A 144,179-nucleotide genomic window follows, 5' to 3' on the forward strand; every position below is an offset into this window, starting at 1 on the left:
TTGCAGTGTTTTGTCCCACTGAAACCAGGGCATTGGTCTCTGATGTCATCGCCTCCTCTTGACCTCCAGTGGCATTGTTGCATTGCCTCGGAGCTCTGCGGGCTGACTAGACCTTTTGAACTTTCCAGTTTTATCCAAAGCACACAGGAGACCCCTACAAAAGAACACTTCCCAGGAAAACTTTGTCTCAGGAAATCTTTCCACGGTCTGCCTCTGAACTAACTACTCTCTGTCCTGTCCTCTACTCCAGACTTTTCCCTTGTGATTAAGTTCTTGTCTCTTTGGACTAGGTCCTTTGTATCAGACAGAAAGCTGCCCTTATGTGGGTGGGGGCATAAGTCTCTCTTTGGTTCCACCCTATAACCCTGGGCCAGCCCTTCTTATTCTCAAGCAGAGTCCTGAATCTTGAGACCCTAGCCTGAACCTGTACCCCATCCCCATAATTTGAGTAGGTGAAGCAAAAATGAACCTGTACCCCATCCCCATAATTTGAGTAGGTGAAGCAAAAATGATCAAATCTGGCCAGGCATGGTGGCTCATCCATGTAATCCCAGCACTTTGGGAGGCTGAGGTGGGAGAACTGCTTGAGCCCAGGAGTCTGAGACCAGCCTAGGCAACATAGTGAGACTTTGTTTCCACAGACAAACAACCCAATCTGTGAATGCCAAGATTGCTTAAGAATTCACAAATAGCATTTGAAAAAGATGTAGTTAGAATTGTTAGGAACATAAAAGTTATAGGATACTAATTCCTTTAAAATAAAAATGCAGGCCCTGGCGCGGTGGCTCACCCCTGTAATCTCAGCACTTTGGGAGGCTGAGGTGGGCGGATCACAAGGTCAGGAGATCGAGACCATCCTGGCTAACACAGTGAAACCTCGTCTCTACTACAAATACAAAAAATTAGCCGGGCGTGGTGGCAGGCGCCAGTAGTCCCACCTACTCGGGAGGCAGAGGCAGGAGAATGGCTTGAATCCGGGAGGTGGAGCTTTCAGTGAGCCAAGATCACGCCACTGCACTCCATCCTGGGTGACAGAACGAGACTCTGTCTCAAAAATAAACAAATAAAATAAAATAAAATAAAAATGCAAAATTTCTTCCTAATTAACTTTTTTCTAACACGTAGGTTTGAGATAATTAGAAGAAAAGTTTACATATAGATTAGTGTCACTATTAGCCAAATAGTGCCTTTATAAAAATTACACAGAGGACTTTTTCTCTGGTGGTGAGGTGGGGTGTGACATACGGTCCTAAGCAGGACTCACAGCTTGTCAAGGCAAGAGGAGCACAGACTGGATTTTGGTCCCTACTCACCCGTCAGGTGGTTGCTTTTTGGTAATAAACATCCTGCCCAACCATATGAAGTGGCCTGATATAGATGATATTTATTAACTACATGACCTTGGGCAAACATCTCAGTCCTTAGAACTTTAGATGCCTCATATAACAAGTGAGAGGGGCTGACCTCTGAGGTCCTTTTTATCTACAAATACTATGCTCTATGGCTTCAGTAATTTTTTTTTTTTTTTAACTAAATGAGAGTCTTCACAGAAAGTAGAGGAAGTAAGTACCAAATGCTGACCACAAGAAGGAACTAGTCTGAGAAGTAGAAGTGACAGAAACCCATGGGCAAAAGTGATCAGGTTATTCTAGGGTTCATGATAGGGAGAGCTGGACATCATTAGATACATATCTGAGACTTTGGTAAGACACATCTAAAAATTTTTCCTAAATAATAAGATTCCCTGGACAGAGACTCCCAAAGGGAAGATGACAAGTGTTTGGGAGAAGTGCTGCAAAATGGAATCTCTATCTTCCAAACAGGATGATGTGGAACAGGAAAAAAAGGGGGAGAGTTATTTGAAGAGAGACACACTTGGCCAGGCGTACTGGTTCAGGGCACTTTGGGAGGCCAAGACAGCTGGATCACTTGAGGCCAGGAGTTTGAGACCAGCCTGCCCAATGTGGTGAAACCCCATCTCTACAAAAACTAAAAATAAAATAAAATTAAAAAAAATAGCTGGATGCTAATGCTTTGAGATGACAGACTTCTGGAACTGTGGATGTAAAGCCCGTAAACCTTAACATTAGTGTGTTCAGTTCCATGACATTTCATTAGCTTATGGCTTCTGCTCCAGAAACTCCCACCATTTCCCCATTGATAAGGGAGAGGAAGGGGGCAGTAAGAGATTATTTAAAAATAGTTGTGAAACTACCAAGGTCTGTGGTTGAGGGTTGGTTTTCTAACCAACCTTTGTCTAGTCTAGTCTAACCTTTGACTACAGACATCATATAAGGAACATGGTTGCCTCAGATCCAGAAGATATCAGGAAGGGCTGATTTGTCCAACACTATTTGACCAAACTGATTGCAACAGGATGTGGACGTGTTTTGCTATGAGTGTGTCCTAAAACATTGGAAAGAAACTCCACATCCTGTCACCCTCCCTGAGGGCAAGGACACTTAGAGTGGAGAAATCTGAGGTTTAACCTGTGCTGGGGATGATGACTGATACAACAAAGGATATAGGATGTCACCTAATGGATTTCAAAGATTGCTGATGTAAGATACACCAAGAACAAATGTTGGTGTCCTGGTAGTAGAGCAGGGGACCCCTCGTGAGACCTGTCTTTGATCTTGGGAACACAAATCTTGCATCATATTTGTGACTGTGAAGGCAAAAGAAATCTTCAATGATGAGGTCTGGAAATTCTGAATAGTCTATGCAAAGTATTAGAATTTCACAAGAGAGGACTTTGCTCAGAAGAGAAAAATGAGCAGGCACCAAGTGGTAATTCACAGAAGTATCATTCCCATGCTCTTAACTCTCAAGTGTGTTTTGAGATCAGGAAACATGGAGTCCTTATTCTCACTGTGTCCCCTGATTTGAAGACGGTGATTAATTAAGATGTCATTCATGACATGGTGAACCATCTTGAGATATTTTAATATTCTGCCATCATGGGAAACCAGACCTACCTCTGGACTAATTATTGGGAGGGGATTGTGGGAAAGAATAATGACTGGGAAATAGAAATCTTTAAGATGCTCTTGAGCAGAACAAATTTCTCCTCCAATAAAGATGTCCATGTATTTGTATTTGGCATGGATAATACCATATATTCTGTAACCCCAATTCTTCAGTATTAGCTCTTTGTGAAAACCTTCTTGGAAACAAGGTGATTTCACTAGATTGTGTTTGGGGGCTATAATTTTATGATCCTATGAAAGATTGTCCCCTACTTTGTTTGCCACTTCTGCCAATAAGACCTCTATGTCCTGTCTGCTCTCTTGTTCCCCCAAATAAAGCTGGGATTTCTGTACCATTAACTATCTGCCCAGCATATAAACCTTTAAGAAAGAAAGCTTCCTCTTAACCTTCATCCAAAAAAAAAAGAAAACAACACACAAACAAAAGAAAATCTGAACTAGGAATAGGAATAGAAAGCTTTGGAATTTCTTGAGTACAATGACTAATGAAATATAAACATACTTGCTGTCTCCAGGGGGTTTATAATTAAAATCATAATGTATATTGACATTGTTTATCAGGCTAAAGACTATACTACTGGCAGGAATAGAATACTCTTTTCTTTTTTTGAAAATTATAAGTACTGAAAAATTTAACCAATCTTTATGTTCTAGTTACTACTTCTAATGAAGACCTGACAATTGTAAATTAATTTAATAGTAATTTTAAGCATTGGATACGTTGATTTGTAATTATCAGGAGAGATTGAGATCAAGCATTTATGTTGGTATCTACATTACCAGAAATGATACAAAAATAGGGCTTTAATAAAATGAAGAAACTTTTTTTATTTATATGCACCTAACACAAACTGAGATCAGTATGTGCAACTTATGTCTCTGCCAAATTTATCCTCCTTCCAGCCCTACCTTGGAGAGGGGTAATCATCTAAAATTAAACTATTTGCAGACAATTTTTCTTGGAAATGTAATGCTAACAGAGGCAATTATTTTTCTTTAGGCTATAGAAAAACAAATTTTTATTTATTTTTTTTTTATTTTAAAAAATAATAGAGTGGCAGGGTCTTGCTATGTTGCCCAGGGTGGGCTTGAATTCCTGGGCTCAAGTGATCCTCCCACTTTAGTCTCCCAAAGTGCTGAGATTACAGGCATTACTGGCCTAGAAAAACAAATTCTGAAGAAGTACAATAAGACAAATTCCTTGCCAGCAACTAAATTTTAGAAAACATAGTTTTTAATCTCAGGTAGCTTGGGATGGCAGAAACAAACTGTCTTACTGTCTTTTCTTGAAATGTACACTAAGAAACCTATATTCATAAGAAGAACTCTTTTAAAAGGGATAACTTTCATAAAAACTTTATTATTGAGTTACATTTAACATATGAGCTATAGTATTTTTCTAGAATTTTATATTCGTTTTTATTTTCTTCAGTTTCTTGGTTTTTTTTTCTTCAGTTTTGTTTTGTTTTAGTTTTTGGTTTGTTTGTTTTTTGTTTTTTTGTTTTTTTTAAGACAGGGTCTCACTCACTCTGTCACCCAGGCTGGAGTGCAGTGGCATGATCTCGGCTCATTGTACCCTCAATCTCCGGGGCACAAGCAATACTCAGCCTCTTGAGTAGCTGGGACTACAGGTACATGCCCCCATTCCTGGCTAATTTTTGTATTTTTGTAAAGATAGGATTTTGCCATGTTGCCCAGGCTGGTCTCAAATTTCTGAGCTCAAACAATCCTCCTGCCTTGGCCTCCCAAAATGCTGGGATTCCAGGCATAAGCCACCACACCCAGGCTATTTTTTATTTTCTTGAATATTAAAGGCATTCCATGACTATTGAAGTCAACTAGTTTAAGTCTAATGACCTGATTAAAGTTAAATATTCACCAAAGTAAAAACAATTATTATTACCAAAATAACACCAATCTTTAAAAATCATTCCAAAAAATTAAAGTATCCACATAGCATCCCTGAAGGGACTATATTCGGCATGAGAGATGAAGTAGGGAATGTCAGGCCTCTGAGCCTAAGCTAAGCCATCATATCCCTAGTGACCTGCACGTATACATCCAGATGGCCGGTTCCTGCCTTAACCGATGACATTCTACCATAAAAGAAGTGAAAATGGCCTGTTCTTGCCTTAAATGATGACATTACCTTGTGAAATTCCTTCTCCTGGCTCATCCTGGCTCAAAAGCTCCCCTGCTGAGCACCTTGTGACCCCCACCCCTGCCTGCCAGAGAACAACCACCCTTTTTCCTTTACCTACCCAAATCTTGTAAAATGGCCCCACCCCTATCTCCCTTTGCTGACTCTCTTTTTGGACTCAGTCTGCCTGCACCCAGGTGAAATAAACAGCCTTGTTGCTCACACAAAGCCTGTTTGGTGGTCTCTTCACAGGGACGCAGTTAAATTTGGTGCTGTGACTCGGATCAGGGGACCTCCCTTGGGAGATCAATCCCCTGTCCTCCTGCTCTTTGCTCCATGAGAAAGATCCACCTACAACCTCTGGTCCTCAGACTGACCAGCCCAAGGAACATCTCACCAATTTTAAATCTGGTAAGTGGCCTCTTTTTACTCTCTTCTCCAACCTCTCTCACTATCCCTCAACCTCTTTCTCCTTTCAATCTTGGCGCCATCTTTCAATCTCTCCCTTCTCTTAATTTCAGTTCCTTTCCTTTTCTGGTAGAGACAACTCAGGAGATGCATTTTATCCGTGAACTGAAAACTCCAGCGCCGGTCATGGACTCGGGAAGGTAGCCTTCCCTTGGTGTTTAATCATTGTGGGGACATCTGCCTGATTATTCACCCATGTTTCAGAGGTGTCTGACCACGCGGGGATGCCTGCCTTGGTCCTTCGCCCTTAGTGGCAAGTACCGCTTTTTTGGGGGGCAAGAACCCCCCAACCCCTTCTCTCCGTGTCTCTACCCCTTCTCTGCTTTTCATGGGGGCATGAACCTCCTGACCCCCTTCTCTCTGTGTCTCTACCCTTTCTCCACTTTCCTGGGGGGGCAAGCACCCCCCACCCCATCTCTCCATGTCTCTACTCTCTCTTTTCTCTGGGCTTGCCTCCTTCACTATGGGCAACCTTCCACCCTCCATTCCTCCCTCTACTCCCTTAGCCTGTGTTCTCAAAACTTAAAACCTCTTCAGCTCACACCTGACCTAAAGCCTAAGCACCTTATTTTCTTCTACAATGTCGGCTGACCCCAATACAAACTCGACAATGGTTCCAAATAGCCAGAAAATGGCACTTTCGATTTTTTCATCCTACAAGATTTAAGTAATTCTTGTCGTAAAATAGGCAAATGGTCTGAGGTTCCTGATGTCCAGGCATTCTTTTACACATGGGTCCCTCCATAGTCTCTGTTCCCAATGCAACTCATCCCAAATCTTCCTTCTTTCCCTCCTGCCTGTGCCCTCAGTCCCAACTCCAAGCTTTGCTGAGTCTTTCCTCTTTCCAATCTTCCTTTTCTACAGACCCATCTGACCTCTCCCCTCCTCCCCAGGCTGTTCCTTGCCAGGCTGAGCTAGGTCCCAATTCTTCCTCAGCCTCCCATCCTCTACCTTATAATCCTTTTATCACCTTCCCCTCCTCACACCTGGTTCTGCTTACAGTTTCATTCCGCAACTAGCCCTCCCCCACTTGCCCAGCAATTTCCTCTTAAAAAGGTGGCTGGAACTAAAGGCATAGTCAAGGTTAATGCTCCTTTTTCTTTATCCAACCTTTCCCAAATCAGTTAGGGTTTAGGCTCTTTCATCAAATATAAAAACCCAACCCAGTTCATGGCTTGTTTGGTAGCAACCCTGAGATGCTTTACAGCCCTAGACTCTGAAAGGTCAGAAGGCCGTCTCATTCTCAATATGCATTTTATTTTATTACACAATCTCCCAACATTAAATAAAGCTCTAAAAATTAAATTCTGGCCCTAAAACCCCACAACAGGACTTAAGTAACCTCACCTTCAAGGTGTACAATAATAGACTAGAGGCAGCCAAGTAGCAATGTATTTCTGAGTTGCAATTCCTTGCCTCCACTGTGAGACAAACCCCAGCCACATCTCCAGCACACAAGAACCTCCAAACACCTAAACCGCAGCGGCCAGGCATTCCTCCAGGCCTGCCTCCCCCAGGAGCTTGCTACAAGTACCGGAAATCTGGCCACTGGGCCAAGGAATGCCTGCAACCCAGGATTCCTCTTAAGCCATGTCCCATCTGTGCAGGACCCCACTGAAAATTGGACTGTTCAACTTACCTGGCAGCCACTCCCAGAGCCCCTGAAACTCTGGCCCAAGGCTCTCTGACCAACTTCTTCCCAGATCTCCTCAGCTTAGCAGCTGAAGACTAATGCTGCCCGATCACCTCGGAAGCCCCCTAGACTATCACGGATGCCAATCTTCAGGTAACTCTCACAGTGGAGAGTAAGTCTGTTCCCTTCTTAATCAATATGGAGGCTACCCACTCCACATTACCTTCTTTTCAAGGGCCTGTTTCCCTTGCCTCCATAACTGTTGTAGGTATTGACGGCCAGGCTTCTAAACCTCTTAAAACTCCCCAACTCTGGTGCCAACTTGGATAACATTCTTTTGAGCACTCCTTTTTAGTTATCCCCACCTGCCCAGTTCCCTTATCAGGCTGAGACACTTTAACTAAATTATCTGCTTCCCTGACTATTCGAAGGCTACAGCCACACCTCATTGCTGCCTTTTCCCCCAATTCAAAGCCTCCTTCACATCCTCCCCTTATATCTCCCCACCTTAACCCACAAGTATAGGATACCTCTACTCCCTCCTTAGTGACTGATCATGCACCCCTTACCATCTCATTAAAACCTAATCACCCTTATCCCACTCAATGCCAATATCCCATCCCACAGCATGCTTTAAAAGGATTAAAGCCTGATATCACTTGCCTGTTACAGCATGGCCTTTTAAAGCCTATAAACTCTCCTTACAATTCCCCCATTTTACCTGTCCTAAAACCAGACAAGCCTTGCAGGTTAGTTCAGGATCTGTGCCTTATCAACCAAATTGTTTTTGCCTATCCACCCCATGGTACCAAACCCATATACTCTCCTATCCTCAGTATCTCCCTCCACAACCCATTTTTCTGTTCTGGATCTCAAACATGCTTTCTTACTATTCCTTTGCACCCTTCATCCCAGCCTCTCTTTGCTTTCACTTGGACTTACTCTGACACCCATCAGGCTCAGCAAATCGCCTGGGCTGTACTGCTGCAAGGCTTCACAGACAGCCCCCATTACTTCAGTCAAGCCCAAATTTCTTCCTCATCTGTTACCTATCTCAGCATAATTCTCCTAAAAACACACGTGCGCTCCCTGCTGATTGTGTCCGACTAATCTCCCAAACCCCAATCCCTTCTACAAAACAACAACTCCTTTCCTTCCTAGGCATGATTATTGCGGTCAGAATTCTTCCACAAGAGCCGGGACCATGCCCTGTAGGCTTTCTGTCCAAACAACTTGACCTTACTGTTTTAGCCTAGCCCTCATGTCTGTGTCAGCGGCTGCTGCTGCCTTAATACTTTTAGAGGCCCTCAACATCACAAACTATGCTCAGCTCACTCTGTACAGTTCTCATAACTTCCAAAATCTATTTTCTTCCTCATACCTGCTGCATATACTTTCTGCTCCCTGGCTTCTTCAGCTATACTCACTCTTTGTTGTTGAGTCTCCCACAATTACCATTGTTCCTGGCCTGGACTTCAATCCAAGCTTCCACATCATTCTGGATACCACACCTGACCCTCATGACTGTATCTCTCTGAGGCACCTGACATTCACCCCATTTCCCCATATTTCCTTCTTCCCTGTTCCTCACCCTGATCACATTTAGTTTATTGATGGTAGTTCACCAGGCCTAATTGCCACACACCAACAAAGGCAGGCTATGCTATAATACAAGCCACCAGCCCACCTCTTAGAACCTCTAATTTCCTTTCCATCATGGAAACCTATCCTCAAGGAAATAACTTCTCAGTGTTCCATCTGCTATTCTACTACTCCTCAGGGATTATCCAGGCCCCCTCCCTTCCCTACACATCAAGCTCGGTGATTTGCCCCCGCCCAGGACTGGCAACTCTGAATCCCTCTTGGAGTGGATAGATGATCTTTGCTGGCAGGGGACTCTCCAATAATTTTGCCCTGATGAAGTTCTATTCTTTACTTTTATACTCACTCTTATTCTCATTCCCATTCTTATGCCACCCTCTACCTCTCCCCAGCTATCTCCACCACACTATCAACCTTACTCATTCTCTCCTAGCTGTTTCTAATCCCTCCTTAGTGAACAACCGCTGGCTTTGCATTTCCCTTTCTTCCAGCACCTACACAGCTCTCCCCGCCTTACATACAGACTAGGCAACATCTCCTGTCTCCCTACACCTCTGAACTTCAACAGCCCTCACCTTTACCCTCCTGAAGAACTCATTTACTTTCTAGACAGGTCCAGCAAAACCTCCCCAGACACTTCACATCAGCAAGCTGCTCTCTCCTCCACACTCACTTAAAAAACTTTTCTCCTTATATCAACTCTACTCCCCCCATATTTGGACCTCTCACAACACCAGCTACTATTCCTGTGGCCGCTCCTTTATGTATCTCTCGGCAAAGACCCACTGGAATTCCCCTAGGTAACCTTTCACCTTCTCAATATTCCTTTACTCTTCATCTCCAAAGCCCAATTACACAAATCACTGAAACAATTGGAGACTTCCAGCTCCATATTACAGACAAGCCTTCTATCAATACTGGCAAACTTAAAAACATTAGCAGTAATTATTGCTTAGAAAGACACTTACCCTGTATTTCACTCCATCCTTGCCTACCTTCCCCTTGCTCATCAGACTCTCCTCCCAGGCCCTCTTCTTGTTTACTTATACCCAGCCCCGAAAATAACAGTGAAAGGTTGCTCATAGACACTCAACGTTTTCTCATACACCATGAAAATCGAACCTCCCCCTCTACACAGTTACCTCATCAGTCCCCATTACAATCTCTGATGGCTGCCGCCCTAGCTGGATCCCTAGGAGTCTAGGTACAAGACATTCCTTTTAACACTCCTTCTCATCTTTTTACTTTGCATCTCCAGTTTTGCCTCGCACATGGTCTCTTCTTCCTCTGTGGATCCTCTACCTACATGTGTCTACCTGCTAATTTGACAGGCACATGCACACTAGTTTTCCTTACCCCCAAAATTCAATTTGTGAATAGGACTGAAGAGCTCCCTGTTCCCCTCATGACACTGACATGACAAAAAAGAGTTATTCCACTAATGCCCTTGCTGGTCAGTTTAGGACTTTCTGCCTCCACTATTGCTCTCAGTACTGGAATAGCAGGCATTTCGACCTCTATCATGACCTTCCAAAGCCTCTCTAATGACTTCTCTGCTAGCATCAGAGACATATCACAAACTTTATCAGTCCTCCAGGCCCAAGTTGACTCTTCAGCTGCAGTTGTCCTCCAAAACTGCCAAGGCCTTGACTTACTCACTGCTGAAAAAGATTCTGTATATTCTTAAATGAAGGGTATTGTTTTTACCTAAATCAATCTGGCCTGGTGTATGACAACATAGAAAAACTCAAGGATAGAGCCCAAAAACTTCCCAACCAAGCAAGTAATTATGCCGAACCCCGTTGGGCACTCTCTAAATAGATGTCCTAGGTCCTCCCAATTCTTAGCCCTTTAATATCTGATTTTCTCCTTCGCTTATTCCGTTTAGTTTTTCAATTCATACAAAACCGTATCCAGGCCATCACCAATAATTCTACATGACAAATGTTTCTTCTAACAACCCCACAATATCTCCCTTTACCACAAAATCTTCCTTCAGCTTAATCTCTCCCACTCTAGTTTCCTACGCCACTCCAATCCCGCTCAAAGCAGCCCTGAGAAACATTGCCCATCATCTCTCCATACCATCCCCCAAAATTTTCACCACCCCAACTCTTTACCACTATTTAGTTTCATTTTTCTTATTAATATGAGAAGACAGGAATGTCAGGCCTCTGAGCCCAAGCTAAGCCATCATATCCCCAGTGACCTGCATGTGTACATCCAGATGGCCTGTTCCTACCTTAACTGATGACATTCCACCACAAAAGAAGTGAAAATGGCCTGTTCTTGCCTTAACTGATGACATTACCTTGTGAAATTCCTTCTCCTGGCTCATCCTGGCTCAAAAGCTCCCCTGCTGAGCACCTTGTGACCCCCACCCCTGCCCGCCAGAGAACAACCCCCCTTTTTCCTTTACCTACCCAAATCTTATAAAATGGCCCCACCCCATCTCCCTTCACTGACTCTCTTTTCAGACTCAGCCCGCTTGCACCCAGGTGAAATAAAGAGCTTTGTTGCTCACACAAAGCCTGTTTGGTGGTCTCTTCACACGGACGTGCGTGAAAGGGAATTTGTCACAGAACATTCAGCAGACAAACTTAAAGAGGGAATTTTAAACTAGCTTTCAGAACCTAGGCTCAGACGCAGTACTCAAGTGAAGTCCTGCTGCAGATGACAACTGCAAAAGAAAATGAACATTGATTTTCTCCAAGTTAGACTCATTTATTTAGCTGTTACTCATAAAGTAGAAGCCAGGTAAGCTGTAGTGTTGATGCATACATAATTTGCAAAGAGTTGATAAATTCGGACAACAGCAGTGGGACTGCTTTATAGTTTCAAAAGCCTCTTAACATTTTCTCTATTTTGAGTGCATCATCTTCTCTAAGATGAATTATCTTCAGACCAAATTATATAAGTCAATCTGCAATGGAACAAGCTGGAGGAGATTTAGATTCACTATCTAGAGAAAAGCGTTCATTTGTTTAAAAGAAATACTTTAAACTGAGGGAATTCATCACCACTAGACCAGTCCTAGTGGTTTGAGAGTCCTTCATCTAGAAGTGAAATTGTCAGGCCTCTGAGCCCAAGCTAAGCCATCATATCCCCTGTGACCTGCACATATACATTCAGATGGCCTGAAGCAACTGAAGATCCACAAAAGAAGGGAAAATGGCCTGTTCCTGCCTTAACTGATGACATTCCACCATTGTGATTTGTTCCTGCCCCACCTTAACTGAAGGATTAACTTTGTGAAATTCCCCCTCCTGGCTCAGAACCTCCCCCACTGAGCACCTTGTGACTCCCGCCCCTGCCCTAAGAGAAAAACCCCCTTTGACTGTAATTTTCCACTACCCACCCAAATCCTATAAAATAGCCCCACCCCATCTCCCTTCGCTGACTCTCTTTGGACTCAGCCTGCCTGCACCCAGGTGAAATAAACAGCCTTGTTGCTCACCCAAAGCCTGTTTGGTGGTCTCTTCACATGGACGCACATGACAGAAAGGATGATGTCTACCATCAAGAAAACACATAAGAGTATAAAACTCACTGGCATAACAGATACACAAATGAGAAAGAGAAAGGAATCAAATGTTACCACTACAGAAAACCACCAAACCACAATGATAAATAATGAAAGAGACAAAAGATCAATGAAACAAAAAGTTGGTTCTTTGCACAAAAAACAAAATTGATAAACTGCTAGTTAGAATAACCAAAAAAAGAAGAGATAAGATCCAAATAAACATAATCAGAAATGAAAAAGGAGACATGACAACAGACACCACAGAAATGCAAAAGGTCATCAGCGAGAATTATGAATAACTATATGCTCAAAAACTAGGAAACCTAGAGGGAATTGATTAAATACCAGGAAACATACTACCTTCTAAGATTGAACCAGGAAGAAACAGAAAACCTGAACAGACCAATAATGAGATTACATCAGTAATAAAAAGTCTCCCCACAAAGAACTGGAACACTTTACTGCTGAATTCTATCAAGCTTATAAAGAACTAACACTAATTCTTCTCAAATCATTCCAAAATATTTAAGAGGAGGGAAATCTTTCTAACTCATTCTGTAAGGCCAGCATTACCTGATACTAAAACCAGACAAGGCAAAAACAAAAAAAGAAAACTACAAGAGAAAATGTCTCTCAGGAACATAGATGTAAAAGTCCTCATCAAAATACTAGCAAACTAAATCTAACAACACATCAAAAATATAATACACCATGATCAAGTGGGATTTATCCCAGGAATGCAAAAAATAGTTCCACATATGCAAATCAATAAATGTGATACATTAACCAAAAGAAGGACAAAAACCATATGATCATCTCAATAAACAGAGAAAAACATTTGATAAAATTTAACATCCTTCATGATAAAAACTCTCAACAAGTTAGGCATAAAAGAAACATACCTCAAAATAACAAAAGCCATATATGACAAACCCACAGCTAACATCATACCACCTGGGGAAAAGCTGAAAGCCTTTCCTCTAAGAACTGGAATAAGACAATGATGCTCACCTTTACTATTCTTATTCAACATAGTGCTGGAAGTCCTAGCCTGATCGATTAGGAAAGAGGAAGAAATAAAGGCATAATCCAAGTTGGAAAAGAAGTGAAAATGTCCTTCTTTACAGATGACATGATTTTATACCTAGAAAAACCTAAAGACTCTACCAAAAAAACTCTTACAAATGATGAATAAATCCAGTAAAGTCGAAGGATACAAAAACCAATATACAAAAATCAGTAGTGTTTCTATATAACAAGGATGAACTAACTAAAAAATCAAGAAAGCAATCCTGCATTTCCACCCACTTCCCCACCCAGTGCCACTCTGGCTACCCTGCACTCGCTCTGAGCCCCAGGCTCCTGCTAAGTTAGCGTCACCATGGTCTCCCTTTAGCCGCTCTCATGATTATCTACCCTGGCATCATCAGCCACAATAGTTCTCTAATATGTATAAGATTTGGGAGATTGCAGACAGGCTTGCCTGGAGGTGGAGGGAAAGATGGTAAGTAGGACGGAGGGTAACACTGATGACTTGTTCATTGGTGGAAATGCCTCTGCTGAAGGCGCCTAGGGCAAAGGTACCTAAAGCACAGTAATCACTGGTGTTGATATTGTCAGGAATCTCACTTACAGGAAACCGGCTTCACAAAAGAAGCCTACAAGAAGTATATCAAAGATTACATGAAATCAATCAAAGGCAAATTTGGAGAATAGAGACCAGAAAGAGTAAAACGTTCTGTGACAGAGGCTACAGAACCAATCAAGCACACCCTTGCTAATTTCAAAAACTCCAATTCTTTATTGGTGAAAACATGAATCCAGACGGCATGGTTGCCCTGCTGAACTACCATGAGAATGGTATAACTCCATATATGATTTTCTTTAAGGATGATTTAGAAATGGAAAAAAAATGGTAACAAAGTTGGCTATTACTTTGGATTTATCACCTGTCATCATAACTGGCTGCTGCTTGTCATCCATACAATACCAGTAATTAAGATGGATGGGGCTGATATAATCTTGAGCTCTTCATTTATTTTGACTATGATTTATTTGGAGTGAAGGCAGTTTTTAAGAAAACTATGTAAGGTTGCCTAAAAATAAAATGTATTTAAACTAAAAAAAAAAAAGAAAGCAATTCCATTTATAATAGCTAAAGAAAGAAATAAATAACATATCTAGGAATAAATTTAACTGAGGTGAAAGACTTCTATAAGGAAAACTGTAAAATACTGATGAAATTGAAGAGGACACAAAAACAGAACAACATACCATGCTCATGGATCAGAAGAATTAATATTGTTAAAATGACCATACTACCAAAGCAATCTATAGATTCAATGCAATTCCTATTGAAATACCACTGACAGTCTTTTCAGAAATAGAAAAAAAAAATCCCTAAAATTGGTATGGAACCACAAAAGACTCTGAATAGCCAAAGCAATACTGAACAAAAACCAAGCTGGAGGCATCACACTACCTGACTTCAAAACACACTACAAAGCTATGGCAGCCAAAACAACATGCTATTGGTATACACATAGACATATAGAGCAATGGATCAGAATAGAGTACCCAGAAATACATCAATGTATTTACAGCAAACTGATTTTGACAAAGGCACTAAGGACATAACACTGGGAAAGGGATACCCTCTTCGATAAATGATACTAAGAAAACTGGATAGTCATATGCATAAGAATGAAACTAGACTCCTATCTCTCACTACTTATAAAAATCAACTCGAAATGCAATAGACTTAAGCATAAGATCTGAAACACAAAACTACTAGAATAAAACATAGGAAGAATGCTTTGGGACATTGGCCTAGGCAAAGATTTTATGGCTAAGACTTTAAAAACACAAGAAACAAACAAACAAAATAGACAAATGAGACTATATTAAACTAAAAAGCTTCTGCACTGCAAATGAAACAATCAACAGAGTGAAAACACAGAGTGAAGAGACAACCTGTAGAATATGAGAAATATCTGTGAACTATTCATATGACAAGGGACTAATATCTAGAATATATAAGGAACTCAAACAACTCAACAGCAAAAACAAAATAAAACAAAAATACCCTCAAATAATCCTGTTAAAAAGCGGGCATAGGATCTGAATGGACATTTTTCAAAAGGAGACATCCAAGCTGGGCACAGTGGCTCACACCTATAATCCCAGCACTTTGGGAGGCCAAGGCAGGAGGATTGCTTGGGCCCAGGAGTTCAAGACCAGCCTGGGCAACATAGTGAGACCCTGTCTCTACCAAAAAAAAAAAAAAAAAGGCATGGTGGCATGGCCTGTGGTCCCAGCTATTTGGGAGGATGAGGTGGGAAGATCACTTGAGGTGGTGCATGCTATGGTCCCAGCTACTTAGGAGGCTAACCCTGGGAGATCAAGGCTGCAGTGAGCAGTGATCATGCCGCTGCACTCCAGTCTGGGTGACAGAGTGAGACCCTGTCTCAAAAAAAAGAAGACATACAAATGGCCAACAGGTATTTGAAAAAAATGTTGAACGTCACTAATCATCAGGGAAATGCAAATCAAAGCCATGAGATAACATCTCACCCCAATTAGAATGGCTATTATAAAAAAGCAAAAAAAAAAAAAAATGCTGGTGAGGATGTGGAGAACCAATCAAGCACACCCTTGCTAATTTCAAAAAACAAAAATAAAAAACTCCAATTCTTTATTGGTGAAAACATGAGAAGATGAATTATCTTCTCACTGTTGGTGAGAAGATAATTTGTTACAGCCATTATGTAAAACAGTATGGCAGGTTCTCAAAAAACTAAAACTAGAACTACTATTCGATACAGCAATCAGACTACTGGGTATTTATAACCAAAGGAAAGGAAATCAGTATATACGAGGGATATCTGTACCTTTGTTTTTTTGCATCATTATTCACAATAACCAAGATATGGAATCAACCTCACTATCCATCAATTGATAAACAGATAGGGAAAATGTGGTATATATGTGTATATATATATATATATGTATATATATAATGTGTATATATATGTGTGTATATATGTACACAATGAAATACTATTTGGTCATTAAAAAAAAAAAGGAAATCCCATCATCCACAGCAAAAAGAATAGAACTGAAGGTCATTATGTTAAATAAATTATAAGCCAAACACAGAAAGATAAATATCACGTGATTCATGAAGGTAGACAGCAGAATGACAGTTACTGAAGGCTGGGGAGGGTAGTGGGTAGGGAGATGAAGAGGAGTTGGTTAATGGGTACAAACATACAGCTAGACAGAAGGAATAAGTTCTAGTATTTGACAGCAGAGTAAAGTTACTACAGTTAACAATAACTTATATATTTCAAAATATCTAGAAGAGAATATTTGAAATATTCCCAACACAAAGAAATGATAAATGTTTGAAGTGATGGATATCCTAATACCCTGATTTGATCATTATACATTGTATGCATGTATCACAATATCACGCGTTTGTATAATTATTATGTATCAATGACAAAATTCCTGAAATCCTAAAAAAAAAGTCCTTTAAAGAGCCAGTGAGGGTAAAGGATAAGACCAAGGTCTAACTCAAGCAACAGAAGATAGTTACAGAATTATTGTGCATCATTCTGGAGAAGAAGCCAAGTTGTTCCTAAGAGGGAAAAGAGGTGGAAAAGGAGGGAAGAGAAAAAGTTGGATAAGAAGAGAAGCAAGCAAGAGGATAGAATGCAGGACCAATCCAGTGGCTATGATCTGAATGTGTGTCCCAAAATCATATGTTGAAACTTAGTCACCAATATATAATATCAAGGGGTGTGTTCTTCAGGAAGTGATTAAGTCATGAGGGCTCTTTTCTTGTGAATGGGATTTATACCTTATAAAAAAGGCTTCACACAGTATTTGGCCCTTTTGCCCTTCTGCCTTCCACCATGTGAAGACACAGTATTCAAGGCTCCATCTTGGAAGCTGAGACTGAACCCTCATTAGACACAGAAGCTGCTGGTGCTTTGATCTTGGACTTCCCAGTTTCCAGAGCCGTCAGTATTGAATGCATGTTGTTACAAATTACCCCAGTCTCAGGTGTTTTGTTAGCAGCAGGAACAGACTAAGACATCAGCCCCTAACATTTATGAGTTTTGGCCTGTTCATACTGGCTCAGGAGAGCCAATTGGGTCAATTCCACGTTCAATGACATCATGTGGATAGTGCAAAATCACCGATGGGTATTTATAGTGTGTAAATTGGCAAATGCTATAAATCAGGGCTCACCAATGCCGTTTTTCCTCTGGGAGCCTGTTTCCCTCAACACCTCTAGGTCTGGGGCAAGAAGCCAACATAACATTGGTCTGAATATTTATTTATTTATTTTGAGACAAGAGTCTTGCTTTGGACCTAGAAGCCAACATAACATTGGTCTGAATATTTATTTATTTATTTAGAGACAGAGTCTAGGTTTGTCACCCAGGCTGGAGTGCAGTGGCGCAATCTTGGCTCACTACAACCTCTGCCTCCTGGGTTCAAGTGATTCTCCTGCCTCAGCCTCCCAAGTAGCTGAGATTACAGGTGCCCACCACCATGCCCAGCTAATTTTTTTTTTTTTGTTGTATTTTTAGTAGAGACATGGTTTCACTATGTTGGCCAGGCTGGTCTCTTGACCTTAAGTGACTTGTCTGCCTCGGCCTCCCAAAGTGCTGGGATTACAGATGTGAGCTACGGTGCCCAGCCAGGTCTAAATACTTGTAACAAACTGTTAAATAAAATATGTTCTACCCTCACATCTTGACAAATATACTTTTATAATGACCTGGAAGGCCAGGTTCCTATTTAGAATTCTCAGACTCCTTGGGGTCTCCAGATTATGGAGACAGATGGCTCCCTGGCTGCCCATCCCTGGTCTGAGGGCAGTTCCTCTTTTATTTCTACCTATGCCCCATCCTACACTGCAAAGGGCTTTGTGGACACATGTGTGGACACCTGATGCTGCATAGCTAAGCTCTAACCACACCCACTTCATAAAATGTATGTCCCCGGGCATCCTTAGCCACTAGGGTTGTGTACTCTAGCTGTGTAGTCTGCCCTTAGGAGGACTTAATCAGGAAAGAGGATGTACTGGCCCTGTAAATAGGCTCCAAGTGGTTTGGGCAGATAATTCTGCAGTCTAAGGCACCCAGACGTAGATGAATAGTATTCCATTGTATAGATCACTTTGGGTAATATGGACATTTTAACAACTTTCATCCTTCCAGTCCATGAGCATGAGCTATCTTTCCATTTATTTGTGTCTTCTATTTTTCTAATGAATTTTTTACAGTTTTCGGTGTACTGATTTTTGTTGTTGATTTTGGATCCTACAACTTTATTATATTTGTTTATCTTAACAGTTTTTTGGTGGAGTCCCTGGGGTTTTCTATACATAAGGACATGTTACCTGCAAACAGATGTAATTTAACTTCTCCCTTTCCTATTTGGGGGATGTCTTTTATTTCTTTCTCTTGCCTAATTGCTGTAGCTGGGATTTCTTATACTATGTTGAATAGAGGTCACAAGAATGGACATCTTTGTGTTGTTCTGATCTTAGAAGAAAGGCTTTCTATTTTCACTGTAGTGTATAATATTAGCTTTGAACAAAATCTGCATTTTAAAATACCTGTTAGATTCTTACTGGGAGATGTTGAAGGCCTCTAAATGTAAGAGGTAGGGTAGGGCTTTGTGTTGCTGTTCCCCCCAAACTCACTAAATGTTGGCATGTTACCCTGGTATCCAGCCCTAGATGGAATTCTGCTACCTCTGTCATCATTAGCAAGCAGGCATGCTCTTCTTACAACCTCAGCTCAGTCCCTTAGGCACTGTATTGGTTGAGATAAGGAAAAGCTGCTGTAATAATAATACAGTGGTTTAAAGCAACAGTCCGAGGTGAATGTTCCAAGGTGGCAGGTGGTCTGCTTCATGAGCCACTCAGGAGCTCAGGTTCCTTCCAACATGATTCTGCACTACTCTCTGGGCCTTTTGTTGTCTGCATAGCAAAGTTCTAGCCAACCAAATGGCAAGAAGGGAACAAGAATTCAGAAGAGGCATATTCATGTTCTTAAGGTGTAGACCCAGAAATCTAGGTATACATTCTTCTACTCACATGCCATCAGGTGAAACTTAGCCACATGGCCACAGCTATCTGTTGGGTGAGCTGGATGGGTGGTGTAGCCAAGCACTCAGGAAGAAGAGGAGAATGGACTATTTGGTAGAAAACCGGTTGTCTCCACCATTGGCACACTGCCAAGTATCTTGCAGGAAAGAATTAATCAAGGCAGATGCAATAATATTCTAGAGGCAAGTTAAGCTCACTTACTATTCAGAATAGGTAGCAGAATCTTCAGGTCCAAATCAGAGCCTGAGCCACAAAGACCACTCTGAAAGATATAGATAGGCTGCTGGGCTCATAAATTTTATGCACTCCTATACATATAAGGACACAGATTCTTCTACAGTATTGCTAATTAATCCACATATTTTATTTTATTTTTATTTATTTTGAGACGGAGTCTTTCTCTATCGCCCAGGCTGGAGTGCAGTGGCGTGATCTCAGCTCATTGCAACCTCTGCCTCCCGGGTTCACACCATTCTCCTGTCTCAGCCTCCCGAGTAGTTGGGACTACAGGCGCCTGCCACCACATCCAGCTAATTTTTTGTATTTTTAGTAGAGGCGGGGTTTCACCATGTTAGCCAGGATGGTCTCGATCTCCTGACCTCATGATCTGCCTGCCTCGGCCTCCCAAAGTGCTGGGATTACAAGCGTGAACCACCTCACCCAGCCTCACACATTTTATTTTTTTAAGTTTATTTTATTTTTTTAGAGATGGGGTCTTGCTATGTTACCCAGGCAGGATTCAAACTTCTGGGCTTGGCTGGGCATGGTGGTTCATTCCTATAATCCCAGTGTTTTGGGAGGCCAAGGCAGGAGGATCCCTTGAGGCCAGGAGTTTGAGACCAGCCTGGGCAACATAGCAAGACACCTTCTCTACAAAACAAAAACAAAAACAAACAGACAAAAACCTCCTGTGCTCAAGGAACCCTCCCACCTCAGACGCCTGAGTAGGATCACACACACATGCCATGTGCCTGGCTAATCCACATATTTTAAACACCACACATTTTGCCAACTAAAAACTATTTCTATCATTTTAAAAGTATATTAACAACTAGTATATTGAGATGGCAATAGTCAAACCACTTGTAATAGGTCCTCTGGAATGTGGAGACCTGAGAAAAACATTTCAAACCTATCCTGGAGAGTATATTCCTGATTAGGGCACTTCAAATGCTAAATCTATTTCTAGATTAAAAGTAACAAACACGTATATATCACATTGTCCAGGCCCTTGATGCATATTGAAAATATTCCCACCACACACACACACTCACATACACATGCACACACACAAACACATGTGTGTGCACACACACACATGCACACAGGAAATACAGAAAACTATGCACGAAAATAGAGATGATTATTATCAGGTAGGGTCTATTTTGTGCAGGTATAAACATATAAATATTCCCAGAGGAATTTCATAATTCAGGATTTCATGAAGATGACAAAAGAAGTAAAGAATGACTGCATCTATTCTGAACTTTACCCAATTCTGGAGTCCTGATGTCAGTCACTACTTCTTACTTTCTAAGGCACTGATGGTAACAATTAACTTCTGTGGCCAAGGGACTATTTCCAGGATGGCCTGGATCCTCTTTTTGCCATCCCACACTGCTCTCACACCACACTGTTTGAGATGTCTACTTCCTGCATCTGGGCCCTTATTGTAAATGAAAGTAGTTCTTCCTTGCTTTGGCCCTGGCTCAAAATATAGCCCTCAACTACTGAGTCTTTAGCAATTCCTTTGCATCTGATTGCAGATGCAATTGAAAATTGCAATATAACTGCAATTGCCTTGCCTGTGAAAAGGCAGTATAACTGATGGTTGAAAGCAAAGATTCTTTCAGTTCCCTCATCTGAATAATGAGTTGGCAGATGTAAAGTGCTTAGGACAGCACCTGGCATGTAGTAAGTAGCACTCTATGGGTGCTGGCTGTTATCATTTCTCTATTATCTGTTTCTCCTGACAGACCTGTAGATAGTGGAACTTTGAATCTTCTTCATTTTATTTTATTGTTTTAATTAATTAATTAATTAATTATTTTAAAGACAGAGTCTCACTCTGTTGTCCAGGTTGGAGTATAGTGAAGCAATCATAGCTCACTGTAACCTCAAACACCTGAGCTCAAGCAATCTTCCTGCTTCAGCCTCCCGGGTAGCTAGGACTACAGGCATGCATCGCCTCACCCAGAGAATTTTTAAATTTTTGTAGAAATGAGGTCTTGCTATGTTGTCCAGGTTGATCTTGAACCCCTGACTGCAACGGATCATCTTGCCTTGGCCTCCCAAAGCTCTGGCATTACAGGTGTGAGCCACTGTGCCTGGCCTCCACTTTATTTTAAGAAGGAAACCACAGGTAAATACTCTTACACTTTATCACTCTTGACACTACCCTTCCATTAGGTAACCGCAGGTAAATACTCTTACACTTTATCACTCTTGACACTACCCTTCCACTAGGTAACTGCAGGAACAGGGTCAGATGGCTGCTGGGGTTGTTTTGAAACTTACATGATTAAGCCTGTGATGCCAGGATAAAAAAAAATTACTTTTCTCTTGCCTTTTATCTGTTGTCTGTCTTTTAGACATTTAACTATCAGTCTTCCTACATAAAGGAATAAATGGGGTAAAAAAAAAAGTTTTTCCCATTCCAAGATGGCCAAATAGGAACAGCTCTGGCCTGCAGCTCACATTGTGATTGATGCAGAAGACGGGTGATTTCTGCATTTCCAACTGAGCCTCCGCTGGTGATTCCCAGGGAAACAGGGTCTGGAGTGGACCTCCAGCAAACTCCAACAGACCTGCAGCTGAGGGACCTGACTGTTAGAAGGAAAACTAACAAACAGAAGGGAATGGCATCAACATCAACAAAAAGGACAACCACACCAAAATCCCATCTGTAGGTCACCAACACCAAAGACCAAAGGTGGATAAAACCACAAAAATGGGGAGAAACCAGAGCAGAAAAGCTGAAAATTCTAAAAACCAGAGCACCTCTTCTCCTCCAAAGGATTGCCGCTCCTTGCCAACAATGGAACAAAGCGGGACAGTGAATGACTTTGACGAGTTGACAGAAGTAGGCTTCAGAAGGTCAGTAATAACAAACTTCTCCAAGCTAAAGGAGGATATTTGAACTCATCGCAAGGAAGCTAAAAACCTTGAAAAAAGATTAGAAGAATGGCTAACTAGAATAAACAGTGTAGAGAAGAACTTAAATGACCTGATGGAGCTGAAAACCATGGCATGAGAACTATGTGACGCATGAACAAGCTTCAGTAGCCAATTTGATCAAGTGGAAGAAAGGGTATCAGTGATTGAAGTTTAAATTAATGAAATAAAGTGAGAGGAGAAGTTTAGGGAAAAAAGAGTAAAAAGAAATGAACAAAGCCTCCAAGAAATATGGGACTATGTGTAAAGACCAAATCTACGTTTGATTGGTGTACCTGAAAGTGACAGGGAAAATGGAACCAAGTTGGAAAACACTCTCCAGGATATTATCCAGGAGAACTTCCCCAACCTAGCAAGGCAGGCCAACATTCAAATGCAGGAAATACAGACAACACCACAAACATACTCTTTGAGAAGAGCAACCCCAAGACACAAAATTGTCAGATTCACCAAAGTTGAAATGAAGGAAAAAATGTTAAGGGCAGCCAGAGAGAAAAGTCAAGTTACCCACAAAGGGAAGCCCATCAGACTAACAGTGGATCTCTTGGCAGAAACTCTATAAGCCAGAAGAGAGTGGGGGCCAATATTCAACATTCTTAAAGAAAAGAATTTTCAACCCAGAATTTCACATCCAGCCAAACTAAGCTTCATAAGTGAAGGAGAAATAAAATCCTTTACAGACAAGCAAATGCTGAGAGATTTTGTAACCACCAGGCCTGCCTTACAAGAGCTCCTGAAGGAAGCACTAAACCTGGAAAGGAACAACCGGTACCAGCCACTGCAAAAACATGCCAAATTGTAAAGACCATTGATGCTAGGAAGAAATTGCATCAACTAACAGGCAAAATAAGCAGCTAACATCATAATGACAGGATCAAATTCACACATAACAATATTAACCTTAAATGTAAATGGGCTAAATGCCCCAATTAAAAGACACAGACTGGCAAATTGGATAGAGTCAAGACCCATCAGTGTGCTGCATTCAGGAAACCCATCTCACGTGCAGAGACACACATAGGCTCAAAATAAAAGGATGGAGGAAGATCTACCAAGCAAATGGAAAGCAAAAAAAAAGCAGGGGTTGCAATCCTAGTCTCTGATAAAACAGACTTTAAACCAACAAAGATCAAATGAGACAAAGAAGGCCATTACATAATGGTAAAGGGATCAATTCAACAAGAAGAGCTAACTAGGATTTAGGATTTAGGATACTAAATATATATGCACCCAATACAGAAGCACCCAGATTCATAAAGCAAGTCCTTAAAGACCTACAAAGAGACTTAGACTCCCACACAATAATAATGGGAGACTTTAACACCCCACTGTCAATACTAGACAGATCAGAGAGACAGAAGGTTAACAATGATATCCAGGACTTGAACTCAGCTCTGCACCAAGAGGACCTAATAGACATCTACAGAACTCTCCACCCCAAATCAACAGAATATACATTTTTCTCAGCACCACATTGCACTTATTCCAAAATTGACCACATAGTTGGAAGTAAAGCACTCTTCAGCAAATATAAAGGAACAGAAATCACAACAAACTGTCTGTCAGACCACCGTGCAATCAAATTAGAACTCTGGGTTAAGAAACTCACTCAAAACCACACAACTACATGGAAACAGAACAACTTGCTCCCGAATGACTACTGGGTAAATAACAAAATGAAGGCAGAAATAAAGATGTTCTTTGAAACCAATGAGAACAAAGACACAACGTACCAGAATCTCTGGGACACATTTAAAGCGGTGTGTAGAGGGAAATTTATAGCACTAAATGCCCACAAGAGAGAGCAGGAAAGATCTAAAATCAACACCCTAACATCACAATTAAAAGAACTAGAGAAGCAAGAGCAAACACATTCAAAAGCTAGCAGAAGGCAAGAAATAACTAAGATCAGAGCAGAACTGAAGGAGACAGAGACACAAAAACCCTTCAAAAAATCAGTGAATCCAGAAGCTGGTTTTTAGAAAAGATCAACAAAATTAATAGACCACTAGTAATACTAATAAAGAAGAAAAGAGAGAAGAATCAAATAGATGCAATAAAAATGATAAAGGGGATATCACCACCAATCCCATAGAAATACAAACTACCATCGGAGAATACTATAAACACTTCTATGCAAATAAACTAGAAAATCTAGAGGAAATGGATAAATTCCCAGACACATACACCCTCCCAAGACTAAACTAGGAAGAAGTTCAATCTCTGAATAGACAAATAACAGGCTCTGAAATTGAGGCAATAATTAATAGCCTACCAACCAAAAAAAGTCCAGGACCAGATGGATTCACAGCCGAATTCTACCAGAGGTACAAAGAGGAGGTGGTACCATTCCTTCTGAAACTATTCCAATCAATAGAAAAAGAGGGAATCCTCCCTAACTCATTTTATGGGGCCGGCATCATCCTGATACCAAAGCCTGGCAGAGACACAACAAAATAAAAGAATTTTAGACCCATATCCCTGATGAACATCGATGCAAAATCCTCAGTAAAATACTGGCAAACTGAATCCAGCAGCACATCAAAAAGCTTATCCACCATGATCAAGTTGGCTTCATCCCTGGGATGCAAGGCTGGTTCAACATATGCAAATCAATAAATGTAATCCATCACATGAACAAAACAAACAACAAAAACCACATGATTTTCTCAACAGATGCAGAAAAGCCTTTGACAAAATTCAACAGCCCTTCATGCTAAAAACTCTCAATAAACTAGGTATTGATGGGACATATCTCAAAATAATAAGAGCTATTTATGACAAACCCACAGCCAATATCATACTGAATGGGCAAAAACTGGAAGCATTCCCTTTGAAAACCGGCACAAGACAAGGATGCCCTCTCTCACCACTCCTATTCAACATAGTGTTGGAAGTTCTGTCCAGGGCAATCAGGCAGGAGAAAGAAATGAAGGGTATTCAATTAGGAAAAGAGGAAGTCAAATTGTCCCTGTTTGCAGATGACATGATTGTATAATTAGAAAACCCCATCCTTTCAGCCCAAAATCTCCTTAAACTGATAAGCAACTTCAGCAAAGTCTCAGGATACAAAATCAATGTGCAAATATCACAAGCATTCATATACACCAATAACAGACAAACAGCAAAATTGTGAGTGAACTCCCATTCACAATTGCTACAAAGAGAATAAAATTCCTAGGAATCCAACTTACAAGGGATATGAAGGACCTCTTCAAGGAGAACTACAAGCCACTGCTCAACAAAATAAAGGAGGACATAAACAAATGGAAAAACATATAGGAAGAATCAATATCATGAAAATGGCCATACTGACCAAGGTAATTTATGGATTCAAGGCTGTCTTCATCAAGCTACCAATGACTTTCTTCACAGAATTGGAAAAAACTACTTTAAAGTTGATATGGAACCAAAAAAGAGCCCACATTGCCAAGACAATCCTAAGCAAAAAGAGCAAAGTTGGAGGCATCACACTACCTGACTTCAAACTATACTACAAGGCTATGGTAGCCAAAACAGCATGGCACTGGTAGCAAAACAGAGATATAGACCAATGGAACACAACAGAGGCCTCAGAAATAACACCACACATCTACAACCATCTGAACTTTGACAAACCTGACAAAAACAAGAAATGAAGAAAGGGTTCCCTATTTAATAAATGGTGCTGGGAAAAGTGACTAGCCATATGTAGAAAGCTGAAACTGGATCCCTTCCTTACATTTTATACAAAAATTTATTCAAGATGGATTAAAAACTTAAACGTTAGACCTAAAACCATAGAAACCCTAGAAGAAATCCTAGGCAATACCATTCAGGACACAGACATGGGCAAGGACTTCATGACTAGAGCACCAAAAGCAATTGCAACAAAAGCCAAAATAGACAAATGGGATCTAATTAAACTAAAGAGCTTCTGCACAGCAAAAGAAACTACTATCAGAGTGAACAGGCAACCTACAGAATGGGAGAAAATTTTTGCAATCTACCCATCTGACAGAGGGCTAATATCCAGAATCTATAAAGAACTTGCACAAACTTACAAAAATAAAATCCCATCAAAAAGTGGGCAAAGGATATGAACAGACACTTCTCAAAAGAAGACATTTATGCAGCCAACAGATGCATGAAAAAATGCTCATCATCACTGGTCATCGGAGAAATGCAAATCAAAACCACAATGAGATACCATCTCACACCAGTTAGAATGACAATCATTAAAAGTCAGGAAACAACAGGTGCTGGAGAGGATGTGGAGAAATAGGAACACTTTTACACTGTTGGTGGGAGTGTAAACTAGTTTAACCATTGTGGAAGACAGTGTGGCGATTCCTCAAGGATCTAGAACTAGAAATACCATTTGACCCAGCGATCCTGTTACTGGGTATATACCCAAAGGATTATAAATCATGCTACTATAAAGACACATGCACATGTATGTTTATTGTGGCACTATTCACAATAGCAAAGACATGGAACCAACCCACATGTCCCTCAATGATAGACTGGATTAAGAAAATGTGGCACATATACACTATGGAATACTAGGCAGCCATAAAAAAGGATGAGTTCGTGTCCTTTGCAGGTACATGGATAAAGCTGGAAACCATCATTCTGAGCAAACTGTCACAAGGACAGAAAACCAAACACCACATGTTCTCACTCATAGGTGGGAATTGAACAATGAGAACACATGGACACAGGAAGGGGAACATCACACACCGGGGCCTGTTGTAGGGTTGGGGGCTGGGGGAGGGATAGCATTAGGAGAAATACCTAATGTAAATGATGACTTAATGGGTGCAGCAAACCAACACGGCACATGTGTACCTATGTAACAAACCTGCACGTTGTACACATGTACCCTAGAACTTGAAGTATAATTTAAAAAAAAAAAGAGCAATAATTTTTTAAAAGAAAAAAGTGCTCAGTGGCCAGCTTTTGAAAGAAAGTCTAAAAGAGAGTTCCCGACCTCCTGTGCATTAAGTTTATCTACATACTTACCTGTTCCCTTTAATAACTGTAGTTTTTGCTGGTGTTTAAATATTCTAAGAACTACATCTCCCAGAGTGTGTGGCAGAGTGGTGGCCTCTGTGCACCATCTGCACCCGTCAGAGGCGACAATGCAGTGGGCTGTGAGCACCGTGGCCAATCGGGATTTTCTCCTGCAGGCATTCCCTCCTGCCTTGTGTCATCCGCTTAGTTGTGCACAGACTGAGATACGTGGTGGTGACCCAGTGAAGCTGATGCAGAGTCTAGTGGTTGGAGACATTGCAGAGCTGAGGCCAAACCAGAGGACACTGTTGCTGTTTACCAATGAGGCTGGAGGCACCTTAGATGACTTGATTGTGACCAGCACTTCTGAGGGGCACCTATATGTGATGTCCAACACTGGCTGCTGGGAAAAAGACTTGGCCTTCATGCAGGACAAGGTCAGAGAACTTCAGAGGCAGGGCAGAGATGTGGGCCTGGAGGTGGTGGATAATGCCCTGCTAGCCCTGCAAGGGTCCCCTGTGGCCCAGGTGCTACAGGCCAGCATGGCAGCTGACCTGAGGAAACTGCCTTCATGACTAGTGCTGTGATGGAGGTGTTTGACGTGTCTGGCCGCCACCTTACCCACTGTGGCTGCACAGGAGAGAATGGCATGGGCATTTTGGTGCCAGCAGCGGGGGCAGTTCACCCGGCATCAGCTCTTTTGGAAAACCCAGAAGCAAAGCTGGCAGTGCTGGCAGCTTGCGCCTGGAGGCAGGCCTCTGGCTGTACAGGAGTGACACTGATGAACACACTACCTCTGTGGAGGGCAGCCTCAGTTGGACATTGGGGAAGTGCCACTGAGCTGCTCTCGACTTCCCTGGAGCCAAGGTCATTGTTCCCTAGCTGAAGGGAAAGTGCAGTGGAGGCGTGTGGGGTTGATGTGTGAGGGGGCCCTGATGCAGGCACACAGTCCCACCTGAGCATCGAGGGTCCATGATTGGTACTGTGCCCAGTGGCTGTCCCTTGCCCTACCTGAAGAAGAATGTGGCAATGGGTTACATGCCCTGCCAGTGGTCAGCCAGGGACAATGCTGCTGGTAGAGGTGCGGTGGAAGCAGCAGATGGGCGCAGTCAGCAAGATGCCCTTTGTACCCATGAAATACTCTACCTCATGTGAGGATGGCTCAGGGCAGGGCCATCCCCCCCAGAAGTCTTGCCCTAGAGGGCATCCTACAAGGGCTTAGGCAGGAAGCTGAGGCAGAACTCACTGGGGGTGGGCAGCTAAGGGGGAGGTTGGTTTTAGTTGTCTGGTTAAGGGGGCCATACCACCTACTCTCTCCACCCAACCCATGGCCACTCCAGCTCCAGGACCCTGTTTCTGAGCGACAGACCAGCCCATTCAATGTCTTCTTTCGGTCCATGATCCCACTGACCCACTCTAGCCTGATGGAGGGAAATGAGAAGCTCTGGTTCTGCTATCTCTCCCATTCTGCCAGGTGCCGGCTGTGGAACAAAGGCTCACCTTTTTTTTTTTTTTTTTTTTTTTTTGAGACGGAGTCTCGCTCTGTCACCCAGGCTGGAGTGCAGTGGCGTGATCTCGGCTCACTGCAAACTCCGCCTCCCGGGTTCACGCCATTATCCTGCCTCAGCCTCCTGAGTAGCTGGGACTACAGGCGCCCGCCACCACGCCCAGCTAATTTTTTGTATTTTTAGTAGAGACGGGGTTTCACTGTGGTAGTGAGGATGGTCTTGATCTCCTGACCTCGTGATCCGCCCACCTCGGCCTCCCAAAGTGCTGGGATTACAGGCGTGAGCCACCACGCCCGGCCAAAGGCTCGCCTTTGTGGGGAGGATAAAACCTGCCCAACCTGCCTCACCTTGGTTATTCGCATTGCAAGGAGTCATTACCACGGGCAGTATGGGCTCAGGCCACCCCTTCCAGTTTGCTTTCCATAAATGCAAATTGTCCCTACTGTGAGTCAGGAATGACTCCTAACTCGCAGTGGGGCTGCTGTAAACTTGGGGATGGTTGAGGGAACACAGACGCAGTCTTCCACGCTCCCCAGTTGGTCCAGCCTGCTGCCCAGAAGCAAACCATGGCAGGCTCACCACCGGTTCTGTGCCACAGGGCTGTTGTAGGACAGGCTGGGCTTCCTCCTGGACTCACCTTACCCTGGGCTGACCTTTGCCCCTGGTATCCAATAATGGCCTCCACTAAATCCTGAAAAAAAAAAATTAAACACATTTCCTTCTTAAAAATAAATATTCTAAAAATTCTGAGGAAATTATTATTATTATTATTTTGAGACAGGGTCTCACTGTCACCCAGGCTGGAGTGCAGCGGCACGATCACGGCTCACTGCAGCCTCAACCTCCCAGGCTCAAACGATCCTCCCGCCTCAGCCCTGAAAGTAGCTGGGACTACAGGCATGCACCACCACACCTGGCTAATTTTTGTATTTTTTTATAGAGATGGGGGCTCATCATGTTGTCCAGGTTGGTCTTGAATTCCTGGGCTCAAGTGATCCTGCTGCCTCTGCTTCCCAAAGTGCTGAGACTATAGGCATGAGCCACCACACCCAGCCATAAAGTTATTTTTTTATTTTTATTTTTTTCACAAAGTTATTTTTAACTCAGGTTTATTTACAAAGAAAATGTATGACAGACCTTATGTAGTTCTGGGCCATGAGGCTGCCTCAATGAACTCTCCATCTATTGAGCTTATGGTAAATGTTCCACCATCTTCTAATTGGAATCCACACTAATGGCCAAATAATATGTAGACTCGAAAGTATGTATGGTTTTCTTTTTTTTTTTTTTGAGACAGAGTTTCACTCTTGTTACCCAGGCTGGAGTGCAATGGCACGATCTCGGCTCACCGCAACCTCCGCCTCCCGGGTTCAAGCGATTCTCATGCCTCAGCCTCTCAAGTAGCTGAGATTATAGGCATGCACCATCACGCCCAGCTAATTTTGTATTTTTAGTAGAGACAGGGTTTCTCCATGTTGCTCAGGCTGGTCTTGAACTCCCGACCTCAGGTGATCCACCTGCCTCGGCCTCCCAAAGTGCTGGGATTACAGGCGTGAGCCACCGCGCCCAGCAAAACTATGTATGCTTTACAAAATATTACACTTATATTAACACACCTGATTCTATCCTGAAGTAGAGCCAAAAGTCCCCGTAATCTGTTTAATAGATTCAAAATAGTAGAGAGAAAATCTGAGCAAATCATCGTACTGTTTTGTTTTCCTCCCTCCCAAACAATGCAGCAGCTGAGTGGTGGCTGGATTGCCGGATTCTGGGGGTGCTGGTTTGCCCAGTATTTTCATAGTTGAGTGCAGATACTCCCATGCCCTGGCAAACCAGGTTTGCTCACCCTAGCTGGGGGATAAGCAGGCCTTACATGCCCACCTAGGAAGGTCTGAGTTTATCAGTATAGTAGCATCATGAACAAACAATCACCAGGTACAGCTTCCTAGAAGCCTCTTTTCTCAGAGAAGAAAAGACAAGATAATCGCCCCCCCTAAAATGGCAGATTTGCCACTGGATCCAGTTGCCTTGTGTTTTCCTCATCACTCACACTGTGGTGGGCGTCAGCTGGAGTTCCAGGCCCTCCAAACCAGGGTTGAGGGTTTTTTCACCTTGTACCCCAAGGAGGTAAAATAGAGTGACAGTCAAGAGTGGAGGCTGCGACTCCTGACCACCTACGGTCAAATCGCTGCTCTGCGCCTTCCTTAGGAGTGGTGGCTTTATAATTGTCAACTTAGCTAGACTGAACTACATGTCTCACAATTCTCCTGCCTGCATGGCTCTGGTTAGGGTGGGCCACCAGAGACATTCTTCAATCAAGACCCTCTGCATCTGTAAATTTATTAAGTCTGAAAACTGGGTAAAAGGCTGTGACTTTCTACTATGATGATGCAAGCTACATTTTTGACTACCCATCCATTTTGTTCCTAGGAACACTGTGATCAGTTACCACCGCAGATCTTTGTGAGCTAAGGCAACTGGTTAGCAATATGTTCCTGCTGCCCTGTATTGTAAATGTGTCCATGCTTCTTGTCTTTGGTGGTTAAATGCAGTCACTTTGACTCTGCCTCTCTGGGATTCCATCATCTCCATTGAAATCAGGAAGCCTCTCTCAATGGTTGCATTCCTTACAGTCACACCTAGCCTGCAAAGGAGACACCCACAGAGCTTTTCCAGTCTGCAGGTGCCTTAGTGCAGGGAGTTGTCTCCTGACTCTTTTTCTGAAACATGCTGGGGGCTGGGTGTGCAGGTTGCACTTGGTAAATCCAGTCCTATGTGCCTATCTCCCTAAGCCTTTGGAGTCTCTCTTCCATATTGTGACAGGAAAGCTGTCTAGTTAAAGTGCACTCATATGAATGAATTTAGCCTGCTCTAGTGTTCTATCCCACTATTCTCGTTCGAACATCTTTAGGATGCACTTCCACACATGTTCCCCAGGTCTCTGAAGACACACATTAGAAAAGTGTGGCAATTCTTTTGGCATATAAACTATTTCTTCCTGGGTCATGGTGGGTCCCTGTCCTACTGGAACTTGCTGAGATTTGGCAATAATCATGAGTCTAGTGGCAACAAGGGGTGGTTGTGGTAGATTTAGAGAAGAATGAGTAACTCCTTTTAAGGCATCTGTCCCCAGATGAGCTTATCACAGATATTTAAGCAGAGGAAGGCTAGTCTTCTACCAAGAGCAAGCTACTTCCACAGGAGAGGGAAGCTCAAAACTATACATTCAACTATTGTAAGTCAGCAACCCACACTCTTAAATTTTATGTTTAATTTTTTAGCAATATCAGCCCTCTGGCTGTGAGCAATAAAAGATTCTTTTAGGGCTATCCTCAAAGCTCTGTGGTCCTCTAACAATGACTTGAGCTCAGAGTTAAAGGATTTGGGTTTGTCATTTTTCTGTTAGTACTCAAGTATGCTCAGAAAAATCCATCTCACAGCACATTCCTTACAGTCATCATGTACTGTCATAACAGTTAGTTGCAACTGCCATTTGGGCTCCTAAGACACTTGCTTCAGTTACAACTTCATTACAATTAGCCACAAGTGCTAGCTTGATGTGTGATGTCCCTGCATGCCACAGGTCACTAGCTTCCTGTTTCCCATTGCTAAGGAGCTCAGCACTGTGCTGAACTCCAAGGACAGGGTCAGCCCTCAAATCCCATCTCCACAGGTCTATCTCCTAGGACTACTCCCAGCACCATTTTGTGGCAGTTGGATTCTGTACTAGTCCAGAATCGGAGTATAATTTGAACAGGGAAAGTTTAATAAATAGAATTATTAACTAGAGGAGGGGAATAACTAAAAGGGGTAAGCAGAATGCTAAAGAATACTCTAGAGCTGAGAAAAGTACTTGAGGAAGAAGCAAACTTGGAAGGGATTCCTCTCGTCAAGCTGGAATTCAAGCTTTGCTGGAGAAGGTGTGGCTGCAGTCCACTGGAGGGTGGACAAGTTTCCTGGGTTGACTCAGGCCAGAGCCAATCTAAGTCACTGGACAAGCAGGAAATATTCTTCTAGGGAGCAGGGGGACGGAGGCTGGCCAGAAAACCACAGTTAGGACTAGCAAGTGGGAAACATGCCTCTGGGATGCACGTGAGAAGGCTGGCAAACCACTCCAAGGTGTAGGAGAGGGCTGAGGCTAGCGGATGGACCTGTGCAGGGATTGAGGGCATCAAGAACCCCTTTACTGACTGCTTGTCATGAAGCTTGGTGTTAGGAGGGCTGCAGCCAGGTGGTCACAGAGCTGGAGCTGGTGGCTTGCCAAGCGACTGTGCCCTCTCTGTGCACACTGCTATGTTAGTTTGCTAGGTCTCCCACAGCAAAGTACCACAGACTGGGGGGCTTCAACAACAGAATGTATTTCCTCACAATCTGCAGCTAGAAGTCCAAGATCAAGGTGTTGGCGGGGCTGGTTTCTTCTGGGGGTGTCTTTCCTTGGCTTGTCTTCTCCCAGTGCCTTCACATGTTTCCTTTTGTGTGAGTCTGTGTCCTCATCTCCTCTTCTTGTAAGGACACCAGGCATATCAAATTAGGGCCCACACTAGTAACCTCATTTAACCTTAATCACCTCTTTAAAGACCCTATCTCCAACTAGTCATATTCTGAGGTACTGCAGGTTAGGATGTCAACATGAATTCGGGGGGACACGATTTAGCCTGTAATAGTTGGGGACGAGCATTACTGGATGTCCCTGCCATATGTTGCTTACAGCCAGGGGCAGAGAAGCAAGAAGCAAATGGAAACACGCCCGACCAGGAAGAAGCCCCTTCCTCCTGCAGGGTCCCTTCAGCGCCCTCTACTGAAAAAGTCTGACATCCCGCTCACTGCAAAGGAGAAAACTCTACAGGATTCTACTCCACTATTGCAGAGTAGATAATGAAGGACGGATTTAGAGCTGAGAGGCAATAAATTAATAACAAGCACACTGGTTCTTCAGCTTTCCCAGCATTTCTGTGAGTTTTCTAATGTCCTCTAGAGAAAATGTGTGCCTAAACTGACTGGTTTACAACTGAGAACACTGGCAAATTTGTAGTTTCCCACTTTTTTTTTTTTTTGACAGTAGTTGTGCATTATGGTACCTTCAAGTTCTCATTTTGGGAGAAATAAATTTTCCCTGGAATTTTACTATTACGATAAGTATAAATTAAAATTATCTCCATTTAACATGGCATGGTAATGGGCTATGGAGACAAGACCAGAAATCTAGCTTTCCTGTTGTTCCTTGTATCTGCCTGGTTCATCCCTGTTTCAAGGCTGATACACTTGCTTTTCCTCCTTCCTGGAACTCTCTTCCGTCAGGTATTCACATAGCTTCCTCCATCACATCAATTAAACCTCTGTTCAACTGTCACTCGGAAATCCTTCCTTAGTACTCTATCAAAAATAGCCTCCTTTCCCCATAACTCTCTTTCACCAGGTTTTAGTTTTCTTTATAACAACTTACCACTATATTATATTATTTAAAGTAGCCTATGCACTTATTTACCTACAGAGTTACTCACTTATTATTAAAATGCAAGTTCTAGGAGGGTAGGGATATGTCTTGTTCACTGAGGTATCCTCAGAACCTAGAAGAGTGTATGGCATATAATAGGTACTTGATAAATATTAAGTGAAGGGCTGTAGGTTTCAGAAAAGAGTTGGTTTTTCCAGAACACAACTCCATATGCAGGCATATCTACAGCAATGAAAATTTAGCCTCTAAACTTAATTAGGACGGCAACGATATAATTCTGTTTTGATTATTCTCACCCTAACTTGGTAAAAATGACTTTTGTTCACTTTTTAAAAATTGTGGTATAGTTAGCATACAGCAAAATTCACCTTTTGTGTGTGGGTACAATCCTAAGAGTTTTGGCAAATGCCTATAACTATGTAAGACCACTGCAATCAAGATATAGAACAGGTCCATCATCCTCCAAAATCTCCTCCTTCCCTTTTGCAGTCAGATACTCCTCTGACCTCCAGTCCCTGGCAGCCACTGATCTGTTTTCTGTACTTATAGCTTTGCTTTTTTCAGATTATCACACAAATGGAATCATGTAGTATATAGTTTTTTGGGTCTGCCTTCCTTCACCTAGCATAATGCATTTGAGATTCATGCATTTTGCTACATATATCAGTTGTCTGTTCCTATTTATTGCTGTATAGTATTTCATTATATATGTACCATAGTTTGTTTATTCTTTCACCAGGTGAAGGACATTAAAGTTTTTTTTTTTTTTTTTCCAATTTGGGATTATAATGAATCAAGCTATTATTAACATCATGGACAGGTTTTTGTGTGAACGTAAGTTTTCTTTCCTCATGGGTAAATACCTAGGAGTGATTTTACTGGGTCATATACTCAGTGCATAGTCAATGATAAGAAATTGCCAAACCAGGCCGGGCATGGTGGCTCATAGCTGTAATCCCAGCACTTTGGGAGGCTGAGGTGGGCAAATCACTTGAGGAATTTGGGGTGGGTGGTCCCAGCTACTTGGGAGGCTGAGGCAGGAGAATTGCTTGAACCTGGGAGGTGGAGGTTGCAGTGAGCCAAGATCACGCCACTGCATTCAAGCCTGGGTGACAGAGCAAGACTCTGTCTTAAAAAAAAAAAAAAAAAAAGAAATTGCCAAACTGTTTTCCAAAGTGACAAAACCACTTTGCATTTCTACCAGCAATGTATAAGAGTTCCAGTTACTCTACATCTTCACTACCACTTGCTATAATATGGGATGGCTATGGACTATGGAAACAAGACTAGAAATCTGGCCTTCTTGTTACCTGAATCTGCTTCATTCATCCCTATGTCAAGGCTTATGCACTTGCTGTTCCATCTTCTTGGAACACGTTCACGTGTGTTAGCGTAACTTCCATTCACGTTTTATTTTAAAGGAGAGCCTATCTATGCACACATAAAGACCAGCTAAAAACAGAACGAAGAAAATCAGAAACATGAATACATGAATGAGAAAAAATTATAAAATTGTATGCCTTTCCCTACATTCTTCCATGTTTCAGAGATCTTAACAATTTTCAATTAGTAATTAATCTGTGCTAAAAACTTTTTTATTTGTAACATGTTTTTAAGTAGATTTGTTTAAAATACTCAGTGTGTATTTTGACCAGGCACGGTGGTTCATGCCTGTAATCCCAGCACTTTGGGAGGCCGAGGAAGGCAGGTTGCCTGAGGTCAGGAGTTCGAGACCAGCCTGGCCAACATGGTGAAACCCTGTCTCTACTAAAAATAAAAAATTAGCCAGGCATGGTTGCATGCGCCTGTAATCCCAGATACTTGGGAGGCTGAGACACAAGAATTGCTTGAACCCTGGAGGCAGAGGTTGCAGTGAGATGAGATCATGCCACTGCACTGCAGCCTGGGTGACAGTGAGACTCTGTCTCAAAAATAAAATAAAATAAAATATTTAGTGTGTATTTTTAGCAGTATTTAAAAAACATTGATCAGAGCCATAAACTTCCTCCAGATTATAAAGTGTTAAAGTGTCTTTAACACTTTCCTCTCTTCAAGGAAATGATGTAAACTGAAAGCAATTTATGTTTATGAGGCATTCCTGCAATGGAACATGACCTCTGATCCCAATAATTCTTTCACAGATGTCGCTTAAGTATAAAGCAAGTAAAAGCCATGATTATTTCAGTTTGTTACTATGCCAATGCCGCCAAAGAAAAAAATTACTAACTTGAATTTTCAAGATTGTTGAAGAGTTTTAAACGAGGTAAACAAATATAAATCTAGTTAACATTTGCATGCATTACTTTCCATTTCTTTACACTGAATTTATACTTTATTAATGGGTAGAATATCCCTATATATATATATATATATATATATATTAAATTTTTTTTTTTTCAGACAGAGTCGTGCTCTGTCCCCTTGGCTGAAGTGCAGTGGTGTGATCTTGGCTCACTGCAACCTCTGCCTCCTGGGTTCAAGCGATTCTCCTGCCTCAGCCTCCCAAGTAGCCGGGATTATAGGCACCTGCCATCATGCCAGGCTGTTTTGTATTTTTAGTAGAGACGGGGTTTCACCATGTTGGCCAGGCAGATCTTGACCTCCTGACCTCAGGTGATCCACCCGCCTCGGCCTCCCAAAGTGTTGGGATTACAGGCCTGAGCCACTTGCCTGGCCTTATTTTTTATATTTTGACACAGGTCTGAGCCACTGTAGCCAGTGGGATATCCCTTTTAAAATTCATCTATAATTTTTACAAACTCTCCACTTTTTGTCCCCACCTTTCCCCCACCCCTCTAAACTGACACCATTTAAAAAACTCAGGCTTAGAAACTGAATGTTAAAATTGTTCTCCTGAAATAGAACCTGAAAAATCAGCTTCCTCTTTTTTTTTTTGAGACGGAGTCTCGCTCTGTCACCCAGGCTGGAGTGCAGTGGCACCATCTCAGCTCACTGCAAGCTCCGCCTCCCAGGTTCATGCCATTCTCCTGCCTCAGCTTCCCGAGTAGCTGGGACTACAGGAGCCCGTCACCACGCCTGGCTAATTTTTGTATTTTTAGTAGAGACAGGGTTTCATCATGCTAGCCAGGATGGTCTCGATCTCCTGACCTCATGATCTGCCCGCCTCGGCCTCCCAAAGTGCTGGGATTACAGGCGTGAGCCACCGCACCCGGCCTCAGCTTCCTGTTAAGTGAACAGTTCCTCATAGATGGTTTCTGGAAAGACAAATCTTTTGGAGAAGAAAAAGAGTGCTAAAAATGCCTGAAGGCAATGAATCACATACTGTGCTGTTCAAAGCTTTATATACGTGATTCATTCTACAAATATTTTTTGAGAACTTACTATGTGCTAGGCAGTATTCCAGACCCTGGAAATAAAGTATGATGATTCAAACAGAAAATATCTGTGCCCTCATGAAGTTAGGTTCTTGTTAGTGAGGACACACAACAAAGAAAATAAGTAAAACAAATTACAGTCATGTGCTACACAGCAATGCTATAGTCAATGATGAGCCACATATAGGACAGTGGTCCCATAAGATTATATTGTATTTTCACTGTACCTTTTCTGTGTGTTTTTTTTTTTTTTTAGACAAGTTCTCACTCTGTTGCCCAAACTGGAGTGCAGTGGCACGATCACTGCAGCCTCTACCTCTTGTGTTCAAGTAATCCTCCCACTTCAGCCTCCCAAGTAGCTGGGACTACAGCCATGCACCACCACACCCGGCTAATTTTTGTATTTTTTGTAGAGATGGGGTTTAGTCATGTTGCCTGGGCTGGTCTTGAACTTCTGGGTCAAGTGATCCTCCTGCCTTGGCCTCCCAAAGTGGTGGGATTACAGGTGTGAGCCACCACACCCAGCCCTTTTCTGTGTTTAAATATGTTTAGATTCACAAATACTTACCATTGTGTTACAATTACCTACAGCATGAAGTACAGTATGCTACGCAGGTTTGTAGCCTAGGGGCAATAGACTATATACCACATAGCCTAGGTGTGTAGTAGGCTAGACAATCTAGGTTTGTGTACATGAACTCTATAATGTTTGCACAGGGATGAAATTGCCTAATGACGCATTTCTCAGAACGTATCTCCATCTGTAAGTGACACATGACTGTATATGTTTTAATATGGAGAAAAATAAGGCAGTGAGAGAGAAAAAAAAAGTTTGTGTAATTGTGTGTGTTAAGTTTTAGAAAATGAAGACAATGGTTTCACTGAGTTGGTGACTTTTGGGCAAATACTGAAGGAGGTGAGGAAGTAGCCATGGCAACATCTGGGAAAGCATTCCAGGAACCCCAACGAGGCCAGAAGGCTGCAGCGGCACTGGCAAGGGAGGGAGTGGAAGAAGAGCCAGAAGGCAGCAGGAGCCCGCGCACTGAGGGTCCTTTGGCCATGCTAAGGACTTTGGCTTTACACTGGGAGAAATGGGGAGGTATGGGGAGGTTCTGAGTTAGAGGAATGACATACGCTGGCTTTGGTTGTAGCAGGACCAGTCTGGCTGCTATGGTGAGGACACATGAAAGTGGGCAAGGGAGAAGGAAGGAGACCAGTTAGGAGGCTAATGCTTTAATCCAGTGGGGAGAAGATAGGGACTTGGGCCAGGGTGGCAGCTGTGGAGGTGGCAGGAAAAGATTAGATTCTGCATGTATCTTAAAGGTAGAACCAGTAGACTTTTCTAATGTCTTGAATATGGAATGTGGGAAAAAGGAGTCATGGTTGATTCCAAGGTTTTGGTCAGAGCAAAAGGAAAAGTAGATGCCATTAGTGAGATGGCAAGAAGGGTGGGAGGAGGAGGTTTAAGGCTGAGATCAGGAGTTCAGTTTTGAACATATTGAGTTGGAGGTGCCTATTTGGCATTCATGTTGAAATATCAAGTAGGCAGTTCAATATTCAATTCTGCCAAGTGCAAGTTCAAAAGCGAAGTTTAGGCTGGAGGTACACATTTGGGAGTAATCAGTATACAGATGACATTTAAAGTCAGGAGTTTAGATGAGATCATTTTCTAATGCAATTCTTAAAACACCAGCATGAGGTAGATATTATTTTAATCCCCATTTCAGATATAAAGAGATAGGCTGGAGAGGTTTAAATAGTTCACTCTAAGTCATTCAGTTAGTAACTGTAGGGACTCCAATGTTCATTCTTATCTCTAAGAGATAGTTTTCAAATTGGGCTCTGTGACAATCCTAAAAGAAAGGAAGGTTCAGTTTAAGGGGACTGTCTCTGATTTCCATCTGTACGTATTTGTTGGGGTTTTATGTACAATTTTATTTGAAAAAAAAAAAAAGTATTTATGCTGAATGGGGTGACTCACGTCTCTAATCCCAGCAACTTGGGAGGCTGAGACAGGAGGACTGCTTGAGCCTAGGAGTTCAAGACCAGCCTGGGCAACAAAGCAAGACCCTGTCTCTACAAAAAGAAAGAAAGAAAGAGAGAGGCAACAAAGCAAGATCCTGTCTCTACAAAAAGAGCGAAAGAAAGAAAGAGAGAGAGAGAGAAAGAAAGAAAGAAAGAAAGAAAGAAAGAAAGAAAGAAAGAAAGAAAGAAAGAAAGAGGTGCAGTGGCTCATGCCTGTAATCTCAGCACTTTGGGAGGCCAAGGTGGGCAGATCACTTGAGGTTAGGTGTTGGAGACCAGCCTGGCCAACATGGTGAAACCGTCTTTACTAAAAATACAAAAATTAGCCAGGCATGGTGGCACGTGCCTGTAATCCCAGCTACTGATTCTGAGCTTTTTGAAGATAGAAACTGTCTAAGTCATCTCTGTATTTGCAGCAACTAGCCTGTGCCTGCACACAGATGTTCAACAAATGTTTAATGACTGTCTGAATAATACATATTAATTGGAACAACTATAAAAATGCTTAATGTTACCTTCTCCATGGAAGAGATAGTTCAGTAGAAAGCAAGAAATCCAAAATCCCATCACAATTAATAACACGATGATCTTATAAAATGAGAGCACAAGTCTAAGTATGTCAGATATCAGATCTTGGGGATATAATCAATGAACGAGGCAGCACACATCAACAACAACAATAACCAAATGGGCAAAGACATGAAGGCAACTCACACAGAAGAAATAAAAATGCTCTAAAAACATTTTGAAAAAGATCAACTGCTTTAGTGATCACAGAGTTGTGAGTGAAACCACATATTGTTCTTGCCTATGTGTCAAAGTTTTAAAAATAGTATCTCTTCATATTGGCCAAGGTCTGAGAAAGAGGCTCTCATGCACTGCTATTAGCAATGTGTACCTTTCTGTAGGGTAATTTGAGAAAATGAATCCAAAACCTTTAAAATGTGCATACCACCATACTCCACCCTCCACACCTACCCTCCAATCCCTGGAAATGTACATGCATATACACAAAGACATTCGGCTTCTAGGATTTTTCCTACAGAAATATTCACAGATATGCCCAATGATACAAATCTATTCATGGCCCTAGTGCTTGTGAGAAGGAAAAAATGCAAATATTGAAATCCTATGTGTTCCATGATAGGATTAATTAAATTGCAGTGCATACATATGATAAAAACCTATGCAGCCAAAAAACACCAATGTATTGAAAGAAGCATTAATGACATGGGAAAATATTAAGTGAAAAAAGTAGATTTTACAAAAGAAGTATAGTATAACCTCTGCCTCCCAGGTTGAAGCAATTCTCATGTCTCACTCACCCTCCTGAGTAGCTGGGATTGATTACAGGTGCGTGCTACCAAGCCCGGCTAATTTTAATTTTTTTTGTATTTGTAGTAGAGACAGGGTTTCACCATGTTGGCCAGGCTGGTCTCGAACTCCTGACCTCAAGTGATCCACCTGCCTTGGCCTCCCAAAGTGCTGGGATTACAGGCATGAGCCACCATTCCTGGCCTGATTAATTTCTAAAGTTAAAAATTAGTTACTGTATGCCAGCACCTATATTAAATGTGTCGCATAGTCTCTAAATTATACATTAACCCTAAGAAATAGGTGTCACCATTGATACAGGGCAAATGAGCCCCAAAGTGGAGCTTAGTCCACGAGGGTTCTTGGCTTTGCCCAGGAAAGAAGGGCAAAGGGCAAGCCAGAGACAGAATAAAACAGCTTTATCGAAAAGGCAGTGTTATGCTGCAGTGTTGTTAGAGTTGTGACTGCTCCTGCAGAGCAAGGCCACCTGGTGGGCAGAGAATAGCATTACTTATATTCTTAAATAGTTTTGATGATACGTACATGAAAATGTTTTTATAATGTTACCTCACATAGTCAACTTTTTATGTTGTTGAACAGCATTAATAATTTCTCTTTTTTTTTTTTTTTTTTTTTTTGAGATAGAATCTTGGTCTGTCGCCCAGGCTGGAGTTCAGTGGCGCGATCTCGGCTCACTGCAAGCTCCGCCTCCCGGGTTCATGCCATTCTCCTGCCTCAGGCTCCCGAGTAGCTGGGACTACAGGCACCCGCCACCACGCCTGGCTAATGTTTTGTATTTTTAGTAGAGATGGGATTTCGCAGTGTTAGCCAGGATGGTCTCGATCTCCTGACCTCGTGATCCACCCGCCTCGGCCTCCCAAAGTGCTGGGGTTACAGGTGTGAGCCACTGTGACCGGCCAGCATTAGTAATTTCTAATGGTTGCACCTAACACCAGGTCTGACAAGTAACTCTAATGTTAGTTCACCTGATGTACAAAAATTACAAATGTTTACTGAGTGCTTACAGTGTGGTATATTGGGGACATTTCAATAAGACAAACAACATCCCACTTATCATGAAGTCTCCATTCTCGCAAGGGAAGACAGAGAATTTTTAAATCCATGAGAAAGTTATTAGGATTATACCTATTTGAGTATTTGAGCCACTGAGAGATCAGGGAACTTTCCCAAGATCACCCAACTGGTAGGCAGGTGTTACAGTAGATTCCAACCCTGGCAAGCTGTCGTCATGATAGCGTCCTTAGTTCCTGCTCCACTGGCACCCACCAGCCCAGAGAGAGAACTGGCCCAGAGGGGGGAGGGTGTACTTTTGAGTTGGAGGAAACATTAGGATGAGGCCAGATTATAAAAATCAGGTACAGTCATTAAACAATTTAGCCAAGAAATCCGGGAAGAGGGAGGGGCAGCCCTTGTGATGTGGTATATTGGGGATATTTCAATGAATAAGACAAACAAGTTCCCACTTACCATGAAATCTCCATTAGCAGGGGAAGACAGAAAATTTTGAAATGCATGAGAAAGGTATTATGATTATCCCTGAGTGAGCCACAGAGAGGTCAGGGAACTTGCCCAAGATCACCCAACTGATAGGTGTTAAAGCAGGTTCCAACCCTGGCAAGCTGTGGCTGTGACTGGCATTCACAGCTCCTGCTCCACTGGTACCCACCAAGTGCTCTGGAAATTCAGAGGGCAGGTCAGTTAGAGCTGGAATAGTTGTATTCATTTACTTTTTAGACCCTGTAGCTCCCATCCTAATCTCCACTCCATTATGAAATTGTGGTAGATAATTGTCCACAGTTTAAAAAGTTCTTTCACATGATTTCTATTGAAAAACTCACAGTGACTTTGAAGCAGAAGAGTAGGGCAAAAGCCCTCCCCGCTGAATAAATTCCCAAGGCAATGCTGGTCATTTCAACTATCACAAACTCCTGGCAATGATCCTTTCAACTCTCCCCGGGACTGACACTCCTGATCTAGATGGATGACTACTGTGTGTCTTTCCAACTTGAGTTGTAAGTCTGTGATTCTAGAGACTAATAATCTACTTCATCATTTTTTCTTTTTTAAAAATCTGTTCCTTACCCATTTATAGTATTTTTTCAGCGTTTCTACTGGGAGAAGGAAGGAAAAATGAAAAAGAACTAAAATAATTCAATTATGTTTAAGCAGCTTTTTGAGAATAAGCTTTTTGAGCGTGTAGGAACTAATGTTATGTTCTCTTGTCCCATGATCACAAAAAAGCTGCAGGATTTTTAGTGATTTTAAAATTTGTTCCATTTTTAACTTTCATAAACTAAGGAGAATGTTGTAAAATTGAAGTACATTGTACTCACCCTTCTTTAATTGGAACCAGTGCAATGGGTTAAGATGTTTTAAGCATTTTAAAATATAGGGTCATATCTGTAAGAAAACAGAAATCAACATAGATTTAAACTGTCTATTCTGTTAAAATCAAAGCCAATCATATTTCCTCAAAAGTCGGGTACTATGTTCCTAATTCTTCTCCCCTTCAACTCATTGCTGCTATAGCAAAGTTACAGCTGCAACAACTGACCCAAGTCATTTTCAGTGGCTCAGTATTTGCTGAGTAAACAGTTAAATAATTTTTCCTACGCTTATCAGTGCCTGGTATATGTAAATGATGTTAGCTGCATCATCATCTTCATCATCATCATTGTCGTCGCCATCATCATGCAATTTTATATTTACTGCTGCCCACACCCACATACACAAATGACTATCTGCCCTATAGCCTACTCTCTATGAGAGCAATTTAAATCAAGTAAGGTATATTTTAGGTTGCTAATGTTAAGAGCTGAAGAGAAAAAAAAAAAAAAAACAAGGGGATAGGAAGTATGGGTGGTATTTGTATGTTAGATTTTTGAAGATGGCCAAGAAAAGCCTCTTAGAGAAGGTGACATTTAAGAAAGGTTCTGCAGTGAAGGAGTAAGACATGATCTGGGGAGAACTTTCCAAAGTGAACAGTAAATGCAAAGGCCCTGGGGTAGGAGTCTGCCCAGCCTGTTTAAGGAACAGTGAGGCCAGTGGGGCTGCAGGTGTGAGTGTGAGAAGTCAGACATGAGGCCAGATCATGGGGGGCCTGGAAGGTGGTAGGACTTTTGTTTTGTACTGAGTGACCTAGGGAGATCCTGGAGGGTTCTGGGGAGAGGAATGACATGACCTTACTCAGGTTTTAAAAGAATTACTCTGGCTACTGTGTTGAGAACATTGTGAAGGTGAGGGCAGGTAAAGGAAAAAACAGTAAACATTTAAATATCACTATCCTATAAACTATAATGGGATAAGATAAAAAAGATACAGACAGAAAATCAAGGTAGTCTCTGGTGACTGCCCACTTGTTTGTTCTGGTCACTGTGACTGCACACAGAGACCAAATCTCCCAAATAAAAGTCAGGGTTGGTAAACAGTGGTACATGTGGCTATAATAGCTAAATACTTCTATTTGCTTATTTAAATTCTCCTAAAACATAAAAAAACAGAATTGGTTTCCTAAATTACAGTTTTTGGCAGTGACTACAGGTCACAATAAAGAACAGTAAGCCCCAACTTTCCACAGCTTTTATTTTTCCCTAAAAAAAAAGAGTCCATTTTCTTATACAGACATTCATTTATGTAAGACCCACATCAGGCTTTTTCTAAAGTGCCAAAACCCGTACAATCCTCATAACTTCAGGTGAGAATTATAATGGGCAGAAGAGTGTATCAACTAAAATACTCAAGGCCATCTCAAATCCTGAAGAGTCCCTGGTTTCTGTGACAAGGGGGAATTTTGCTAGCAAATAATTGAATTAAAATCCAGGTAAATATGCTCTAAATCTTCATCTTCAGGTTCTTAATTCTTTAACATATTGTATCAGATTTTGTATTCAAATTTAATTATATTTTGTAAAAAGTTTTAATAATTCCTAGATAAATTTCATTCATTAATTTTCTATTTTATTCTCTATATTCTTCTTTGTTGTATCTGTCTTCTTCTCTTTCCACAAATTCCCAAAGACAATCCCTAAAAAAACTATTAGTCCCAGTGTTCGGTTGGAGATAAATTTATTCCAACAATCCTCAGGTCTGTGGATGTCTAGAGTGTAAATCTGCAAGAGAGGAATACAAAGTTATATTAATACTTAGTCTGGACTTTGGGTCATAACAAACATGTTAACACAGAGGAGAAAACAGCAAATACAAAAAATACAAATATAAAAAATGAAAAATTAGCTGCGCACGGTGGCACATGCCTGTAGTCCCAGCTACTCAAGAGGCTGAGGTGGGCGGATTGCTTGAGGCCAAGAGGTCAAGGCTGCAATAAGCCATGATCACCCTACTGCACCCTCCTAGCCTAGGTGAGAGAGTGAGACTCTATCTCAAAAAAAAAGAAAAAGAAAAAGAAAAATTTACCATATTTTTCACTTGGAATGATCCAAGCTGTTTCCTAAGAACTTTGGTTGAGGGTTGCATGAATGCTTGTGAGGCAACCCATACTATTTTTAGTTCTAACTATTTAGAAAGTTCTTCCTTATAGTGACTTATCTAACATCTGTCTCCCTGCAACTCCTACCCTCCAGTTCTGGTTTTAGTGTCTGGAGCAAAGTTTCTCAATGGAGAACAAGTCCCATTTGGGCAGGACAACTCTCTATAATGCAGGACAATCTGGTGCAGCACAAGATATTGACTGTATCTGGCCATCATCCATATAGTCACCCCTCCTAGTTTATTATGATAACCAAAAATGCCCTCCCACATTTCTAAATCTCTCCTGTTCAGGCACCTACATTTAGGGAAGGGGAGCTAGAGACCTAAATCTGTTGCTAGTAATCTAGAACAAGTGTACTCCTTTTTCCCCATGGTAGCCCTGCAAATACACTAAGGAAGTCTCATGTATGTTCCTATCTTCCTTAGGCATGGGGGACTATTCTTTATTATGTGGTCTGCAGACTTACAATTATCATGAGTTCCTTTCTCTTTAAATACTAAAAGGCTACGTCCATCTTTAAACACTGTATCGAAAACCAGACAGGGAGGCCAGGCGTGGTGGCTCATGCCTGTAATCCCAGCACTTTGGGAGGCTGAGGCTGGTGGATCACTTAAGGCCAAGAGTTCGAGATCAGTCTGGCCAACATGGCGAAACTCTGTCTCTACTAAAAAAATACAAAAATGAGCTGGGCATGATGGCATGTGCCTGTGGTCCCAGCTACTAAGGAGGCTGAGGCACGAGAATCGCTTGAAACCAGGAGGCGGTGGAGGTTGTACTAAGCCAAGATCGTGCCACTTCACTCCAGCCTGGGTGACAGAGGGAAGACTCTGTTTCAAAACAAACAACAACAACAAAAAACTGGACAGAGGACCATAAATGCGATTTAAAATATAAAGTGGGCTCCAAGTATTTCTTTTTTCTTCCTTTGTTTTTGAGACACAGTTTCCTTCTGTCACCCAGGCTTGAGTGCAGTGGCACCACCTTGACTCACTGTAACCTCTGCCTCCTGGGTTCAAGTGATTCTCCTGCCTCAGCCTCTCGAGTGGCTGGAATTACAGGTGCACACCACCATGCCCAGCTAATTTTTGTATTATTAGTAGACACAGGGTTTATCCATGTTGGCCAGGCTGATCTTGAACTCCTGACCTCAGGTGATCTGCCCACCTCGGCCTCCCAAAGTGTTGGGATTACAGGCGTGAGCCACTGCGCCTGGCCGAGTATTCCTTATAATATTTGTGATTGTCTTAATAATTTTTGCCTTCCTGTACTATTTAATATTCAGGTGTTTAAATATTAACATATACCCATTATCCAGACCAGACAATCAAATGACAATGTCAGCCCTCATGGAGCTGAGCTATGACCAAAAAGGGATGCTGAGAAATTCTGAAGGGAAAAATGGTGACATCCTGGAGAGTCACCAATTCACATTTTAGTTTTCACAGTGAGGAAAACAGCAGAGGGGACACAGCATATGGTTTACTTTACAGACATCAAATTCTGATTTCCTTCATACCATGTTATGTGAGTCTTGCCTATACTGATAGTAATTGGCAATAATCTGTATAAAATCAGTCATCTAAATACAGCTTCATGAATACCTTCTTTTTTTTTTTTTTTTTTTTTTGAGATGGAGTCTTGCTCTGTCGCCCAGGCTGAAGTGCAGTGGCATGATCTCAGCTCACTGGAACCTCTGCTTCCTGGGTTCAAGTGATTCTCCTGCCTCAGCCTCCCGAGTAGCTGGGATTACAGGTGCCCGCCACCATACCCAGCTAACTTTTATATTTTTAGTAGAGATGGGGTTTTGCCATGTTGGCCAGGCTGGTCAAACTCCTGACCTCAGGTGATCCACCATGAATACCTTTTTGATTCTGTTTAATGAAAATAACAATAACACTGATATAAAAATATAGTCAATTTATTAGCAAGTGATTTAATCAAAATTAGATTTAGTTCATTCATTTACAAGTCAACAATGTAGATTCTCAACAAAAGTTTCTGACAGGTAGGGGATGTGGTGTGGGTGAATATCCTGAAATGACAGCTTCCTGCTCTCTACGGGCAGAACTTTGACATGTTCCGCATTTCATGTCTTATCTGGCCTTGGTCTTTATGCCAGCAGAAACCAAATTTATGAATAATTAGTCTACTAACCATCACTAGAAACCCAGATTTTTTTTTTTTAAAGCTTTATCTGTCAGTTTGCTTTTAGAGTAATTCAACTCAAACCACAAGCTTCAGATATCGCTGAAATTTTTCCAGACATGAATCAGAAGTAATTCCAGGAAAATCAGAGGGGAAAATTTGGATTTAGGCCTATATTATTTTTTAAAAATAATATACCTTGGCTGAGGTTGGTAGCTCACACTGGTAATCCCAGCACTTTTGGGAGACCAGGGCAGGAAGATTGCTTGAAGCCAGGAATTTGAGACCAGCCTGGGCAAAATCTCAAGACCCCATTTCTACAAAAAATAAAAAAATTAGCCAGGAATGGTGGTGCATGACTGTAGTCCCAGCTACCCAGGATGCTGAGGTGGGAGGATCGCTTCAGCCCAGGAGTTAGAGGTTGCAGTGAGCTGTGATTGCACCACTGCACTCCAGCCTGGATGACAGGCTGGACAACCCTGTTTCAAAAAAAAGTATAAAAATAAAATAAAATACTATAGCTAGCTTTCTTATAAGTTGAGGCCAGAGGGCAGGGGGGTCTGTTAAAGGTAGTGCAAGCCAAGTAGATGTTTAAGAAGTTCCTTGCCAGGTAAACACAGAGGGCATACGGTTTAAATAACTTTTATAATTTATACCAATGAAATATGAGGGACAAATAAGAAAAAGGTCAAACCTGGTGAGTCAGATGGGCTCCTACAGCACCCAGGGCAGCGTAGTAGGGAGCAGTCTGTCCACTGTTCACACCCACTAGGCTCAGTGCCCCCAGCATTGCAACACTGAAGCCGCTGAGCCACGGCTTGGTATTTTCTCCGAACCGCAGAGCCGTTGACTTAAGACCAATCAAAACATCATCTCTTTTGTCCTAATATCAGAAAGAAAAATAAACTGTTTTTTGAGATTTAGTTCACACACCATAAAATTCACATTTTGAAGTATCAGATTTAGTGTTTTTTAGTATATTCACAAGGTTGTGCAACCAATTACCACTAACTACTTTCAGAAGAAATTGTCTTTTAAAGAACATGCAGATATACCATAAGCGGTGAAAGATGACAGTAACTCAGAAACAGCCTGATCAGTAATGAATGTGCAGGCCAATCAAAGCTAAACACCACTGCTAAAATCACCATCCAGCTTCATTTCTATATACCATTATATTTGTTATAATCCTATAATGACTTTTAACTATATTTTTAGTGTTGGGATTAAAATTAAGCTCTAATTCTTCCCATAGCTCCTCTCTACCTCAGACTTCTCAAATCTCAATGATCTCCTATACATTTTAGTTTCAATCTTGCAAAAGTCACAGATGTAGAAAAATGCTCACTTACCACCTAACCACATCCACTCATTTTCCACTTCTAGCCCAATCTATCCCTTGCCTTTCCTATCAAATCCTGTTTAGGTAGAGCTAGGTCTTGATGATATAGCCACATGTAGCTGCCTGGTTTCTCCCAGCAAGTTTACCTGTAAGCATCTCCACATACTGTTGTAAATAATGATGGTCATGTGGTATCAGTGGCTGCATGCTGAACTCTCTGCACTGACCTACCGGCAGACAGCAACCTGACAGGCTCTCTTTTGGGGCCCAAATCCAAATAACAATGACTGTGGGTGTTTCTGTTTTTCCTTTCATACTAGAATCACCTTCAGGGTGCAAACTGTGTCTAGAGTTACCATGTGAACCACAAAAGTGCCAATGAGTATGTGGTGTTTTCCTGAAGTTGTTAATCTAATTGGAGTACTGGTATCCTAAGCACTCATTCCAGACCTTACTGCAAAAAGTACAGGCATCTCTTCTAACCTGTAAGTCAAGTTTCACTTTGGAAGTAAGACTGATTACAGATCTGCCTTTTCATGATACTACAAATGTAGCAGGGCATAGGGGGTTTAGTGGAAGAAAACAGAATGAAATCCAGACATATTCTTCAAGTAAATGATTGAGAATACATAATCATTTTTCAGAAAAATACTGAGAAAAACTTTGTTGAAAAGTTTATAAATGTATTCTCAGAACATGTACTATCAAATCATCACACTGTATACCTTGAATATGCATAATTTTATTTGTCAATTACTCCTCATTAAAGCTGGGGGAGAGTTTACAAATGTAAAAGAAAAAAATGAGTTTTTAAAATGGAATTTATCAAAAAGGCAATATCAAAAGCTATAAAAATGCATATAATCCTTTCAGGCAATAATACCACTTCTAAAAATTTAACTGAAAAACTCCTATTCAAGAAGTATTAATGATTAGAACAATATTACTTACAATTGTGAAAACTCAGAAACAGCTTAAGTAGCCAAAATAGAGAAACTGTTAAATTTTTTTCAATTATGGTACATCAAATTTATGGCATGTTAAATTGGGGCATGGACTATCTCATAGTCCATAGTCTTAAAGCGACAATGACAAAGAATTGGTAAAAATATGGGAAAATGTTCACTAACTATACCAAGTAAAAAAGTTGCATAATTCAATGATTAGAGGGACAGGAGAATGTAGTGGTTAAAAGCAGTCTGAACACTGGGTTCGAATCGCAGTTCTGCCACCCACTAACTATGTGACATGGACAAATACTTCTTCACATGTTTCCTCTTCTGTTAAATGAGGATAATGTAAGTACTTTCCTCAAAGGCTGTTGGGGGATTAAGTCTGTAAAGTACTTAAAACAGTGCCTGGCATATAGTAAATACTACTTTATTGCTTGTAAATAAAATAAATGAGTTGAATTTTGGTAAACACACATAAACATAAAAAAATTTTTGTTGGAGCCATGGAACTGTGAATGACTTTCTTTTTAGAAAAAAAAATTCTTCCTCCTTAATTTGGTTCTTAAAGTTCTTAAAAAACAACAACAAATTTTAGAAAAAAATGCTTTCTCCTTAATTTGGTTCTTTAAAAACAGCAACAACTAAACCAAAGTTAAGAAACGATAATTTCTTTACCTGATGGGCATAAATAGTATCATATATTAGTGTCCACATAACTCCAGAAAAATAAAGAGGCAGGCAAACAGATGGATCACAGGAACCCTTGATAGCAGACCATCCAAGTAACGCTCCCCAATTAAATGTCAAGCCTACAATTAGCAAAACACAAAAAGGGGGAAAGTCTATATGTACTTTAGAATCCTAAAGGGAAGGAGTGGCATCGGAGCGCGTTCAGTGCTCCTGGGTATCAGACTCTGTGTGTGCTGCTTTCTGTGGGTTCCTTCCTTAAACCCTTTCAACTCTCGGTGGTAATTATTAGCTCCATTTTACAAAAAAGAAAACAGGCTCAGAGAGGTTAATTAACAACTAAAGTAACAGAGCTAATAAAAAGAATAATATCCCCTAATTAAGTAAATAGGAGGTTTAAAGAGAAGATTTATCCCACCTAGTATGGTGTACGGCACTACCAATAACAGTAGATGCTGGAATCTGAACTTACATTTATCTGACTCAAAAACCCATGTTCTTTCTGTTACCACTCTGCCTCCCCTATCAGCTACAGAAACATGAATATACATAGGAACACTGATTTATTCCACAAGGGCATCATCTCTGAGGACTGTAAACAAACACCTACATGTTGACAGCTCTCAAATCTCCACTTGCAAGCCTGATAACTCTCCTAAGCTCCAGACTGCATACTGAACCGTCTGCTGGACTTCTCTGCCTGCAAGTTGCTCATGTACCTTAAACTCAATGTGTCCCAGATCTCTTTTCTCAGAAACCCCTTTTCTCCTCCTATATTACCTATTTCCACTCATGTCCCCTCCTTAACTGATTAAGTGCCTCTCCTTTGTGGTCCCATAGCACTCCTGCCTGCCACGTTGTACTGCAATGACCTGTTTATCTGTAATCTCCATCTCCACCTCCTTAAAGATGGTCAGTGTGTTTTAGTCATTTTTTATTTCCCCAGTACCTGTTGCAATTCCTGGCACAAAGTAAATGTAGGAGTTTGGCAAATGTTTGGAGTAAATATACCAGCTTCTTAATATTATCTTATAGATAGGAAATGCTTATATTGAGAATATAATTTAAAATTTAATAAAGAGAACATTCAATGAGAGGATCTTAGAAAAAGATAAATATTCTACCACAACTTTCCCGCACATCAGGCTCACGTCAATTTCTTGAGTTGCTTTTATTTCTTTCATTCACTGAAAAAAATGATTCAAAGAACTAGAATCATTCTAGGAATAGAATAGAAAAGTATGGGAATAGATATTTTTGCAACAGATTCTGATACCTGCTTACCTAACTATCTTCCTTTCTTTTCAGCAACAAGTATGCATTCAATACCTACACCGTGCCAAGTGCTACGCTAAATGCTGGGCCACAATTTATTAACCGGAGACCATAGCAGGCTCTCAACATATTCTTGGTTGAATTAATGCTGCTGAAATGAGTAAGTGCCGGATTAGAATCCTATGGTAGCCCAGAAGAGACTGTCTAACTGCTTCCTGAGAGGCTTCATAGAATACGAGCTGTCTAAGCTATCACATACACTTTAACCCTTGTTTTCCTGCCACAGAGTGCTTCCTACCCCATTCTCCAAATTCTTCAGGGCATGTAGATCAAACATTTTTTCATGACATATATAGATTTTTAAAAAAGCATTTCAGAAAGCAATGGCCAGGTGTGATGGCACACATCTATTGTCCCAGCACTTTGGGAAGCCAAGGCAGGCAGATCGCTTGAGCTCAGGGGTTTGAGACCAGCCTGGGGAACATGGCGAAACACTGTCTCTACAAAAAATACAAAAATTAGCCAGGCAGGGTTGTGAATGCCTGTAATCCTAGCTACTCAGGGGGCTGAGGTGGGAGGATCACTTGAGCCTGGGAGGTCAAGGCTGCAGTAAGCTGAGACGGTGCCACTGCACTCCAGCCTGGGCAACAGATCAAGACCCTGTCTCAGAGAAGAAGAGGGGAGAGGAGAGGGTAGGGGAGGGGAGGAGTGGGGAAGAGAGGAGAGGAAAAAAAAATGATGATGATGATAACCCTAATAAATATGCAATATTTCTTAGCTAATAAAAATAGCTAACTGCTCTCCTTTAAAATATGAAAATCTACTATTGGTTAGGAAAATTACATGACTGATTTGTCATTTCATCTTTACCTATTTACCTATCTCTCCATAAAAGTGTAGTTTGCAAGTATCAAAGGAAATACTTTTAGTTATTTTAAGCTCACCCAAGGCTAGTTGAGGCCAGTATGTAATTCTTTTCATTAGTGGGTAGGTGATGACAAGAAGTAAGGATCCTGCTCCCAGAGCTATACTGAAAAGAGGAAAAACGATTAAAGTGATTATTACCACTACCTCTTAGAAACCACGAAATACTTTAAGACAACGACGTAAGTAATACTAATTGGAAAATATATTTTATCTTAAATTATATTTTATGTAAGTTATCTTCCTAGACTTTGACTTTCCCTATTATAAAGGATGAGTAGAAAACTACTTTAAATATTATAAAACAATCAAACAAAATAATAGCTAACACATAGAGTACTATCATGTATTAGGCACTATTCTAAGTGAATCACACTTGTTAATTCATTATAATCTTCACAATGACTCCAAAAGGCAGGTATTATAATATAAAGTTTTATTCTCTTCCTTTTTTGCAGATGGGGAAACTGAAGCACAAAGAAATTAAGTAGTTTGCTAATTGTCATATAGCTAGTCATAGAAGAGCCTAGATTCAAACCTAAGGCAGTCTGGCTCCAGAGTCCAACCTATCAACCACCAAATGTTAACTATCAAATGTTACTGCCTCTCTGAACTGTTTGCAAACATTAAGGCATCTAATAAACTGAGATGTCCCAACTAATAATTAGAGTCAAGATATCCCTCCTTATATATATGATGCAGTGTTACTTTTCTAGAAAAAAGGAAACACCTATGAAAACGTGATAAAATAAGATGTTCTTAGGACCTCAAAGTTTATCTAACACTACCCCTTCCAGAAATAACCTTCCAAAGGTATTTTCATGTAATTGATGCTATCAGGGCAAGGCATGTAAAGTAACTCTTTTCGTCTTTCTTCTCTCCCATTGAAGCACTTTGTAAACCGCAATCTGATACACAAAAGTTTCGTTTTGTCTTGTTTAAGAGATATAGGAATGAGTCCTCCCACTTCTTTCTTCAGTCATTGATTACTAACACCACCCTAGGAAAGACATAGTTCCTCTTTTTGCAAAATGAGTATAATCACCTCTGCTTGAAGTCTACTTTAGAGATACTGTCAACATAAATAAAATTATACATATATGTGTGGGTGTATACACACACATCCATGCACACACTTAGAAAACCTATGAAATTGCCTTGTGTCCCTTAGGGAATGTAGTACAAATACTGAAGGTGGTTCAAAACAAATTAAATGTTCATTTCTTAACTCCTTTGGCTGAAAGCATTCTTGAAGCAGATTTAAAAATGTGTGGTGAGTTACTTACACTTGCTAACTTACAGATGCTTAATAAGTAGCAAATGAACAACTTTGTGATAAAGATATTTCATTTTATTCCTACTTTCTCCATTTCAAAGGAGAGATTTTATACACGATGTGGAAAACGTTTAATATACCTGTAGTAATTTAGACACAGAAGAACACCCAGTGCCAAGGTTAGCTGTCCCCCAAGAAAAACAAAGGACTGAAAAGTGGAAATGTCTCCAGCGGCTATTGGACGATTGGCTGTTCTTGTAACCTTAAAACATAAAAACAGATACCTTAGCTTCACGTAATGACTCAATCATTTATTTAAACATTTAATGAAGAGACTGGCCCACGGTAGGCACAAATATGAATGAAGAGAGAAATCAACATTTTAAGTACTGTCAGGAATCAAAACTTCATATTTAAAATAGCTTTGAAAAGAACTAAAAATTCCCATCACTCATCTCTTTTCTCCCATCCCCATCTCTAAACAAACAAAACAAAGGAACTTCCTGGCTGGGTGCAGTGGCTCAAGCCTGTAATCCCAGCACTTTGGGAGGCTGAGGTGGGAGAATTGTTTGAGGCCATGAGTTCAAGACCAGCCTAGGCAACATAGGGAGGCGCTGTCTCTATTAAAAAAAAAAAAAAAAAAAAAAAAATTAGCCAGGTATGGTGATGTGTGCCTGTAGCCCCACCTATTGGGGAGGCTGAGGTAGGAGGATTGCTTGAGCCTAGGAGGTTGAAGCTGCAGTGAGTCATGATTGCACCAAGCTCTCCAGCATGGGTGACACAGCAAGACCCTGTGTCAAACAAATAAATAAAAAACAAAGCAACTTCCTTATCAGCTATTTAGCTATAACGTGTTCAATTTCCACAGAGAAAGCCTAAAATATTTACAAACTGGCACAATCTCAGCTCACTGCAACATCTGCCTCCCGGGTTCAAGCAATTCTCCTGTCTCAGCCTCCCAAGTAGCTGGGATTACAGGCATCCACCACCACGCCTGGCTAATTTTTTGTATTTTTAGTAAGGACAAGGTTTTACCATATTGGCCAAGCTGGTTTCGAACTCCTGACCTCAAGTGATCCGCCTGCCTCGGCCTCCCAAAATGGCAGGATTATAAGTGTGAGCCACAGTGCCTAGCCCTTTTAATCTTCTTAACAGGGTCCTTAACAGATAAAAATTTGTTGATGAAGTGCAAATTCAATTTTTCCTCTTACAGGTTGTGCTTTTCGTATTTCTCACAGCTTTCAAGATTTTAAAATTTTCTTTAGTTTTCAGAAGTTTGACTATAATGTATTGAGGTGAGGATTCTGTGTGTTTATCGTGTCTGGAGGTTGCTCACCTTCTTAAATATGTAGGTTTATGTCTTTTGCTAAATTTGGGGCTTTTATAGCCAATATTTCTTCAACCATTTTTCAGCCCCAACCCCTTTCTCCTGTTTTTCCAAGACTCATGAAACAAATATTAGATCATTTGTTATAGTCCAAAAGTCTTCAATTTTTCAGTCTATTTTCTGTTTTCCAGATGGTGTCATTTCTATTATTCTATCTCCAGTTCACTGATTCCTTCCTCTGTCCCCTCCATTCTGCTGTTGGGCCCAACCACTGAATTATTATTACAATTATTATATCTTTCACTTCGAAAATTTCCATGTGGTTCTCCTTTATATTTTCTATTTCTTTGCTGAGAGGTGGTATTTTTCATTTGTTTCAAGCATGTTTGTAATTGCTCACTCAAGCATATTTATGATTGCTGCTTTAAAAATCTTTCTAAGAAATCCTAACATCTCTGCCATCTCAGTGTCGTTCATCTGCTGATTGTCTTTTTTTCACTCAAGTTGAGATTTTCCTAGTTCTTGGTATGACAAATGATTCTTAACTGAAATCTGGACATTTAAGTATTACGTCATGAGACTATGAATCTTATTTAAACCTTTTATTTCAGTTGACTTTTTTTGACACTGCTCTGGCAAAAGAAGGGGGTGGGAGATGCTGCCTAATTGCCACCAGCTGGGGTTACAAGCTCACGTTCCCAATCTGGTTTCCACTGGCCCCTGCCAAGGGGCTTTTTTTTTTTTTTTTAAATTATTTTTTATTTTTTTCCTGTCTGTGCCCAGTGACATTTCCAGATTTCTGGCTTCTTCAGTTCCAAGTCTGGGATATATGAAGAAAAACAAAATCTAGGAAATTCTTTGGGTCCTGAGGTCCCTAGCCAGTCTGCCACCTTTTTCTCCACAGTCCTCTTATGTTTGTTTTATGTATAATGTCCAGGCGTTTTAGTCATACTTAGTGGAAAGAATAGGGAAAATACATCTATTCCATCTTCCTGGAAGCAGAAGTCAAAATCTATGTAATTAGTTTTAACTCTAGTCAAGAGTGTGGGATGTGAACGTTTAGGGGAGAGTCTGTCTACCAAATAAGATAAAGCAATTCGGAATTTTGCAGTTTGCCTTCAAATATTTAATCTCAAATGTTCACTTATCTAAACAGACCCATGCTTCATAAACTGTTACTAATTTATGGCACTATTTTTCATTTTCTGGAAGGCTTATACTAAGCTAGAAATTTTTTAAAGTGATGAACTACTATTAACATGTTCAAGAATTATCTTGAAGTGATATATGCCAGAAGCCTCATTCATAGAGTGTACAGAATAAAACTGACCAGGATGTGTGAACCTCCAAATCAAGAAAGTGTGTATCTCATATGTTTGTTGGTTGCTTGTTATGTCTTCTTTTGAAAAATGTCTGTTCATGTGTGTTGCCTAGTTTTTAATGGGTTTTTTTTTACTTGTTGTTTGAGCTCCTTGTAGATTCTAGACATTAGCCCTTTGTTGGACGCATTGTTTGTAAATATTTTCTCCCATTCTGTAGGTGGTCTGTTTGTTCTGTTGATTATTTCTTTTGCTATGCAGAAGCTTTTTAGTTTAATTAAGTCTCATTTGTCTATTTTTTTGTTGTTGTTGTGTTTTCTTTTGGGGACTTAGTCAGATATCATTAATCATCAGAGAAATGCAAATTAAAACCACAATGAGATACCATCTTCTACGCCAGTCAGAATGGCTATTAGAAAGTCAAAAAACAGATGTTGGTGAGGATGTGGAGAAAGGGGAACACTTATACACAGTTGGTGGGGCTGTAAATTAGTACAATCTCTATGGAAAACAGCATGGAGATTTGTCAAGAACTAAAAACAGAACTACTAATTCAACAATCCCACTAGTGGGCATCTACCCCCAGGAAAAGAAATCATTTTGCCAAAAAGACACCTGCACTCATACATTTATCACAGCATTATTCACAATAGCAAAGTCGTGGAATCGACCAAAGTGTCCATCAATGGATGACTAGATTAAAAAATGTGGTATATATACACCATGGAATACAAGGCCATAAAAAAGAACAAAATCACGTCATTTGCAGTAACATGGATGGAACTGAAGGCTATTATTCTTAGTGAAATTACTCAGAAAGTCAAAACCACATGTTCTCACTTATAAGTGGGAGTTAAACAATGGGTACACAGAGACATACAGAGTGGAATAATAGACACTGCAGACTCCAAAAGGTGGGAGGGTGGGAGGGGAGTGGAGGATGAAATACTACCCATTAGGTCATACTACATATGGGTACACTAAAAGCCCAGACTTCACCACTACACATTATATCCATATAACCCGACTGTAACTGTACCCCTAAATCCATAAAAACAAAAACATTTTTAAAGAAAAAAAAAAAGGACAGTGTGCATCTCTTGGCAAATTAAGGCATCCCAGTTGTGTCAGAGAAATGCTTTACCATACAGCTCCTGCCACTCTTCTACTACATCCCATATCCTCCAGCCACACGCAGACCATGTAGTTGCTGCTATCAAACACATACTCATCTCACAGCCATGCCTCTGGACCTGCTGTTCCCTCTGTCTAGAGAAACCTTCACCCTCTAGCCCATTCTTTTTTTGCCATCCTATTCTTTCAGAGTTCAAAGGTCACCCCGGCCTGGAAAGTTATCTCTAACCCTCTCCCTTAGGTTGAGGTAAGTGGTCTTCAGCAAGTTCTCTGGTGAACACTATTCTCAAAAGACTTCTACTGTTTTATAATAACTAAACCCTGAATGTCAAGAATGTTGTATTTCATCGATGCAATCCTAGAACTTGCCACTGGGTCTTCCACATAGCAAGTACCAATAAATGTTTTTGAATTTAAAAATATACTAATGGCCAGGGGCGGTAGCTCATGCCTGTAATCCCAGCACTTTGAGGGGCCGAGGCAGGTGGATCACCTGAAGTCGGGAGTTCAAGACCAGCCTGACCAACGTGGAGCAACCCCATCTCTACTAAAAATACAAAATTAGCCGGGCATGGTGGTGCATGCCTGAAACCCCAGCTACTCAGGAGGCTGCGGCAGAAGAATCACTTGAACCTGGGAGGTGGAGGTTGTGGTGAGCCAAGCTCGCACCACTGCACTCCAGGCCTGGGCAACAAGAGTGAAACTCCATCTCAAACACACACACACACACACACACACACACACACACACACACACACACACATGCAACACTATTCTATTAACTAAAAATTATTACAGGTATGCCTTGCGTAAGGAAAATTCAGGCTACATAAAAGGTAAACTAGGAGTGATTATTAACTTCATATAAGTTTATATAAGATTATTCACTTTTTATAATTCAATGTGGGTTTCTTTTAAAATCAAATTTCAATTGATTATTTACTCAAGAATTTAATGATCTTGTACTAATTATGGCATAGTTGCTAAGATAAAAAGGCAAATAAGATGGCCCCTTTCCTTGAGAAAATAACTGTCTGTTGAAGAACAAAGAAATAATTATACACACGCATTAGAACAGGTACAAAAAAAAATCCAGAGAAAAATAATGCATCAAGTTCTTAACTGAAGTTTTCTCTAGGGGATAAGAGGAGGAGATAAGGATGATTTGCACTTTTCATTGATTACAATTCTATATTATCTACATTTTTCAGAACAAGCATGTATTATTTTTCTAAGGAGAAAAAATGGGTAAAGTTATGTTTTTAAAATAAACAATTATAGGAAACGCCAACAAGGGCTGCCTTGATTCACTTGATTTACGTAAGAATAGTTAGGGCTCTAAAATACATCTCAGAGGAAGGGATGACAGATCTTTTGACACTTGAAGGTTCAGGATGGATTTTTCACTTTCACTCCTAACCTTTAACTCCCTCACCCTCAGTCTTCCAAATTCTCAACTCACTTTATAATAATAAATTACACACCTTGCCCCTGGGGCCACTCTTGCGTTGAGAAAGGAAGTATTGTACTCTGCACTTTGCAATACCAGCTATTCAACTGATCCTGGCACTTTCCATGCTGGATTTCTGTGGTCACTGAATGATCTTGTTGCTTTATATGGCATTCAAAAGTGATACCACTATGTTATTTTGCAGAATTGAGAAGAGCCTCTCTATTCCTTTTCAGGATGAAATTACCTTTTTATCATAGTTCTGGTCCCACATGTCATTAATAGTACAGCCTGCTCCACGCATCAGAATAGCTCCAGTGCCAAAGAGGGAGAGCATGTACCAATCTGGAAAACAACCTGGTTCAGCTGCCAAACCAATGCTCCAGGTACATGGTAAATACAGCAGCCAGGTTCCTAAGCAAAAATAAAAAGACAAAAAGGTACAAATTTAAGTCAGTTAACTGTCTTCATTTGTTTAAACACCACATACCAAAGAAATAAAGAACACTATAAGTCAAAAAAAAAAAAATGACAAAACCGAGAAAATAAATTTGCAACTCGAATCACAAAGGACCTCTTACTATGCAGAGTGCCTAGAAGAAAGAGATCAATTGTCCAATTAAAAAACAGACAAAACACATAATAAAAATTCACATCAAAAGAAATACAAATGGCTCTTATACATATGAAAAGATACTCAACTTTGAGAAACACACATGAAAACTACATTGAGATAAAAATTTTCACCTATCACTGGCAAAACCCAACATCTGACAACACACTCTAGGGAGCTGAATACTCTTATGTATTTCTAATGGGTTACAAAATGGCCCTACCTTTGTGAAGGACAACTTAAAAATTGTTTATTGTGTGTTTATATGTGTATATAAATATATATATGTACCTACATATAAAACATTCATACATGAATGCTAATATGCTCAAAGACTGTGTCACGAAGAACACACTAGAAACATATAATAATGGTTGCTTCTGGGGAGGGGAACTGCGTGGACAGGAGACAGGGGTAAGAGGCTTGCCTTTCACTCTATACCCTGGCACCTTCTGAATATTGTATCATATACACACATTACCTACTCAAAAAAGTTAGCAAAAATTTCCTTTACTATTGTTAGTACAATACACTAAGATGGTCTAGTTTTTTTTTTTTTTTTTGAGACAGCGTCTCACTCTGTCACCCAAGATGGAGTACAATGGCATAATCGTAGCTCACTGTGGCTTCAAACTCCTGAGCTCAAGTGATCCTCCTGCCTCCGCCTCCCTAGTAGCTAGAACTACAGGTGCAAGCCACAATGCCCAGGTAATTATGTTGCCCAGGCTAGTCCCAAACTCTTGGCCTCAAGTAATCTTCCCACCTTGGCCTTCCAAAGTGCTGGGATTATAATTGTTAGTTTTTTTGTTATTTTGAACTGAGTACTTTGCAGCTACATGTACAAATGGGGTTAGTTCTTAGTACTTAACCAATAAACTAGATGAAATTAAGACAAAAGCAAATAGATTATATAAAAGACTTCAAATATGATTCTACTTCTAAAAGAAAGTCTTTCAACTGATGTTTGGATATGCTGTCTATTAGATAAATTCTGAGCTTTCTTTCCCTATTGAGAGATACAAGAGAAAAGGGATTTGGGGCTAAAGAAAGTTCAGACCCTGAAGAAAAATGGTCAAATGACTAAAGTCCCTGTAATCATGTTTAAGCTTCACTAAGTTTAAGCTTTATTCATTTAGACATATTTATGAAGCATATACTCTGTGCCAGAACTGTGCTAAGAACTGGGAATACAATGGTGGCTAAGAGAAAGGTGGCTTCTGCCTTCATGCAGCTCGTAAATCAAAAGAAATGCAGTTAAATAAGCAATAACAATAAAAGATCAATCCAGCAACAGGACAAGAACAGGGTCCTACAAAGGCATAAAACAAAACTATCTAAGTTAGTTAGCTAGTTTTGGGAGGAGGGAGAGAGGAATCAGAGGGTCTTTTCCAAAGGGGATCTAAATTTACACAACAGAAAAGTCAAGGAGAAGCCTCAAGCTAAAACCTTGAGAAATGGTCAGTCCAGACCTGAATTCAGGTTGTCCTGGACAGACTCATACTTGGTGTACTCCACAGTAACAATGGCTAACATTTACGGAGTGTTCATAAAGTGTCAGGCAGTGTTCTAAATGCTTTATATGTCTAAACTTATTTAATCTTCAACGACATCTTTATATTAAACTTATTTATTCATATATTTATATTAGAGACAGGGTCTGGCTCTCTTGCCAAGCCTGGAGCGCAGTAACAAGGTCATAGTTCACTACAGCTTCTGACTTCTAGGCTCAAGCAATACTTCTGCCTCAGCCTCCCAAGTAACATCTTTACATAGTAGGTACTGTTAATAACCCTATCTTACAGATGAGGAAACAGATAAACAGAGTGGTTTAAGTAAAACACAGTAGGTTTAACTACTTTCTTTACCCTGGAGCTATGAGTATAGTTCACAAGGGACAGAGGAATAGCTGATCCTATCCTCCTAGGCTAGAGAAGAAAGAATACCACTTCACAGCTATTATTTCCTGGTACAATTAGAACTGAAGGTTCCACTAAAAAGAAAAAAATTCTAGACAGAAAGACGTGTAACCACCTATAGTGTTTTCTGTCAGGAACAAAACTTCCTTGGCCAAAAATCTGTATTAAAAGTGCCGTATTCACTTACTGATAGGAATCTGTAGAGCTCCCCTACAGATGACAAGGGTTCCTACAGTGAAGGGGAAAGTAAGAAGACTTCTCAGTTCTATGTCTGCCACTTGTAAGTTGAGTGACACTAGACAGTAAAGTATCTTGAGGCTTAAGTCTTCGTTTCATCTGTAAATGAGGGAAGAGAACAGCTATCTCACAGAGTCGTTATGAGATGACAATATTAATGATGTTATGACAACAATAATAACAGATACATGGCACTTACTGTACCAGGTGGTTTCACAGAACACTTTTGACTCTCACAACAAGCCTATGAGATAGGCACTATTTTTATTACAACCATTTTACAAATACAGAAACTGATGCAGAGAGGGAGTAATTGTGCCCAAGACCACACAGGTAAAAAAAGGCTAAGGTGGTATTCCAACCCAGACGGTCTGGCTGCAGTCTGTGTCCTAAGTCCAATGCTGTCACTCTGTACTCCCTAAATCTCTCCATACACTTCAGTTTCACCTGTTCTTTTGTCCCTACTGATTCCTCGCAACATTTTTTTTTTGTCTTCCATATGACACTTTCATTCCCCATACTTTTCTGTGAAGAAAGACACAGAGGTAGCAAAGACAAGAGACAAGTAGATTGCAAAAAGAAATGTTTCGTGTAGAAAAGGGAAAAACTCTATGGGAGATGAAATAAAATGAGCAAGTTCTGAGGGGTGATGGACAGATCAAAGACAGATGATCTTTAAGACAACATAATCACCCATAAATGTGGTAAAACAAAAAATTACACTTCCAATTTGGTGGAAAGAGTGCCACCTGCTGAAACTTTCTGGCATAAGGTAGTCAGCCCATTTGAAAGAAGCCGTATTGCCTTCTCAAAAACAATGAAACCTACTATTGATCAGTGAAGGTAACAAGATATAACTTCAACAAAGTAAAACAATGAACATACAATTATCCCACAAAATAAGAACTTAAATAAAGAATTATCAAACCTGGAATTCTACTCCTGTCAATTATTGTTTCTGGCGTATGGTAGGGGTTCAAAATACATTTGTTGAGTGAATTCTAACATAGTACTATTTAGTTTTCTGAAAAATCCTGTAATGATCACCTTATTTAGAACCAAACCATGCAGGCTGTTATCTTCCTAACATACACAATCTGTAAGTACAATTTTCTCCATTCCCCATTTCTAAGATAATAATGGCTATTTCTTCAGCACATATTATGACAGGCACTGTTCTAAGCACTTAACATATATTAATGAATTTTCATGACCTCATAAAGTCCATATTATCATTAATAGTATCTTCATTTTACAGATGAAAAACGGATGCCCAGAGAGGTGAAGTAATTTAACCAAGGTCCCTCAGATGAGCAGGGTGGAGGTTCACATCCGAGAGGTCTGGCTCCAAAGTTTTGCTCATAACCCCTTTGTTGCCTTCTGTTACATGGCAGAAGGTCCAGCCATTAAGATAGAAGCCAGAGGTTTAACTGGGGAAATGGGAATAATGGCAGATGTTCATCTATAAGGCTACACTGCCACTCCATGCCACAGACTCCCAGAACAGAATTACAGTCAGGCTTCAGATTGGAACTGGGCTTGGAAATGTATGCTTCTCAACGTGAATCCGGCCCCAAAACGCATAGGGGTCATACACAGCCACCCAATGATGGCACGGCTGTACCTATCATTCAGTAGGCTTTTATGCTTTGATAGCTGATTGTTATAACTTAGTGCTCTAATCCCAAATAGGTTGTGAATAAATCTAGAATACCAAAAGCAAGGCCTAATTCGGGTCTTGTATGGGCAAAAGTGGAGTAAATACACCTAGGCCTTTGAATACATCTCCATACACTGCAAAGGCAAATATCAACATCTAGATCGGCTGGGGTTCATCCTTCACTTCTTCCTCCACGCTATCCAGCTTCTTCTGATACGTTCTTGTCTAGTCTCGTTTCCCATTTTCCACACCCACCTGGTGTTCCAGGTCAGGCTTGTATTCTTAGTGTTCTAACACTCCACCCTTGGGTCTTTGCAAAAATACTTCCCGCACTAAGATCTCTTCCCTCCTCTGCAAAATCAACTTGTCCTTTGGAGTATAACTTCTTCTCGAAACTTTCCAGCAAGTGATCCACAGTAATTTCTCTTTTTCCTGTAGCACTTCCTATCTGCATCACTCATATTTGATCCATATTTTCCTAGCTCACCAGATAGTCTTTTTTCAACTAGACCAGAGTTCCTTGAAAGCAAAGAGGTTCCATAGCTTTTTCTATCTCTATGGCCGGACAATGTAGTAGGAACTTATTAATTCACTTAACACTACTGGAGAAGCCAATCAATCAACAAGCGCATAAGGTCAGTGGTGAGTGCTATTAAGAAAAATTGCGGATAAAGCGATAGAAAGTGAGGTTGGTAGGAGTTAATTAAAATAGGAAGGTTAGGGAAATCTTCCTGTCGGGGGCGATTGTGAGCTGACAAGCAATCCGTAAGCGCTGTCCCTGCTGCGTTCAAATGAATCAAATCTTTGCCTTATGGGTGATGCAGGTAAAAGAGCTCCGACTCAGCATCAAAACAGAGTTCTTCAGGTCTGGCTCTGACGAGGAGCCTTAGTTTCCTCAGCGTCTTAACTGTCTTAATTATTGTCTTTGTGGTCCTTATAAGATTGCGGAGAGGATCAAACATTCTAATAAATGAAGGAGGGCCACGAGAACGGAACCTTCCGCTTGAGTCACCATTTAAACAATTATTTGTGGAATGAGAATTATCTTGCCCGCTTCAGGTGCTCAGGATGCAGACAGACGTGAAACTGGCGGGTCCTTTAGGAGACTGTCCCGACTGCGTGTCCCGAGGTGACTCGCCCCAGGGCGCACGGCAGCCGGCAGCCAAGCCCAAGCTTTCAGGCTCTCATTTCCATCACGCCCCGGCCGGCCGCCGCGGACAGCTCCGCGGAGCCGACTCGGAGGCTGCTACTTGCAAATTCCCGGGCTGCCCGCCCGCCCGCACTCACCAATGGGCTTGTCCAACCGCATGAGGCGCAAGTACGGCTGCAGGGGGCGGGGCGCAGAGTCCACCACCGCCGCCGCCGACAGGCTGAGGTGGCGCCCGCGCGGCTCGGGACAGGCGGAGGGCTGCAAGTCACCACCGTGGGGCGCGCCAGCGGCGCGCGCCAGAGCGAAGGAGCGGCCCCGCCAGCCCGGCAGCCACGCCAGTGCCACAGCCCGCAGGCCCCGCGCGAACCCCGCAGCTCGTGAGCCCAGCATGGCGCTGGTGAGGCCGGGACGAGCTCTGATTGACGTCATCCCCGGCAGGCATGCGCAGTGGCATTCGCAGGATGCAATCCAAGTCGGCCAGGCTGGGCCGCGGTGTGGGCAGAACCTTGCCTCATCCTTACTTGTGAAACAGGGGTCATCGTGGTCGCTTACTCTAAGGGAGGAATACTTAATGAAAAAGGAATTTCTATTGGCAAAAGGCAAAAAAATTACAGTAAATTTAGTTGTATTTTTTACAACTCGATCTCGATTGACTTTGTGGTTCCATTATTGGGCCACACTCAGAACGGGGTCTCTGAGGAAAAAAACAAAAAATAGAATCGGGCAACTTTTTACAACTCGATCTCGATTGACTTTGTGGTTCCATTATTGGGCCACACTCAGAACGGGGTCTCTGAGGAAAAAAACAAAAAATAGAATCGGGCAACACCTTATTCCATAAAATAGAATAAGTATTCCAGGCCGGGCGCGGTGGCTCACGCTTGTAATCCCAGCACTTTGGGAGGCCGAGGCGGGCGGATCACGAGGTCAGGAGATCGAGACCACGGTGAAACCCCGTCTCTACTAAAAATACAAAAAAATTAGCCGGGCGTGGTGGCGGGCGCCTGTAGTCCCAGCTACTCGGAGAGGCTGAGGCAGGAGAATGGCGTGAACCCGGGAGGCGGAGCTTGCAGTGAGCCGAGATCGCGCCACTGCACTCCAGCCTGGGCGGCAGAGCGAGACTCCGCCTCAAAAAAAAGAAAAAAAAAAAAAAAAGAAAAATAGAATAAGTATTCCAAAGAGTCGAGCGGAGGAAGTTGGCTTTATAGACAGAAAAAGGGCTGAAGAAAGCAGAAGCAGAGAACAAAAAGCGGATTGGTCACTTCAAATTACTTTCATTGCGCGGCGGGGACAGGGAAACAACAATAGAGAAATAACGGATTGGTTAACATTAGGTTACTCCAGGTTAAGGACTAAAACAGGAAACTTAATTGTCATGACGATTGCATTTTGAAACGGCCTGGTTGGAAAATTGGCTGTTGTCTCTCTTTCCTGACTTCTCAGAATGTCGGATATAACTTAGTTTTAGTTTGGTGACTTGGAACTTTAGCATGGGTGACTCTTGATTCTCAGTCTGATCTGTTGGGACCTAGAGGAACTTAGTTCAAAACAATGGCCCCCTATAATTTAACCCTATTATCAGCTTTCTCCATAAAATGAATAGTGTTTATTCATATGGAACAGTTGTACCAGGAAAAAAAAAAAAGCTTTGAAAAACCTACTGAATCCAAAAGAAGAATTTGCATACACATTTAGCCATTTTAAAACAAAAAGGGCACCAAGTGGCCACATACAAGACTGTAAATTAAAATCGCATTCAGGGTTAAGGGATGTTCATTACACAAGTGAAAATTTTAAATTTGACAGCCCTTCAAAGGAGTTTTTGTAATCAGCAGACAACCAACACGTGTGATGATAAGAACCTGAAGCTGAAAAGTCTGGTCAGCACAGAGCCTTGCTCTGTCATCCAGGCTGGAGACCAGTGGAGGGATCACGGCTCACTGCAGCCTCCATCTCTTGGGCTCAATCGATCCTCCCATCTCAGCATTCTAAATATCTGGGACCACAGACACGAGCCACCGTGGCTGGCTAATTTTTTTTATTTTTTGTAGAGATGAGGTCTCACTATATTGCCCAGGTTGGTCTTGAACACCTGGGCTAAAGAGATCCTCCTGCCTCAGATGGTCAGCACTTGTATTCATAAGCAACTCTGTATATCGCTGTGTGCCAGGCACTTTACATGTATCAACTCATTTAACCTCTCACTGAGTAACCCTAGGCAAGTGACTCACCTGGATTTTAATATTCTAGGAAGTTGACTTAGTCTTTAGGCTCCTTTCTGTAAAACATGTACAATGATTCTGTGACTTCTTGCACGGCTCAAGTACAGCAAGTTGGATATCTGGCCACTTTGGTGTAATGAGGTGGGGGGTACCTAGCCTTTCTCCTGCCTGCAAAGAATAAAGGCCAACAGGTAGTTTAGTAACACTCCTAGTCATTAGATTGGAGATGATTTAGATCTGACCTAAACCTGAAAAGGGTGTAATATCAGTCATGTATTGTATCCATGACTTTCCAATTTAGGTCCAAACTCTTTGTTTAAAAAAATATATTAAGAATTTCAAGATGGCAACAGCAGGACATTAAACCAAGTACAAGGTCCTTCTTAGCGTAGGCCCTGGGTGACTGCACAGGTACCGCTGATGCTGACCCTGCCCAAAGGTGATTCAATCCTAAGATATTTGGTCCAATTAAAGTGCACAGGAAACTGAAACGGGTACCCACATGTCACTCTGCTAATTTGTAGGACAAGAGAACAGTCACTTAGAGTAACTTTCAGGAGTCTCCTCTAGACTAATGCCAAGGCACAGTACGCCCTTGGGAAAGCCGTTTAACTGCTGCAAACTCTTCAGAAAAGGCAGGGACTAGGCTTTCCCTTAAAGGGCCTGTAAGGCTCCGATTCCTTATTTTGGATTGGGCAGAAACTCGTTTTGTTTTAAACCTATTACCCACAGGAACTGAAATGGTTAATTTTACATGTCAATTTGGCTAGGCCATAGTGCCAAAACGTTTGGTCAAAAATTATTCTGGCCAGGTACTGTGGCTCACACCTGTGATCCCAACACTTTGAGAGGCCCGGGTGAGAGAATTGCTTGAGCCCAGGAACTCAGGACCAGTCTAGGCAACATAGTGAGACCTCATCTCTACTAAAAATTCAAAAACTAGCCGGGAGTAATGGCATATGCCTGTGGTCCCAGCTACTTGGGAGGCTGAAGTGGGAGGATTGCTTGAGCCCCTGAGGTTGAGGCTTCAGTGAGCCATGATCATGCCACTGCACTCCAGCCTGGGTGACAGAGAGAGACCCTGTCCCAAAAAAACAAACAACAAACCTCTTTCATCTTTTTTTATGGTGGCCAGAAGAATGAATTACAATGACTGACAAGGCTTTGGAAACAAGACAACCCCTCCCCACATCACAAGGACTGAGAAAGGTAATCAAATAGATTTTGCAGTATGTTTGAAGGTGGTAAGTGGTATGGAGAAAAGAAGAGTAACGGGGAAAAGTAGGGACAGGCTGTATGTATACTTAATATGGTAATTGGGGTGGTAGGGTAGCCCTGATCTCACTTTCTCAAAGACTTGAAAGAGGTAAGGGAGTAGCTATGAGAGCTCTGAGGGAAGAATATCACTAGATACTCTTAGAGGGATGGCTAGTGCAAAGGCCCTAAGATGGGAGCAAGCTTGAAGTGTTTTCTTAATAAAACAAGGAGGCCAGTGTGGATAGAGTAGAGTGAGCAAAAGGGAGAGAGATCAGGGATGAGAGCAGAGAGGACTAGGGACCAGTTTGTGTGGGGTCTTATATACCATGGTAAGGACTTTGGCTTTTCTCTAAGTGAAATAAGAGGGAGCCATTGGAGGACTGTGAAGAACAGAGACATGACCTGACTTCTATTTTATTTTATTTTTCTCTCATAGTTCTTGTCTCATACTGACTTATATTTTAAATAATTACTCTCACTACTGGGTTGAGAGTAAACTGTAGGCAAGCAGTGAGATAAGTAGGGATATTAGTTAAGAAGCTTATGAAGCTCAGGTTGGTAGTTCATGCCTGTCATCTCAACATTTTGGGAAGCTGAGGCAAGATTGCTTGAGCCCAGGAGTTCAAGACCAGCCTGTGCAACAAAGTGAGACCTCATCTCTACAAAAATCTTTAAAAAAATTAGCTGGGCATGGTGGTGCACTCCTTTAGTCCCAGCTGCTCAGGAGGCTGAGGTAGGAGGATCACTTGAGCCCGAGAGGTCAAGGTTGCAGTGCACACCACTGCATTCCAGCCTAGGTGACAGAGCAAGACCCTGTCTCAAAAAAACTAGACAAGTAAACCATTATTCTGGTTGTTTCTATGAAGGTGTGATATGGTTTGGCTGTGTCCCCACCCAAATCTCATCTTGAATTGTAGCTTCCATAAATTCCCACCTGTCATGGGAGGGACCCAGTGGGAGGTAATTGAATCATGGGGGCAGGGCTTTCCCATGCTGTTCTTAAGATAGTGAACAAGTCTCACAAGATCTGATGGTTTTATAAAGGGGAGTCCCCCTACACAAGCTCTCTTGCCTGCTGCCACGTAAGACGTGCCTTTGCTCCTCCTTCAACTTCATGATTATGAGGCCTCCCCAGCCATGTGGAACTGTAAGTCACTTAAATATCTTTCCTTTATAAATTACTCAGTCTCAGGTATGTCTTTATTAGCAGCATCAGAACAGACTAATACAGTAAATTGGTAGTGGTATAGTGGGGTGCCGATGTAAAGATACCCAAAAATGTGAAAGCGACTTTGGAACTGGGTAACAGGCAGTTTGGAGGGCTCAGAAGGCAGGAAGATGTGGGAAAGTTTGGAACTTCCTAGAGATTTGTTGAATGGCTTTGACCAAAATGCTGATAGTGATATGGACAGTAAAGTCCAGGCTGAGGTAGTCTCAGATGGAGATGAGGAACTTGGGAACTGGAGCAAAGGTGACTCTTGCTATATTTTAGCAAAAAGACTGGTGGCATTTTGCCTCTGCCCTAGAGATTTGCGGAACTTTGAACTTGAAAGAGATGATGTAGGGCATCTGGCAGAAGAAATTTCTAAGCAACAGAGCATTCCAGAGTTAACTGGGTACTGTTAAAAGCATTTAGTTTTATGTATTCACAAAGATATGGTTTGGAATTGGAACTTGTGTTCAAAAGGGAAGCACAACATAAAAGTTCAGAAAATTTTCAGCCTGATGATATGATAGAAAGAAAAAACCCATTTTCTGAGGAGAAATTCAAGGGGGCTGCAGAAATTTGCATACGTAATGAGGAGCCAAATGTGAATCACCAAGACAATGGGGAAAATGTCTCAGGGCATGCCAGAGGTCTTCACAGCAGCCCCTCCCATCACAAGCCAGGAGGCCTAGGAAGAAAAAATGGTTTCGTGGGCCTGGCCCAGGGCCTTGCTGCTTTGTGCAGTCTTGGGACTTGGTGTCCTGCATCCCAGCTGTGGCAAAAAGAGGCCAACGTACAGCTCAGCCCATTGCATCAGAGGGTGCAAGCCCCAAGCCTTGGTGGCTTACACGTGGTGTTGTGTCTCAGGGTGCACAGAAGTCAAGAACTGATGTTTGGGGACCTCTGCCTAGATTTCAGAGGATGTATGGAAATGCCTGGATGTCCAGGCAGAGGTCTGCTACAGGGGCAGAGCCCTCATAAGAGAACTTCTGCTAGGGCAATGCAGAAGGGAAATGTGCAGTGTGAACCCCCACACAGAGTCCCCACTGGGGCACCATGTAGTGGAGCTGTGAGAAGAGAGCCACCATCCTTCAGACCCCAGAATGGTAGATCCACTGACAGCTTGTACTGCACACCTGGAAAAGCTTCAGTCAGTTAATGCCAGCTCATGAAACCAGTCAGGAGAGGGGCTGCACCCTGCAAAGACATAGGCTGGGGCTGCCTAAGACCATGGGAATCCACCTTTTGCATCAGTGTGACCTGGATGTGAGACATGGAGTCAAAGGAGATCATTTTGGAGCTTTAAGATTTGGCTGCCCTGCTGGGTTTCAGATTTGCATGGGGCCTGTAGCCCCTTCGTTTTGGCCAATTTCTTTCATTTGGAACCAGTGTGTTTATCCAATGCCTGTACCTCCATTGTATCTAGGAAGTAACTAATTTGCTTTTGATTTTATAGGCTCATAGGGGGAAGGGACTTACCTTGTCTCAGATGAGACTTTGGACTGTGGACTTTTGAGTTAATGCTGAAATGAGTTAACACTTTGGAGGACTGTGGGAAGGTATGATAGATTTTGAAATGTGAGGACATGAGATTTGGGAGGGGCCAAGGGTGGAATGATACTGTTTGGCTGTGTCCCCACCCAAATCTCATCTTGAACTGTAGCTCCCATAATTCCCATGTGTTGTGGGAGGGACCCAGTGGGAGGTAATTGAATAATGGGGATGGGTCTTTCTTGTGTTCTCATGATAGTGAATACGTCTCATGAGGACTGATGGTTTTATAAATGGGAGTTCCCCAGAACAAGCTCTCTTGCCTGCCACCATGTAAGATGTGCCTTTGCTCCTCCTTCAACTTCTGCCATGATTGTGAGGCCTCCCAAGCCATGTGGAATTGTGAGTTAATTAAAGCTCTTTCCTTTATAAATTACCCAGTCTGCAGTACGTCTTTATTAGCAGCATGAGAACAGACTAATACAGGGTGTTTTAGGATGAAATTAGCATTTTAAATTGGTGGATTTTGAGTAAAGCAGATTGCCCTCCATAATGTGGGTGGGCTTCATCCAATCTGTTGAAAGCCTGAATAGAACAAAAGACTGACCTACCTCAGGCAAGAAGGAATTCTCCCAGCAAATGGCCTTTGGACTTGGACTTCAACTGCAACATCGGCCCTTTCCTGGGTCTCCAGCCTGCCAGCTAGCCTACCCTGCAGATTTTGGATTCAGCAGCCTCCATAATTGCTTGAACTAATTAAAATATATCAGCTGGGCGCAGTGACTCACACCTGTAATCCCAGGACTTTGGGAGGCCGAGGCGGGCGGATCACGAGGTCAGGAGATTGAGACCATCCTGGCTAACATGGTGAAACCCCGTTTCTACTAAAAATACAAAAAATTCGCTGGGCTTGGTGGCGGATGCCTGTAGTCCCAGCTACTCGGGAGGCTGAGGCAGGAGAATGGTGTGAACCCGGGAGGCAGAGCTTGCAGTGAGCCGAGATCGCGCCACTGCACTCCAGCCTGGGTGACAGAGCAAGACTCTGTCTCCAAAAAAAAAAAAAAAATCTCTTTATATCTTTATATATATCCTATTGGTACTGTTTCTCTTCTCTAGAGAACCCTAATGCAGAAATGTTGCACCTAGTGGATGGAGAATAAATTCATTCATCCCACAAATATTTGTTTAAATGGTGCGTCAACCAGAACATTCATTCCACTTTACATGTACCCTTCATTTTAGTAGATTTACATGTTCGAAGCACTTCTACATTCATATTTTTCATCTCTACTATGTTTCATCTGATTTTTGTGGTTGGCCCTAGAGAAGGTGTTTTAGGTTTAAAAAATATTTATTGGTCAGGTGTGGTGGTTTATGCCTGTAATCCCAATACTATGGGAGGCTGAGGCAGGCAGATCGCTTGAGCCATGGAGTTCAAGACCAGCCTGAGCAACATATCAAAACATCATCTTTACAAAAAATACAAAAATGCATGGTGGCATGCACTTGTAGTCCCAGCTACCAGGGAGGCTGAGGTGGGTTGCGCCCAGGAGGCCTAGGCTGCAGTGAGCCATGAGCATGCCATACCACTGCACTCCAGACTGGGTGACAGAGACCCTTTCTCAAAAAAAGAGAAAAAAGAAAAGAAAATGTTTATCGTTTGACTCCCAAATGAGACGTTAAAGTGACTTTCAAGCTTAACAAATACAATCATTAACTATAATTGCTTCCAGCCTTAAAACAATTTTATATGAAACTGGTGTTCTTTAGAGAAATTGTAATTGACAATAATGTGACTATAAAATGATAGCTGATGAGAAATAAGAGAATAATAAGGGACAAATTTTGGGAGGCATCCCCTACAATTCTCGGTAGTGCTGGTGGAACTGAACGCTCATTGCCCACAGCAGCAAACTCAACAGCAAAAATTAATATTGTTTTTTTCTTCTCTTCCCTCTCACACTCCCTGATCTCTCATTCCTTATTCCCAAATAACCCACCTGACCCCAAGTCCTTGTCTCAGACTGTGCATTGGAAAACCCCCACTTCTGATACCTGATAGTATAACAAGGGGTGAAACAACACACTAGTGGTTCTATATCCTGTTTCCAGGTATAAACAAAGCAATGAAGGAAAACAAGGCTTCCAAATGTAGGAGTCTGTAGGCTTTAGCGTTACTAAAAGAATAGTCATACAATATCAAGGTTATAAAAATTAACTTTATTTCAAATGTGAAAATATAAAAACCACTTACATATAAAATTTAAGAGTATTGAAAGATCTAAAATTTAATTTTCAGCTTTAGCTCCTTACAAATGTACTTAAATTGAATGAAATTGAATGGAATTAACCTAAGTGTCCATCAACTGATGAGTGGATAAAGAAAATGTGGTATATATATACCATGGATTATTACTCAGCCATAAAGAAGAATAAAATAATGTATTTTGCAGCAACTTGGATGGAACTAGGGGCTGTTATCCTAAGGGAAGTAACTCAGGAATGGAAAACCAAATACTGCCTGTTCTCAATTAAAAGTGGAAGCTCAGCTATAGGTACACAAGAACATACACAGTGGTATAATGGACGTTGGAGACTCAGAAGGGAGGAGGGTGGAAGGTGGGTAATGGATGGAAAAATTACCTATTGGGTACAATGTACATCACTCAGGTGACAAGTACACTAAAAGCCAAGTCTTCACCACTACACAATTCACCCCTGCAAGCAAAAAGTGTGTACCCCTAAAGCTATTAAAATAAAAATTTTTAAAGACACTTTATTCATAACAGGCATAAATTTAAAGAATATTAATCCTTAAGAGGGGAAAATAATTACATTTTGTCACTGGTAAAAAGCACAGAACTGCAGTGTTCCCTCTCTCCATTCCAAAGGGTTACTCAGAGACAATTATAGGAACCTCGTTGTTGTTGGCAGTGACTGGTGAAATGGCCACATTACCCACTTCTGAACAATAAGACATGAGGAGACATGAGGAGAGGTTTGCTGTGAGAAGCTCTGAAAAAGAGTTATTCAAGTCTATGAAGGAGACTCAAAAAAATGGCTCATTTTCTTCCTCTGGTTGCTATGTGGTTTGAAGGGGCCCAAGAAACAGCTACAGCCATCATGCTACCAGAGTCTGAGAATGAAGCCAACACTAAAGATGGCAGAGCAGGGAGCTGGGAAGAACCCAGATCCCTGGTGACATACTGAAGTGCTGGAGCCTGGCCTGTTTGAACGTCTAGTTACGTGGGAATATATATTTCCTTATGGTTTAAGCCATTTGAATCAAGAGTTTCTGTTACTTGCAGCCAAAAGCTTCCCAACTGAAACAAGGATGAAAGGTAGAGAAAAAGTAAACCTTAACAGATGGTTATAAGGTATTGAGTGTTTTCTAAAATTTATCCTCTTGATAAATCAATTTCATTTATAGTAATTTTAAGTTTACAGAATCTCTTCACCTCTGAATTGTCATTAATCATTTTTTATACTATCATATCTAACAATCTGTCCTCTCACATATTATTGCTGACAAAGAAAACCGAAAGAAGAAAAGCAGCAAAATCTAGCTCTCTTTTAAGGTGCAAATAGATAGTTTCTCTTTTACAACCAGTTTCACGGTAATGGCAGTACACTTTTTCTGATGGGAGCCTGTAGAGATGGCACGTGAAAGAAAGAATTCTAAAATCTTCTAATACATTTTGAAAGATAAATATACAGCTAAGCACCTTCTTAAAAATCATAATATACCCTTTGCTTCCTTGCTTCCTGGCCATATTAGGAGCATTCACATACATTTTTTAATAACTTTTGTTTTTTTGAGATGGAATCTTGCTCTGTCACCCAGGCTGGAGTGCAGTGGCACAATCTCGGCTCACTGCAACCTCTGCCTCCTGGGTTCAAGTAATTCTCCTGCCCCAGCCTCCCAAGTAGCTGGGACTACAGGTGTGCACCACCACACCTGGCTAATTTTTGTATTTTTTAGTAGGGATGGGGTTTCACCATGTTGGCCAGGCTGGTCTCAAATTGCTGACATCAGGTAATCCATCCGCCTCAGCCTCCCAAAGTGCTAGGATTACAGGTGTGAGCCACTGTGCCCAGCCATTTTTAATAACTTTAAATAAAGACTGGGTGCGGTGGCTAATCGCTGTCCCCACAGGTTTTAAAGTCTTTTGCTGACTAGCAACACTGCACAGAGATAACATCAAATGATCTCCTGCTGTACCATGCTGTAGTCCCAGAGAAATCCCAGCACCTGGAAGGCCAAGGTGGGAGGATCAATTGAGTCCAGGAGTTCAGGACCAGTTTGGGTAACACAGTGAGACCCCATCTCTACAAAAAATTTTTTAAAAATAGCCAGGTGTGATGGCATGTGTCTGTGGTCCTAGCTACTTAGGAGGCTAAGCGGGAGGATGACTTGAGCCCAGGAGTTAAAAACCTGCAGTGAACTATGATTGCACCACTATACTCCAGCCTGGGCAACAGAGTGAGACCCTGTCTCAAAAATAAAACACTACTGGGTGTGGTGGCTCATGCCTGTAATCCCAGCACTTTGAGAGGCTGAGGTGGGTGGATCACTTGAGGACAGGAGTTCAAGGACAGGAGTTTGAGTCCAGCTTGGCCAATATGGTGAAACTCCATCTCTACAAAAAATATAGAAAGTAGCTGGGCGTGGTGGCACATGCCTCTAATCCCAGCTACTCAGGACGCTGAGGCAGGAGAATTGCTTGAAGTTGCAGTGAGCCAAGATCGCACCACGGCGCTCCAGCCTGGGTGACAGAGAGAGACTCTGTCTCAAAATAAATAAATAAATAAATAAATAAATAATAAAACAAAACAAAACTTCAGATAAAAGTAAAACATGCAAAATGCTAAGCAGTATTTGGAACAAGGTATTATTAGCTATTATTATTAGCAGTGCTCTACCCAGCGAGATCAAAATACTGTGCTAAATCTAGCACTGAGAGTGTACCAGTGTCTCTCAAGCACCCACTAGTTGCTTTGTAAGGTATCTGCTTCCTTTCCTATAACTTGAGTTGCTTTACTCTTAGTATACTTGAAAAATTCAGTGTCAGGACTAGTATATTTTATTTTCAGATGCAAGCAGCAGCTTTGGCATTTCTTATCACAAAAAAACTATATGAGAAAGCTGGCAAGCCCAGTGAACTTCCTGGCCGGAGAGGTTTTTCCATTAAAGGTGGCAAGGTTTGATCATCCACCATCTTTAGAGTTTGACCATTGAGTTGGACAGATCTGCAAAGGAGAAAGATACACAGAGTTAACCAAGTGGTGCATGCCCCACCCATGCTGCTACAAAAGTCATGAAATCTTTTTTAGGCCAAATAAACTTTTTTGTGTGTGTGTGGCAGCCTATATTATATAACTTGTATTTCAACACTTTATCAGTTAGGCATTTGACCTAGATGATCTTTAAGCTACAGTGGCAGAGTTGAGTAGTTATGATAGAGACCATATGGACCCCAAAGCCAGAAATATTTACTGTCTGGCCCATTACAGAAAATGGAACACACACAATCTATACTAGGCAATATGATGGCGGGATAAAAAGGATAAACATGACACAACTCCTGGAATGGTGGCTATTTTATTTAATGGCCAATAACTGAAACCTTTTTTATATAAAGCAAATAGATATATAGAATTGAATGCAGTTTTTATGAATTTAGCATAAATGGTAGCCAATGAAATTTCTCACTTGTAACTATGCCCATAAACTGTCTAACTCCCGTCTCCCTGCAGGAGGTATGCATTCATTTTCTTACTGTTATTAAGAAATTTTGGTAGAATGCTGTGGTGAAACAAAAACAATTGGCTAAAACTACAGAAAATTTTATATTTTCTATGTATTTAACTATTGGAATTCAAATTAAAAACTGTTGAACGTTTTTAAAAATTAAGGAAAAGTGTTATTTCTTATACATACTTATTATTTAAGTTAATGCATATTCACAGGAGCAAATCAATATAGGCAAGAGCTTATGAAGAAAAGCTTTAGTCAGCTGTAGGTCTATTGATATTTTCATAATTCTAAATAATATGCTTATATCTCTTTTTCTCAAATATGTTTTATATTGTGAACAAAGTTAGCACTCTTCAAATATTGAAAACTTGTAAATTAGGCCGAGCACAGTGGTTCACACCTGTAATCCCAGCACTTTGGGAGGCTGAGGCAGGCAGATTACTTGAGGCCAGGAGTTCAAGATCAGCCTGGCCAACATGGCAAAACTCCATCTCTACCCAAAAATACAAAAATTAGCAGGGCATGGTGGTGTGTGCCTGTAGTCCCAGCTACTCAGGAGGCTGAGACATGAGAATCGTTTGAAGCTGGGAGGCGGAGGTTGCAGTGAGCTGAAATTGCACCACTGCACTCCAGCCTCGGCGGTAGAGCAAGATTCTGTCGAAAAAAAAAAAAAAGAAAAAAGAACGTATAAGATTAGTTACTGTCAGAGTTATATTTATATCATTTATGTAATACATGTATGTAGAACACTTATAACAGTGTCTTTTATATAATAAACACTATAAAAGTACTATCTATCATTATTATTACTCAGATAAATATAGGAAAAGTAACCCAAGTCATTATAACCATTTTAAATATTTTGATGTATATTCATTCTTTCATCTATTTTTTATGTACATGTATACAGTCATATGCCACATAAGGATGTTTTGGTCCACCACGGACCGCATATATGAGTGTGGTTCCATAAAATGATAAAATTATAATTCCTATTGCCTAGCAATATCATAGTCATTGTAACATTGTAGCACAACACATTAGTTTTCTATGTTTAGATATGTTTAGATACACAACTACTTAACACAATGGTAACTTGCCATTGTGTTAAGTATTTGTATATTCACTACAGTAACATGCTTTACAGGTTTGTAGCCTAGGAGCAATAGGCTAGTCATATAGCCTAGATGTATAGTAGGCCAGACCGTCTAGGTTTGTGTAAGTTCACTCTATGATGTTCACACAAGGATGAAATCACCTATCGACACATTTCTCAGAATGTATCCCCATCATTAAGCAACACATGAGTGTGTACATTTTTTTTTTAACTTAAGTATGGGTATATTGTATCTTCTTAAAACTTGACTCTTCCCCCTACCCCAGCGCATCCAACTTTTTCTCATTAAACATTCATTAAACCATTAAACATTCATCCACTACATAATTTTAATGTCTACACAGGATTCCATGGTGTGAGTATATTAGTTTATTTACTTAATTCTCTAATGTTAGATATTTTTCCATGTAGCATTATTATATATATTTTTTTCTTTAAAAAATTCTCTCACACCCTGTCCTCATTAAGCATCAGTGAGCAGAAAAACTGGTTTCCATTTTGACCTAATGAGATGCTCAGCCCTGGGTTCTATAACTTAAGACATATCAATAGCACGCCCATTGCTATAGGAGTTGTACTCAGTCTATATGAGTTGGTTTTGGTTAAAAGCCTGTATCACCTCAATTTTTAGATGGGGTGAAGGGGGAAATGCCATGACCATCATCAGGAAACCACAGACAAAAATAGGTCTTGAAAATATCTCCAACCAACAGTGGTAAGAGCCTGTTCTGCATGAAATTAAGAAACTTGCAAGAGTACACACAAAAGTTTTAGATATGCTTTTGGAGAGGATATTTTGCTACAAAATTTAAAGGTAAATCTGATCACTGTGAATTAATCCTGCTGGGGATAAGATGAGGTACATGGGCAAGATATTATACCATCAGGCTATATTGCTTAATCAGCTGTACATTTATCTAAAAGATGCTACACATATATCAAGTGTAAGCTTAATGTATGCTATTATTTTCACATCAGGCTGGGCAGTGAGGGTGGGGTTTAATTTGGGTGTAGTGTCTTATTTTATATTCTGAAGTCAATAACATGACAAAGAGTTAGAAGATGTTTGTCAAATTTCAGATGAAATGAAGCTGGAAGGAATTAGCAAGCAACATATTCAGCGGAAATGGGGATGCTGGGCAAAAAGTATGAGATAAATATAAAATACTGTCTTTATGTTAAAAATATGTTCATTCAGCCCAGATGAGGTGGGTCATACCTGTAATCCCAGCACTTTGGGAGGCTAAGGCAGCAGGATTGCATGAGTCCAGGAGTTCGAGACCAGCTTGGGCAATACAGTGAGACCTTGTCTCTATTTTTTTTAAAAACCATACAGGAACCTAATAATTTTTAGGGCTGGGTGCAGTTTTTCATGCCTGTAATCCCAGCACTTTGGGAGGCCGAGGAAGATCACTTGAGCTTAGGAGTTTGAGACCAGCCTGGGCAACATAATGAGACCTCGTCTCTACAAAAAATTAAAAAATTAGCCAGGTGTGATAGCATAAGTCTGTGGTCTCAGCTACTCAGAAGGCTGAGGAGGAAGGATCACTTGAGCCCAGGCAGCAGTGGCTGCAGTGAGCTGTGACTGCACCACTACTCTCCAGCCTGGGAGACAGAATGAGACCCCCGCCTCAAAAATAATAATAATGATAGTAATAATTTTTAAAGGTGACTGTTGTTTAACTCTCTGAGGTCATTAATATGAGCAAGCGTACAGACTGTGCACTCATAAACTTATCTAGGATACTTTTTTGCAAAATTTTAAAGACAGAATAGTGTAAGTAATATATACTCATCAAAGAGAATTTAGGGGAATAAAACATTATCTATAATTTCACCAGTTTTCCAATTATAAAACATAAAATGTGTGATCAGAATGTAATAGGGGCAGGGCATGGTGGCTCACGCATGTAATCCCAGCACTAAGGGAGGCTAAGGCAGGTGGATCACTTGAGGTCAGGAGTTCAAGACCAGCTTGGCCCACATGGTGAAACCTCATCTCTACTAAAAATACAAAAATTAGCCAGGTGTGGTGATGCATGCCTGTAATCCCAGCTACTAGGGAGGCTGAGGTGGGAGGATCACTTGAACCCGGAAGGTGGAGGTTGCGGTAAGCCTAGATCACGCAACTGCACTCTAGCCTAGGCAACAGAGTGAGACTGTCTCAAAAAAAAAAAAGAAAGAAAAAAATGTCTACAGAGGCTGTGTTGGAAAGGCTCTTGGGAAGACTTCTGGATCTCTCCCCTGACCCTGCCTTTTTCCTATTACATGTTATATGATTATAGTTATAGTAAAATAAAGCATAGAGGGGAAAAAATAAAAGAACAGTACCCAGTGTTAATAATGTTTGCCTGTGGGGGATAGGACTTTGGAGAAAGCGTGCTTACTGTACTGCCTCAGGTTCCGAGGCTAATAGTCCTGGAATACACCACTTATGTGGCATTTGCAAAGATGGGAGGAGATGGTGAGAATTTTGTAAACTCTTAATTTTTATTTATTTATTTTTTTGAGACAGGGTCTCACTCTGTCACCCAGGCTGGGTGACAGAGGCACCATCACAGCTCACTGCAGCCATGACCCCCCTGGGCTCAAGCAATCCTCCTACCTCAGCTTCCCAAGTAGCTGGGACTACAGGTACACGCCACCACGCCTGGCTAATTTTGGTATTTTTTTGTAGACAGAGTTTCGCCATATTGCCCAGGCTGGTCTCAAACTCCTGGGCTGAAGTGATCTGCCTGCTTCAGCTTCCCAAAGTGTTGGGATTACAGGCGTGAGCCACTGCGCCAAGCCTGTAAACTCTTTTTATGCTCCAATATGAGAATAGTCATGAGAAAGGAACTCCTTCCAACATACATTGAACAGAAACCTTAAAATATTTATATGCCTAACTCTCCAAGACTCATAGTCATTTTTTGGCACTCCATTGAATACAGGCTTTTATAAGATGTAGTCAATAATTGGTTTTTGAAACCAAAGTGTATGAGAATCTACTTAAGAAGTATACTCTAGCTATTCTTTTTCTTACTCTAACCAATAAAAATTAATGCTGTAAAAGAATCACACTGATCTCACATGGTATGATATTTTATACCAACCCACATATCTTTGATAGCAATTATACAAAGGTATATTTTGCTTTAGTGAATGTGTTACCAAGAATTATGTCTTTTTAGAGTAAATAATTTAAATGCGTTGAGTGGATCTTGATATGTCAAGTTATTTTGAAATGCAAACTTATTCACTAAGATAACTGCTAGTTTGTGTTCACATCCTTTTGCTTTAGACTCTTAGGGTGAGTTATACTCATATTAGTAAGTATTCATATATAAATTTCCTGAATATTAAGAATTATTAGAACTTGAAACAGTTGACTTTGTCTTTTGCTCCTTGTCCAAACTCTCTATTCTGATAAACACCAGTAAATTTATTGAAAGTTTGGAATGAACAAGGAAAATTACTTACTTGGAAAGTAATCCATGAGGTCCCAAAGGTCTTAGAAGGTATTTATCCACTTGCTTGTTAAAAAAAGGATAGGGTAACCGCAAGTACTTGGTGACATTATGGAGGTTTATGGCATACAGAGTTAAATCTCCTTCTTTATACCTTGGACTAAAAGCAAAGAGGTTAACTCAATAAAAATATTTATCTAATTTAAGCAATTAAAAACTCAATTACAAATGTGATCCTAAGTATTAGTATCCATAATGACAATCCATAATGCATCCTAAGTATTAGGATCCATAACGACAGTGGGCCCTCTTAGTATCCTTCTTTTATGATCGTTTTAGACCACTAGTATGCTCCTATTTTGAAAACACAGTTAAAAATATTGCCGTTCACGCTACCAATGTCTGGGCTAGAGCACACTGAGATCCTCACAGCTCTGCCAGCTGGCTTGTTAAGAGGCCAGCCAGACTATCCATTTTCAGACATAGGAAGGTAAAAGGCAAATTTTGTGGGTTCATGTGAATTCAAATTATAAACCATAAAAACAGGGGCTTTTCCTAGCCTTATGAAAAGACTGAAACATATAAGAAAATTAAATCTACTGACATTTTGTATGAATTTATCCATTCAAACCATTCCCCTCGCTACTTCCCACTGGGGTCCTCACTATCCAGAGTTCCCAGTCACCAACAATCGGAAATGGTAGGTGGTCTTTTTGGGCTAGAATTGGTATTTCAACATCATCTTATCAGGAATGATAGATTGAAACCTATCTAGAGAATATTCCTGAGATTTAGGAACATTTTTTGCTACCTAAAGCAAGAGTATGAGGCTACAAAAATCTCGATGTCTTCTCAACTCCAGAAACTGCAGTAGCAACTTTTGAAAATAATATTGTTGTTATTATTGTTCTCCTTTTCAAGAATCACTTGAATTCAGGAGGCGGAGGTTGCAGTGACTGAGATTGCACCACTGCACTCCAGCCTGGGTGACAGAACGAGGCCCTGTCTCAAAAAACAACAACAACAAAAGTATCATTTTTCTTTTAAAAATAAAATGAAATAAAATAAAATCATTGTATAAAACTTTACTAAACTGCAACTGTCTATACTTATGCAATATATAGATACATGCAACAGGGTGTTTGAGTAAAGTTATGGGCTTACCCACTAAAACTTGATGATTGGTAAAGGGTGTGTTTTATACTTACTTGTCAGTGTTTGTGCAATGAAGGTATACTCGAAGTTTCCTTCTCTTTGAACCTTTCACACTTGCCATTAACACCCTGGTGCCCACCAACTTCTTGAACAGAAGAGATAGCCAATAATCCTAGTTGTGGTGGTTGGTGAGAAAGAGACAAAAATAGATCTTTACTTTTGTCCTTATTTAACGAAACCAGTGGCAAGCAAATAGTTATCCTACAAAGAGTATCACTGTTATCCCGGGGGCATTTAAATAGTATTCATCTTTTTTTCTTTTTTTTCCCTCACATGTGACCACCATGAATCTGAGAGCAGTATCTTGCTTGCTGCTTTTTATCACTGGAGGACGCAATTCAAAAGGCCATAGCCTCTAGGGGATATCTGTCAAGAATGATCAGAGTTTAAGTATTCTTGGTTATCGTTCATCCAAGAATTCAAAGCAAAGCTCAAAGCCAAACTTTTAGACACACACACATACACAAACACATGTACACACTCACAAAGACAAATTTTTAAAGCAAAACTTCTGTCTGTTTAGAGACAAATAATTTCATTTAGGCCAGGCACGGTGGCCAAAGTGTAATCCCAAGATTTTGGCAGGCTGAAGTGGGTAGATCACTTGAACCCAGGAGTTCAAGACCAGTCTGGGAAACATGATGAAACTCCTTCTGCACACAAAATACAAAAAATTAGCCAGGTGTGGTGGTGTGCACCTGTAGTTCCAGGTACCAAGGAGGCTGAGGTGAGAAGATCACCTGAGCCCAGGAGGTCAAGGCTGCAGTGAGCCATGATTGCGCCTCTGCACTCCAGCCTGGAAACGAAATGAGACACTGTCTCAAAATAACAGTTAAAAAAACATTTTAAAAAATTTCATTTAAAACCTTATTCCCCCCACCCCAATAAAGTAATGTATTAGGCAATGGTCACCACTAGCTATCAAGATCAAAACCAGACACAACCAGACATTATGTGCTTCCAGAAGCAGATAATAAAGAATTCTTGCAAAAAAAAAATACAATAAAAATCCTGAATAAACTCAAACTTCTAGGTATAACTACCAGTTTACAGGAAACACAGGGGACAGAGGAACATGCTAAATGATATCATAGGAATAAATTTAGCAAGCTCTATAATGTAGGAAATACTATAGAACAAATTACCTGTTTTTTCACGTTAATAATTACAAGAGATGAAAGAGAAGGAGGAAGAACTTAAAGATGAACAAACTTAAGAGACTTATCAACCAAATGCAATCTATGGACTTTGTTTGGATTCTGATTTGAATAACTATCAATAATATTTTAGACAATAAGGAAAATGTGAGACATTGACAAAGTATTTGGTGATACGAAGGAATTATTGTTATTATTTAAAGTATGATAAAAGTATTGTGTTTTTACAAAAAGGATACATACTAAAATATGTATATTTTTTGAGACATGGTCTCTCTCTGTCGCCCAGGCTGGAGTGCAGCAGTGTGAACGTAGCTTACTGCAGCCTCAACCTCTTAGGCTCAAGCGATCCTCCTGCCTCAGCCTCTCATGTAGCTGGGACCACAGGCATGTGCCACCATAAGTTTTTGATTTTTTGTTGCTGTAGCTGGTCTTGAACTCCTGGGCTCAAGTGATCCTCCTGCCTCAGCTTCTCAAAGTGTTGGGATTACAGGTGTGAGCCACCACACCTAGCACATACTGAAATATTTATAGATAAAGTAATATATCTGAAACTTGCTTCAAAGTAATCTAATAGGTAGGAGGTGAAAAGCGGGAAGGATTATGGATTAAACAAGATCAAAGTATCCTACTCTTTTGTTCTTAGTTGGGATGGACCTCTGTAATAAGACAGAAAACAGGAGAAAAACAAACATAAGTTTATTAACATGTATATTAATACATGTATATTAACAGAAAATACCCAGGGAACAAGTAATTCTCAAAGAGGTGGCTTAGAACTCCAGCTTATAGAGCAAATTTTTGGACAAGAGACATGACAAAGGAAAAGGATTTTTAGTCTCTGGGGTGGCAAGTTGTGGGAAGGAAAATAAATGAGTATGTAATATAGCTTCTTCTAGTGCCATCTCTACACTGATAAGGGTCTGAAGTTATTTTCAGTGATTAACTCTTGTTTTTCCTGGTAGAAAGGGAAGGAGGGGGACTTTTAAGATTCATGTCCTGCTTTTAGGCAAATGGAGGAGGACAGAGAACTTTTCTTCTATGTGTTTCTTCCCAGTTGCTTTTATCTCGAAATAATCCTTATGCCAAAGTGGCATATTTTGGGGTGGCATATTCTAGTCTCCTAAAGTGGGTTCATATACTTTCCTCTGTATTTTGTATATGATTAAAATTTTCTATAGTAAAAGTTTTTCTTAAAAAACCACGGATCGGTGGCGGGCACAATGGTTCATGCCTGTAATCCCCACACTGGGAGGCTGAGGTGGGATGATCACTTGAGCCCAGGAGTTCGAGACCAGCCTGCACAATACAGTGAGACCTTGTCTCAATTTTTAAAATAATAAATAAATAAATAAATAAATAAATAAATAAATAAATCACCATTCAACACATACCCCAACTTTTCCTTCTTGAAAGTAGAGGGAAAGTAGACTTAACAAGACAAATGGCTTTTGTTTCTCTGCGTAAATTCCACTTTTTCACTGGAGACAAGAGTGGAATCAATGTTTTCAAAGGAGACATAAGCATGGGTCAATGACTGGTAGGGTAGAAAGTACGCGGGCCTCAGGGGCAGGATTTGAATGGGATTTTTAAGAGTAACGTAGGACTATAGTGTGGCTTCCTGTAAATCATGCAACCTCTTCTCAATTTGAACTTCCTTATCTAAAAAATGCATCCAAGATACCTGCCTTGCCACCCCACAGGACTGTCATGCAAATAAAATGAAGTCACAGACATGTAGAGTGAGTTTAAGTCTAATTCTCTTGGATCTACAAGTGTCAAGGGTACCATTTACTCTTGCACGTTTTTCTAGCTGACTGAGAACCTTGAAGGAGAAGCATATTTAGTGCATATACAAAGAGTTTGTAAGGCAAAGGTTTATGTCTGGGCCCTGGGAAAATTTGGATGAGATAAAAAGGTCAGTAGTAGATTTTGAATGTTTGTCTAGTGAAATTACAATGCTTAGTTTAACTCTATACATGACAGAATATACTTGGGGAAAGATAAACTCCATTTTTGCAAGGTCATTTTTCTAAGAATTTTCTAAAAAAAGATGAGTAATATGTTCCACAAGCTTGGACCACTATAGATAAAAAGCAGTTTTGTTGGGAAGTTTATCCACAAACCACAAAAGCCTAGCTTATATTTTCACATATGCTCTTTGCAAAATTTCTTAGCTTTCCTACAACATTCAAATAATTCTTTTAGGAATTATTCTTAGAAAATAGATATCTGCAAATGACACTTTAGACTATAAAAATCAAGGTCATGCTTCTCAGGCCTACATCTGTATTATACCTGACATATATTTAGATATACAGATCTTCCACGAGGCTTTTTGGGAAGAAATATTTCCTGATTTAGCACCAGAAGCAGTTGGAGGAAGGATTAGAAATGAGAATTTATTCATAAATATCTTGAAGATTATTAACAAAATAGTAAAGCAAATTCTTAGCATGAGATTTTTAAGCAAATACATGGTACTGGCTCATTTTAAGGTTAAATAAATTACAATTTCATAACATAAAAAATGTTTTGAAGCTTTGCGTACTGTAGGCAGTTATAACTTTGATTTACTTTATAAAACATTTAAAAATCCAACTTATTTTGTCTTGTATAATGAGTCATAAAATTTCAAATTATCCCCTTTTAAACAAAATCCACACTATACTGCAAATGGCTTACATTTAAAAAGTTATTCCTAGCTCTTGATTTCTTCTCTTCAAACACACACAAAAAAGATTGGATGATATCTAAGGCTCCTTCTAATTCATCATCTCATGATTTGGCTAGTTACTGAGAGGATTGACTATTCATAGGAGGTTAACACCAAGGGTCCTGAGTTGACTTTACTCTACTAGAATTAGGAAAATAATGGTCACTTACGGGTAAAGGATCGAAGTTTTCATCCACTAAATGGTAGTTTCCTGCTCCAAAGAATACTTGCCTCATCACCACTTCTATTCCCATTCGGGCTGACAGGCCCAATTTATCCAGCCACCTGGGACAGAGCGAGACCAAGCTTTCTTGAGGTTTGGAAACAAAATCGCTCAATTCTAATTGCATACCATCTTGATTTTATTTATTTATTTATTTATTTATTTATTTATTTATTTAGAGACAGGGTCTCACTCTGTTGCCCAGGCTGGAGTGCAGTGGCGTGATCATAGCTCTCTGCAACCTCAAACTCCTGGGCTCCATTAATCCTCCTGTCTCAGCCTCCCAAGTAGCTGGGACTGAAACCGCCTTTGCAAAAATTATAACTGAGGAAATTATAACAGTGAAAGAGATCAGACCTAATTGACTCCATCTTGCTTCTAACCTTTAAGCTGTCCTTCTTCATTCTGGGTGTAGGCTGAACTAACTTTGGGAAGAAATTCAGTTCACGATTTGACTCTGAAACAAAATTGATAATAGCCCTTTTCTGAAAAGACCCCCTTCTTGCCTGGGGACCAGTCTACCTTTGCAGGACTAACAAATTAGCTACAACATTAGAGATTATGGTTTAGGAATAATGCAGCCTCTGGCTCCAAGGGTCTGAACCTCCCCAAATTGTTCCTGGGGATAACATCACTGTTGTAAAACCTAAGATCAGTGCTTGAGATATCTTGCAGACCCTGAACCGGATGGATCAGTTGAGACCACTCAGACCGGTAATCTGGCCCAACCAGTTCTGCCATCCCATCCAGGAACAGAAGACAGCAAGAAAACCTCACTTCCACTCCCTATGATTCCATCTCCAGCCTGACCAATCAGCACTCTCCACTTCCTAAGCCCCTACCAGCCAAATTATCTTTAAAAACTCTGATCCTCAAATGCTCAAGGAGACTGATTTGAGTAATAATAATACTCTGGTCTCCTGCACAGCTGGCTCTGCATAAATTACTCTTTCTCCATTGCAATTCCCCTGTCTTGATAATTGGCTCTATCTGGACAGTGGGCAAGGTGAACCCGTTGGGCGGTTACAGGACCACAGATGCATGCCACCATGCCCGGTTCTGATTTATTGATCTTTGAGGGAGGAATTAACAGGAAGCCAGAAAAGTGTCATCAATTATAAATAAGTCATTTAAATGAAATGGCGACTGCATGCAGCAGCAGCAGCAGCAGCAGAATCCCTCCCTTTACATCTTTCCATATGATAACAAATCCTAGAAGACTATTACCATGCTAGAGGTATCCCTTTCAGGGTGAGACAACTTCCACAAAGCAGGGTAGACAAATTCCCACCTTTATAGACAATTCCTGGTCCTATGAGGTCCCTGCACAAACAATGTGTTAGGGCTGAAGAAAAAGTAGCAGTCAGCAGGGGTAAAATGTAAAACAAGCAGAATTGCACCTAAGCTATTATGGACACCTTTTTCCACTTCTCCTTCTCTATCCCCCTTCTCCCCAACACCCCAGATCTTTAGTTAACGGCAAAACAAACATCTCCATTCTTTATTCCTCATGCTTCCATGGGCATAAAGGATTTGTGATATATTCTAGGGTTTTAAGAATGAGGATGAGAGAAAAAAGAAAGAAGACAGAGAAAAGAAAAAAAATCTCAATGTGACGATATAGCACTATAGATTAAAAGCACTAATAGAGTTACTAAATGTAACTAAACCAGTATTTTAAAGCAATCAAGTTTGTGGTGTTGGACAATGAGATGATATAACAAATCTTTAAATTCAATAATAGCCCCTCTGGTGGGACCTCATACTTTAGGCTCTAAACTTCTTGGGAATCTATGAATTATAGCTACATACACTAAGTATCCTCCTGAGAGACAAAGCTGTAATATGCTCTAACTTGCATTTTTTTTTTTAAGAGACAAGAGTTTGGCCGGGTGTGGTGGCTCATGTCTGTAATCCCAGCACTTTGGAAGGCTGAGGTGGGCAGATCACTTGAGCTCACGGGTTTCAGACCACCCTGGGCAACATGTCAAAACCCCGTCTCTACTAAAAATACAAAAATTAGTCCAGTGCAGTGATACTCCTGTAGTCCCAGCTACTCAGGATGCTGAGGCAGGAGAATCGCTTGAACCCGGGAGGCAGAGGTTACAGTGAGGTGAGATCGTTCCACTGCCCTCCAGCCTGGATGACAGAGGGGGAAAAAAAAGACAGAGTCTCACTCTGTTGCCCAGGCTAGAGTGCAGTGGCACCATCATAACTCAGTGCAGCCTCAAACTCCTGGGCTCAAGCAATCCTCCCACCTTGGCCTCCCAAAGTGTTAGGATTACAAGGAACTACCATATCCGGCTATATGCATTCTTTTACAATGTACTTCTTTAAAGTAAGGACTACTTGACATATTTATGGGCCATAAGTAAAGGACAAAATTTCTAAAACAATTCATCCTTATAGTGATTAATTTGGGACCCTTGTTAAAGATGTCCCTCAAGCTTTAGTAAATCATTTTCTTGCAAAATCTGGCATGAATTTTGGGGCTCAGCCACTGAAACCGTCTTTGATCTGCTTTTTGGCTGGGGAGCTATTTCAGCAGAATAGAAGGATGGAGAAGAGGTGCACTCTGACCCCCAAGGCCAGCGCTGCTTCACTCACATAAAGCCAGCTGCAAAGGTGTCGGATAGCAAGGGTGCTCCGCCTCCATATGCAGAGCTTGTTTCTCCTAACCAGACCTTCTTGCCAGGCCTGGTGCTCTCAACCACCTACAGAACAGAAAAGTATCCGTGGTAATTGCAAAAAAGCTGACCTGTGGTTTCAGCTGTGGTGTTGAAAATTAATAGCATTCAAAACTTTGTATTCCTAGACTCACCCCTCCTATATAGTTATAAAATATGTTCATAGTCATTTAGGTCTTGGGAAACTTTCTTTTATTGAAATAGTAGGCTGTGGAAGGAATATGAAGTGAACCAACCCATTCTTATCATTTATGTGAGTTAATTCTACTAAAGGCTATTGGAAATATTTCAAATTTCTAATCACATACATGGGGTAAGACCCAATGCTAAGGGGGAAACTAACAGGGGATAAGTCACAGTGCTTGTTCTCTAAAATTAGAAAAACATGCAAATAGACATACCTATAGAATTTAGAACTAGCTAGACTATAAAATAAGGATTCTGGTTTTACATTAAAAAGTTTAAAAAGACTATTACCTGGAAAACTTTTTGCACAGATGAAATAAAAATGTCCAATACACCAGGGTTTAGAAAATCTTCTTTGGTAGCAGTTCGTCCATTCAAATAGTAGCTAAATTATACAGAAAATATTCAGAAAAAAAATAACAAACTTTTCTTTCTGCTTTTAGGTTAATTGCTGACCTTATTCTTCTTCTTACCTCTCCCACTCACCTGTTACTAAAGAAAGGTAGAAGTTCTACTAGGGAAAGACCAGATGGAAGGGAGTTATGAGGAGGAGTGCATTCTATGCAAGTAACTAGAAATCAGTTACTCTGTCTTGAAAAAACACCGTGGCAAGTACATGTACTCTTGGGTTACTGGTTCTTTGGCAAGCAATTGGTTTTAGCTACTTATATGTTCCATGGGTTAATTGGCACTGTTCTTCTGTATAAAGTGATCTTTATAGAAACCACAACATTATTTAAAATAACTTAAAATTTTTGTTTTATTAATATTAATATTGGAGTACCATGCTACTTGAGACACTATTTGTTTCTTATTTGAACTGCAGTCAATTGGCAGTTAAATGGAACTAACTTTTTGAATACTAGGTAATAAATAAAGCTAGCCTTACTTTCCTTGTATTAAGAATAGGAGACATACTTACTGATGCCATGTAACTGAATCAATCACTTCTCCACCAGCCTTCAGGAAGCTAGAAAAAAAATTTTATTATCACTCAGTCATATAATACATATATATGCACAATATATGCATGAGAGTTTTATTCCCTAGAAATGGGCTGGTTACTGCTTTAGGATCAGGTAAACACAAACTTCCTAATTTTGATAGCAAATTTTATCATAGGTGCCATTTGCCTCAGATCCCTTGATATTCTGAACCCGTCAAAATTTCTTTTTTTGGTAAATCATGTATTCAGGCAGCAGATTGTTTAATAACACGTGGACTATTGAGGATTGTCTACCAGAGAGAATTTTTTTTTTTTTTAAGAAAAGTGGTGGCTGGGTGTGGTGGCTCATGCCTGTAATCCTGGCACTCTGGGAGGCTGAGGTGGGAGGATGGCTTGAGCACAGGAATTCAAGAGACCAGCCTGGGCAACACAGGGAGACCCCATCTTTACAAAAAAATTTTTTTAAAGTAGCCAGGTGTGATGGTATGCACCTGTAGTCCCAGCTATTTGTGGGACTGAGATGGGAGGATTGCTTGAGCCTGGGAGGTCGAAGTTGCAGTGAGCCATGATTGTACCACTGCACTCCAGTCTGGGTGACAGAGTGAGACTGTCTCAAAAGGAAAAAGAAGAAAAGTAAAATGATTCTGCATCCTCTAGTTCCTACCTCTTCAGCATCTTAGCCGTCTTTCTTCGAGGCTGACCAACATCAGGACCATAGAGTTTTGCATTTTTGAAGGTGGACTTTCTTAGAAGTTTATGCAATTGAATAAAATCTTCTCCTAACTGCGACCCATTGATGAAAATATCAGCCTTCTTAAGGAAACTGTTAGGTTCTGAAAGACAGCAATTCTCAAAATATATATCGAGAAATGTTGTATTTAAAAGCAAACATACAGCAGTATATAAAAGCAACAGAACATTTTCCGAATTACAAAAACTTGTAATTCAAAGTCAAGAAAAGTAAAACCAGGTCTGGCGCTATGGCTCATGACTGTAATCCCAGCATTTTGGGAGGCTGAGATGGGAGGATCCTCTGAAGCCAGGAGTCTGAGACCACTCTGGGTAACATAGTTCCATGAGGGGAAAAAAACACAAAAAAATTAGCTAGACGTGGTGGTGCATGCCTGTAGTCTCAGCTTGGGAGGCTGAGGGAGAGGATTACTTGAGCCCAGAAGGTCGAGGCTGTAGTGAGCCATGATCACGCAACTGCACTCCAGGCTGAGTGACAGAGCAAGCGTCTGTCTCAAAAAGTAAAATAAATAAGTAAAGTAAAACTCATAGTTATAAATAAGATACTCCAGAAAAACAAAACAAAAATTTTAACTGTATAACTGAGATATGAGGGGCTATTAAACAATTTGAAGTTAATAATTAGGGTAATAAACCAATGGATATGGATATCTGGGAACCACACTATATTCCATATCTAGTAACTTCATTACTTTGGAAAAAAGGTTTGACACTGGGCACAGTGGCTCATGCCTATAATCCCAGCACTTTAGGAGGCGGACGCAGGAGGATTATTTGAGGCCAGGAGATCGAGACCAGCCTGGGCAACACAACTAGACAAAAGAAAAAAAAATTGGCTAGGCATAGTGTAGTCCTAGCTAATCAGGGGGCTGAGGTGTGAGAGAATGCATGAGCCCAGGAGTTGGAGGTTACAGTGAGCTATGAACACGCCACTGCACTCCAGCCTGGGTAACAGAGCAAGATCTTGTTTGAAAAAAAAAAAAAAGTTTGAGCAGGAAGAAGACTTGTGCTCATCCTATTACTACATTTCATTTCCCATTTAATCCTCATTTCCATTGGTTGATATGTGGAAAAAGCACTCTATGTTTTGAATAAATGTGGCAAATCATGAATACTTATAGTTAAAATTTACAAGTTCTTTGGAAAAAAAGAGTGAAGAAGGAGACAGTCAGAAGCTTGACCCATGTAGGATTCTATACTGGCAAGTTCTAGACCGCTTGGGCAGGTAATGAAGGTTGCAATGGGGTTACTGAGATTAACTGACACATTTGAGAAACCGAGAAAGGAAGGGATGAATAAAAGAAACTGCTGACTTCTCAGTTTCGCTGAGTCCAGCTTGTCAAAGAATAGGGTTAAGTGATTCTGAAAATCTCAAGGGAACTTTGGAGCTGGGAACGTTGCTGGCTCCAACTGGTTCTCACTTCAAATGTAACATAAACTGGGATTAGCAATAATAGGTTCTGGAATAAATACAGTAAGAGTTTCTGCCACATGCACTTCAAAAAGCTGCATTGTTGAGCACTTGCAAGAATGTGCCCAGGCAGAAGTATATTTGCTAATATTAAAAAGAGTGTTGGCCAGGCGCAGTGGCTCACGCCTGTAATCCCACCACTTTGGGACACCGAGGCGGGCGGATCATGGGGTCGGGAGATCGAGACCATCCTGGCTAACACGGTGAAACCCCGTCTCTACTAAAAATACAAAAAAATTAGCCGGGCGTGGTGGGGGCGCCTGTAGTCCCAGCTACTCGGGAGGCTGAGGCAGGAGAATGGCGTGAATCCGGGAGGTGGAGCTTGCAGTGAGCAGAGATGGCGCCACTGCACTCCAGCCTGGGCGACAGAGCGAGACTCCATCTCAAAAAAAAAAAAAAAGTGTCATAAGAAATAATGCTAACCCGGCCTGGCGGCTCATGCCTGTAATCCCAGCACTTTGGGAGGCCGAGGCGGGCAGATCACGAGGTCAGGAGAACAAGACCATCCTGGCTAACACGGTGAAACCCTGTCTCTACTAAAAATACAAAAAAAAAAAAAAAAAAAAAAAATTAGCTGGGTGCAGTGGCGGGTGCCTGTAGTCCCACCTACTTGGGAGGCTGAGGCAGGAGGATAGCGTGAATCTGGGAGGCAGAGCTTGAAGTGAGCCAAGATTGCACCACTGCACTCCAGCCTGGGCGGCAGTGCGAGACTCTGTCTCAAAAAAAAAAAAAAAAAAAAAAAAAAAAAAAGAAATAATGCTAGTGGGGAATCTCCTTATTAATGAATTGTTCCCTGGGGTACTCACCATTGCCTAGTTCCCAAGAAATGTTATACATCTTGGAAGAGCAGTAGCCCAGGAGCAACTGAGCATTAGAACTGTTCCACTGCAAATCTGCTGTTCTTAATAACGCATTTAGGCCAAAGATCAGGTCCAGTCCTGAGCAATTTGCAAAAGTGTATAGCACATCTACAGAGCTTCCTAAAAGAAAAATGTCACAATTTAATGGTTAGATTGGCACCACAATGAAGGCCTCCAGATTCGCTTTTCATAATGAATAACTATTTCTGTTGTTAAACTGAAGAAATTCTAGATCTAATAAATTATTATAATTATGTTTACGAGACAACAAAATTGGACAAATTAAAAAAAAAATCTGACTTCATTTGCTCCAGCTGTTGAATGAAATCCCGTGGAAGATACCAGAAGCTCTGGTCTGACACTTAGGTTTTGTTCAAGTGACATCAGGAGAATTGGGGAAGCCACAATTTATAGCTCAGTGCTCCACATGCACAGCCAGACTGTCATTAATTAGCATAAACCCCACTCTTCATAATCTAAATATCTCTAGTCACAAGTTCAGTTAAAAAATATTTTGATAATTTTAATTATATTTAAAACAATTTTTAAAAAAATCCTTGTATATGATTTATTAATTTAAAATGAATCAAATTTTACATTAAAAAATTGGCCTAGAGTTATAGGACTGTGGTTTCCGAACTCTGTGCAAGGCAAGCTGGGGAGCACCAGTGAATGCATGGGTACAGCTGCAAGATTTAGCAACTAAAAGTGCAGGGTGCCTAGTTAAACTTGGACTTCAGATAAGCAATGAATAATTTTTAGTGTATGTCCTATGTAACCATTAAGAAATACTTAGCACAGGGGCCAGGTGCAGTGGCTCATGCCTGTCATCCTAGCACTTTGGGAGGCCGAGGCGAGCGGATCACTTGAGCCCAGGAGTTCAAGACCAGCCTGGGCAACATGGCAAAACCACATCTCTACAAAAAACACAAGAATTAGCCGGGCATGATGGTAAGCACCTGTAGTCCCAGCTAGCTACTTGGGAGGCTGAGGTGGGAGGATCACCTGAGCCCAGGGAGGTCAAGGCTGCAGTGAGCCATGATCATGCCATTGCACTCCAGCCTGAGCAACAGAATTAGACCCTGTCTCAAAAAAAAAAAAAAAAAAAAGTAAAGAAAAGAAAAATAATTAACATGAAAAAAAATCATTTATCTGAAATTCAACTCTAACCAGGCAGTGCTATTTACAGAGGCACTGTAGGAACTTTTAAGTTTGCAAGGAAAAAACATCAACATCTATTGGACAACATTACTATTGGACCTATTACTATTAGGTTGTGTAGACCTTACAATTTAATAATCAAAATACAGGTATTTTTTGTGGCCTAGGCATGCTGTAAAAAAATTTTCTGCGATATTAAGGTGCCATAAGTTTGGGAACTTCTGTACTCTGCTTTTTAAACCATTAGCTGTTCTATTACCACTTTTTGAGAGTGGCAACAATATAATTTTAAGTGTTGTCTTTAAATTGATTACCATATGCATAATAAGTCCTTCCAATTTTCATGTATATCTACAGTCATTTGTTAAAGAGTAATTCATTCCTGAACTCTTGTAGTTAAAAAAGAAAGATCTCTATCTATCTGGCAAACTTACACCCTTTCTCCTTAAAAGTGGCTTTTTGTTTTGTTTCTAAGTCTTTGGCTTGAGTTACTTGAATAACTATGGAATAATATTAAATATTAACTATTTAAACTGGGTGTGGTGGCTCATGCCTGTAATCCCAGCACTTTGGGAGGTTGAGGCAGGTGGATCACTTGAGGTCAAGAGTTCGAGACCAGCCTGCCCAATATGGTGAAACCCTGTCTCTACTAAAAATACAAAAATTACCTGGGTGTGGTGGCACGCACCTGTAGGCCCAGCTACTTGGGAGGCTGAAACAGAATTGCTTGAACCCAGGAGGTGGAGGTTGCAGTGAGCCGAAATAGTGCCACTGCACTGCAGCCTGGGCGACAGAGCAAGACTCTGTCTCAAAAAAAAAAAAAAAAATTAACTATTTAATATTAACTATAAAGACCACTAGGCAGAAACAACTCTTGCAAGCTGCTTTAGGTGTTTTGATATTTGCTGTGTCACCCACTTCCATAAACTGCTGCCTACCATCAAGGAATGACAGACATTTGGGTTTGAAAAGCTCCCTAGAGTCCTGTGACCCAGCATTCTACTGGATCTTAGAGCCACAGTTTAGGGCAGTATGGAGGCTTTGGGATCATCAGCCTATGCTTAACCTCCACCCTCATTTTTCTAGGAGGAAACTGAGATTCAAACAAGGTAAGTCTTTGCCCAATATCACACAGCCGTTTGGTGGCAGTGCCATTACTAGAGTCTGTTACAAGGGGTGAGTGACCTGCTTTAGTCACATATTATAGGCTTTTATATTGCAAAATCATGTTGTAGGAAGTGCTCTGGATCAGAAATCATAAGACTTGAGCTCCAGGCACAGCTCTCCCACTTATAGACTATAATATGATTGGGAGTAATATCTTTGCCCGACAGGAACCTCAGCTATGGATCTACAGTCCCGGGACAAGCACCACCACATGCCTTAGCCATAAAACCAAGATTGAAATGACACATGTGAAAACTGTCTGTAAATCACAAAAAAACCCTTACAGCTAAACAGCACTTTGTACTAGTCCTGAACAAAGATTATAGCATTTTCAAAAAACCTGGAATGCTTGCACTCATACTTTACCCTTCCTCCATTTCCTCATTCTTCCAAATGCGTTTGGAATTTACATAGCTTGAAATTCTGTTATACACCCCCTATAACATAATCAACTGTAACATCTCCTGGAATAGATGCTCTTGACGACTGAGTTCAAATCCATTCTTTTTTTCTTTTCTTTTCTTTTTCTTTTCTTTTTTTTTTTTGAGACAGAGTCTTGTTCTGCCGCCCAGGCTGGAGTGCAATGGCACAATCTTGGCTCACTGCAACCTCCGCCTCCCGAGTTCAAGCGATTCTCCTGCCTCCACCTCTGGAGTAGCTGGGAGTACAGGTGGACGCCACCAAGCCCGGCTAGTTTTTGTATTTTTAGTAAAGACGGGGTTTCACTGTGTTGGCCAGGCTGGTCTTGAACTCCTGACCTCAAGTGATCCACCTGCCTCAGCCTCCCAAAGTGCTGGGATTACAGGCATGAGCCACCATGTTTGGCCACATCTACTCTTAAAAAAAAAAAAAAAAAGGAAAAAGGGCCACTTAGCCTACTCCTTCCCCAAAATATTAAGAACAATTTAAAAACTTAGAATTCATTATCTTATTCCCAATCCTTCTCCAAACTCTCATCTCTTACTGTATAAAGAGTGGAAAGATCCTTGGAATGAAGATAACCCAGATGACACATTGGAAGAAATGGCAGACTCTTTCCCTTGGACTGTACCCTGTAAGTCTATGTCAGCATCCAGTGTGGGCCTGGGTGTAGGCAACGGAAGAATGGGGTGATGAGGGGAACAGGAGGAGAAGAGGAAGTACAAAGAGTTAGCTCACTCAGGATGATTACTTTAATAAGGGAATCATCCTTTCTGCAGTCACACCCAGAATTACATCTGTAACATTGCTTCCTTTTCCTGCTCAAACAGGTTTAAAATGTGAGTCTATATTCTCATGACAAATGTTTTTGTCATCTTCTACTTCAGTGGAACACACCATTCAAGAGGACCTGTGTTAGAAAACTTACCTATATCTTCTGGGACACCTGTTTTTTTGTTTTGTTTTTTGTTTGTTTGTTTTTTGTTTTTGTTTTTTTGAGACAGAGTCTCACTTTGTTGCCCAGGCTACAGTGCAGTGGTGCAATCTCGGCTCACCGCAACTTCTGCCTCCCAGATTCAAATGATTCTCCTGCCTCAGCCTCCTGAGTAGCTGGGACTACAGGCGCCCGCCACCATGCCTGGCTAATTTTTGTATTTTTAGTAGAGATGAGGTTTCACCATGTTGGCCAGGCTGGTCTCGAACTCCTGACCTCAGGTAATCCACCCGCCTCAGCCTCTCAAAGTGCTGGGATTACAGGCGTGAGCCACAGCACCCAGCCTGGGACATGTGTTTTAAGGGTGCAGGCCACTAGCTAAGCAATGAAAATGTCCTTATCTCAGCAGCCTTTTGCTACCTCTTCCTTTGTGGTATGTCCCCATGCCACTCAGCCATTACCAATGTCAGCCACAGGTTCAGAACAATGTGTGGAATCCCCTATTGGCTTCTGAAATATTTGTCACTACAATAGTAGGTGCCCAAGCTAAACACAGAAGATTTCTGTTTCCATGACGTGCCCATGAAAGCTGAAAATTTCGAGCCAGAAATCAAATGTTTACAAATGCAAATAAAATTCTGTGTTTGTTGTACATTTTAGCATTGCCAACAGGGTGGTTGGACTTACACTAACTAACCAGGTTGCATAGTTAGCAAAGGAAGGCATTTCCCCTGATGTAGGAACTATGAAAGCCAAGTCCTGAAGTTGGAAACCTACTATTTTGGTAACAGAAAGATCCTGTGAAGTAGCAAAACTTTCTTAGAAATTTAAGATACATTAGTATAATGTTTAATACGACCCCCCAAGGCTTACCTATATCTTCCGGGACATGTGTTTTAAGAGCAAATCTATTAATTACCTAATACAACCGGGTCTTCTCCTAGCAGAGCTATAATGATTTATTACAAATGTGGCCTTACTTCTGTGGTTCTCTAGTACATGTCATTCCTTTAATGGGATCTGAAACGGCCATGCCTTATGCCAAATTCCAGTCGATAATTAATTACACTTATTAAAGTGTCAGAGTAGATCCCCCTCTTAAAAATGCAAAAAAATGTTTTTAGAGGACAATATTAGCTATTAGCATATGCGCTATTTTCTGACTTCTTATGGATCACTTTTTTTTCTGTACCATATACATAAAAAATGTATATAAATTTGAAATCCTTCTGATACATTGAACTCCAGGTAGTATACAGTAAAATCTTACAAAGATAATTTATTAATTAAAATAATATACTTTAAATAATGTTAACTAACCCAAACAAAGTATAGTAACTTCAAGATAATTTATTTTCAAAAGTCAAAAGAAGAGCTTAAAGTATCTGAGCAGGTTATTTCCTTAACTGAGATATGGGAACACCATCCCTCAGTTGGGTATAAACATCAAACTTCAGATAAAAATATATTTCATAGTTAAAAAAGGATTGTGGCCAGGAGTGGTGGCTCACGCCTGTAATTCCAGAACTTTGGGAGGCCGAAGTGGGTGGATCACCTGAGGTCAGGAGTTCGAGACCAGCCTGGAGCCTGGCCAACATGGTGAAACCCTGTCTCTACTAAAAAATACAAAAAATTAGCCAGTTGTGGTGGCAGGCACCTGTAATCTCAGCTACTCAATAATCAATAATATGATTGGGGTAATATCTTTACCCTACAGGAACTGAATAATCAAATATTCCTCATAATGAATAGGAGGCTAAGGCAGGAGACTCTCTTGAACCCGGGAGGCAGACGTTGCAGTGAGCCGAGATTGCGCCATCGCACTCCAGGCTGGGCGACAAGAGCGAGATTCCGTCTCAAAAAAAAAAAAAAGGGTTCCTTGTTTCACTTGCTTTAAAGCCCCATGTGACAATGTCATCCTAATTTGAAGACTGGAAGACTGTTTTAGTGACTGAAAATATAATAATGGGTAGCTGAGCTAGCCCTGTGTTTGCAAAAGCCACAGAGGAAACAAAAAGAGAATGCTGCTTGGTTGCCAAGACTGTCTGGAGTGACTCAGGGCCCTCCTGCCTAATGCTCTAAACCAATGCATGCTGGGGGTTATTTCTGGGAGGGGGATGGACCTCAAAGTATGAATGATGTTCATGTTTTGCCCTTTATATGTCTGTATTTTAATTTTACATGAGGAATATATTCATGTTTTCCTTGACTCCCTAGTTTTTTAGAGCACTGAAGGTCATTGTCAGTCATGAACGATTGATTTATCTTTCATTCTATGGCTACTAAGCAATGTCAGATGAAGAAAAAACAAACAAACAAAAAAACGAGTTTTGAGTTCAGGATTTCCCATTTGGGAAATGCTTCAGTATTTTCAGCTTTATACAGCTTCCATAGGACTTGCTAGATTGGTGTCCGAGTCCAACCTATTCAAATATCTTTGGGGCTGGAACATCTCTAGGGTGCCTTTCGTTTCTTACTTGAGTAGGTGCTGTTCTTGAACTTTTTCTGGTAGTGTTCTCGGAGTAGCAATTGCTCCTGGTAGGGCCATTCCAACCGTAACTTCTCCTCCACGTCAAGAGGGATGGATCCATATTTGCAAATATCTGCAAGTGGAAGAGATCATTTAGAGGGTCTGTTTTCACAGTGAGCAGGCCGAAATCCCATATATTTATTTAGTTAGCTATTTATGTGACTAAAGCAGGATAATTAAGTTCTGGTTATGAGGTAGGAGAGCAGAGGAAAGATATATTCTGTAACACATGTCAAATTTGCCGGCTCATGAATCACCACAAAGAAAACAACCAAGGGCAGGTTTCCTAGGAAATACTGAACATACACTGAAGATGGATATGTTGGACATAGCTTCAAGTTATTTAACAATTCAGAGGGCTCCTCAGAAGCTTGAAATTACTGGCCGGGTGCGGTGGCTCACACCTGTAATCCCAGCACTTTGGGAGGCTGAGATGGGTGAATCACTTGAGGTCAGGAGTTTGAGAAAAGCCTGGCCAAATGGTGAAACCTCATCTGTACTAAAATACAGCTACTCGGGAAGCTGAGGCAGAAGAATCACTTGAACCCAGGAGGCGAAGGTTGCAGTGAGCTGACATTGCGTCACTGCACTCCAGCCTGGGTGACACTGGGCAACAAAGTGAGACGCTGTCTAAAAAAAAAAAAAAAAAAGCTTGAAATTACCAGAGAACTCTAATGAAGAAAACATAGTGCAGTTCTCTTAAGGTTCACTTTCAAAATCCATAGCAATTTGTTTTACATGGACTGTATCTGCAGTGTGGCCTCTTGCCATCATGGGAGGTAGGATGGGTGGGAACCGTTGACTTTTTTTCCCTTTGAATTTGGTACTATCAGAGCTTCTGGGACCACAACATGTGCACTTGAAAAAATCCACCCTGGCCAGGCACAGTGGCTCATGCCTGTAATTCCAGCACTTTGGGAGGCTGAGGGCGGATGGATAGCTTGAGCTCAGGAGTTCGAGACTAGCCTGGACAACGTAGTAAAACACTATCTCTACTAAAAATACGAAAACTTAGCTGGGTGTGGTGGTGTATGCCTGTGGTCCCAGCTACTCGGGAGACCGAGGTGGGAGGATAGCTTGAGCCTGGGAGGCAGAGGCTGCAGTGAGCCAAGATCCTGCCATTGTACTCCAGCCTAGGCGACAGAGCCAGACCCTGTCTCAAAAAAAAAAAAAAAAAAAAGAAAAGAGAAAAAAGAAAAATCCACCCCATCCTGTCAGGCAGACCATTTCTTTATCACAAGACAGCAGGGTCTCCTGGTGCTGGCTGCCAGGGCTGGCTGACTGGCTGATGACTTCCTTTCTGGAAAGCTGCACACTGACTCGCTGGTGGCTGGTGCCTCACCCATCCCTGGGCTCACAGAGGATGTTTCAGAGGAACTTGGATAACCCCAGTTTCCCCCACCAACCATCCCCCTAGACACAGGATGAAGAAAACTGATGAGCAAAGGACAGTTTCCTGTCTACACTTATGAGATATTTTGGACACAAATGACTGGTGGGAAAGGGCCAAGTCTAAACAGAAAGTAGGTCGGGTGTGGTGGCTATGCCTATAATCCCAACACTTTGGGACGCCAAGGCAGGAGGATCACTTGAGTGCAGGAGTTTGAGACCAGCCTGGATAACATAGAAAGACTGTCTCTACAAAAAATAAAAAAATTAGCCGAGTGTGGTGACATGCACCTGTGGTCCCAGCTACTCAGGAGACTGAGGTGGGAAGATCGCTTGAGCCCAAGAGGTCAAGGCTGCAGCGGGCCATGATTGTGCCACTGCACTCCAGCCTGGGCAACAGAGTGGGACTCTGTCTAAAAAAACGCCCCCAAAACAAAAAACAAACCCATAAACAATTCCAACCTGGTATTCAAAGATAACCCATCTGTCTTTTTCTATTTTCTCTGATTACTATTCTGTCAATTTAGCCCCAACTACTGATGAATTGTTCTAAGTACTTCATAACTGGAGAAAATAAACAGAAGGAAAAGATATAATATATGAAATAATCAAATATTCCTCATAATATATACATTATATACACGTTATTATAATTCAGTGGTGTATACAATATTTTCAGTATTTTTTGCTTTTTAAATTATTAAAAAATAGAGACAAGGTCTCTCTATGTTGCCCAGGCTGGTCCCAAACTCCTGGGCTCAAGTGATCCTCCTGCCTCAGCCTCCCAAAGTGTTGGGATTACAGGATTACAGGTATGAGTCACTGCGCCTATCCTAGTAATTGTTAAGATATGATTTAACTTCCATTTGATGTCTGACAGCACTTCTGAACGACAGGACAAATTTTCATGGCTCACTAGGGCAGGTTTCTCAGGTGAAGGCCACAGACTTTCAATATCAGAATCCCCTGACAAGCTTGCTAAAATCAGAATCTAACGTTGGTGCCCAGAAGTCCACGGATCTCTTTCACCCATATTCTATTTTTAGAATAAATATCCTTCAATCTATCATTGTGTCTTTGGCTAGAAATACTCTCTTTAGTTTGATGCGATTCTACCCACTTGCTCCCTCCAAGCAGTTCTATTCTTCAGCTACAATCACTGTTTTATTAATATTTCCTGTACAATGAGCTCTCAGTTATATCCAGGACATCTTTTTTTTTTTTTGTGAGGCCTCACAGTGAACATGACAAACATCATGATGAGGAAACCTGCCCACTGCCTCCTCCCTTTGTTCAGGTTCCTCCACAGGTCAGATGAGGGGAGAGGAAGTTAATCTCTTATTGTTAGGTGTGAGAAATAAGTTTTCTCAAAGCATTCTCATGACGGACTGACATTAATTAAAATATAGAGTTAATCTTTAAAAATTTTCACCCTGGTTGACTTGAGATTGCCAGTAACTTCTCTCTTCAAAGGTTGATTCCTTCTTGGGATCGAAAATTAGGAAGTCTGTCTTGGTGCCACCAAACCTCAGGTACGCAGGAGACAAGCCTCTGGCCAAGGTACGAAGCTTTGGAGAACTGTTAGGAAGACAAGTAAGAAAGTATAACTATTTTTTCCCAGATGATCTAGTCAAACATTCTTCCTTCCTTCTTTCCTGGTGGACCTATTTCTTAACATTTCCCTGTGCAAGACTTAGAGGAGGAAATCACATTGTTTTGTTTTTGAGATAGACTCTTGCTCTGTTTCCCAGGCTGGAGTGCAGTGGCACAATCTCACTTCACTGCAACCTCTGCTTGCCGGGTTCAAGCAATTCTTGTGCTTCTGCCTCCTGGGTAGCTGAGATTACAGGCAGTATTGTTTAATTTTTATTTGTTTTCTTATTGGGCATGATAGAAAGGGAATCATTGTTTAAAAGAGGAAGCATCTCAATCTGAATCTAATTGAAGGACTGATCTTCTAGGCACCTGAGGGCAATTTGCAGCTCTAATTCTGGCAAGAGCTTGTGTGTGTGTGTGTGTGTGTGTGTGTAGGGATGGGGTCTTGCTTTGTTGCCCAGGCTGGTCTCGAACTCCTGGCTTCAAGTGATGCTTCTGCCACAGCCTCCCAAAATGCTGAGATTACAGGCATGAGCCACTGTACCCAGCCAGGAGCTTATGTTTTAACTTGACAAGTAGGATAGTGTTCAACACTTAAAAAAAAACCTCATAGCCTTTTATGATTGATGGGGAGAAAGAAATGACAGAATGGAAACTAAGGGAAAGACAGCTCTGTGTCTGTCTGAAAACTAGATTGTCCAAAACTATGGGACAGTAAAAAGATCAGCGGTTACCAGGGGCTGGGGGTGGAAATGCAGAGAGGGAGGGATGAATAGGTGGAGAACAGGGGATTTGTAGGGCACTGAGAATACTCTGTATGTTACTATAATGGTGGATACATGTCATTATACATTTGCTCAAACACATAGAATGTACACCAACAGTGAACCCTGCCGTGAACTATGGACTTTGGGTGATAATGATGTGTCAGTGTAGGTTCATCAACTAGAGCAAACACCTCTCTGGTGGGGATGTTGATATTGAGGGAGGCTATGCATGTGTGTGGGCAGGGGGTTTATGGGAAATCACTGTCCTTCCATTCAATTTTGCTGTGAACCTAAAACTGCTCTAAAAAATAAAACACACACACAAAAAAATACTGTGTCTATTTAAAACACACACACACACACAATTTGGTGAACGACTTTTTAAAAAGTCTTCACACACCAGTGTTTCCAGAGCAGTTTATAAATGACTTAGGATCTCTTCTCCTCTTCTTAACTCCTGCCTCCTTTCACCATTCCCCACCAAGGAAAATCATTCTTTTGTATTTAAGTCAAATGACTTAGAATTATATAGTACTCTAATTCCCATCATTGACACCTCTAATTTGAACAATTCTAAATGCATATTCTGTCAAGCCAAAAATGCTCTGAATGAGTGCCTATTATGTGCTTAGAATGGTACCAAATGCTAGAAAATGGAATTAGAATGATCTATAATCCCCTCCCTGAAAAAGATGAGGATGTTCATAAATATTTACATGAGCAAAACTAAGAAAACAGAAGACCTCAAAACCACGGCTAAATAAATGGAAATGCTGATCCGAACTAAGTAAGGAAGAAGCAGCTTTTTTCAGTTTGGTACAAACCCAAATAAAAATAAATTGTAGGGAGGGGAAAACAGAGGATGCACTATTGTTTAATGGGTACAGAGTTTCAATTTGGGAAGATGAAAAAGTTCTGAGATAGTGGTGATATTTGCACAACAATGTGAGTGTGGTGAATGCCCCAAACTGCACACCCTAAAATGGTTAAAATGGCAAGATTTTAGGTTTTGCGTATTTTGCCACAATAAAATAAATAGTACTCATAGTGTAATTTTAACAATAAAAGAATATATATTTATATACAGGAGAGAATTATGCCAGGATGATAGCAATGGTCATTATGTGGTAAGCTAGATGGTAGACTTTTTCATTATTTTCCTGTATTTTACAAGTGTTCCATAACAAGCACGTTATATTTTAAATTATACAAGTTGGGGTGTGTGTGTGTGTGTGTGTGTGTTTTGAGACAGGGTCTCACTCTGTCGCCCAGGCTGGAGTGCAGTGGCATGATCTCGGCTCACTGCCGCCTCTGCCTCCTGGGTTCAAGTGATTCTCTTGCCCCAGACTCCCTAGTAGCTGGGACTACAGGCACCCACCACCATGCCCAGCTAATTTTTGTATTTTTAGTAGAGATGGGGTTTCACCATGTTGGCCAGGCTGGTCTTGAACTCCTGAACTCAGGTGATCCGACCGCCTTGGCCTCCCAAAGTGCTGGGATTACAGGAATGGGCCACCGCACCTGGCCTGTGTGTCTGTTTTAATATGTGAAAAAAACAAGATTTACTCAAGGAGATAAAGCCATCTGCTAATTTATTCAACAAATATTTGTTGCAGGCTGAGTCTGCCAGGCATTATGCCAGTTGCTGGAGATGAATGGTGAACCAGGCAGAGATAATGGCTATTCTCATACAATTTATAGTTTAGTGATAGACACGAACAAGTAAATAGGCAATTCTTTAAAAATGCAATGGAAACATTCAGAGGGACTCCTAATCTAGACCTTGGGCTAAAGGCAGGGGGTTGGTTAGAGAAGGTTTTTCAGGGGAAATGGTTTCACTGCTAGACATTCAAAAAGAATAAACCTTATCTAGATTAAAGAGAGTGGGGTAGGATTGAAGAAAGCATTCCAGGTGAAGGGAAAAGTCTGCGCAAAGACCAGAGATAGAAGAGAAGCTGGCACCACTGACGAGCAGAAGGGTGTGGTTGGTGCCTAGAGATGGGGGTAGAGAGGCTGGGAGAGAACAGAATGGAGAGGCAAATAGGGCCGCATCACGGAGGGCCCCGTAAGCCACATGTCGGGGAGTGCCAACTTTATATGAGGGCAACAGTGAGCCATGGAAGGATCTGAAGCAGCTGGAGTGACCTCACCAGATTTATTTTAGAAAGGAATCACAGGCTGCTGTACAAATAACTGAAGAGAAGGAACAAGACTCTGGTCATGTTAACGTAGACAAAACGTGATGGACTGAGGTAAGGTAACAGCTCAGAGATGGAGAGAGATGGAGAAATTCAAGACACACTTAGAGATAGAAATAATAGATTTGAGTTCTTAAAATAACTTTTTTTAAATGAGACAGGTTTCACCTTGTTGGCCAGGCTGGTCTTGAACTCCTGGCCTCAAATGATCCACCCGCCTCAGCCTCCCAAAGTGCTGGGATTATAGGCGTGAGCTACTGCACCTGGCCTAGATTTGATTATTAATTCAATGTTGAGGAGGAGTCAAGGATTACTCCTGGGAAGCTCCTTGGAAGATGGTAATATCATTTGCTGGATGAGGAACAGGTGATAGACTGAAGATGGGGAGGAACAAGGAAGAGAAGGGGCGCTAAGTTTTGTAGAATTTGAGATACCAATGGAACACCAAAAAACATACTTCCATCCATCAGGCGCTTGGCCCTGTGTGTCTGGAACTCAGGAAACACATACAGGCTGGGAATATAGACAGGCGAGTCCTCAGTAGAAATGTCAGGGACTGGCAACCCCTAGCTCACAGGTCACAAGGCATGGCCCTAAAACCAAGATGAGGAACTTCCTCAGAGAGAACCACTCCAGGCTGGCCCTGTTCCACTGCCTTCAGCCAGGCACTGATTCTGTTTCTTGGCATTTTGATTGGGTTTGATGATAGAGGAACCTCATTTAGATTCCTCTAGCTGTATTTGTAAGCAGTGGCGGCTGGGCAAGAGACTGGGAAGTGAGAGGAAACGAGCACCTGGAAAAGGAGCTGTGGCATCACATGACGGGCATCTGCGCGTGACCTGGGTCACAGCCTGGTCCTTAGAGGTACAAACTGTACCACCTTGGGTCGCTCTCCATCACACTGCCCTGCCTTCATTTTCTTCATAGCATTCATCACTCTCTGAAATCAGCTTCCTTTTTCATTTCCCTGGCTTACTCTCTACTGCAGCCCCCATCTCTGCTGCAAGCTCCCTAAGAGCAGGGACCTAACTGACTTATCAGAATCTACCCGACACCTAGATAAGTACTTGGCACACCGCTGGTGTTTAATAAATACTTAATGAATGAGCAAGGCCCGCCTGATGTAAGGGTAAGTCGTGGCCGGACAAAGACTTTCCTGAACAAAATGAAAACCCAATACTGTTTGGGTTTACCACGTGGACACTGCCACGTACAAGAAATCACATTTCAAAGTTTTGGTATTAAGGACCTTTTTGTTTGTTTCCTTTGCGATGAAATATTTTCTTGTTTTGAGAAAATAATATTGAAGCCCTCTGACAAAAACTAGATTTAATATGGCTGCAAAACATGCCATAAAACTAAAATTGATCAAAAGTACATTATTTCAATCATATACAAGAAAAATAAAGGAAAAATAATCCCACCACCACAGTGACAGGGAAATAACAGATGAACGCATGAAAGAAGCTTCAGCTATTCTATTTCTAGAGCAGTTTGTTAAGGAAAAAAAGGGGGCCTGCAGGTGTTTTTATTTTACCTTTTGTACAAAAATAAGTTACTTCTCTCTGACACAAAAGCAGAGGTGTGCTGGAGTCGGCTGTACCACGTTGTTGGCCTGTGAAAGCCAAATGTTAAATTTGGAGAAAATTTGTGAGCCAGTTGTTAAACTGTTGGCAGTTTGGAATTGGCCATGGAGGGAGTATTTACACCACAGAAATCAGCAAAAACCATCAACCAGTCTCCCCTCTTCCCAGAGAGCCAGTTGTTAAACAGTTTCCAGCATAGCACTGCATGAGCAGTAATTTAAGTAATTTCTGGAAGTGGGTGAGACCACCCAGGGGAATATGTGAAGTGAAAAGAGGGCCTAGGTCAGAAGTCTGAGGAACACCACCGTTTAAGACAAACTAGAGAGAGAGAGATGGAGAGGAATTGTTAGAGAACACCCCCCAACAAGAAAGGCGACAGACCTAAAGGGGTAAGAAAGTGCTTCCATTGTCAACCTTGCCAAATGCCTCCAAGAGACTGTATTAGTTTGTTAGGGCTGCAGTAGCAGAGTACTGCAAACTAATTGGTTCAAACAACAGAGATGTATTGTCTTACAGTTCCGAAAAGCCGAAAAGTTGAAATCAAGGTAGTAGCAGGGCCATACTCCCTCTCTAGGCACAGGAAAGGATTTGTTCCAGGTCTTTCTCCTAAGTTCTCATAGCTTTTTGACTCCAACTCCATAACTCCTGTCATCACATGGTATTCTCCCTATGTGCGTGTCTGTCTCCAAATTTCTCCTTGTTATAAGGACATCAGTCATATTAGATGAGGAACCCACCACATTCCAGTATGACCTCATCCTAACTAATAACATCTGCAATGACCCTATTCCCAAATAAAGTCACATTCTGAGGTACTGGGGGTTAGGACTTCTAATATGGATTTCGGGGTGACCTCATTCAACCCATAACAAAGACCAAATAAGATAAAGTGTTTATTAGGTTTCCCAACAAAGGAAGGTCATTGATGTTGTTGGAGGGATTGATTTTAGTGACACAATGATGGTGCCATCATGAGGGCAGAACAGGAAGAACAGGCTGCCGAGGGGAGGGAAGAAACGGGGTGGTTTCTGCAGAGGCACGTGTGCAAGGAGGTAATTGAGATGGGAAAGGCTTGGGGATGCTTCTATGCTGAGAGGAAGAAGCCAGTAAAAAGGGAGGAGTTGAAGATACAGGAGAGGGAAGAGGTGACTGATAGAGCAAAGTCCTTGGGGACGGGATTCAGAGCAGAACTGGAAGAAGCAGACTGAGATCAGAGAAAGGAGGAAAGCTGGACTTAGGCATGACATGTCTGTAGATTTGATGACAGGAGGAAAAGGAAAAGGAAGTAATTGCTCATTTTCTTTGGGAAGCAGAAGTATGGTCATGTGCTAAGAATGATAAGGTGAAGGTGGAGTCAGAGATTTTTAAAAAGTAGAGAATGTGAACGGCAGAGAAATGGAGAGTTAAGGGTAACACAAAGGGCCAGGGAAGTCTGGAAGCTAAAAAATGTTTGGTGCAACATCCGTCTATGTGGCTGGGAGACTGTCCACTCCCTCCTCCCACAAGAGCTCAATAGCCCAGCTATACAGGGTGGCCACTGAGACTGGAAATGAGGCATTAAAATGGCTTATTAATATACATTAAAATTAATAAGTAATATATTTCCATTTCCAGGTTTTTGGGCCACCCTATAGATTCCAAAGAGAGAAAATATGGTTGGACTAAACCAGGTTTAGGATTTTAGCAGGAAGAGCAATGGAACAGGGATTTGGGGTTATTATCACAAGAGTGGTTCACATGATAAATTAAGAAGCTCAAATCAGATATGGAAGAAGTAGAGAGAGGAAGAAGCCGTTCAGTGGAGGTATTTAAAAATTGTTATGATGGGTGCTATGGAGTAGAAGAGCTGTGGTCTGGCTCTCAGAAAAAAGGTGCCCTGCCTTTTAGTATTTGCCAATTTCCATGGTAAATATTCTCACCATGGCTGATTTCCAGATACCCACAGGATGTCACTGAATACAGAGTTGAGACAAAATGCATACATTTCTTGAGCTGGACAAGCTGGTTCTCTTACAACTTGAGTGTAACATTATCTGTTACAACATATAAAAAAAAATGTGAGAGTGAAGAAACTAAGACAGTTTATCTAGGTAACTTGAAGTCATCTAGGATGATGGTGAGACTTGGAAGTGGAGAGGAAACTGTGAGATCAGTGCCAGTCTTCAGTTAATAAGGGGGAGTAAGTAAGAGGGGGACAGAGTGCCATGAGCAGGAGCACTGGATGAGAGCCAGATGTGGAGATGAGGAACCACACACTGAGTCATGGCATCACCCGTAATGCACATCAGGCTAGTCCAAACTGAGTGTGTAGGGAAGCTACCCGCCTTCTTTCACTTAATTTCAAAATAACCCAATGAAGCAAATGGCATTATTATCGTCATTTTACAAACAAGGAACCTGAACAAAAGGAGGTAATTTGCCCAAGGTAACAAGTCAAAAGGGATTTGAACTACAGCAGTATGGACTTCAAACTAGTGGGCTGTCGTCCTGGAGAACAGGAAAAGAACTGGACTATGGGAGAATATGCAGCCGTTACTCAAAACGGCTACAGGGAAGACAGTGTCTTCAGAGAAGAGCCAAGTTGTAGCTTGGACAAGGAGGTAGAGGAGATATTCTGTGAGGAGGACAGAGCAGGGTTACCCTGCAAAGGGCTCCAGGGCACAGTGGATAGGGATAGTGGGGAAGGGAATAATAAAAAATCAGAAGGACAGCACTTCCCAGGAGTTAGGAGACATGAGGTGTGTGACTGTCCCCAGCCCTTTGTTTCCCTTTGGCTGCGGATATTTCTGCCATCAATAGGCACATGGGGAGTCTGTGCCTCTTTCCAACACTGGTTATCAAAACGTGTGTTAAACATTGATAAGTAATTTTCTAAATGTAAAAAGCAACTCTGTTTATGAAGATGCAAGAATCTAATATTGAATGTTTTTATCAGTAAATATTTATTGAACTGGCAAAAATGGATAAACTTTGCTGAAGAAAAATAAGCAAATTGCAATGAAAAGCAAGCATGGTTGCATGATCACTGAGATTGCTGTTTGTACCACTTTTGCTCTGCAGTAGTTAGGACTTCTACCACTGACTCAGCACTATACTTTTTTTTTACTGTGCATTAGTGGACTATGCTTGTATATGTGTCTTAACTGAAATGCAGATCTGTACTGTCCACTACCACAGCACTAGCTATATGTGGCTACTGAGCGCTTGAAATACAGTTAATCTGAGGCCGGGCCGGGTGCAGTGGCTCATGCCTGTAATCCCAACACTTTGGGAGGCCGAGGTGGGCATATCACCTGAGGTCAGGAGTTTGAGACTAGCCTGGCCAACATGGTGAAACCCTGTCTCTACTAAAAATACACAATTAACCAGGCGTGGTGGCGCATGCCTCTAGTCCCGGCTACTTGGGAGACTGAGGCAGGAGAATAACTTGAACCTGGTAGGCGGAGGTTGCAGTGAGCCGAGGTAACGCCATTGTACTCTAGCTTGGGTGACAAGAGCAAAATTGTCTCGGAAAAAAAAAAAGAAATAAAGAAATATAGTCTGATAAGTGCTGTAAGTAATACACGCCAGATTATAGAAAAGACTTGGTTTGAGAAAAGGAATAATAAATATCTCATTAATATTTTTATATTGATTACATGCTGAGAAAACATTTTGGATATATTGAACTAAATAAAATTATTAAAATTAATTTCACTTGTTTCTTTTTACCTTTTTAATATGGCTACTAGAAAATTTAAAATTACATATGACCTTGCATATGAGGCCCACATTATATTTCCATTGGACAGTGTTGATTTAGGGCCGGGCTCTCTTTGGAGTTCTGCACACAGTTAGGCTTAGGAAGTATTTTGATTGGTTTCTTGATTAAGTCTCTCTGGGAAGACGACAAATTGAAGGATTTTTTTTTCAAATTTTAGATTGCTCTATCATTGGTATTTAAGTTTTGTGTGCAGTTGGGCTGTACACAATGTATTTGCCATCATGGAGACTAGAACCACACCACATGACTAAGTTTGCTTAGGCCTCTTTGAAGTATCTTATATGAAGGTTTGGGCCCTCATACTGTTACTCTCATGTGAATGCTCCTTTTCATTATATCAGTCTCTCGATTCCTTTCCAAACAATCTTTTTCTACCATATCCTACTCTCTTTCCTTTAAAAAATATAATCTGCTTTCCCTTTTTATGGGCACTATTATCTCATGTGATGAGAGTCTAGTTTCAAACTGTGGCCAAGTTACCTAATCTCCCTGAGCCTCGATTCCTTCATTTTTAAAATGGGGATGATAAAAGTAGTCACCTCATAGTGTTGTAGCCAAGACTAAATGGATTAATACCTAGAAGGTGCTTAGAACAGGGCCAGGCAAATGACAAGAACTGAGGAAGTGTCAGCTGTTTGTGTCTTCCTCTCTTTCCTTATTCCTTCAGCTTTCGTCTGCTCAGCTCTTGCCATCCCGCCCACACATCTTCACTTTTGAGGAACTGTAATAAATTAAATAACAGGCATCTTACTCTCCTCTACTCTGGACCCCTGCAAAGCTTAGTGTTGTCTTCTGAGATGGCTGGGCTGCTTGGGCCCTATGCCCCTCCTGGGGAGATGGAGCCTCACACTCTAATTTAGAAGCTAGGTCTTAGATGAGGAGAGGGCGTTCCTCCCTCTTTTAGGTCTTAGCAGATAACACTCTGGGTGTGCTTGTCGATGCTTCTGGGGAGCAGGTATGGCAGATGGCCTCTCCAAGGGAAGGGGGCTGGAACAGACAGCAGCCAGCCTTGGACAGAAGCACGTATGGACAAGAATAAACTGTTTTGTAAACCAGAAAAAAAGTTTTATGTATCCCATGTTATGCTCTCTTGGTATTTCATTATACTCCAGTCTCTGACAAAAAGGTGCAGAGGAGGGGGGTAAAAGGGTGCTCTGGGAAATGAAGAGATGTATTTAAGAAGAATAAAGGTATCATTCTTACTAAATTGCACATTGGAAGTTCTACGTGTTACGGGGGTGTTAGTCAATTGCGGGGAGCTTGACTGCTGGGTGATCAGACCCAGATCCTGGAAGTCATACTGTATGTTTTTCCTTTTGGACCTGTTACTCCAGGGGGGATCCCCCATCTGTCCTTTCTTGGGGAGAGGTTGGGGAATATGCTGGCTACAGCAACAGAAGAGGGCTCAGGTCCTCACATTTCAGTAAATGGACATCTACTTCATACCTATGTTCAGTAAACCCCCTCCACCCCGCCCCACACCCCAGCAAGCTAAGACTGGGGTCCTGAGATCTGGAGCCCTGTGGTTCAGCATTTCTCTGGAGCAATCTTCCTATCCCCCAACTAGTTGCTGCCTAGTATCAGCTTCCTACCCTTAAGGGGAAGGGCAAAAAGTGAGGATTCTTCCCCACCAGAAAATTCGAGTGCCACAGGGAAAAGGAGAGGTTAACTATGATCCAAAGAAACAGAAAACCGGTGAATGGCTACCAAATGCTCACCATGTCCTAGAAAGAAACAATTCGTTTGAAACGTCAAACACTTACTATGGGTCAAACACTGTGAAGCTCTTACCATATCATCAAATCCTCGGGCAATAATCCTTGAGGCAAGCTTGAGAAATTCCATTCTACAGCTGAAGAAATCAAGGTTGGTGTGGCCAAGAGAAATGCAAAAACCAAGTCACTCATCTTTGCCAGAGCTGAGAGTCAAGCCAGGATGGTCTGTCCATCTCTTAACCAGTACACTACCCATTAAATTAGCGCTGGCAACTATAGTGTGGGCTCAGGGAGGACAGCATCTAGGTATTTGACACAGAGGTGAGATAATGGTGATCTTTCCCTCTACCTGGACTGGTCAAGATGTGGCCATCTCTGGGGGCTCCCAGGGCCTAAATAAGAGGCCTAGAAGACCTGGGATTTTCCCTGTAGCTCCCCATCTTGGAGTCAGCCTGCATTCATGGGGCAGGAGCCCTGAACCTGCATCAGGTTCCTTCTTTCTCAGGTAAGAAAAAAACTTAGAGCTGATAAGGCAGCACCACATTTTGCAGCCCCATTTTGGAGAGACATCTTTTTATTAGGACTTTGTAAGTCACTGCAGTAGTCTCCTAGGTCTCATTTATTGAATATTTAGATTTTTATTCCTGTTCTATGAAGCCCTTTTCACCTGCCTAAAAAAAAAAAAAAAAAAAGAAAAAGAAAAGAAAAAAGAAAAGAAAAGAAAAAGAAATCTTCCTAACATAGTTATAAATACAGAAGCCTAGCACAATCTTACTTGTCCTACACTGCACAGCAAATAAAGCACTCACAGGCCTTCAGGTGCACCTGCCCGGTTTCCCTCCTCTTGGCTAGGGAAATACTGGGGCAAGTGGGCAGTTTCTTTTTCAAATTTCCACTTATACCTGACCTTAGGTGGTGCTTACTCAACACTTACAGAATGAATGAAACAAAAATGCTCATTTAGAGTGGGGACTAAACAATGTGTACACATGGACTTAGTGACAGCAGACACTGGAGACTCCAAAAGGTGGGAGGGTGGGAGAGGGATGAGGGATGAGAAATTACCTATTAGATACAATGTACACCATTAGGGTGACAGTTACACTAAGAGCCCAGATGTCACCACCATGCAATATACCCATGGAACAGAACTGCACTTGTAACCCCTAAATCTATTTTTTAAATGATACCCCCCAAAAAGCGGTTTGGGGTCAGAGAGTAAGGGAGAGAGAGTGAGAATGAGAGGCGGGAAGTGGGGTGGGGAGAGACAGGCGGGGAGGTTCCGGTGTTAAGTTGTTTCCGCGCAAAAGAAGGAGAGTGGCTGGCGGGGCAGACATAGGTGTCAGGAGGACAGGAAAGGAGGCAGGACCAGGAGGCTGGCTCTTACCCCAGGAAGATGAGGAACCGCGGGTCTGTGGCCAGGTTGGCGTCGATGGTGACGGACAGGAACGAGGGGCTCACCAGGTGCAGCGGCTGCTGGGTGAAGAAGTCCAGGTCCACGACGTCCTGTGCTTGCGTAGGTCGGGGCAGGGCGCCAGGGGAGAGGGGACCCAGCGGCCCCAGGAGCAGCAGCAGCAGCGGCGGCGGCAGCGCAGGCTTCGAGCGCAGCAGCATCTTGGGCTCACCTGGCTGCTCCCCCCGCCAGCTGCCGCGCAGCGGAGAGTCGAGAGCTCGAGCACTTCCTCCCGCCGGGCCCCAGCGCCCTTTTCTCCTTTCCTCCGCCCCGTTACGCCTCCTCACCCCTCCCACTGCGCCCTCCATCCCTCCCACTCCTCTTCTGCATCCCTCCCACTGCTCCCAACCCAACCCCGCCCTGCCTGCCCGGCTCTCTCCTACTTCCTTGCTCGCTTTCCCCTCCGTGGCGGTCACGTTCACTTACGAAATCACCCACACCCACTTGAAGGGTGCGGAGATGGCTGGGATCCAAGCGCCCGGGAGGCCTGGGGAGGAGCGCCCGGGGAGCAGCGCTGGGCATCCCGGACCAGGCTTCCCGACGCACGAGTTCTGCGCGCTCTCGTGGGAACCCAGCGTTTCCCACTTCCAGGTCCCATTCTGGTGGCGCCGGGTCTCCCTCTGACCCTCGAGTAAAACCGCCAATGGAGTATTCATCCCTTCCTCTCCCATCTAGCTTATAAACACTTGCTTGTCACTTGAGCCAGCCAAAATCTGATTGTCCTCTGGCCAGGCAGTTTCTCAGGTATTTTACTTTTGCTTGAAAAAATCCGGCCTTGGCATACGCTAAACTGCAGCTAGAAAGAGATCAACCACCCAAAATTCTTTATCAACTTCTCTTGAAGACAATATTTAGCAGTCTTAAAGTGTTAGTTGCTCCAGTGTCTGGAACTCAGGACCTGAAGCCCCCATACAAAGTGTGGAGTACGGACTGCCCCTGAATTTGGAGCCTTTGCCAAATTTCTCCTCTGCGCATTTATCTTTCGCTGTTGGTCAGACTTTTCTTCAGCTTTTCCTTGATGCTTACATTGATGTATAATCATACCAAGCATCACACACTTAGTGCCTACTGTATGCCTGATACAGGTGCTTTACTTGTGTTCTCTCCCCTTCTCACACCCCTGCCAAGTGCATACTGTCCTTGTTTTACATATGCGGACCCAACCTCTGAGACAGTAACTCGGTGAAGTGTCAGAATCGGGATGTGAATGCAGTTACAAAACCTCGAGCAGATGGCAGTGTGTTTCAGCTGAAATGTAACTTCCCTCAAGGAAGCTTTCTCTCAATCTCCAGGCAGCTGAAGTCCCCATGGCACACTCTCATAGCATCCTCAATTTGTTAGACACTCTCATAGCATCCTCAATTTGTTAGTATTGTGATGTTGCTCGACATTGGCTTCATCTACTAGATTATATGCTCCACGAAAACAGAGATTAAGTTTGTCTTATACGTTGTGCTCGCCATAGCTCAGACATGTGACCATGCTTGGTGCTTAGTAAGAGTCTAATAAATATTGGTTGAGTAAGCAAATAACACCAAAACCCTTAGATTTTTCCACTTGAGATTGTACCACCAATAAGACAGCAAGTAAAAATAGATTATTTTGAAATGCATATCTAATTTGCATAAATCAGGCCAGGAATGATATGTGATGCTAGTGATGCCATCATGCCTGTGATACCAGTATTTTGGGAGGCCAAGGTGGGAGGATTGCTTGAGCCCAGGAATTCAAGACCAGCCTGGGCAACCTGATGAAACCCCATCTCTACAAAAAATACAAAAAATTAGCCAGGCATGGTGGCCCGTGCCTGTGGTTCCAGCTACTGGGGAGGCTGAGGTGGGAGGTTTATTTGAGCCTGGGAGGTGGAGGTTGCAGTGACCCTTAATCACACCACTGCACTCCAGCCTGGGTGACAAAGTGAGACCCTCTCTTAAAATAATAATAATTATTATCATTATTTGCATAGATCTACCTATTCTTAAGCAACTTAAAAGCTAAGCTCATAGTGAGTTTTGCAACTGGAATCAGGTTCATATCCTACAATTACTGTATATATAAGAAAAAAAATTCACACATAAACACCACACTACCAGAAGAGTGTAATAATATGGTAGCAGACATGGAGTTGGAAAAACAGGAGAAGTTTCTTTTCCACATTTGTCATGACATTAATCTTACACCCCACCGCATGCCCCTGCCTCCTGCTATGAGTCAACAGTCATACCAATTTCTTTCTTTTTTTTTTTTGAGACGGAGTCTCGCTCTGTCGCCCAGGCTGGAGTGCAGTGGTGCCATCTCGGCTCACTGCAAGCTCTGCCTCCTGGGTTCACGCCATTCTCCTGCCTCAGCCTCCCGAGTAGCTGGGACTACGGGGCCTGCCACCACGCCCGGCTAATTTTTTTTTTATTTTTAGTAGAGACGGGATTTCACCATGTTTGCCAGGATGATCTCAATCTCCTGACCTCGTGATCTGCCCGCCTCGGCCTCCCAAAGTGCTAGGATTACAGGCGTGAGCCACTGCGCCATGCCCGGTCATACCAATTTCTTTAACATATTTGGGTGATTTGAAAAGTGGACCATTGCAAGTTTCCTAAATAGCACATCCTTGTGGTCTACATGTGAGTTACTAATATGGAAACTGGGGGCCGGGTGTGATGGCTCACACCTGTAATCCCAGCACTTTGGGAGGCCAAGGCAGGCAGATCACTAGAGTCCAGGAGTTCAAGACCAGCCTGGGCAACATGGCGTAGCCAGGAGTGGTGGCGTAGACCTATAATCCAAGCTACTCAGGAGGCTGATACATAAGAATTGCATGGGCGGCAGAGATTGCAGTGAGCTAAGATCGCGCCACTGCACACTGGGAGACAGAGCAAGACCCTGTCAAAAAAAAAAAAAAAAGAAAAAAGAAAAAAGAAAAAGAAAAGAAACTGGGAAAACAAAAAAGGGGGGCAGAGAACCAATTTGCATACATGATGATCTGTTGGCTGAGATCTTGCTCCTGCTTCTAATTTGGTTTGATTTACAATGTCTGATAAGGATGTCTGATATGGATACATAGCAAGGAGGAACACATAGGAATATTAATAGGAACTATCATTTCAGAGATATTTTATAATAAGACATCTTAATTTTTATAGCAAGTTACAGCTATATACATCCTAGCTAGAGCCCTTTTTCATGCATCTTAGGCCTGCAGCTTGATGGGATGTACAATCTTGGGCCGGATTGTCAATCTCCAAGAGCCTCAATTTCTTCATCTGTATAATAGGGGTAATAATACATATTTCATAGGATTTTTTTTTTTTTTGAGATAGGGTCTCACTCTGTCACCCACGTTGGAATACAGTGGTGTGATCTTGGCTCACTGAAACCTCCACCTCCCACACTCAAGCAATCCTCCCACCTCAGCCTCCCAAGTAGCTGGGACCACAGGTGTGCCCCACCATGCCCTGTTAATTTTTTGCATTTTTGGTAGAGATGGGGTTTCTCCATGTTACCCAGGCTGGTCTCAAATTCCTGAGCTCAGAGATCCACCCACTTCGGCCTCCCAAAGTGCTGGGATTATAGGCATAAGCCACCATGCCTGGCCCATAGTCTTTTTTTTAAAAGAACTAATTGACAATAATGTAACACAGCTAGCTCCATCTGCAATGTGAGGTATGTGTTTAACAGATGAGAGATTATTTTTTAAAAAATTATTACCCCTGCTTAATCTTTGCAATAACCTTGTAAAGTAGATTTACAGCTTTCTGATTCCAAGCCCAGAGTTTTTCCACTATCTCACGCAGATTTAGGGACTCACAAATTATGTGATGATAATGATTTAGAAATAAAAAATTTTAAATGAACTAGAAAGTTTATGTGAATGCTTTATTAATTATAGGGCTGGGTGTAGTGGCTCACACCTGTAATCCCAGTGCTTTGGGAGGCTGAGGAGGGAGAATTGCTTGGGCCCAGGAGTTTGAAACCAGCCAGGGCAACATAGCAAGATCCCATCTCTAAAAAAAAAATGTTTTTTAATTAGCTGGATATGGTGGCATGCACTTGTAGTACCAGCTACTTCATAGGCTAAGGTGGGAAGCTTGCTTGAGCCCAGGAGATAGAGACTGCAGTGAGCCATGATCATGCCACTGCACTCCAGTCTAGGCAACAATGTGAGACTCTGTCTCAAAAAATATTAATAAATAAAAAATAAATGCATAAAAATACAAAAAATAATTATAATGTGATATCATTTCCATGTGGTCTGTGGATTGATTTTCAGTACTGGCATTGGGTTTTTAGGGATTCACACAAGGTTTACCTTGTCAACAATTACAAACACTTGTAAAACAACAGACTGATTTCAGGATATTTTTAGAAAATGATAATCTTATCACTTGTCTGTTTAGAAAATTAAGACTTTTCTAATGTGGAAATCTCTGAATGGGGGCAAACTTTAAGGCATTTGTAGTTATCTCTGGGCAAATAAATAGTTACAAATGTGTGTTTTGAGTTATTGGGTTATGATTTTCTAAAGTTAAGTTTTGCTTTTAATTATTTGCCAATCAAACTATATTTCAAAGCAAGGAGAAATTAAGAGAAATTTTTTGCTGAATGGTGAAAGGAAGGAAGTTAACATCTATTGCATGCATGGTGTTCTACAAGGTGCTTTCACATATTCGTTTATTCATCTATTCATTCAAATAGTTATTGGGTGCCTACTATGTACCAAGCACTGAGCTAGGCAACTGTAAGCAGCAAGCAGGGATGGTTCCTCTGCTCTAAAGTCTTACTGGGGAAGTAGAAGGTATTTTAAAAATCACAGGATGGTGGTGGCTCATGCCTGTAATCTCACTGCTGAGGCAGGTGGATCACTTGACTCCAAGAGTTCAAGACCAGCGTTAGCAACGTAGTGAAACCCCATCTCTGCCCAAAATACAAAAAATTAGCTGGCATGGTGGCATGTGCCTGTGGTCCCAGCTACTTAGGAGGCTGAGTCAGGAGTATTGCTTGAGCCCGAGAGGCAGAGGTTGCAGTGACCCAAGATTGCACCATTGTACTCCAGCCTAGGCAGCAGAAACAGACTCTGTCTCAAAATAATAATAATAATAATAATAATGAATTTAAAAATATCACGCAAAAGTGAAATTGCAAATGTGATAGGTGCTCCAAAGGTGATCATGGTGCTTTACATGTGTATGAGGTAGAATTTCGATTTGGGGAGAGGGGCCATTGAAGATGTGACACTTAAGATATGAAAGGTGAGTAGACAGCTAGGTAGAGGGAAATCATTCAAGGCTAAGGGAATGGCCTGTGGAAAGGTCCTGTGGTGTGTGAGAGCATGGAGAGTGAGGGGACTGAGAGAAGGCTGGGGTGTCTGGATCAGAGAGAGCAAGGGGGCAGCTGGGGATGTAGGAGCAAAGGTTGCTGAGCCTTGCAGTATTTTTAGAGCAATGAGAAGCCGTTGAAAGGGCTTCAAGCCTGGGGTGGGTGCTGTGATAGGATCAGATTAATGTTTAATGAAATTAAATTAAATTATTTATTTGAGACAGGCTCTTACTTTGTCACCTAGGCTGGAATACAGTGGCATAATCTCAGCCCACTGCAACCTCCACCTCTCAAGATGAAATGATCCTCCTGCCACAGCCTCCAGAGTAGCTGCGACCACAGGCATATGCCACCATACCTGGCTAATTTTTGTGTTTTTTGTAGAGACATGGTCTTGCCATGTTGCCCAGGCTGGTCTTGAATTCCTGGACTCAAGCAATCCACCTGCCTTGGCTTCCCAAAGTACTGGGATTACAGGTGTGAGCCATCATACTCTGCCTCAGATTCATATTTTAAAAGGGTAAACTATAAATATTCTGTTTCCTCTGCTATATAGATGCCTGTTCATAGAACATGGATGTGCATTTCTCCATAGATATAGAGTTTCTATGTTTTAAATTATGCTTATATGTGTATATATATATGTATAGCTACATACACATATATACACATAAGCTTATACACACACAGTTAATATATATTTCTCTCTGTGCCTGTGGGCAATTGGGTACTGGGAATCAGCAAGTGAACTGGAGGATGCCAGAGAAAGCAGGAAGCATCCCTAGAGCAAGAACTAATAAACTCAGTGACCACACACTCTAACTAGATAGATAATTATCCTGTAGGCTGAGGGGTTATTCAAAAGTCCCTAAAGAGCTGACTGCCCGAGTTTGGTCACCTGTCTCTGGCATATGAAGACCCTGCAAGATGTTAATTATCCTCATTCCAAAAAAAGCATAATAAAGTGAATTGAGGGGGACATTATTTATGTTGCCCTCCCTCAGGCTCTGTAAATGGTATATACAATATAAACACAGGGCATATGTATGTAGGGAAAACTCTCTGTCTAACTGTGCTTTTTCCTTTACTCTCAAACCACAACAATCATCAACATAAGATCACATCTGTGACCACAGGTGTGTGTGGTTTTTCCCCCACACACCAAACAGCAGACACCAGCTGGGTGTTCTTTAATTCAGTTCTGATACTATCTACCCGGAGATAGTGTCAGATTCCACAAGTTGAGAGCTCAGTCCCCAAGACTGCCTCACCCTTCCACACTAGTCACAGGTCTGGGCCTCTGAAACTTCTTACCAATCTGCTTCAAGTTGGGGCTTCCATAGCCCCCTTTTTGGGTTTGACTAATTTGCTTAAGTGGCTCACAGGACTCAGGAAAACACTTACTTATATTTATTGGTTTATTCATCCCTTCCTCTCCCATCTAGCTTATAAACACTTGCTTGTCACTTGAGCCAGCCAAAATCTGATTGTCCTCTGGCCAGGCAGTTTCTCAGGTATCTTACTTTTGCTTGAAAAAATCTGTCCTCAGCATACGCTAAACTGCAGCTAGAAAGAGATCAACCACCCAAAATTCTTTATCAACTTCTCATGAAGACAATATTTAGTAATCTTAAAGTGTTATTGGTTTATTATAAAGGATATTACAAAGGATACAGGTGAAGAGACGTGAAGGGGTCAGAGCTTTCACGCCCTCCCTGGGTGCCACCCTCCAGGAACCCTCACACATTTAGCTATCTGAAAGCTCCCTGAACACAGTCCTCTTGGGTTTTTATGGAAACTTTATGATGTCAGCATTCCCTCCCCCAAGGTATTTTGCAGGAGTCTCTCTGGAGAGGGTCTTAACACCCACAATCAGAAAGGCAAAATGTGTTACTTCATTCTCACACTGCTATAAAAAAATACCTGTTTAAGAATGAAAAAGAAAATAAAAGGAAAAAGAAATACCTGAGACTCAGTAATTTTTAAAGAAATGAGGTTTAATTGTCTCATGGTTCTGTAGGCTGTACAGGAAGCATAGCAACATCAGCTTCTGGGGAAGACTCAGGGAACTTACCATCATGGCAGAAGGCAAAGGGGGAGTGAGGCACTTCACATGGCCAGAGTAGGAGGAAGAGAGAGAGTGGTGAAGGGATACAGACTTTTAAATAACAAGATCTTAGGAGAACTCACTCATTATCATGAGAACAGCACTGAGGGGATCATGATAACCCACTCATAAGAAACTGCCCCCATGATCCAATCACCTCCCACCAGCCACCACCTCCAACACTGGGGATTACAATCCAACCTGAGATTTGGGTGGGGACATACATCCAAACCACATTACGAAACATTAGAGTCCTTCCTTGGGGCAGGTGAAAGGAGGGCAGGAGAAGGTCAGAGGCCTGCCCCTGAGGCCTAACACACCCAACATTATAACAAAAGACTCTAAGAGGGGCTATCAGAGTTATGAGCCAGGAACCATGAATGAAAACCAATATATGTCATAACATCACAGCATAGAAGGAAGAATTCTACCAAGTGCATTGAACATAAAGAAGTGGTTGGGGTGGGTAGATTGGGACAAAGTGTCCTATCCTGATATTATGTGTAGACTAGACTTCTGCTATGTGCTTGGCTTTTGGCCAGATGTCAGTTTTTTGGCTCTCTCAAGAAATATGTGCTTCGAAGTAGGGCAAAAATACTTCCTGTTTTGTGGACTCCAAATAAGGAGTTAATAAGGGAAGTGGACTGTGTAGGAAACACTCCTTGTGAAAGATCTCCTTTATCACTGATGACTAAGGCCTTGTAATGGCTACCCTTTGCATCCAGATTCAGCCAAGGTGCATGTTGGAGTGGCCAAAGAACTGGATATGCAATTGCTTTTACAACTTTAATTGAATAGTTGATTCAGGCATTGTTATGGTTTGAATGTGTCCTCCAAAAAGCACATGTTGAAATTTAATAGCCATTGTAACTATTAGGAGGTAGGACCTTTAAGAGGCGATTAGACTATTAATCAATTAATGCTGTTATTGTAGGAGTGGACGTGTTATAAAAGAACAAGTATAGCTCCCTTTAGCCATTCTCTCGCCTTCTCCTTCTACCTCCCTCCATAGGACGATGCAGCAAAAAAATGCCCTCGCCAGATGTGGGCTTCTCAATCTTAGATTACTCAACCTCCAGAATTGTGAGAAATCAATTTCTATTCATTATAAATTACCCAATCTCGGGTATGCTGTTATAGCAGCATAAAACAGACTAAGATAGGCATGATTGTCCAATTGTTTGAATATCGTATTAGACTTTGTCATTATTTTATAAAATGAATAGAAATGGAAAATGCTATTGATAAGAAACATGAGTCTCATTAACTTACTTCATTTGCAACCAGGTGGAAAAGCATTAGGTGCGCTAGTAGAGACAAATCTTTATCCTCAGTCTGATACTCAAGATTTAAAACAGAAGTGAAATGTGTTTTCACTTCTGAAGAAAAACTCATACTAGAGAACCTATTCAAGAATGCTAGAAATAACCTTATTTCAATACCAACTCAAACAAATAAACCTTATTAAAAACCATTTATGAGGCAATCAAGGAAACATGGACTGGATATTGAATGATATTAAACAAGTTATTGTTAATTTTTTAAGGATAGAAAATTGGCATTGGCATTGTGGCTATTCAAGTATGCTTATCTTTCAGAGCTATCTGCTGAAGTATTTATAGGTAAACTGACATGATGTTTAGGATTGGCTTCAATATAATTTTCGAGGGAGAAAGGGAGTAGGTACAGATATCGATAAAACAAGATTGACTCTGAGTGAACAATTATTGAAGTTGGGTGATGAGTACATGATGGTTGTGGCAGATTTTATTTTTTAAATGTAGCAATAATGTTTTCCATCCATGTTCGTCTGTAACTTGACTTTTCCATCATCCTATAGAAAGGCAAGGATCTATGCCCTTTCCCCATGAATATTAGGCAGGCTTTAATCAATAAAGTAAAACAAATAACAGTGTGACATCTGAGGCCAGTCTATGAAAGGCCACGCAGCTCCCACCTTGATTCTCTTGGCATGCTTATTCTCCAGACACTTCTTTTTAGTGTCTGTCTGGGAACCCAGCTGCCATATTATGAGAAGCTCAAATCATGCTGAGTGTGGTGGCTCATGCCTATAATCCCAACACTTTGAAAGGCCAAGGCAGGAGGATTGCTTGAGCCCGGGAGTTCAGGAGCAGCCTGGGCAACATAGCAAGACCACATCTCTTGAAAAAAAAAAAAAAAAAAAAGAAAATGAAAGAAAGGGAAAAAAGAAAAAAAAAATTATTTTAAAGAAACTTTTAAAAAGTTATTTTAAGGAAAACATTATTTAAGGAAGAGATAAGCTCAAGTCAAATGGACAAATCATGTGTAGATTTCCAGCCCATAGTCCCAACCAAGCCCAGCCTTCAAGTTATCCCACCCAGGAACCAGACATAAGACTGAAGAAACTTCCAGATGATTCTGGTCCTAGTGATTCAAGTTACACTGGCCTTTCTAGTCTTTCCAATGGAAGCCCAGACTTCATGGAGCAGAAAGAAGCCATCTCTACCATGCACTGTTCAAATCCTGATCTTCAGAATCTATGAGCATAATGGCTCTTGATTTATATCATGGATTTGGAGTAACTTGTTACATAGCAAAATATAAATGAAACTGGGATGTGTTATGCCATTCTGTTTATTACTTTTGTATATATTTGAAATTGTCTGTAATAAAACATTTTTTAAAAACTTGTATGGCCATTAAAAAAGAATGCTAGAAATACACCATCAGACTTTTCTAAAAGGTGAGATGCGATTGGGAATTTTACAATGATTTTAGCTCTTTGGAGACAGAGTCCTCTTTACAGTATGGAAAACTTTCACAGACTGCTCAGTCATACACATTGCAGCATGTGTGAAAGTCAGTGACTGTCTGAATGGGTTTATTTGTATTAAATGGGAGAGAAGAGACTATGGTGAGTAGCCAGCAGGGAGAATACAATATTCAAAGTGAAAGGGTCAAATTAGAATAAATTTCAGCTTCCAGGTGGTTTGCTAGATTTTATGTGTAGAAAACTAGCCCAAACCCTTATTTCTTCATGGATTTTGGGATTCAGGACAGTCTTTCCTCCTCACCCCACCATGGTTGATTAACTTCCCAGGAGTCTTGCAGAAAGGGCTGATCAACTAAGTTGAAGACCTATGTACTTCTGTTTTTTTTTCCCTTTGTTACCTGTGCTTTGTGAGGGAGTATGTTTTATCTTTTTCCAAAGTGGAAATAGCTTTATTTTATTGCTGTTGATAAAGTGAATACATGTTCTTTTTAAAAAGTTAGTATATTTAGGCCAGGTGTGGTGGCTTACACCTGTAATCCCAGCACTTTGGGAGGCTGAGGTGGGTGGATCATGATGTCAGGAGATCAAGACCATCCTGGCTAAAATGGTGAACCCTGTCTCTACTAAAAATACAAAAAATTAGCCAGGCGTGGTGGTGGGTGCCTGTAATCCCAGCTACTTGGGAGGCTGAGGCAGGAGAATCGCTTGAACCCAGAAGGTGGAGGTTGCAGTGAGCCAAGATTGCACCATTGCACTCCAACCTGGGTGACAGAGCAAAACTCCATCTCAAAAAACAAACAAAAAAGTTAGTATATTTAGAAACCACCCAATTGTCAATAGATGGATGAATGAATAAAAAAAATGTGGTATATATAAAGGGTCTTCAAAACATTCATGGAAAATATGTATTATGAAAAAACTATGCATAGATTTTGAATTTTTTGTACCAAAATAAACTCCTACTAATTTGTTATAACATGTCTGGACAGAACCTAGTATGATGCACTAAGAAGGATAAGACATCAGTTTGAAAAGAGCCCTGTATTAGTACATTCTCATGCTGCTATAAGGACATACCTGAGATTGGGTAATTTATAAGAAAAAAAAGTGGTTTAATTGATTCACAGTTCTGCATGGCTGGGGAGGCCTCAGGAAACTTACAATCATAGTGGAAGGGGAAGCAAACATGTCCTTCTTCACATGGTGGCAGGAGGGAGAAGTGCAGAATGAAGTTGGGCAAAGTGCCTTATAAAACCATCAGATCTTGTGAGAACTCACTCCCTGTCATAAGAATGGCATGGGGGACCATCCCCATGATCTAATCACCTCCCACGAGGTACCTCCCCCAACACGTGGGGATTACAATTCAAGATGAGATTTAGGTGGAGACACAGAGCCAGACTATATCATTCCACCCCTGATCTCCCAAATCTCATCTTTTTCACATTTCAAAACACAACTATGCCTTCCCAACAGTTCTCCAAAGTCTTAACTCATTTCAGCATTAACCCAAAGGTCAAAATCCAGAGTCTGATCTGAGACAAGGCAAGTCCCTTCCACCTCTGAGCTTGTAAAATCAAAAGCAAGTAAGTTACTTCCTAGATGCAATAGGAGTACAGGCACTGGATAAACACATCCACCCCAAATGGGAGAAATTGGCCAAAAGAGAGGGGCTATGGGCCCTATGCAAGTCTGAAATTTAATAAGGAAGTCATTGAAACTTAAAATTCCAAAATGATCTCCTTTGACTCCATGTCTCAAATCCAGATCATGCTGATGAAAGAGGTGGGCTCCCACAGCCTTGAGCAGCTCCTCCCCTGTGGCTTTGCAGTGTGCAGCCCCACTCCTGGCTGTTTTCATGTGTCGGTGTTGAGTGCCTGCAGCTTTTCCAGGTGCATAGTGCAAGCTGTTGGTGGATCTACCATTCTGGGGTCTGGAGGACAGTGACACTCTTCTTACAGCTCCACTAGGCAGTGCCCCAGTGGTGACTCTGTGTAGGGGCTCCAACCCCATATTTCCCTTCTGCACTGCCCTAGAAGAGGATCTCCATGAGGGCTCTGCCACTGCTGCAAACTTCCGCCTGGACATCTAGGCATTTCCACACATCCTCTAAAATCTAGGCAGAGGTTCCCAAACCTCAATTCTTGACTTCTGTGCACCTGCAGGCTCAACACCACGTGGAAGCTGCCAAGGCTTGGGACTTGCACCCTCTGAAGCCACAGCTCGAGCTGTACCTTGAGCACTTTTAGCCACAGCTGGAACTGCTGGGATGCAGGACACCAAGTCCCTAGGCTGCACACAGCAAGAGGGCCCTGGGCCCAGCCCATGAAACCATTTTTCCCTCCTAGTCCTCCAGGCCTGTGATGGGAGGAGCTGCCTTGAAGGTCTCTAACATGCCCTAGAGATATTTTCCCTATTGTCCTGGTGATTAACATTCGACTCCTTGTTACTTATGCAAATTCCTGCAGCAGGCTTAAATTTCTCCCCAGAAAATGGGTTTTTCTTTTCCATTGCATTGTCAAGCTGCAAATTTTCCAAACTTTTATGCTCTGTTTCCTCTTGAATGCTTTGCCACTTAGAAATTTCTTCCTCCAGATACCCTAAATCATCTCTTTCAAGTTCAAAGTTTCACAGATCTCTAGGGTAGGGGCAAAATGCTGCCAGTCTCTTTGCTACAGCATAGCAAGAAGACCTTTATTCCAGTTCCCAATAAGTTCCTCATCTCTATCTGAGACCACCTCAGCCTGGACTTCATTGTCCATATTACTATTAGCATTTTGGTCAAAGCCATTCAACTAGTCTCTAGGAAGTTCCAAACTTTCCCACATCTTCCTGTCTTCTGGGCCCTTCAAGTCTCTGGGAAGTTCCAAACTTTCCCACATTTTCCTGTCTTCTTCTGAGTCCTCCAAACTGTTCCAGCCTCTGTCTGTTACCCAGTTCCAAAGTAGCTGCCACTTTTTTTGAGTATCTTTACAGCAGGACCACACTACCTTGGTATCAATTTACCATATCAGTCCATTCTCATGCTGCTATGAGGACATACCCAAGACTGGGTAATTCATAAAGAAAAGTAGTTTAATTGACTCACAGTTCTGCATGACCAGGGAGGCCTCAAGAAACTTACAATCATGGCAGAAGGGGAAGCAAACATCCTTCTTCACATGGTGACAAGAGAAAGAAGTGCAGAGCAAAGAGGGGAAAAGCCCCTTATAAAACCATTGGGATCTCATGAGAAATCATTCACTATCACAAGAGCAGCACGAGGTGACCACCCCATGATCAAATCACCTCCAATGAGGTCTCTCCCATAACACATGAGGATTACAATTCAGATTACAATTCAAGATAAGATTTGGGTGGGGACACAGAGTCAGACCATATCAAGCCCTACCAGAGCAACATGAATTCTGCAAAAATTGAAACAAGAAAAAACACAAAATGTATGACTCAGGTGCAGTGGCTCACACCTGTAATCCCAGCACTTTGGAAGGCTGAGGCGGGTGGATCACTTCAGGTCAGGCATGTGAGACCAGCCTGGCCAACATGGCAAAAACCCATCTCTACTAAAAATACAAAGAGTAGCCGGGCATGGTGGCACATGCCTATAGTCCCAGCTACTTGGGAGGCTGAAGCAGGAGAATTGCTTGAACCCGGGAGGTGGAGGTTGCAGTGACCTGAGATTGTACCACTGCATTCCAGCCTGGGTGACAGAGCAAGACTCTGTCTCAAAAAAAAAAAAAAATTATGATGAAGCTTGGATAAAAGAATGGTGAAATCATTGATGCTTTACAAAATATTTATGAGGACAATGCCCCAAAGAAATCAACAGTTTATAAGTGGACTACTTGTTGTAAGAAGGGTTGAGACGGTGTTGAATATTAAGTCCATGGTGGCAGACCATCCACATCAATTTGCAAAAAAAGAAAATTAACCTTGTTCATGTCTTAATTGAAGAGGACTGATGATTAACAGCAGAAGAAATAATCAACACCATTAGACATCTCAATTGGTTCAGCTTACACAATTCTGACTGAAAAATTAAAGTTGAGCAAACTTTCCACTCGATGTGTACATAAACCAGCCGCAGGCAAGAGCAGAGCTTTCAATGGAAATTTTAAACAAGTGGGATCAAGATCCTGAGGCATTTCTTTGAAAAATTGTAACAGGACATGGAACATGGCTGAAGAAAAAGCACAATCAAAGCAATGGCTACCAAGAGATGAAGTGGTCCAGTCAACGCAGTGAACTGGGCCAGAGCAAAGGTCATGGCAACATTTTTCTGCAGATGCTCTAGGCATTTTGCTTATTGACTTTCTGGAGGCCCAAAGAACAATAACATGTACATATTATAAGAGTGTTTTGAGAACATTAGCCAAAGCTTTAGCAGAAAAATGCCTGGGATAGCTTCAGCACAGAGTCCTTCTCCACCATGACCATCCTCCTACTCATTTTTCTCATCAAACAAGGGTAATTTTGTGAGAGCTTCTATGGGAAATCATTAGGTATCCATCTTAAAGTCCCGTTTGGCACCTTTTAACTTCTTTTTGTTTCCTAATCTTAAAAAATCTTTAAAGGGCACCCGTTTTTCTTCAGTCAATAATTTTAAAAAGACTGCATTGACATGGTTACATTCCCAGGACCCTCCGTTCTTTAGGGATAAACTAAATGATGGGTATCTTTGCTGGAGCTTATGTTGAGAAATAAAGTTTTTATATATATATATATTTTTTTTTTTTTTTTTTTTTGAGACACGGTCTCACTTTGTCGCCTAGGCTGGAGGGCAGTGGCGTAATCTCAGCTCATGACAACCTCCGCCTCCTGGGTTCAAGCAATTCTCCTGCCTCAGCTTCCCGAGTAGCTAGGATTATAGGTGCGTGCCACCATGCTTGGCTAATTTTTGTATTTTTAGTAGAGACAGGGTTTCACCATGTTGGCCAGGCTGGTCTTGAACTCCTGACCTCAAATGATCTGCCCACCTTGGCCTCCCAGAGTGCTGGGGTTACAGGCATGAGCCACCATGCCCGATCAAAGTTTACATTTTTTATTTTTGTATTTTAATCCAATAATCTCAGCTCACTGCAACCTCCTCCTCCCGGATTCAAGCCACTCTCCTGCCTCAGCCTCCCATGTAGCTGGAAGTACAGGTGCAAGCCACCACACCCAGCTAATTTTTGTATTTTTAGTAGAGACAGGGCTTCACCATGTTGGCCAGGCTGGTCTCGAACTCCTGACCTCAAGTGCCTGCCTCGGCCTCCCAAAGTGCTGGGATTACAGGCATGAGCCACCACGCATGGTCCCAAGAACTTTTTGAAGTCCTGTTGCACACACAACAAAATATTATTCAGTCTTAAAAAGGACGGAAATTCTGACACACGCTACTACCCTGAGGATATTATGCTAAATGAAATAAACCAGTCACAAAAAGACAAGTATTGTAAGTTCATTTATATGAGATATCTAAAGTAGTCAAATACATAGAAACAGAAAGTAAAATGGTGATTTCCAGGCATGATGGGGAGAGCAAAAAGGGGAGTTGTTTTTCAGTGGTTATAGAGTTTCAGTTTTACGAGATTAAAAAAGTTTTGTAGATCTGTTTCACAGTAATGTGAATATACTTAGCACTACTAGATTGTTCACTTGGAAACGGTTAAGATGGTGAATTTTATGTGTTTTTTTACCACGATTTTTAAAAGCTTTAAAATTTAGTATACGTAGCAAAGGAATAGAGAACAAAATAAATATTGTCATAATCTTACAGGCTAGAAATAATTAGCATTATTGGTATGTGTTCTTCCATACTTTTTTCCCTATGAATAGACACATACATACACAAACACACACATTTATTTCAATTAAATATGGGATCACACTATATCCACTTAACAATAGAAAAGGATATCTTTTCATTGTAATAAACATGTTTTCATGCTCCATTTTAATAGCTGCAGAGTTTTTCACATACTAGATATGTGGCAGAGTAAAACTTTGGCACCAGTTCTCAAAATTTCTGATCCCAGGAACCATTTACTCTATTACAAATTACTGGGGATTCCAAAGAGTTTTTTTCACATGGGTTACATCTGCAATATTTGATGCACTAAAAATTAAAACTGAGACATTTAAAAAATATTTGTTAAATAATTAAAAGTAACTATAACAAATACTTTTTTTTCTTTTAGACACAGGATCTCGTACTGTTACCCAGGCTGAAGTTCAGTGGCATGATCATAGCTCACTGTAACCTCAAACTCTTGGGCTCAAGCAATCCTCTCACCTCAGCCTTCCAAGTAGCTAGGACTACTGTCAAGTACCATCACACTTGGCTTATTTATGTATTTATTATTTTACTTTAAAGTTCTGGGATACATGTGCAGAACATGCAGGTTTGTTACATAGATATACATGTGCCATGGTGGTTTGCTGCATCTGTCAACCCGTCATCTAGGTTTTAAGCTCCGCATGCATTAGGTATTTGTCCTAATGCTCTCCCTCCCCTAGCCCCCCCCGCCCCCAACAGGTACCGGTGTGTGATGTCTCCCTGTGTCCATGTATCCTCATTATTCAACTCCCATTTATGAGTGAGAACATGCCATGTTTGGCTTTCTGTTCCTCCTGGCTAATTTTTAAGAAACATCTTTTGTAGAAATTGGGGTCTTGCTATATTGCCGAGGCTGGTCTCGAACTCCTGGCCTCAAGTGATTCTCCTGCTTTGTCCTTCCAAAGTGGTGGGATTACAAGCATAAGCCACTGCACCTGGCCATAAACACATTTCATATTAATATAAATAGCATATTTTTATTAAAAATAACTATGTTTAAAACAAGAAAATCAGCGAGAAAGGTGGCATTGTTTTATCTGCAAATCTCTTTAGTGTCTCAGTTAACAAAAGGCGGCTGGATTCTCACTTAACAAAAGGTGCTGGATTCTCACATGAATGTCAACAGTAAATTTATTACATCATAATACATCATGTAGTGTCTGGAAAACTGCACTGTCCTCTCAGGAGAGAATGAGGGTGAAAGGAGCAAATGACATTTTAATATTATTATGAAAAGAGTTTTGACTTCACAGACCCCTTGCAGGGGTCTCCAGATTCTTAGGAGGTTTGTGGACCACATCTTAGGAATTGTTTTAGAGATGTTACTCTATGTCCCTTTTTTCTTTCTAGTCTTCTTTTTTGAACAAGTAGCAAGCTTGGCTTATTGTTTCAAAGGTAGGATGTTACATAGCGGAGGGAAAAAAAAAAGCAGAGAACAAGCTTTTATTTTCAAAAGCCTAAACCTAAATCCATTAAGATTCTGTTAGGTGCATCAGAGTTAACACCTCACCATGGTGCAGTTCCCTAACCTTCTGCACACCTTGACACACATAGAAAATGACAGCATTTGTAGAGCACTCTGGGAAAGCTGATGCTTTCGAGGGAATCCGCACATGCTTGGTGTAAAATACATTACATTTTGTATGTTATATAATTATGATAAGAAACATAAAATGCAGACCACACGTTTGCTAAATATTTTATTTGTAAACAACTTCCAAATGCTGTTTCTTACATTTTCTTAATAAAATCTTCAGTTCATGAAGATAACTTTTTTTTTTTTGAGACAAGGTCTCACAGTGTCACCCAAGCTGGAGTGCAGTGGGGCAATCATGGCTCACTGCAGCCTCAATCTCCCAGGCTCAATCAATCCTTCTGCCTCAGCCTCCCAAGTAACTGGGACTACAGGTGCACATCATCATGCCCTGCTAAGTTTTAAATTTTTTTGTAGAGACAGGGTCTTGCTAAGTTGCCCAAGCTGGTCTCCAACTCCCGGGCTGAAGCAATCCTCCTGTCTCAGCCTCCCAAATTATTGGGATTACAAGTGTGAGCCACCATGTCTGGCTAGAACATAACTTTTTAATATCCAGTGTATTTGAAATGTCTGTCCACCATCTTAATTAATGACTTTCAATAATCTCTTCAAATTCCTAATAAAAACTTTGCTCATGCAAGTAGGTAATAAACAGTTAAAAAAATTTTAACAGTTGTATTTATTAAAAGAATCTCACAGCAATTCCTCTCTTTCATGAGAAAGATAATGTTGACCCAGAGTCAAATCATAAAAAAGACAATGTTGAAATTTTCTGTGATAAAGTAAATGAATTTTAGATACAATCGAACATTTTCACATTACATATTGTGAAATAGTGATGAAGCTGCAATTGACAGAAAGGGCTTGCAGATGACCCCAGGGGCAGGTGGACCAATAGATGTTCCAGGTGATACCTGGGTGGACAGATGGGTGGAAGATCACTTCCTCCTGTCATCTGCCTGCTCCTGGCCTCACTCCTGACATGCGTCACTCCTCAGCACTGTGTAAGTGCCCCAGAACTCAGACACAACCCTGCGGAACAGGGAAACATTTTAATTTTTCTATCATTTCTATCCTCTTATTATAATAAAAATTACAAACATACATAAAAGTTTGTAACCACCACCTAGATTCTACAATTAACTATGTATCTATCCATTCAATCCTCCCTCTCTCTATTCATCAATCTATCTTATTTTTTTAATTGAGATACAATTCTCATATCATAAATTCACCCTTTTAAAGTGTACAATTCAGGGGTTTTAGTATATTCACAAGGTTGTGCAACCATCAATACTATCTAATTCCATAACACTCTCATCACTCCAAAGAGAAACTCCATATCCATTAGCAGTAATTCTTACCTGCTATCTACCTTCTGTCTTTATGGATTTGCCTATTCTGGACATTTCATACAATATGTATCATTTTGTGTCTGGCTTCTTTCACTTTGCACAATGTTTTCAAGGTTATGCTATGTTATAGCATAAACCAGTACTTTATTCCTTTTTGTGGCTGAATAATATTCCATTTATATGGATATACCACTTGTATTTGTCAATTTATCAGTTGATGGACATTTGTGCTGCTTCTGCTCTTTGGCTATTATGTGTAATACTCCTATGAACATTCATGTACAAGATTTTCAATTCTTTTGGATATATACCTAGGAGTGGAATTGCCAAGTCATATAACTCTATGTTTAACATTTTGAAGAAATATCAACCTGTTTTCTACAGTGACTATACCATGTTATAATCTCATCAGCAATATATGAGGGTTCTATTTTCTCCACATCCTCACCAACACTTATTATTGTTTGTCTTTTTAAATTATAGCCATTGTAGGGAAGGAAAAATTTTCTTCTACCTACTTAGGTTCTGTGACTGGGCCTAATACTTAAACTGACATAAGATAGATCAATAGGAGAAAAGCATATAAGTTCATTTAATGTGTTTGCATGTACATAGGAGTCTTCACAAGGATAATGAAGACCCAAAGAAGCTGTTGGGCCCTAAAGCTTATACGCCTTTGTCCACAAAGAATACTAAATTACTGGAGAGGTCACAAGACAAAGGGGCTCGGGCTAGAGCAGTAAATTGTGGTAGAGAGATTAGGAAACATGAATAAACTAGTGGAAGATAAAAGCTATTTTAGTATGTTCAGAACTGTACAGATCCTTTTCAGGGTAACTCCTAGTTTCTGGTGATAAGAATGTTCTTTTCTTCCTGCTACAAGGAGGACAACTTTCTCATGGGAAACTTTATGATCTGCTATGTGGTGAAAAAACAAAAAAAGGGGGGGGAGATCAGAGAATTCCTACATCTGCTGTTACTCAAGTGCTTTTAGTTCAAAATAATCAGTATGCAAAAGTGGCATATTTTGGTGTGTTATGTTCTGAACGCTTTTACCAAGTTGATCTCTTTTTTTTTTTTTTGAGACGGAGTCTGCTCTGTCGCCAGCTGGAGTGCAGTGGCGCAATCTCGGCTCACTGCAGCTCCCTCCCGGTCACCCATCTCCTGCCTCAGCCTCCGAGTAGCTGGACTACAGGCGCCCCCACCACGCCCAGCTAATTTTTTTTTTTTAGAGACGGGTTCACCGTGTCTCATCTCCTGACCTCGTGGTTTTGATGTACATTTCCCTAGTGAAAAATGATGCTGATCTTTTCCTGTGCTTATTGGCCATTCTTCTTTGGGGGAAATATCTATTTAAATTATTTGTCGACTATCTTATTTTTTGAAATATTTGAATATCTATAAGCTGTAGACCTTAGTATACTTTACCCTTAAAGACCGCAACATTCAGGCCAGGTGCAGTGGCTCATTCTGTGAACTTCAGTTCACAGAACTGAACTGGGGGCAGGTGTGGTGGCTCACACCTGTAACCACAACACTTTGGGAGGCCAAGGCAGCAGGATTATTTGAGCCCAGGAGTTTGAGACAAGCCTAGGCAACATAGCAAGACCCTGTCTCTACCGAAAAAAAAAAAATAGCTGGTCGTGATGGCGTGTGATTGTAGTCCCAGCTACTTGTGAGGCTGAGGTGGGAGGATCACTTGAGCCCAGGGGGTTGAGGCTGCAGTGAGCCACTGCACTCCAGCTTTGGTGACAGAATGGGACCCTATCTCAAAAAAGGGTGAAAAAAGAGAACCAAAGGGGCGTTCACTTGCCTGGAGCAGTGAAACCAGATATCCACACTGAGGTTTTACAGCAGTAGAAAGGAAGATGTGGGCCAGGTGTGGTAGCTCATGCCTGTAATCCTAGCACTTTGGGAGTTTGAGGTGGGAGGATCGCTTGAGGCCAGGAATTTGAGGCCATCCTGGACAACGTAGCAAGACCTTTATCTCTATATTAAAAAATAAATTTAAAAAAAGTAAGGAAGACATTTATTTTCAGGGAGGATCAGGCAGCTAGTGCTTAAATCCTGACCTCCTGGATGGCTTGAAAGTAAGGGTTTTTAAAGGCAGGGGTAAATTTTAGGAAAGCAGAAGTTATAGGCAAACTTGTAACTCAATACATGAAGGTTACACACTGGTTTTGCCTTAAAAGGGTGGGATATCTTGAAGGGTGGATGGGGCTTAGAGGTCAGAGGCAGATTCAAAGATTTTCTGATTTGCAATTGGTTAAGGAAGGCAAGTTTTTCGGGGGGCAGGGTGGGAATGGTGGACGGAGTCTCACTGTATCGCCCAGGCTGGAGTGCAGTGGCACGATCTGGGCTCACTGCAGCCTCCACCTCCTGGGTTGAAGCAATTATCCTGCCTCAGCCTCCCAAGTAGCTGAGATTACAGGTATGCGCCACCACACCCGGCTAATTTTTGTATTTTTTGGTAGAGATGGGGTTTTGCCATGTTGCCCAGGCTGGTCTCGAACTCCTGAGCTCAGGCAATCTGCCCTCCTCGGCCTCCCAAAGTGCTGGAATTACAGGCATGAGCCACCATGCCTGGCTGGAAGGGAAGCTTTATTTAAAAATTTGGGATCAGCAGAAAAGAATGTTAGCTCTGGCTTATGGGTGCAACTCCCTCCAGGCCCCTCAGGAAGAAATTTAGAACAACGAATGGTGCTCAGAGTTCAGTCCTCAGTTCCTGCTTATCTGAGGTCGATGTGTCAGTGGATCCATTTGGTGGAGATCAGGTTTCTGAAAAACAACTCAGGGATCTATATTACGATGTTATATTTAGGGCCGGGCCCAGCACTTTGGGAGGCGGAGGCCGGTGGATTGCCTAAGCTCAGGAGTTCAAGACCAGCCCGGGCAACATGGCAAAACCCCATCTCTACTAAAAATGCAAAAACTAGTCAGGCCTGGTGGTGCACACCTGTAATCCCAGCTACTTGGGAGGCTGAGGCAGGAGAATCGCTTGAACCTGGGAAGCAGAGATTGCAGTGAGCTGAGATCGTGCCACTACACTCCAGCCTGGGCAACAGCGTGAGACCCTGTCCCCCCCCAAAAAAAAAGAAGAAAGAAAAAAGAAAGTTGTTATCTTTAGTTTCTATAGAGGAACCAAGCATCTGACTCTAACTTCCTTGTCTATTGTTTTAGGCTACTGTTACCTTCTGCTTGTCAAGTTGCTTATTTACTTCTCAGGGCTAGCTAAGTGCCTGGAATTTCATTTGAAGGAACACAGGATTTTCCTTTATTTCCATGTTTGGAGGCTCACAGGCTCCTAAGAGAGGGTTCTTGCTCCATCTGACTGTAATCATAATCCCAGCGCTTTGGGAGGTTGAGGTGGGAGGATTGCTTGAGCCTAGGAGTTCAAGGTTAGAGTGAGCTATGATTGCACCACTGCACTCCAACCTGGGTGACAGAGTGAGACTCTATCTCTAAGCAAAGAAAAAAAAAAAAGACTTCAACATTCATATTATTAACTAGAGTTCAACATTTGTTTATGGTTCTTTTTGCTTTTAGGTAAAATTTACCTACAATAAAATGCACAAATCTTGAGTGTAACATTGGATGAGTTTTGACAAATCCATAAATCCAAATGTCTATCACTCCAGAAAGTCCCTTTAAGCCCTTTCCCAGTAAATCCCGCCCGCATACCCAGAGGCAAGCACTGTTCTGACTTTGTCCATCATAAATTAGTTTAGCTTGCTCTAGAACTTGAAGAGGAAGAAGAATTAGAGGTTACACACTCTTTGTGTTAAGTGTTTTTTACTCAGCACAATGTTTTTTGAAATTAGTTCAGGCTATTGCATGTATCTGAGTTTATTCATTTTTTTTCTAAGGAGTTTCCATTGCATGAATATATCGTACTTGTTTATCTATTTTCCTATTGATGGGCATGTGAGATTGTTGCCAAGTTTTGGTATTATGAATAAAGCTGCTAAGAACATTCTTATGTCACTCTTTTTGTAGAGCTATGTTTTCAGTTCTCAAGGGTAAATAACCAGGAGTGGAACTTCTGGGTCATAGGATTGGTATGAAACTGCCAAAGTTTTTCCGAAGTGGTTGTATCATTTTACACTCCCATGAACAATGTTTGAGAGCTCTTGTGGTTCCATTAGACCAACACTTCATGTTGCCAGTTTTTAAAATTTTAGCCATACTGGTGGGTGTATAATCCACCTCATTGTGGTTTTAATTTTCATTTCTATGATGACTAATCATGTTCTTTATGTGCTTATTTGCCATTTGAATAGGTTCCTTTATGAAATGACTGCTGAGTTTTTTGCTAATTGGATAGCATTTTAACTTATATAAGGGTTGTATACCCTTCAAGATAGAAAAATTTAAAAAGAGTTCAGAATTCTGTGAATTCAGATACATAAATATCTATAGAGCCAAAGAAATGCAAAGTGCATTGGCACGATGGGCCAGTCTAAGTGGGGTGTCAGAGTTCTGTAAGTTGCTTTAAGAAATCCCAGCACTTTGGGAGGCCGAGGTGGGTGGATCATGAGGTCAGGAGGTCGAGACCATCCTAGCTAACACGGTGAAACCCCGTCTCTACTAAAAATACAAAAATAGCTGGGCGTGGTGGCAGGTGCCTGTAGTCCCAGCTACTTGGGAGGCTGAGGCAGAAGAATGGTGTGAACCTGGGAGGTGGAGCTTGCAGTGAGCCGAAATTGCACCACTACACTCCAGCCTGGGCGACAGAGCTAGACTCCGTCTCAAAAAAAAATGAAATAAAATGAAAAATAAAATAATAATAATTAGGTCGTGATAGGATTCACACTCAGGGATGTGGGCTAAGTGACCAGGGCCACATTATGACTCTCACAGGCTGTGGGCACTTTTGCCTTTGTGGGAAAATGAATTAGAAATTATATTTTAGCACTGCATTGGTATACAGATAAACATAATCCAAATGGAATCAATGTTATATGTGCTTTATTATTTTATTAATTTTTGTCCTGATTTAAAAAGAAATAAAAATTAGAACACATTTGCGAGCATCTGTAAGTATCGTAGGCTCTAGACACTATGCCCTTCTGCCTAATTCTGAGTAAGTCAGCCCTGTAAGTGACCATGCCCTTTTTTAGGTATGGCATGAAAAACTACGGAAATTACAAAAGGGACTTCAACCTAGGTCAGGCTTGTGAGGAAAGCCATCCTGGAGGTCTGCAGTCCAGGCCTAATGTCCTAGCTAAAACCTCTGGTTGTTCTGCAAGAATGTGGAATGACATAATCTTTTCCTTGGTGAGTAAGCATCTTTCAACCTCAGAGAGCATTAAGTATAGGAATGTTTATGAGAAATTACACCTATACATGAATATTTTGGGGTTAAAGAAACTGTACATATTTGATATGGAAACATTTAAGAGAATTTGGCCTATTAGAGTAATACTTTAGCTTTGTAATTCTCAATAAAGTGTGTAATTGAGCAATTGATTTAGCTCATGATTTTAAGTTGAAATATTATTGGTTTAATTTATTAGATATTAACTTACCTAAGAAAATGGGAAAGTTTTGTTTGTTTAAGCAGTACTTGAAAGGAAAATCAAATATGTTAAACGTACAAATATAGTTGGAAATACTTGAGGAAATTTACTCGGTTAAATTAACATTTGTTCTTTAAAATAAGTGTTGAAATTGTCTAGATTTATAAGGATTATTATATGTTTTTAAAACCGTAACTTCTGACTGAATGCAGTGGCTCATGCCTGTAATCCTAGCACTTTGGGAGCCAAGGTGGGAGGACTGCTTGAGCCCAGGGGCCCAAGACCAGCCTAGGCAACATAGGAAAACTCTATATTTACAAAAAAAATGAAAAAAATAAGTAATTAGTTGGGCATGGTGGTGCACGCCTGTGGTCCCAGCTACTTGGGAGGCTGAGGTGGGAGAATCACTTGGGTCCCTCAGGTCAAGACTGCAGTAATCTATGATCATGCCACTGCACTCCAGCCTGGGCAGCAGAGTGAGACCCCCATCTAAAAACAGAAAACAAAAAACAACTGTGACTTCTTGAAAGCTAAAGAAATAATTATATTTTGAACAATTTGAATGCTAATTTTTAAATAAAAATAACTTTCTGTGCACAAAAATCACCCATGTGGACATAGGAAAAAAAAAAATAACCCTTGCACTAACAATATATGTGCCACAGTGGATCTGCTTTAGATAAGCAGTGAGGAGGGCAGGTTGCAGAAAGCATCTATACCAGGAAATGTGTGAGAATAGGAGCCTGCTCCTCTTGCCCAAAGCTCACATTACCATTTTTTGGTTTCAGTCCCAAACTCAAACTTAGCTTGAGCTGTGAATTTATCTGTGAATTCATATGGTACATGCCCTAAATACTGACACCCAAATGTCAAAGCACTGTGTCAATCAATTTGCTATTATCATCTTTCTGTAAAAGACACTTTAAAACTTACCATCAGTACCTGATCTTTCAAATAGGGTTCCACCTTGGCCCAGACTCTCTGCTTTTGCATTATTTATCCAGCTATTTATTCCACCCAGATTCTTCTTTGTACTCCCTGGTTACAAATTAGTGCTTTTGGAAATAACCTCAAATTTTTCGGTCACTAGGGTCCTATTTACCCTCATTTACCAGAATAATAATTTCTTAAATGGTGCCCTAGTGGCCTGAATAAATAGATGCCCCTTCAAATGGCCTAATTTGCATGCTGAGCACGATTTAGCCACCAAGCAACATCTAGAGTTCTGTTTTTATTTATCTCATTAATTAACTTATTAGTTACTTTGATAACTATTCTCAGAGTAGCCATATCATCTTGCTTGCATAAGGGAAACACTAAAGCCACTGAGCTAATGTGGGCTATTTTAAGTTGCTATATGAGAATACAGTTGTTCCCTCAGTATCTGTGATGCTTAATACTGAGTGTCAACCTGATTGGAATGAAGGACGCAAAGTACTGATCCTGGGTGCGTCTGTGAGGGTGTTGCCAAAGAAGATTTGAGTTAGTGAGCTGGGAAAGGCAGACCCACCTTTAATCTGGGTGGGCACCATCTAATCAGTTGCCAGCGTGGCTAGAATATAAAGCAGGCAGAAAAATGTGAAAAAACAAGACTGGCCTAGCCTCCCAGCCTACATCTTTCTCCCACGCCAGATGCTTCCTGCCCTCGAATATCAGACTCCAAGTTCTTCAGTTTGGGGACTCGGACTGGCTCTTCTTGCTCCTCAGCATGTAGATGGCCTATTGTGGGACATTGTGATCATGTGAGTTAATACTTAATAAATTCATATATATATATATATATATATATATATATCCTATTAGTTCTGTCCCTCTAGAGAACCCTGACTAATACAGTATCCATGGGGGGACTGGTTCCAGGACCCCCATGGATACCAAAATCCCTGATGCTTAAGTCCCTAATATAAAACGGTGTAGTATTTGCATATAACCTATCTACATCCTCCCACATGCTTTAAATTGTCGGTAAATTACTTATAATTCCTAATACAGGCCAGGCACCATGGCTCATGCCTGTACTCCCAGCACTTTGGGAGGCCGAGGCAGGAGGATCACTTCAGACAAGGAGTTCAAGACCAACCTGGCCAACAAAGCCAGATCCTGTGTCTACAAAAACATTTAAAAATTAGCTGTGCATGTTGGCTTGCACCTGTAGTCCTAGCTTCTCAGGAAGCTGAGGCTGGAGGATCCCTTGAGCCCAGGAGTTCGAGGCTGCCATGAGCCATGATTGTACCACTGTACTCCAGACTGGGTGATTGAGAGAGACCCTGTCTCAAAGATAAAAAAATTTTAAAAAAAGAAAGAAAGGAAAAAGATAATACCTAATACAATCTGAATGCTATGTAAATAGTCGTTATACTATATTTGTATTTGCAATTGTTTTTTACTGATATATTGTTATTTTGAATTTTTTTTTTTTTTTAAAGAGTCTTGCTCTGTTGCCCGGGCTGGAGTACAGTGGCATGATCTCGGCTCACTGTAACCTCTGCCTCCTGGGTTCAAGTGATTCTTGTGCCTCAGCTTTTCCAGTAGCTAGGATTACAGGTGCGTGCCACCACTCCCAGCTAATTTTTGTATTTTTAGTGGAGATAGGTTTTTACCATGTTGGCCAGGCTGGTCTTGAACTCCTGACCTCAAGTGATCCACTTGCCTCGGCCTCCCAAAGTGCTGGAATTACAGGCATGAGCCACCATGCCTGGCCTTTTTCTTAATATTTTTGATCTGCAGTTGGTTGAATTAGATCAGCTGGTTGGTTGATGTGGAGGGCCAAGTGTGCATATTCATATGCAAAGAGCACCACTTTGTAAATGTGAAGGTCACGGTCTTCCTATATGCGGTTTAACAGTTACATTAATTTCACATTAAACTTACAAAGTCTTTGTTCTCTGGGATATTGTCACCCAAATGCTCTGCTATGTTTGCCTCCACTTCCTGCCCCCCAAGAACTGCTCCTCCCACCTGTCCACAGAGTTCATTTCTGTGCGGTTGATTCTGTGCATTTGTTCTATGTGATAGCCACTGTTTCCTGGTCACAGCTGATGGACCAAGAATGGGAATCTAATTTAAGCTCGGTCACTGTTTTCTGGGAAATTGAGACAGACCCAGGAGAGTACCTATTGATATGCAAATGCAAGGCCTTGTAAATGGGTTTCGGAGGCTACTATTTTGGTGCTGTCATCATCCCTCACATGACATATCTGTACAGGCCAAGGAGCCCATTTGCAGAGAGAGAAAGGGAAGCAGCTAGGCCTAGAAAATCAAAGGTAGATAATGGCCTAGTAGCCTGGGGGAGACAAAGAAGCTGGTTTCTGGTAGATTTCTGGTTCCTGGTGCCAGTCCCTTGTGAACCTGAGTGTATATTCTGCCTTGGGATCTATGAAATGCCCCCGCATTTTACAATAAAGCCTCCGTTTCATCCTAGGTTACTTCACTTGGATTTCTCTTACTTGTAATCCAAAGAACTCTGACTAGGAAGTAAAGGCAATTTACTAAATATTAGTCACAGAACCTGAATCTTTAAAAAAATTAACTTATTTAGAAGAAAAATAGTGCAATAAGGATTATGGACCAAACAGTTTCATCAAGTTTTACCAGATTAGGATTTCCTTTCCCAGCTCGAAGTAAATAAAGTGTTCAACCAAAAAAACCAAACTGAACCTGTATAGAAATAACCACATTGCAATTTTCCCTTCATATACTCAGAAACTTTTACTTACCCGTGGAGATCCATGAATTCTATAACATAATAGACACTGCTTAACAGCTCAGTTCGGCATTTAATGAGCATGTAATAGATTGTGCCAATCGTGGGGATATGAAATGACTAAGAATGGTCTCTGGCCTCTAGAGGGAGTGGCCAACACATAAATAGAGAATGTCAGTGCCATAGACTGAATGCTTGTGTCCCCCTAAAAATCATATGCTGAAACCCAGTGCCCAAGGGAATGATATTAGGAGGTGGGGAAATTGGAAAATGATTAGGTCATGGGGGCAGAGCCCTCATGAATGGGATGAGTGCCCTTAGAAAAGGGACCCAGAGAGCTCTGTTACTCCTTCTACCATGTGAGGACATAGTGAGAAGGTGTCATCTATCCATCCATTCACCAGACATTGACTCTGTCGGCACCTAGATCTTAGACTTCCAACCTCCAGAGCTGTGAGCAGCAACTACTGTTTATAAGCCTCCCAGTCAATGGTACTTTGTACTTGTTACAGCAGTCTGAACTAAGTCAATAAATTAAATGTAAATTACTTTCCTCCCATTCTCTGTGGTTGGGCTCCATGGGAAGATGGGAGTGATCACAGGATCAGCTAGTAGATCTGGACAGGCCGCCTTCTTGGGAGTCTGAGCTAACAAAAAAGAAGAATGGAGACCTGTGTTCCAGGCTGGGCTTTGCCAACACTGACACAGCTCTGCGGTTCCTGTATCTAGCACGCAGAATCCTTTTCCTAAACTAATCTTCCTGTGTATCTTCACAACTAGAAATGGGGCAAAGAGAAACTGAGAAAGAGGCTCACATGGGTAGATCATTCAAGATTCAGTTATAGGAAATAGACACCACTCCATGTGTTTTAAGCGGAAAAGAATTTTTTTGAAAGGTAATTAAGCACTTATAAAATTATTGAAGGGGCTAGGAGAAAGGGCTCTAGGCTGGGCCTCTGAGATGATTCTCAGGAACACCCTGCAGAATTGGCGCAACAGGGAATTAGAGGCAGAAGAGGGCATGTTGACTTCAAGGACACACCTTCACAACCTTGATCCAGGGCAGCTGCTGCTGGACACCCATGAAGCTAATGGTGGACACTGGAACCCTGCTATAGAAAGCCCCTGGGGATTGAGAGCAGTGCTTGCCAGAGGAAGACAGCACAAGAGGAAAGATGGCCTCTATCTCACTCCCACCCTCAAAACAATGACAATAACAATTATAATAGAGCTAACATTGATTGATTTTAACTATGTACCAGGGTAATCAATTTGTATGCTTAACTCACTCAGTTCTCATAAAAATCCGATGAAGACTGGGTGCGGTGGCTCATGCCTGTAATCTCAGCACTTTAGGAGGCCAAGGCGGGCTGGCCATTTGAGGTTAGAAGTTCGAGACCTGACCAACATGGTGGAACTCCATCTCTACTAAAAATATTTAAAAATTAGCTGGGAGTGGTGGCACGTGCCTG

General features: G+C 41.3%; 2 protein-coding genes and 2 pseudogenes across 5 annotated transcripts; 2 read left to right on the forward strand and 2 right to left on the reverse strand.

The window, feature by feature from the left end:
- The first annotated feature begins 13,763 nt into the window (after nt 1-13,763).
- Nucleotides 13,764-14,278, forward strand: LOC100599702 (annotated as a pseudogene).
- A 13,510-nt stretch (nt 14,279-27,788) lies between these two features.
- Nucleotides 27,789-28,882, forward strand: LOC100600045 (annotated as a pseudogene).
- Nucleotides 28,883-44,894: 16,012 nt separating this feature from the next.
- COQ2 (coenzyme Q2, polyprenyltransferase) lies at nt 44,895-65,748 on the reverse strand. The gene is made up of 7 exons (XM_003265837.4): nt 65,353-65,748; nt 59,887-60,053; nt 54,550-54,671; nt 53,154-53,239; nt 50,923-51,056; nt 48,647-48,835; nt 44,895-45,427 (listed from the first exon to the last, which is right to left on the reverse strand). Exons 1-7 carry the CDS (start codon nt 65,642-65,644, stop codon nt 45,263-45,265), a joined length of 1,155 nt encoding a protein of 384 aa, XP_003265885.3. The 5' UTR covers nt 65,645-65,748; the 3' UTR covers nt 44,895-45,262.
- A 7,843-nt stretch (nt 65,749-73,591) lies between these two features.
- On the reverse strand, nt 73,592-115,114 carry HPSE (heparanase). Of its 4 annotated transcripts, XM_003265839.3 has the most exons (13): nt 115,033-115,114; nt 114,541-114,798; nt 102,961-103,106; nt 100,087-100,212; nt 93,874-94,047; nt 91,511-91,679; nt 90,823-90,870; nt 90,192-90,285; nt 89,635-89,741; nt 86,975-87,089; nt 82,925-83,043; nt 81,730-81,876; nt 73,592-76,642 (listed from the first exon to the last, which is right to left on the reverse strand). In XM_003265839.3, the coding sequence occupies exons 2-13, from the start codon at nt 114,765-114,767 to the stop codon at nt 76,483-76,485; spliced, it is 1,632 nt and encodes a 543-aa protein (XP_003265887.2). In that variant the 5' UTR covers nt 114,768-114,798; nt 115,033-115,114; the 3' UTR covers nt 73,592-76,482. The 4 variants fall into 4 exon arrangements, with proteins under 4 accessions (XP_003265887.2, XP_003265888.2, XP_012354789.2 ...); XM_003265838.3 differs by lacking the exon at nt 115,033-115,114 and having other exon boundaries at nt 73,598-76,642; nt 114,541-114,860; XM_003265840.3 differs by lacking the exons at nt 86,975-87,089; nt 89,635-89,741.
- Between the last annotated feature and the right edge of the window lie 29,065 nt (nt 115,115-144,179).

Source organism: Nomascus leucogenys, chromosome 9 (genome assembly GCF_006542625.1).
Source record: "Nomascus leucogenys isolate Asia chromosome 9, Asia_NLE_v1, whole genome shotgun sequence".
In the NCBI taxonomy this organism is placed as follows: Eukaryota; Metazoa; Chordata; class Mammalia; order Primates; family Hylobatidae; genus Nomascus; species Nomascus leucogenys.

Bases quoted from the DNA above. Each gene is read 5' to 3' on its own strand.
- COQ2 (XM_003265837.4), bottom strand. From the start codon at position 65,644: ATGACGTCAATCAGAGCTCGTCCCGGCCTCACCAGCGCCATGCTGGGC. The intron at 53,240-54,549 runs GTATATTAAACG...TCCTCTTTTCAG, and splicing joins CTGTGTCTAAATTACTACAG to TATAGCTCTGGGAGCAGGAT. The intron at 48,836-50,922 runs GTAAAGAAATTA...TTCTGATATTAG, and splicing joins ATACTATTTATGCCCATCAG to GACAAAAGAGATGATGTTTT.
- HPSE (XM_003265839.3), bottom strand. From the start codon at position 114,767: ATGCTGCTGCGCTCGAAGCCTGCGCTGCCGCCGCCGCTGCTGCTGCTG. The intron at 89,742-90,191 runs GTAATAGTCTTT...TCTGTTCTGTAG, and splicing joins CTGTGCAAAAAGTTTTCCAG to GTGGTTGAGAGCACCAGGCC. The intron at 81,877-82,924 runs GTAAGTATAAAA...CTTTGCTTTTAG, and splicing joins CATTGCACAAACACTGACAA to TCCAAGGTATAAAGAAGGAG.